At 43.1% G+C, this 112,148-nt stretch overlaps 3 protein-coding genes across 8 annotated transcripts; 1 reads left to right on the plus strand and 2 right to left on the minus strand.

Annotated features, from left to right (window-relative positions):
• The first annotated feature begins 23,523 nt into the window (after window positions 1-23,523).
• ELF5 (E74 like ETS transcription factor 5) lies at window positions 23,524-42,304 on the plus strand. Of its 2 annotated transcripts, none has more exons than XM_029583033.1 (7): window positions 23,524-23,552; window positions 31,437-31,560; window positions 37,209-37,442; window positions 39,521-39,571; window positions 41,053-41,121; window positions 41,497-41,692; window positions 42,016-42,304. In XM_029583033.1, the coding sequence occupies exons 2-7, from the start codon at window positions 31,440-31,442 to the stop codon at window positions 42,110-42,112; spliced, it is 768 nt and encodes a 255-aa protein (XP_029438893.1). In that variant the 5' UTR covers window positions 23,524-23,552; window positions 31,437-31,439; the 3' UTR covers window positions 42,113-42,304. The 2 variants fall into 2 exon arrangements, with proteins under 2 accessions (XP_029438893.1, XP_029438892.1); XM_029583032.1 differs by lacking the exon at window positions 23,524-23,552 and adding an exon at window positions 26,271-26,419.
• A 6,157-nt stretch (window positions 42,305-48,461) lies between these two features.
• LOC115079432 (catalase-like) lies at window positions 48,462-94,778 on the minus strand. Of its 5 annotated transcripts, none has more exons than XM_029583027.1 (14): window positions 94,760-94,778; window positions 83,454-83,542; window positions 80,374-80,542; window positions 73,346-73,456; window positions 72,311-72,441; window positions 65,723-65,827; window positions 65,350-65,475; window positions 63,658-63,849; window positions 63,139-63,291; window positions 59,185-59,323; window positions 53,242-53,372; window positions 51,843-51,950; window positions 51,576-51,662; window positions 48,462-48,871 (listed from the first exon to the last, which is right to left on the minus strand). In XM_029583027.1, exons 2-14 carry the CDS (start codon window positions 83,484-83,486, stop codon window positions 48,827-48,829), a joined length of 1,530 nt encoding a protein of 509 aa, XP_029438887.1. In that variant the 5' UTR covers window positions 83,487-83,542; window positions 94,760-94,778; the 3' UTR covers window positions 48,462-48,826. The 5 variants fall into 5 exon arrangements, with proteins under 5 accessions (XP_029438887.1, XP_029438885.1, XP_029438884.1 ...); XM_029583025.1 differs by lacking the exon at window positions 94,760-94,778 and adding an exon at window positions 83,805-83,829; XM_029583024.1 differs by lacking the exon at window positions 94,760-94,778 and adding an exon at window positions 83,796-83,829.
• A 3,220-nt stretch (window positions 94,779-97,998) lies between these two features.
• On the minus strand, window positions 97,999-100,808 carry LOC115079463 (catalase-like). The gene is made up of 3 exons (XM_029583080.1): window positions 100,737-100,808; window positions 99,185-99,323; window positions 97,999-98,204 (listed from the first exon to the last, which is right to left on the minus strand). Exons 1-3 carry the CDS (start codon window positions 100,806-100,808, stop codon window positions 97,999-98,001), a joined length of 417 nt encoding a protein of 138 aa, XP_029438940.1.
• Between the last annotated feature and the right edge of the window lie 11,340 nt (window positions 100,809-112,148).

The raw sequence follows: 112,148 nt of genomic DNA on the forward strand, positions 1-112,148 counted from the left end.
CCCTAGATAGAGACATTACAAAATTCTCTGCTCATTTAAGTCAGAAGGAAAGTTTGCCTTCATGTTCTGGCGCACAGGATAGGGAGCTTGCAAATTAACTTGGGGAGGTAATAAGCATATATAATCCCCCTTCCAAAACCTCAGTAAACAAGAGGGCACCTATGGGAGCTGCTGTGTCATGCAACAATGCATGCGGGGCTCCCAGGGAGTCCTATGATGGGGAAGTGTTGCTTTAGGGCCCTTAATGTGAGACTACAACAGTCCTGAAATAAGCTCAGTCCACATCAGACTCGTTGATCCAAAATGAAAGAGTTTACTGATGCATAATGTGGTGGATAGTGACAAGCTGACAGAAAACCCACTCTCTTCTGGATACCTGTATAGATCCAAAGGTTGCAGAGGCCCCCCTCAGCACTCCAGGTACCACTTCAGGATACTCCAGGGCTCTGGACGCCACCTTGGAACCTGAATCTCCTCAACACCCAGATGTCCATTGCTGAATATACTCACCTAAAGTTACTCAGGTACCTTAAGGCAGCATTTTGTCTGACCAGACTTACCCTGGCAGTTTACCCAGGTAATGCTTATGCTGCCCAATTCAACCTCAGTCCCACACGTGGAAGGCCCCCCCACCTTCCCCCTTTTTAAAAAGTTACCAGGTAAAAAACTTAAGCTGGTCGGTGGGGAGGGAATTTCAAATCTCGGGGATTGCCCAGGTAACTTTGAATATCAACCTCTTCATGTTTGGAAATGTGGATGTTATTTCACATGGCAAGCTTACCGTGGCTTACACATGTCACATCCTCTGAGCCAACCAGAATATAGCATTCACCACCCACCCCACCCCCCAGCCATCAGGGGCTGCAGCACAGGGACCGGGGTGGGGGGTGGGGGCAGCTGCTGTCTCCATGCCACAATCAGACATCGCTGCCAGCTGGGGATACCAGCCCATGACAATCTGAAACAAAGTAAGCTTCTCCCCTGCAACTCATCACGTCCTCTTTCAGTCCTCTCCGAGTATCCCTCCCTACATAAGAACATAAGAAAATGCCATACTGGGTCAGACCAAGGGTCCATCAAGCCCAGCATCCTGTTTCCAACAGTGGCCAATCCAGGCCATAAGAACCTGGCAAGTACCCAAAAACTAAGTCTATTCCATGTAACCATTGCTAATGGCAGTGGCTACTCTCTAAGTGAACTTAATAGCAGGTAATGGACTTCTCCTCCAAGAACTTATCCAATCCTTTTTTAAACCCAGCTACACTAACTGCACGAACCACATCCTCTGGCAACAAATTCCAGAGTTTAATTGTGCGTTGAGTAAAAATAACTTTCTCCGATTAGTTTTAAATGTGCCCCATGCTAACTTCATGGAGTGTCCCCTAGTCTTTCTACTATCCGAAAGAGTAAATAACCGATTCACATCTACCCGTTCTAGACCTCTCATGATTTTAAACACCTCTATCATATCCCCCCTCAGTCATCTCTTCTCCAAGCTGAAAAGTCCTAACCTCTTTAGTCTTTCCTCATAGGGGAGCTGTTCCATTCCCCTTATCATTTTGGTTGCCCTTCTCTGTACCTTCTCCATCGCAATTATATCTTTTTTGAGATGTGGTGACCAGAATTGTACACAGTATTCAAGGTGCGGTCTCACCATGGAGCGATACATCTGGAAGGTAAACGTCCCTTCAGCTGGAGGGCCAAAATCCTGGGTCTTTCTCTGTTTTACGTGGTCTGCTTTTGTATTTCCCTTCCATCCTGCCTACACTGGTGAGCTTTATAAAGGTCGGTAAGACCGATGTCACGGGGGGGGGGGGGGACCCATGCGAACGCTTTCAGACAATTACAGGACTTTGCTGACCCAACAGCCAGGGCCGGTGCGCGTCCATTAGGAGAACTTCGGCGGTCGCCTAGGGCGCCGAGCCGTAGGGGGCGCCGAAGAGCAGCCACGCGGTGCCGTAAGCGGGGCCTATCCCGCTCGCGGCAAAGAGAAATAGAGACTGTGCGCTTCTCGGGGCCGGGAGCAGCATACAGTCAACGCCGAAACATGTAGGGGGGGCGCGACCGGGGGAGGGGCAGCGCAAGGGTCGCCTAGGGCGCCCAATACCCTTGCACCGGCCCTGCCAACAGCATCACTTCTTCATCAGTCCTGCTGCACGAGGAAACCCAATCTCCTCCAAGCAGCCCCAGGTACCGTGTTAGGAAAGCATTAAGATGCAACCTTTGCATCACAGCTTTCACGCGACACATTCCGAGCCGTCAGGGAGAGACGAAAGAGGGCGACGTGATGTACTCACTGTGCACCCCAGGACTGCAGGTATAAGAAATGGGACACAGGTTCAGCCATGTCCAATCTGCACTCATGGATGAGATTCAGATCCATCTAAGATCTGTAGACAATTTAGATGATATTAAGCTCTCTGGGGGAAGAGTGTTATATAAATGTGAAAATAAACAAATACACCTGATAATTTGATTTTTAAGAATTTGTTTTGGATGGGAGGGGAGATTATATTTAATGGGTGCCTCATGCATGGTATTCTGGGGGCAACGTCCTGTTATTCTAGCTACTACCCACTGCTGCAGAACAGGTTACAGATGCATGGTGAGGTTTTTTGTCTTCCTTTGGATTTCCATAAAGAAAGAGTTAGTATACGATTACCAATTCTGTCCCAGAAAAGCCCACTTAAATCCCTCCTCTTCCTGGGACCTCACCCTGTGTCACCTGCCATCCTTTCCCATAATTACAGCTCTCTTCCCTAGAGTGGACACCTAGAAGAGAGCAGTGGCAGCTTGCAAGAGGTAAGTAAATGTGGGACCAGTGAGCCCAGCATGTTCTCTCCCTCTCTCTCCTTCGAGAATTTCTTATTTGAAAATAGGGGATGGAGCTACTGTGAAGCCTGTGATCAGCCCCTATACTGGCTTGTCTCTCACCACTGATAGAGCTGGAACCTTAGTAGAAGGAGTTGAATCTGAGGATCTTGGGGTAATGTCTGCTGTGCAGACTTTGTTTCTCTTCTCTTCATCCAACCTCCCTTCCTGACCTTGTTTCTCCTCTCCCCCCTTCACCAGAGGGTTGGTGGCTTCTTTTTGTTGGCAGCTTGCAGGATGAGCTCCTCTAGCCTATATGCATCAAATTGAGCTGGATCAAGTCAGATGGACGGGCAGGCAATGGTGGCCTCATTTCTTCGGTAGCTGGTGGAATGAACTGTGCTAACGATCACAAGTCGGGTGAGGTAGGTGGTCTTCTTTTTTCGGTGGCTGACAGGATGAACTCCACCATGGAATAGCAAGTGTTGACAAAACCAGGGCCATTCTGATTCTATATGTAGCAGGATTATAGTTTGGTTTAAAATTAGAACGTGTAAACACCTAAATAAAGTCTTCTGAAAACAAAAGTTGAGCCTCAAGCGACTACATGAAAAATCTGAACTCTGCCAACTGTCACGGATCGGGCGGGGAATATAATGTCTTCATTGACTGGAGGGATGAGCTCTGCCAGTCATCATGTGTTGGGTTGGGCAAGGTGAACCAAGTCATTAGAAGTCCGGTGGTTGACCTCGTTTCTTTGGCAAGTTGAACACCAGCCATCAGGAGCTGGGTGGTTGACCTTGTTTTTTCCAAGGGCTGGTGGATTGAACTCCACCAGCCATTGCATCCCTGCACCATGAGCATTTTTTAAAACCCTTGGGCCATATGCTTGCACTTGCTGACTGCTGATATTACTTGAGCTTTGAAGATGCTTGAGGTGCTTTGTGTGTGGGATCTTTTCTCTAACTACAGAGCCTTGAACTGTGGCAAATTCATGAAAAGCAAATTTGCTGTAGTTCAAAAAGTTTCCAGGTTAGCGACCTGGCCTCACCTGGCAGAAAATCATCTGCCAGGTCAGGCCAGGTCTGGCCTGACCTGGCCTGACCCTTAAACAAAACCATCAAGGCAGCCAAATACAGGCCAGTTGATAAATCTAAGCTGATAAGGAACAGGTAAAGTCCTAATGGGATTGGGTGTTTCTGATTTTGGCCATTTCTCCTTGATTTTCTGGGTCAGCATCCCTCATTCAGAGCCTAGCTCTGAATGAGGTGTGCTTCATATGTGTGTATAGGGAGAAGGCTGGTGTTCAAGTGCACAACTGTTAGAGTCTGCAGTATTCAAGAGAAGCTGGTAGTAGTCTAAGAGAAACATTGCCATCCTGTGGCCAAACACAAAATCCAAGACCATTTGATTAACTGTTCCCAAACAAAGAATTATATAGCAAGTGTTGAAAACATCAGGGGAGCTCCAATACCATACGTAACAGGACTATAGATTGGCTTAATGTTATTGGGCAAAATTAGAACCTCTAGACACCAAAATGAGCTCTTCTGAATATAAAAGATAAGTCTCAAGTGACTGAAAAAACTGTCATCAAGCCAAAGTCAGGCATAAGAACTTGCCATACTGGGTCAGACCAAGGGTCCATCAATCCCAGCATCCTGTTTCCAACAGAGGCCAATCCAGGTCACAAGTACCTGGCAAGTACCCAAACATGAAATAGATCTCATGCTGCGAATTTGTCTACCTCTTCTGCCTTTCCCACACAAACACATATAACATTAAAAATATATTATTCTGACTGTGCTGGTCAGAGCTTTTAACCAAATCACACTAAAAAATGGAGGCAATTTTTTTTTTTTATAGTCTCATAAGGTTATTTCTAGAAAAAGCATGTCTGCAGGTGCCATATTTTTCATACTCACAATGCAAACATAAATAGCACTTGCATTAAATTTGTAATTCACATATTTGTGGAGTAAAGGAACACAATATTTGTGCGTGTGCAGATAGGTAGAAAGAAATCTCTAACTGGGAAGCAGGGGATACAAGAGCCCCTCGCCAGGGTTGCACATATCCAAAGCTGATGCCAGCTCTTGTGGCCTCCCTCTGTACAATTCTAGGTTTCGTCTTTTCTGTCTCACACCCTTGGACAGAATCACTCTCTCTGTGGGCATCATGTTCACGACTGAAAGGTGCTGTAATTTTAAAACTCTTATAGAGTCTGAAAGAAATACAGACAGGTAATCAGATCTGACAGGTGTGGGACTTGAAGCGGCAAAAAGAGATCCACCCCAGTTTCAGGGAAGGTCATTTATCAAACAACTGGCAAAAAGAGGTGGAAGTTACAGCAATTTTCAAAGCAGGCTTATGCACTAGTTTGGCTTTGAAAATGATATAACGCAGTTGACAAGGGGTAACTTGTGCGCGTTTAATTTATGGGTGTACTTTTTAAAATCGGAAGTATTCATATAAACCCCGGTAGGGGTGGGACTAGAAGACGAAGGATCAATGAATTAAGGGAAGGAACACTACATGCAAAGAATCATGTGTAGCAAGTTTCGTCACCGTTCAGCTGTGCAATGCATTTAAATATGCACATTTCTCAAAGATAACGAATCAAAGTCTATGTAGAAAGTTTAAGCTATTTTAGCAGTAGCACAAAGCAAAAATGTTGAAATAGGTTAAAGGTACATACCGTGTTGAAATATTTATTGTTTCAACATTTCGTATACTCTGCACAAATCAGCATTTCAACACTTTGCTTTTAGCGGGTCACTGATAAAGATTTATCAGGTGGAATTCCTTCAGACATGTAGACTGTAAGTAAGCAGTAAGAAATCACTGGGGTTATTCTGAAATAATTAAGCATGCGCTGGGCGTTATGTTTCTGTCTGAGTCACAGCCTTGACTATAGAGCTCAAGTGCGAGGCAGTGAAGAGAAAAAAAGGCAAAAGGCATCATAACGGAAGATATAATGCATGCACGGTGGGTGCAGTCTACCTTGCTATAGGGATATGAGGACATTTCCAAGCCTGCAATGGACTGGTTAATGTACAGATAATTTTATTCAGATCCTGTCTAAGCTTCACAGACTGCCCAGGCAGTTCAGGAGTGACCCTGTCCGAAGATTCGCTTCCCACAAAAGCTTAGAATTGTATTTACATAATTAGAACATGCTTAATTTATTCTTGAGTCACATGGAGAGAGCCTCCCAGGGTATAATATTTGCAGGCAACGTTCCCTCAAATTTTTGAAAGACTGTGTGTGCAAATATTTTCTTTTTGTGCAACCTATTGGAAGCCATGCCAGCATAACGCAAATAATATCAGGATTTCTTCTTTTGAGAGTTCTGTCCCTTCTTCCTCCATGTTTGCTGCTGGATTCTCACTCGTTCCTTCTATTCTTTGGAAACTGGTTTTGGGCATTTACTTTTGTACTTCAGCACCTTTTGAGAATTTGAATTTTTTGATTCTGATAAGTCTGCTTGCAGACCTATGACAGTAGCTCTGTATGTGTAATCTATTTCTAAAAGGCCCATACTGCCTTCAGCTCCTGTGAGACACAGTCTCAGCACATACTGGTTCTTACTGGTTAGCTGGTGGGCATAAAGAAGTTTTCTTTTTCTTTCATCCACTTGGTTGAGGTCTATCTGTGGCCAGTCTATGATTTCATAATTGTATGAAAGAGTGGGTATTGCACGCTGATCGATGGCTTATTGGCTTGTGTCTTATCCTGTGCTGTGCAAGCACTTTTCAATATCAGTACCTTAGTACTATTCGTTGATCTTTTCTGTCATCGATTTGGGCTAGATTGTTGCATACAATATGGCTGTATGAAGCATGTCCCAATGTTCTATATCTTTTTTGGGTTAAAGGGCACAAAAATTCCACATCAAAGTTTAAGTCCTGGGACTTTGTCCATTCTAGGAAGCAGCGTTCAAACTGTGTACAAAAATGCAGTCTGCAGGTACTTTTTACCTGCAGACTTTATAACAAGTTAAGAAAGGGGAAATGTTTCCTTCGAACACCGAGTCAGAAGAACAAAGCACACAGACCTGCACCTGCAACCTGAGTGGCTGCTATTTCTGAACCTTCAAAAGAGCGCGTGTATGTGCTGCTAACTCCTCCTCCAACCCCACCCTCCATTCCGCGTGCAACCTTAAACAAAGACCTCCATTTCCAGACACAAAACACTGTTCTACCTGAGGAAGTGGATTTGAATGTTGCCCTTTGTAAGAACGAATTTTTGGGATCCTAAAGAGTGCTTGTCCTTTTAGGAATCATCCTTAAGAAAAGGGGAGAAAAGGACATTGAAAACAAAATCATTTACAGTGCTTTTGCCAGTGATGGATGCAGAATTAATTTACATTGAATGATCCCATTGTCCTCCCCAATGAATGAAGAATAAGAGCCATAAGGAACAGGTTTCACTGTTTTTCCAAGGACCTGGAGGGGAGAACAATGGTGGCCATTCACCAGGATTCAACTTCGCATCTTTGCAGATCAAAATAAAAATCTCAGCGAGATTAGTAGTGAAATGCTCCAGTCACATGTGGCACTGACCTTTGCAGGTGAGGCCATTGTAACCAAAGCATGAATTGTCATTGTCTGCAGGAAGCTGACAAGAGGTAATGGGAAAGGCTTGAGAACAATGCATCATTGACTTGTGTCTCAGTCTCTTTTGTTTCATTTCCAAGTATATTTATTTATTTATTTATTTATAACTTTTTCTATACCGAAGTTCAAAAAACAGAGTTAATTATCACTCCGGTTTACATATCAACCTTGAACAAACAGTGACAAAAATTGTCTTACATAGAACAGGAGGAGAAACTTGGATACAACATAAGTAAAGGGAAAATATAACAAATCGAACTGTTAAGAGCTAAATGAATTGTCTAGTTGGGGTGAAAAGGAGAAAGCATTTTGTAGGGTTGCGAATTTATTTGAAATGAAACAAAATTTTAACAATATTTCCTGTTGGGATTCAATTTTTTAAACGTTTGTTTTCCATCATTTCAATTAAAAAAAAAAATAAGGCCACCGGTCTGCTGCAAAATAACAACAACCCCCCCGCCACACACACACACACACACACACACACACACACATACATACACACACATATACACATACACACATACACACACACACATATACACATACACACACATATACACATACACACACACACACACATATACACACACACACACATACACACACACACATACACACACTCCTAAACCCACCTCCACTTCTGGACCCTCTTACCATCTTGTTTCTGGAAAATCTCTTCATGGGACAGGAGTCATCTCTCGTCGCTCCAGCTCTATTGTAAATTTTACATACAGTACCTGAATGTATTCCACTTTGAAGCGCTGAAAAAAGTGCAAAAAGCGAAATATAAATCTAAATAAATAAATAAATAATTTTGTACAGCAAAAAATTAACAATGGTGCCAGCCTTGGTCTGCTGTCATCATTTCCAATAGCAACATGAGAGAATAATTATCCCTCCTACCCCATGAAAAGTGTTTTACAAGAATCCAGGGGTTGTGGAGGATTTTTTTTTTTTATTTTTTTTTAATGGCTGAATTAACATGTTTTTGGTTTTGTTTTGGAGTTATTTTAAATTTTGTTATTTTTGTTGTTGTTTTAAAGAAACAAAATAAAGCAAACAAAATGAAAAATAAAACAAAACAAAAATGTGTCCATGCATACCAATAGCATTATGTTAGCTCTTTCGGGAGCAAGATGAAAGTCAACCGTTGGAGAAATGACAGCCACAAGTTCGGGACTTTAATTTTGGAATCCCACTCAAGGGGAGCAAAGATTTACTATTGCAGCATCTGTTTGCTGTGTCGTCGAAGACAGTCAAGAAGGACATTTTTGGAGGGAGGAGGGAGAGAAACTAGTTTGCTCCACTTTCAGCAGCTCCATTATTCCACCACATGGAAGACTCGCAGCAAGATTTTACTGAAGATTTCGAGGTTCGACTCTGTGCAAGCGGTTTTCAGATGTTTTCACAGGGACGATGCGTGCAGGTGCTGTGAACTCACAAGCTTTGCGCCTGCTTTCAAAGTGAAAGTCTGCATGTACTCGCACTTTGAAGCTTTTCCACAGGTACACAGTTCCCACAGATATTCGCACCGCCTTTTTGAGAGAGTATAATTTTGCTGGAAAACCATGTCAGCGGAGTGGAAAGTGGAATCTTTGCACGCACATTTTCTCTCCCAGCCCAAACACTCCCCCGGGAACACCCCCCTCTCCATGTGGGAAAAAGGCCACGTGTCGTGGAACAGTGCAGAAACTTTCAGCAACACTGGGGAAGGATTTACACAGGTTCTTTGTCAAACACCCTCTCTGGATATATTCTATAAGGAACCACCTCCCTAAATAAAGTATCAGCACATAAACATATAAAGTAATAAATCATTTCCAAAGAAAACACCAAAGCAAAAATTGTAGTCCCAATTTTCACATCTTACTAACATAGTTATACTAACTAACTCAAAATATCCAAAATTGTATGTTTTGACAAATTTTCAAAAAACATGTAATCTTATCAATATTAAAATCACTCATGCATTCAAATCCATATATAACCCTCCCTCTTTCACATAACACCATTCATTCTACACATATAAAATTCAGCAAATATAAAACACCACACCAAACCCAGAAAATCCTTAATCCATTTGTTCCCAATGTTCTATCTGAATAATTCTTCAATATAAATCCACCAAAGCTGCAACGTCTCTCAAATTTTCTCCAATATGTTCCCGTTGTGCTGTCTCTTAATGTATCTTCAAGATATTTCATTGAAGATACATTAAGAGACAGCACAATGGGAACACATTGGAGAAAATTTGAGAGACGTTGCAGCTTTGGTGGATTTATATTGAAGAATTATTCAGATAGAACATTGGGAACAAATGGATTAAGGATTTTCTGGGTTTGGTGTGGTGTTTTATATTTGCTGAATTTTATATGTGTAGAATGAATGGTGTTATGTGAAAGAGGGAGGGTTATATATGGATTTGAATGCATGAGTGATTTTAATATTGATAAGATTACATGTTTTTTGAAAATTTGTAATAGTATTGATTGTCAAAACATACAAGGGCCCAGGTTTCGCTTCAGAAAGAGGCTGTATCAGGGTAACTCTTATGTCACATCAAAGAACTCCTTCATCAAACGCACACACAACAGCATCAAGGGAACAACCGGACGAACACCCACTCAAGATCACATGCCTTGAAGACACGGCAGAATTAACCAAGGAATTCCTCAGCATATTCAAGAACACCAAGCTTACAGAAGCAGTATTTAAAGATCCAGATTCAACAGAACGGTACCGCACTATTCAGACTCATCCTACTATTCCAAGAAGCATTTTTTCCAAGGGAAGAGTAGTGCTTCAGCAAAATAAATCAATACTTAATGTTCAGCTTTTTCAATGGAAATGATCTGATTGTAAAACACATTTCTTGGGAGATGAATCTATAGCTTCACAAATGGTACAAACACTGCCACATTCTGTCAGGATCCCTTTCAGTTGTCCTTAGGGGATGGCTCTAAGGACCCCATTGCACTAAGGGACATCGCATGTACGTGTTCTCCAATGCTCTGATCCACTCTACATAGTAATGTGATGGCAGAAAAAGACTGCTCATCCACCAAACTGATTTAGCTTTACAATTCCCATCACTCCCTCAGAGATCCCCCTCTGTTTCTTAAATACTTTCTTAAATTCAGTTACTGTCTTTGTCTCCACCACCTCCACTGGGAGTCCATTCCATGCATCTACTTCCCTCTCTGTAAAAAAATATTTCCTAAGATTACTCCTGAGTCTACCTCCTTTTGCTCTCAACCCATGACTCTTGTTCCAGAGCCTCTTTTCCACTGAAAGAGGCTCATCTCCTGTGCATGGAAACCTTGGAGGTATTTAAATGTCTCTATCATATCTCCCCTATCTCTTCTAACGTACACAATTGTTTAGATCTTTAAGTCTCTCACCATATGCTTTAGAATGAAGACCACTGACCATTTTAGTAGCCTCCCTCTGGAGCGACTCCATCCTGTTTATGTCCTTTTGAAGGTGCGGTCTCCAGAACTGTACACAGTATTTCAAATGAAGCCTCACCAGAGATTTATACAGGAGCAATATCACCTCCCTTTTTCTGCTGACCATTCCTCTTCCTATGCAGCCGAGCAGCTTTCTGGTTTTTGTTGCTGCTTTATTCACTTATTTGGCCACCTTCATATCATAAGAATCAATCACCCCCAGATCCCACTCTTTGTTGTGCTTTTTGCAGCCTAAATGCATAACAGTGCATTTTTTTCCATTAAATCTTAGCTGCCAGACCCTAGACCATTCCTTGGGCTTCACTAGATCCCTTCTCCTGTTTCCCACAACTTTCTGAACATCTACCCTGTTGCAGATTTAGGTATGAGCAAAAACACAAACCTTTCCCGACAATCATTTGGCAATGTTGCTCATGAAAATCTTGTAAAAAACCAGTGCAAGGACTGATCTCTGAGGCACACCACTAGTAACATCCTTCCCCCTCCTCGGAGTGAGCTCCATTTACCACTAACCCTGCCAAGGGTGCTCCATTTACTTATACGTTATCCTCCCTGTAGTAGCAGATGGGCACTCTCCTTTCTCTGTCCTGAATGTTGCCTGGGTAGCACTTGGACATTGACTGAAAAAAACTAGGATGAAACTTTTTACCTCCTTGTGATACCTGATGGGTACCTGTACATTGGCCAGAGAGCGTAAACTCCTTCAGTACCAAACTGCTTCTGGGTGCTATAGGTTCCCAGAATCTTTTTTGCAGAACCAAAAAAAAATCAGATAAACCCAAACATAGGATTTTTCCACCCTGAAAATAAATTCTAAGCAAGAGAGTTGACCTTCCAGGCTGTGGGGAAATGCCACGGCTTTTGTTGACCAGCCAAGTGGCTAATTCCAGGACACTGTGCACATGTGCCCCCTGCAGGCATGAGAGGAAAAAGAAGGACTTCCTCTCTTAGTTATTTTTCTCACCACTTCTCCACCTCTAGAACTCTCTGAGGGTCACTCTATCAGAGCCAGGACTGATCCAGTGTGGCACCTGCCAAAGGGGGAATGCTGAAGCCAATGTTTCCTTCCATTTGCCTGATCTCCTATAATACATCTTTTCCACAAAGGTCGTCCGTTCCTAGTAACTTTATTTTAGTAGTGGTACAGACACGGCGCCGGCCACTTCTTGTTGCTTCTGCAATTCTTGTAGCAGGGACCAGGGCTAACTGCACCTTTGTTTTTTTGGGGGGTTTTTTTTAACCTTGGCTTGTCTTCTTCCGTGTCTACATTTCCAATCCAGTTGGACTTACCACAATCTTGCTAGGGCTGCCGACTCTCTCCGTGTCATAAGGAGCAGGGCTAGTGCAGTCCTGGTTTTTTACCGTGGGCTACCGTAAGGTGGAAACCAGGATGGGATTTAGCCTGCCCCTTTTGACACCGAGTCATTTCTGGAAAGGAGTTTGAAAACGAAGGTGAGCTGGGTCGCTCGGGTTTGATCCTTCACCACCAGCCTTTGCAGCAACAGCCCTGGTCTCTGAAACCTGGCACCTGGACACTGCAGCTGTTAAGTGATGGCTGAGCCTCCTACCCCCCTTTTCCCCAGGGGCTCTGAGAACGCCTTTGAGCCAAGCGACTGCCATGTAAGCGGCTTCACACCACCTAAAGTCCTTTGTTCTGCATGAGAACAAGGAGCTCCTTTCAGCTCCCAGTAATTCCTCTGTCACAGGAGACTGTGCAGCACGATTCATTCATGATGTGCGGCCTTAACGTACATTCCCCTTTACCATTCATGTTTTCAGCAGCAAGGATCACTCTACAAACAATGGTCTGGAACATTTTGATCCTTTCCAAGGGGGGGTCTGATGAAAGGTCCTAGCCTGAAATGTCAAGTTTGTGTACATTATCCGGCAAGAAAAGGACAGCTCTGCTTTGCATTGGATTTGGACTGGATCCCATTTCTAAGTCAGTAAGCTGTAGATCCGGCCCAGATTTGCTATGGATGTGCTTAAAGGCTAATCACACCCTGCAGATCTCACGCAACAATACTGAACCATTTCTCAGCCAGAAGGAATGCTTTTCTTAACGTAACTGTTTTTACTAACTCCAATCTCTGAGTGCTTTAGCTGGATGGCTGCCACGGGCGGACTACAAGTCCCATAATGCTTTGTGATGGCAGGAAAAATAAGCAGGGCTGGATAACAATAGGCTGGTGTTCTCCATCGTTTAGGAAACCTGTGAAGAGAGAAATGGATAGTGGGGAGAGGGAGAAGAAAAGAAAGAGAGAGAAGGTGAGGGAAAGGCAGAGCTGCCCACTAACTTCCAGTCATTCGGGATGCTTTGATCCAGTTCTGGTTGTTATAACTCTCAGTCCTAAGCATTTATTTTATTTATAAAGGGACTGTCAGAGCCAAAAAAGCAATAAGGAATAGTTGAGAAGCTGCCAGCCATTAAAAAGAATTATATTTTTAAATGCTCCAAAATGAAAAGAAAATAATGCATCTGATTAGTAATTTATCCCCAAAATAGGAAAAGAGCAGAGATAATAAGAGGCCTATTTCATTGCTTGCAGATATGATTGTTTAAAGTCACAAAACCTGCTATTTAGCTACCGCAGCCATTAGGAATCTGAAAAACCCGGGGCACTCCTATGTTAATCCACATGTTGCAGAGGCAGGGGAAAGGGAGTCTCAGCCATCACACATGGTGACATCTAGTGGCCAGACATGGGGTACACACATGCTGGGTCCTAGAAGGAACTGTGTTCTGTGGCACCTGGCCAACGGCTGGCGCTGCAGTGGCTGGGCTACAGTCAGCTGCAAATGGGGAACCCCCTCCCCCGAGTAGTTGCAAATTAGCACCTTAATCCCGCAAGTTAGTTCTGATTGAGCGGAAAGCCTGAAGGAGCAGGAGGAAATTACTGGAAATTAGGAAAAAATCAGAAAAGGAGACGTAGGAATTAACCTTAAGAGGAATTAATACCATCAAGAAAGAAGCAAGCTGCTATCTTGTAGACTCTAGTTAGTACTGCTGAGGATAGATTTAAAGGTCATCTCAGAAACAGCTTCCCATGAATCAAAAAAATGTAGTTTTGTGGCATGTCTGGGGCTGCGTCAATACTAAGTTATAGTTTGAGTGCTCTTGCAACAGTGCTTCTGAACCTCCTACTTTTAATACTGTTTGCTTTTCAGCTTTCACTGTTTGATTTCACAAGAAAAATGCAACGGCTTCCCACAAAGCCTTTTAAACCGCATCATGCAAGGATGGATGCCACTAACATGCTGAACATCTCAAGCTGCACAGGAATGAATACTTATGCGACATTAGGTTTTCTGGATGCTATGACTCGGTTGGAAATAGTGTGGCATGGGGTAGAGCTCAGAATGCCATCTGCCTATGCACATTTGCATGAACAAGTCTAGAAAATGAACCACTTGCAAGAGTTCATTAAAAAAAAACAAACCCTTCACAACAAGGTGGTCAAAGCCAACTGGTTCAAATACTCTAAAATCTTCGGTGCCCATGGGCTGCCTTGACCAAGCTGTAGGATGTGCTCACTGTATTGGCCAAATTCAGAGCAATTCTGATGCTGAGGTCTTAGTGGGGGGGGGGGGGGGGTCTGCATGCCTTTGAAACAAAACAGGAAATGCTAATGAAATGTCCTGTTTCATTTCAATTTGTTTTTGAAACAAAACAAAATTTAAAAAATCGCACAACATTCTGTTTGCTTTTAGTTTTGTTTAAAAAAAAACAAAACACCAAAAAACGTAGAAGCACAGCCAGCCACATCCCCCTGCCCCACCATTAAAAAAGAAACCCATCCCGTCCCCCAGCCTGGTGCCATCCCCTGGGCTCCCCAGCCACTTCGTACCCCATCCGCAGTTCTTGGATGGGCAGGAGCAATCCCCGATTGCTTCTGCCCATCCAAGAACTGCGCAAAGCAAAACAAACAACCTCCACCCCCCCCCCCCCCAAAAAAAAACCAAACCAAACAACCCAAGACAAAACAAAATGAACTGAAAAACTTTTCAGTGCATCCACTTAGGTATAAACACCAGGTTTAAGTTACAGGCAAAAAAAAAATGCAAAAAGCTTGCAAGTCAATTGGCTTGCACTGTTTAGAATTGTTTGAACGAAGTCCACGGTTTCATTTCCTTCAACTTCTGGAAAGGAAAAAAGCATTTTAGAGACAAAAAAAAAACTTCTTCCAAATGCAGAGCGGAATTTTTGCATACATCTTAAATTTGCATGGTAACAAAACAAATCCTGTACTCTGCTACTTTATGTTACTTTCTTTTGTGCTCTTTTACTATTTCTATAATCTTACACCAAAAGCAGTGTGAACACAGAGCATTATATACAACACTGGATGTATAAGTGTAAACAGAATTGGCAGTTGGTGATAACATTTTTGTTTTCATTTTTATTTGTTTTGAAGATGGCTTCATTCATCTTTTGGTTTTCATTTCAGAATGTAGCATGCACTATTTATTTATTTATTTAACGTTTCTTTTATACCGATGACCGTTCGCACATCGCATCGGTTTATTTGCAAATCCTTCTGATTTGGTTTGTATTCCTTATTAATTACAAACGAATGCACATCCTCAGAAGAAGGGATATCACTGAACCAAATGGTTATCTCTGCTGGGAGCTCTCCACTATAACGGTCTAAACTCTAGTTTTTGAATCTCCTGAGCAGCAGTATTTGGCAGTTGAAAGTTTGCTAATTTTCCCGATATGGCTGTTAGAAAGAGACTGGTGAATCTTAGACACTTTGCCTATGCTGGAAGCAGCTCAATCTTATAGGAGCCTAGCACTGTGGCAGGGCAGCAGTTCTGATGACGCATTTAACTAAAAGGATTCACAAAATATTCATGGATTAACTTCAAAGTCAAGAACCCAGGTATAAGACTAAAACTCCTACTACAGGCCGATGCAATATTGGCGCGCGTTAAAGGGGCGCTCATGATTGATCCATCTCTCCGGGGCGCTGAATGCAAAATGCAAATGAGCTGCCACAGTAAAAAGGCGGCGCTAGGGGAAATTGCATGGCCCTAGCCCCTCCTCGGCAGCAGGCGCCCGGGAGAGGTGGCTGTCAGCCACTTAGGGAAATGGACACTCAATTTTAGAGCATCTGTTTACCTATCCTGACCACCAGCACCCTTTTTTTAATATTTTTTTTTCGCAACATTATTATTTTGTTGTGCTATTTTATGAAGCGGCTCGGCTGCCCACACAGAAAGCGGGAACAAACTGACAGGCCGATACAGCACAGTGCGCTCCAACAGAGCGCACTGTTAGCCTGCTCTTGGACGCGCGTTTTCCCTTACCCCTTATTCAGTAAGGGGAGGAAAACGCGCATCCAACCCACGGCACCTAATAGGGCCCTCAACATGGAAATGCATGTTGAGAGCCCTATTAGGTATGAGCACGCGGGATACAGAAAGTAAAATGTGCAGCTAAGCCGCACATTTTACTTTCAGAAATTAGTGCCGACCCAAAGGTCGGCACTAATTTCTTGCAGCACCAGGAAAGTGCACAGAAAAGCAATAAAAACTGCTTTTCTGTGCACCCTCCGACTTAATATCATGGCGATATTAAGTCGGAGGTCCTGAAGAATAAAAAAAGTTTAAAAAATTTGAATTCAGTCCGCGGCTGTTGGGCCAAAAACCAGATGCTCAATTTTGCCAGCGTCCGTTTTCCGAACCCCTGGCTGTCAGCAGGCTCGAGAACCGACGCCGGCAAAATTGAGCGTTGGCTGTCAAACCCGCTGACAGCCGCCGCTCCTTTTGCCCGGATCTACCGCCGGACCTAATTTAAATACTGCATCGCGTGCACCGGCGAGTGGCCAGTGCGCGCGCCGGGAGAGCAGGCGTTCGCCCGCTCTCCCGTGGACTTTACTGTATCGGCTAGTAAGTGAGTCCCTTGAGTGTGTGTGATTTATGGTTAAAAAAAAACAAACCCAAACTACCTGGTTACTTTTCAGTGAAAATCAGTGTGAAGTCCCATGTGCTTTACCACTACATGGGCTATTTGAACCCTGTGCCCTGTCTTGATGGGTTTAGGTCCTTCAGGGAGCCCACAGACTCTGTGGCAGATGGCAAGCAAGAGGAATGAGAATATCATATCATATTTCCTGTTCCTCCTTTACATCCATACATACCTGCTCCAACTATTAGACATATCTACCAGTGAGTCACCTGAATGGTTTCTATAGCACTGACGTCTCCATAACAAAGGCGCATCAGGGTGACGCTCAACGCGCCATGACCGCAGAGTTCACCAGAAACTTCAGGCTAAATCTCATAGTCACTGTATATTTCGGTATGCAAATTCCATGACTCATCCTCTGGTTTCTGAGCTAATGAGCTGCCCTCTGTAATTAAGACTTCACCGCAGACCGCCAAGGAGGTTCATACGTGGGAGTCTGTGGCCCAGCCCTGACTGGGAAATTCCAGGTGGAGGAATGGCTACCTGTGGGCAGCTGCAGCTTTCCAGGGACCAAAAAACCCGAGCCAAAGGCAGTGCAAAGGCGTTCACCCCAACCTGAGAACAAGCAAAAGAATTTACTCTAACCACCTTTTCTAGCCTTTGCAGTCATAGCTGTACCTCTAATGACCCGGCACTTACTGGTTTTCTAGGCAAAATATTAATGGAAAAGGTTACTAGCTTCATCTCAGTCTTTCCAGAAAGTGACTTATATCCAACCCCTTCTTTTCCCCTCACAAACAAACATGAAAAGTAGTTGATGATAATGCACCTTGAAAGGGTGCAGTAATCCCAGCACGTTTCAAGCCACACGACTCCTGCTGAGAGCGCTCTGTCTCCCTGCGTCCAGGCCAGAAGCGTCCCACTCACCAGTGCTGCCCCATCCGTGACACTCACTGCATTGCCCGAGCTATGAGCAAGACCTGAGAAGGACGTTTGTGGTCCGGCAGGTTTTCATTCCTTTGGGATTTCAGCTCAGTGGGGAACCAGCCTCTCCCCCAGGTCCATCCCTAGAGTAGGGTGAGTCGAGGCGACTGCCCTGAGCCCCGCACTGTGGGGACTCCCATGCCCTGCCAGTGCCATCACAGCACCGGCCCCGGCTTGGTTCTCCTCCTCGCTTGCATCTTCTTCCCGGCCATCTTCCTTCTGAAGCCTGAACGTACAGGGCCCTGTAGTCTGGAGACCTGCTCCAGATGTTCAGAGCCAGCTGATCCCGTCCTGCCATTACCCCATGGCATGCAGGCAGTTATGGTGCTGCTTTCCAAGTCCCTGCGTGCACTGGGTAAGACCAGCGCTGCGTTGAACTGTCCTGAAAAAAGGGAGTCAGTTGGCACATTCAGATTTTGTATTGAAACTGGCACAGAAGGCAGATGCAGGTAAGAAGCACTGGCGGTAGGGGAGAGAAAGAGGTGGGGGGAGGTCCTGCCCTCCCCAGCCTCAGCTCCGCATGGTATCAGGAGTCTTCATTTTCAGCTATCTGGAGGTTCTCTCCTTTTTTGTATCCCTCACACGGTCCAGCTGTCAGAGTCCTTGGCCCCCTCTGGAACCTGTACAGCCTCAGTGCAGCCAGTAGGTGTCACTGTTGAGTGATGGCTGAGACTTTCTGCCCCCAGGGGCCGTTAATGCTACCTCCATAGCATCCCGAGCTCAGGAGCAGAAGTCGGGCCCAGGAATAAACCCAAGTCTTCTGCAGCATTAGCAGTTACAGTTCATTCAAAACTCCTTTTGTCCATTAAATAGTTATCCTCCTATTTTAGACATGATGTTAAGACAGGATTTAGGTGAACATATTGCCAAAATAGTTAATCTGTCTTTGAAGGATTTATGCCGCCAGAACTAAAGAGAGCAACTGTGTGGCCTTTCCTTAAAAAATCTGGATCCGAGCAGCTTTGACAAGCATAGACTATATCTATCTTGCTCTCCTCTGTAAACTACTTTCATGTTTGGGTGTCAACTACAATATATATGCAGATGACATTCAATTTTTCATTCCATATTCTGTATCATGGTCAAATACTATTAAACATTTATACTCTGTATCAAACTCAGTAAAATGCTGGTTGAATCATCATAGATTGAAATGTAATATTGCAAAATCTGAAGAAATAATTTTACCATCAATAAAAAATCCTACATATCCTCTTCCCTCGTCAATTTCATTTCAGGATCAGCAACTCCCCATTAGATCAGTTGTCAGAAACTTAGGCGTAATCTTGGATCTTAATTTATCAATGCAACAGCATCTCTCTAGTGTTGTTAAATCTTCATTTTATAAATTACGTTTATTAAGAAACATGAAACCATTACTGGAAACTTGGGATTTTCAAACAGTACTGCAAGCATTCATTTTAAATGCATTGGACTATTGCAGCTCTTTGCATCTGGGTCTACCAATGAATGCAATTCGCCCGTTACAAATTGTGCAAGATTGTTAAAATTAAGTGGAAAAAAACTCAATGAACACATAACACCTACCTTCATGAAGTTGTATTGGCTACCAGTAGCATGGAGATTGCAATTAAAAGTGCTCAATCTTATTTACAAACTGTTGAATGAAGATTTGCCCACTTGGCTAGCATTGACATTTCGTTAGTATAAACCTACTTGTCAATTGCGCTCAGCATAAAAAAAAAAAAACCTAGTGCCCCGACTAATACATTTAGAAATGACCAGAAACAGCTTTTTCAGTAGCTGGCCCTCAACTTTTGAATAACCTGCCTGAGTCCATCCAAATGGCCTCATCACATAAATCTTTTAAGACAGCACTAAAAACTTATCTTTTCATGCAAATCTATCAAATTAACACAAGTTCAACACGATTCCTTTGCTGTAACATACGTAACGTGGTTTTATATATGTAGGAAACTATGCTTATGTTGGTGACTTATGTAAACTGCCATGTACTATACAGGAATGTGCAGGTCTCTGCCACTTTTAGCCAAGGTCCTTGAAAATGTTGCATTATCACAACTGAATGATATTATTGAGGATAATGCCATTTTAGATCATTACCAGTTCAGTTTTATGAAGCTTTATAGTATATAGATTTTATTGGTAACTAGTGTGGATTTCATCAGAGGAAACTGTGTAGCATGAGAACTGCTTGACATTTCAGCAGCATTTGAACTTGGAACCATATTATTCTGTTGTTCATTGACTTTACAAGTAAAGAGTTGGAGTGGTTTCAATGTGTTACAATTGCCTTGGCGTCCTATTACTACCGATGTCTCACAGAGGCCGGACTTGTCAGCCACTCAGTTTAACATTTATCTAGCCTCTTTTCATACTTTACTGTCCACCCTTGGGCTGAACTATAAACTGTATGCAGTTTATACTACACAAGATTTCTTATCCCTGTGCCTCAGTTCAAATAAGAGCGTCATTAGCTCATAATCGGCTACTTCTAAATTTAGGAAAAAACTGAGATTATTCTATTAAATTCCATTCCTATAGATAGTGCTCCACTGAAACTTGTTTTTGGAGATATTACTGTTCCAGTTTGGTCGCAAGTGAGGAACTTAAGAGTAATTTTTGACCGTGAACTTTCAATGAAGCCGCATATCCAGTCAGTGATTAAATCTTCATTTTTTAAAATTAGGATGCTTTGCCGACTTAAGCCTTTGTTGCATGCTTCTGATGATCAGTCTTGAATTGCAAGCCTTGGGATTATTGTGCATTGATTATTGAAATTCTCTTTTGGTGGGTCTTCCTGCGACTTCATTGAAAACTCTGCATATTTTATAATATTCTGCTGCCAGGTTACTTACTGGTACTGGCCGTTTTGTACATATTATACCTATTTTAAAAAATCTACATTGGCTCCCCACTGAATGGTCCATCACATATAAAGTTGCTGTATTGATACATAAATTGATAACAAATAATGATTTGGCACCATGCATTAGTACTATTCTGCGCATTTATGTTCCTGGTCACACCCTGAGGTCTGCGTAAAGTTTTTTCCTAGACGTTCCGTCATATAGAGCAGTGCATTTAGTTACTGCTCGTGAGCGTGCATTTTCCATTGCTGGGCTAGCATTCTGGAATTCTCTTCCTGGTAATTTACGTTTATTAACCAAGTTGTCATCATTCAAGAAAGCCCTTATAACTTTTTTATTTAAGAATGCTTTTGGTGAAGTGGATAAATGCAGTAGAAATTATTGAAGCAGTGTAATTCCTTTCATTTTTATACTGGACAGCAGATGACATATATTGTGTCTTTTATGAAGCAACCTATTTACATGTTTTTATTGCCCCGATTTTATTTTTGTTTTAGTAATGTTTTATGCTTCTTTTATATTTTAATGATTGTTTTAATGTTTTAATTGTTATTTTTTATTTTAACTAATTATGCATGTTCCAGTTGTAATCCACCATGATCTTATGAAATGAGCAAAATATAAGTTTCTGAAATAAATAAATAATATAGCCTCCACGAATTCTCTAGTGGCCAAGTGTTTCTCCTAAACCTCAAGGTATTTTCCACAACGCAGTAAGGAAATCACTAACTACAAAATCAAAAGTAAGAAATCTGAACAAACAAATGTGAAGGAGCCTGGTTAGGCAAGAAATGTTAAAAGCCTAAGATAAAGGGTGAGAAAATTATCCAACACTGCACCTTTCTTTATATTACAAGGAACCTCTGTAATAGACAAAGGCAGAATACACGGAAGAAAAAGCTGTCTGCAACCAAGGAAGCCTTCTGGGCCACGTAGAAAGGACTTAAACCCCAAAGCAAACCTGATTTAGAAACTCAGAATGGTACAAGGCAAGCTGGAGTGAGCACTCCCAGCACCTCTATAATGAGATCAAATCTGAAGATCTCTCACAAGACCAAAAATATACCCAAACGAATTTAAATCTGCTGGAAAGGGTAATCAGAGATGGAATGTGCTGCCTCTGCCATATGCAAATATACCTCATACATATTCATTGTAGATATCCTGCTTGTGGCACTCCAGGACCGGAGTTGCCCACCCCTGGCGTATAGCACTGGACACCCCTGTAAAAATACAGGAAATCAAGGCATGTCCCAGACATTAACCCCAGAAAAGCATGTAGCCCTGATAGGATATTAAATAAAATGTTCAGATACAGCAACGCATAAATTCAGGAAGCACTAGCACAATTATTTAAACCAATTTTCCTAAGGCATTATCAGAAGGATTATTCACACCAATCTATAAACATGGGGATACCACTAATCCAAATTATTACAGAGGGATCTGGGCTAACAGTAGCATTAGTGGACTGTTCTATAATGTCCTCAAGAAATATGTTTGTGCTACAATTCCAGGACAGAAGTCTGATTGAGTTCCTCCTGCATCACCGACCTGACCACCTCTTTTCATTAACAAGCACATAAAAAAACCCTCTGGGAGAAAGCCTGCATGTTTTATTGACTTTAAAAAGGCTTTTGATTCTATCTGGCACCTCAAATGCAACTTTAAACTACTGCAAACTGGAATCATGGGAAACATGATATAATTAAATCCCTGTATTCATTCATTAACTGGGTGCATGAAGCAGACAGACAGACAGACAGCTTCAGGCAGGCATGAGATAGGGATGCAGCCTCATTCCCGCCCTCTTTAATGTCCACATCAGTGAACTCGTCATACTACTGGAGAGATCCTCAGTCCCGAGACTGGAACTTAAATGACTCAAAGACCAAGTGCTTTCTGGATGTGAGTGATTTGGTCAGGGCTAGTGCTTCATTTGGGAGAACTAAGCAGTCACCTTACGTGCCAAAATTTTGATGGCGGCAAAATCCTGCCAGCATCAGATGCAGAGCCCGTTCTGCCACAGAAGAGAGCTCTGTGTTGGAGCCAGGATGCAGCGTATTAGAGCTGCTGCTGCTGATAGGTAAGTTGGGGATGAGGGTGCATGACTGTAGCACTAAACACTGCTCCAACCCTAGATCTGGTCATTTTATCCCCTACCCCAGGAGGTCCTCAAGGGAACCTAAACGTGCTAGAGGCCTATTTCAACTCACGGGCCCTACAGGTGAATCTGGAAAAGACAAAGGTTATGATTTTCCAGAAAAAGCTAAAAAAACCCCCCACAAAACTCCAACCTAAATTCAAATTTTAGGTAAATAATCAAGACTTGGTCTGACACTAAAAGTGCATCTGAGAGTTCTAAAACAATAAAAGGATGAAACTCAGTGGCTTAAAAGTATTTGAGTTAGATTTTCTTTTTTCTCTGCAGCAAAAACAAAGGTAACAAAGCTCCTTTAATAAAGGTAACAAAGCTGATTTAAAAAGGCCAAAGGAACTGTTGACAGCTCTTTCCTTTTAAAAGTCAAGAATGCCAAATGGAGGTAAAGCAATGCTTTGAAAACCAAAAGAAGTGGAATTATCTCTGTTTGTGGTAAATTTTCTTGGGCTCTTGATGTTTCTGGGGGGGGAGGGAGCCTGTGTGCCATCCGCTTTGCTGGGTTACAGTGACCCTTAGTGGACGATGCTGGACAGCGGGAGATTATCTGTTTCATGGAAGGCTTAAGTCATTCCAAATTCTAATTTTGCTTCAAACGGACCAATTGCAGGTCTTGGAATCTGAACTCGGGTGTGAGGATCAGGGGATTGGCTGCTAATGAACCTTTTAAATTAGGTATAAAGGAGAATGCACCTTGTTTAGGGTCGGACAGAGGCGGGGTGGTGGTCGGGCAGAGATACAGAGGTGAGCGCTGAGGCATTAATTCTGGTTTCTGTCTGTAATTAAAGTTTTTGACAGCCGGTTTTTCTGGTAGTCGTTATCTGAAGAGAGGCTCTTATCTAGCAATACAGAGAAAGCTATTTGTTATTTTGTAGTGAGGGAAAGGAAGGTGATTTCTAAATATTTACTGATTTTTTTTTATAGCTCAATAAGCAGTATTAACAATAGCCGCTTACACTCCACAGTATTAGGAAAATTCTAGCTTCAGGGAGTCTCTGAAGATTTGGTCTGATTTTAGAGTAGAGAGGAAATTAGTTGTTTGTGAGAATCTGGACATTCAAGTGGATGTGAACCTGTGCTGAGTACTGAACCTCAACCATATGCAACAACTTCATCAGTGCTCTGGATCGGGGAAAGGATTAAACAAAGTCACATGAGACTTAACTGAGAACTCGTGCCAGAATTCTGGCCAGGATTTAGCTGGGAATGTTGACCTATTCTGCAAGTGATCTGAACTGAGATTTAGGGCAGGCTTAGTGATTTTCTTTTATAACTTAAAAAACTGATTTTTTTTTTTTTTTAAATCTTCCAATGCCAATACATTTTTTCCTTCACTACAATGCCATGAGTTTCTGCTTGCTATAGAATATGAGAATCCTGTAAATATGCATGCACTGATTTTATATGCATTACTTGCAATGGTGATGCAGAGTGGGTTTCATATTGTTTGTCATTTGTATTTTCTGCCCCCGGTCCTTGGGAGAACCTTTAGCCGTGCGGGCGGGTTACATGTGCCCATTCTAAATCACACAGCTGAGAGGGAGTTATTCATGTGGCTCCCTCCCCTAGGGTGGGGGATTACAATGATTATAAAGATACCATGCTCTGAGGGCCTTCAATGCAATGTAGAGAGCCCTGGCCAGTTTCAAATCTCCAGTAAAACTGTTTAAATTACCTGATGACATCATTCAACCAATCCTGCCATTAACACCAAGCTATAGGGAAAGGAACAGAAGCGCACAAGAAACCCTGCAGCTCCAGTTCTGCAACACCCTACATTCACAGACACTCTCTCCAACAGTGGGGGCGGAGAGAAAACTAAGATATTCACCCCACTAAAAAGGATATTCACCTCAGTACTAGTGCCACAAACTTCCTGCACCACTACACCAGCATTACCTCCTAGGACTCAAACAGCAACATCCCTGCCCATGAAAAGGCTGCACTGCAGATGAGAAAACAGAGCAAGCTGGACTGCACTCAGTCCCTGCACACTAGAAAAATACCTCCGCATGGTCACACAGGCAGAAGAAGTGACCACACATTAGAAACAGAGCTATGCAGAGAAAACCCAAGCCAACCTCTTCATGCAGAGCGATACTGGAGATCTAGAAACAGAAACGCATTGTGCAAAATGTGATCCACACATGCGGGCACAAAGTGAGAATGGTAAAGCACGTGCAGGGGTTTCACAAACCAACTTCCCCTACGTTGCTGCTCGACCTGCCCTCCTCTTTCCCCTCTGTGGCCCACGCTACAAAAGTACCTGCAGAGGGAGAGGGGGAGGAGAGATTTCACACTGCCAATTGTGCCCAGGCCACTGCTTCGCTATCCAGAAAAATCAAATTGTCCTCAGTGCAGCAGAAACAATCAGCGGAATCCTGGAATCGTCTTTATTCTTCTCTCTGTATGTTCTCATTTTATGTTACTCTTCTTATTACGCTTACATATTTTTGCTCTCCCTTAATGTTTTTAACCACTTGGGCCCAGGCAGCTGGCAAGACCCGTGGCCCTGCAAGCTCATTTTCAAAGAGAAAGTCCTGGAGGAGTTTCCCTTTGAAAATTCGGGGCCGGCAGGCTCATAGCATGCGTGGGAATTTCCAAATGACATCCCCGTCTGTACATCCCTCCCCCTGCCTTGCGCCTTTTCCACGCTGGGTCTGTGATTCTCTGGAAGGTGAGTAGTTGGAAATTTGTTGGTCTTGCCAAATAATGAGCATCAAAGCAGAGATTCATGAGATATTTGGCAATAAAATAAAACTTAGCTCAGCCTGGGGGGAAAAATAAAAGCTATTGAAGAACTTGCAAGGGGCAGACAATGTCCTCCCCAGACTCTCCTACAAACCCTCAGATCTAAACGGGTTTCATCCTGCTCTGGGCTGGGGAAGCCCGAGTCACAGCCCGGCTCCAGCCTCACAGGTCTTGGGAATGAAAATATAACATCCCGCCCAACCATGGACATCAAATGATTTGAATCAACTGTAAGTCCCCAGACTTGTACCAAACCTCAGTCTGCAATACTAAATTAGCTTTGAATTAAAATTATGGAACCTCTTGAAATATGGTAATCATTTTGATTAGCATAATTCTACTTCCAGTAATCCTTACAACAGGCACATAACTGTGCCCTCTTCCCCATGTCACGAGCCTGATTCTCATTTCCTAATAACTGTAAAAACATGCCGGGAATAGGCAGATAAAGAAGAGTAGTGTTCTCGAGCAGCCCTCGCAGGCTTAATCTCTTGCACCTTGCAATGTTTTCTTGCACAACAAAATATAATTGCTTAAAGGAAAAGCCTTTGGGGCGGCAGTCCCATGCACTCTTATATCCAGCTAAACACGCTTCCCGTCATTTGCCTGTCATGACCTAAGGAGTTTAGCAAACAGGATGGATGAAACTGCACTCCCCTTTAAGAAGCTGGTGCATTGTGTCATGGAAGAGGGTGTGTGCCGAGAACCTGAAAAACAAAACAAACCTGTCCATAGTGGAGCAATTAAGCTGTGCTGTGTATATAGGACACTAGTGCAGGTGTCTCGGTTGCCACACTGCTCTGCTTCCAGGTCCTGCTCTTTCTTCAGACGTATTCCCGGGGAGGAGCATCCATCGGCACGTAAGCACACGGGGGGTCTTTAGTTATGGGGGTGTCTTGGCCGGGTAGGGATCACGGGGGACTGATGGGCTCCTTGTCTGCCATCCCAGTTTACGGGGCTCGACCAGTTTTGAAGGATTCCAGTACAGGTGGCGGAAGAGAATGCTTGAAACCGCAAACTCTCCAGTCACCTACGGCTCTTCTGTACTTTTTATCTGTCACTGTATTATCTTAATCTTTAAAGAACAAAGCACAGATCACCAGGGGAAAGCTGTGAGCTGGGGGAAAAAAGTGAATCTTTGGGAAAGGAGCACAGTTTTCAGTGTTGTTGCAGGTCGATGTCCCTCCTTTCATTAACAGGATTCTGATTCCTAATATTGTTGCAGCAGATTTGGGTGAATTGTCTGCCAGAATAACTTAGAAGAGCTGTACTGACATTTTGCTGCAGTGCAAAACCAGCTCCAGAGTTATGGATACAAATCTTCCGGCTATGTGCAGCGAGTAAAACATTGGGGGGAACCTGGAGTCACTTTTGCACCAGGGCCAAACTAGCACCGACACTCCCATCCATCTCCCCTGCACTGCTGCTATTCAGCTGCCACTATTTTGCTTTTCAGTGGCTACGGTGGGATTTCTGGACCAACGCTGTAGTAACGAGTCCTGAGAAGAAACTAATTGAACCAGCCCGCGGAGAAAAGGGGTCTAAAAGCCTAAGAATGACAGCGGTCCAAGAGAAAGACCTCAGGAGTCCGTTTCCGCAGCAGGTTTTACCGTGGCTGCCCGTCGCCTGCTGAGATGTGATTCGCTGGATCTGAAGACTTGTTTTTGGTATCTTAGTGCAGAGCTGCTGAAGTCCAAGGACTGTTCAGGCATTAGGAGAGGGACTGATGAGGCGATGAGTTTATCCAGCAGACGTGGCAGCACCAGAAAGCGACAGCAATTATTTGACAGAAGCAGCTAGGACCATGGTCGCTTTTTTTTTTTTCTCCTAAGGGCAAAAGGGGCAGCTGCCCCAGGGCCCGTGCATAATAGGGGAATATAACATCTAGAAAAAGGGGCAGGCACGATATCAGCAGATAGCACAGATCTCACATTTATGCATTGGACATCAATAAAAGCGCGCCCAGGGTCCCATCGGTGGTTAACGTAGGCCTGGCTTGTTCGAGGAGCCAGAAACCCAGGGAATGTTCATTGTCATAGGCTTGGCGCCTGTTACCTTTACAAACAGGCTCCCAGAGGTATCTTCCAATATCAGGATATTAAAAGATCTGATTCTTTTCTCCAACTTAAAGCATTGTTTTACTTTGCTACTGTTTTTCTGAGGAGGTTACTTCCAGCTTTTCTTGTGGTTATGAATGAGACAAACACGGATTCAGTGAAAAGTTGTACTCTGTTTGCAATTAAATGTTTTTGATATGGTGATTTGTTATGCATGTGACAGGACAGCATTTAATAATAAAAGGCAATAAACATTTACAAAACGTCAGTACATTTTCACATTAGAGTCATGCATCTGGTTTTCTTTAAGCAAAATGCTGCATTTGTTATGGTACAGCAAAGGGGAAATCCTAGCTGATATGGACAAGAATGTGGGTTTCAAGGTGTGTAAGGCCTTAACCAACACACAAATAAATCCTCTAGATTACAATTCGATATTCGTAGGATTATCTATGATGCAGAGGTCTAAGTCTATACAATATTAGGCACTTTAAGGATTCTGCATTTTTCTGGTTTATGACTGATGTTGCATAAAAACATGAAAGACTTGACCCAGGCAGCAGTGATAAGATTGAACTTGACTTCCAAGAAGGCTTTCGGGAAAACTGCGCATGATTAAACTCCAAACTTCAGTGAGCATAGAGAGGCTGGATATTTTGGACAATGGTTTTGTTATGTTTGCCGGCTTGTGAGTCGACCCTGTGACCCATGAGTGCACACTCAACAGACGCCACCCAACTGGCCTGGCATCGCCACTCCAGATAGCCAACAATGCTGCCACTCCATGCGGCTAAGAATGCCTCCATCTTCTTCCTCTGGTCTGCCTTAAGTTCATGTACAGTGCGTGCCAGCACGTAAAAACCCCACTGGGGAAACTAGTCCTCTCATGCTCCCTAATGACATCACATGGCCAGGTATTTAAACCCCAGCCGTGCAACACCAAGGCGCCTCAGCAACAGGTAGACCACCAACCGATAGCAAGGGTTGCAGCTTCAGAGTCCTTCCTTTGCCTTGTCTCTCTTGTCTTCAGCTCTGTCCAACCTTTTCCTTCTCTCCTGCTTGCCTTGGATTGATCTCCGGTACTGACCATAGCCTGTGACCACCGACCATCCTTGCTTGCTGCCAGCCCTGACCACAGCCTGTCTTTGGAACCTCTTCTTGGCATTCACACCAGAGACTACCTAAGACCTGCTGGCCCCTGATACCCAAAGGCTCAACCTGCAAGGACAGAGGCTGGTAAAGGTGAAGCTCCAGCTCAGTTTCTGAACCGTCTACTCCACCAGTTGGCAGCGAGGACCTACTGGGCCTTCTCAGTAGGTAGCGTCAACCTCACTCCAACACAAGGGTCCACAACTCTAACAGGCTTCACTATTTTTGGTGCCTTTGTGGATTATTAAAAAAACTTGGGAAAATGACATAGAAGGAGATCTGGATATTGGATTCAGTGTTTGTCCTGTAATAATCATACCAGAAGGATGACGTCCCAAAAAGGCCTCCCATTGGAGGAGGTGGAGGCTGGCACTTTAACAGATTCTAGGCTTTCTTGGAACTGATAGGGAGGGCAGTGGTAGGAAAGAGGCTGAAAGTTCAGATAAAAAATATGAGGGGTGGGGAGCAGGTGTTGAATGTGGGAATTTATAAGCTCATATACCCAAAGTGGACTGGAAGAATTGCAACTGGGCAGATTGGATGGACCAATCTGGCCCTTATCTGCCATCATTTACCATGTCGCTCTCACACAGAACCACTGACTACAACAGCAGGCATGAACCCCAAGGCCTATCTACTCTGTTAAGTTTCCCTTCTAGTAGCAACAAACCCAACTTGATCCCTGGCTTAGTAGCCTCCCGCTCTCACCAGAGATTCCTCTTCGTTTGTCTCATGTTATCTTGACTTTCCTTATCATCTTTGCCTCCATCACCCTACTGGGAGGCTGTTCCATGCCTCTGGCACCCTTTCTGTGAAAAAATATTTCCTTGCTTTACTTTCTGAGTCTACCCTACCTCGACCTCATAGCAGGGTCCTCTGAACTTCTTTCTCACCTGAAAAAATGCCTTCCTTTATATCTCTAAGGTACTGGCACTATTGTATCTCCTTGCATTGGTGTTTAAATATGTGCATTGGTATCTAAAGACCTCAAACAGGTCTTTCGCCAGATTGTGCAGCGTTTTACAGCAGTAAATTTGCACTCTCTACCATTTTACTTTCTCAAGGATCAGGGGTTCCCTCTCGTTTCTGCATGAAGCAAGAAACAAACATTGTTATTGCCAAGCGTGTAGAGGAGAACACACAGAGACACTCAAGCCCCAGTCCTCCTACGCAGTGATACCCTTGACCGTAATGGTAATATGAAGGTGTAAGAGCTGTGGACATGAAAGAAAATTATGATATTCATGGATTGTTCATGTAGGATTGGCAACATTGTGACCGAAAAATAAGGGGCATTTCCGATGTGAAATGCAACTAAATTGGGAAAATGTTTTCTAGCAAAATATGGAATCTTTCATATAATAAGGGATTATTGTCATTTCCATACCCAAGGCAAAAAGGGACTCTTCCACCGCAGAAGGGTTTTCTGCTGTATTAAAATAGAGTGAACCTGCCTAGAATGGTATAAATTACTATGATACAGGAACATCCGGTATATAAATCCTATTTATTTATTTTATTTATTTATTTAAGAGTTTTTTATATACCGGGGCACGTTAAAAACATCACCCCGGTTCACAGTGTAACGTAACGTAGCAACGGGCTTTACAATAATTTAGAGTAGAAAAACATAGGTAACGTAGCAACAGGCTTTACAATAATTTAGAGTAGATAAACATAGGTAAACATTATTTAGATATAAATAAAATAATTAATTAATCTATTTAATCTATTAATTAATATATTAATTAATAGATATAAATAAATAAATTAATTAATTAAGGACACCAGGTTTTTAAGGTCATGGCTACTAGCACACAGCCCCTCCTCACTTCCCATCCCCACCCCTGAGTAAGATAACTTTATAATAATGTTTAATTACCGCTATTATCCTGAATCACACGCTGGAGGCAACGGGGCCTCTGAAAGTAAGCACAGTATTGCAAAACTGATTACTTCCCCAGCTGTTGAATAGTGTATATTATATTGTACTGGACTTGCATTATTGGCATGCTCTATGCAACAATGTCTCGTTTATTAATGAGCTTTCTGCTGGATGCATTTTTGATACCGTCAACGTACTTACGTAAAGCAGCAGTAATGATGTAAATGTAATTTGCATATTCACAATGAATCATGCAGTCTGTCTGTGTCTGTCATGAATCTTCACTGAACATAGGCTCTGTCTTGAGACAAACCACCGTAGTCTCTCCCTCAACTATTGCTCCTGTGCTCTGGTAATTCACCCAACAAATCTTTCAAATGCTTCAGCAAAGCGCTCTCAAAGCAAAATGGAAAAATGAATGTGCAGCTGGGTGCCAGGGAATTTCTTAGAAGGACTTTTGGGAAGAAGGAATGCTGAGGCTTATCAAGGGGTTTCAGAAGGGGCAGGTGTATGCTCATGCATCTAGCTCCCATGGTCCACTTTTCAGCTCTTGTGATCAAATGAACCCCAGCCGTCTCCTGCCTCCATGAACACAATGGGAACAGTCTTATCTGTACATCTTGTTAGTCTTATGTAGAACCGATTGTAAGCTCCAAGGAGCCTCTGTGTAGTGCTTAGTCAGTACATTTGGTACCCAATATACAAATCATGATGATAATCATTTTCTCAGCTGATCTGGTGCACTCTGCCACGACCAGACCTCACTTTCACAATCTGTCATTTCAGGGGATGCTCGACTCATTCACTCACACCTCCTTCCTGCCTGGCACCCCCTTCTATGGCCCTTTGATGTCCTGGACAGAACTAATAAACTGTGATGAATATCCTCCCACCTTTGATCATCAAACAGGTGCGTGACCAGGTGAACTTTCAACCTCAGTCTAACGTCTTTGTCCTGCTTCCAGGATCCCTTCCGCAGTACTAGAAAGGAATCGAAGTTTTGTTTTTGATATCAGTAACCTAACAAAATATCTCAGAACTGTTAGCTCCTTTTTGTTACTTTGTGTGCAAGGACAGAGAATTTATTCTGATCTGTACTGAAACTGGGCTGATGGGAGTTGGGGGGGGGGAATTTTATTTTGTTCTGTGATATTTTAAGTTTGTGAAGGCTGTTCTTAAACCCCAAACCAGCATCTGAATGAACAAGGTTCTGTTTAATTCTCACGCATGGAATATTCTTGGCGACACACATCCCTGAGTCCAACTTATTCTGTGCTACTGCTTGGGTTTTTTGAGTCACTTAGGAAGTGGAAGTAGACTCCATCAAGTCAAAGTTGGGATGGAGATGTCGCCCTGATTTCTAGTTACATAGTAACATAGTAAATGATGGCAGATAAAGACCAAAATGTCCCATTTAGTCTGCCCAGTAACGATTTGTGCATACAAATTCCTACATGGAACTCCACATCCATTCCTGCTACTGTTCTTTTAGGGTTGTAACTGCCGCTCCCTGCAGGATACCCCATGTCTTCCATCATATCACTGCCACTCCATGCAGGTTACCCCATATCTTCCAGGAAGTACAGCACAATCATATTACTGTTGCTCCATGCAGGATACCCCATATCTTCCAGGAAGCACAGAGCAGTCTTATCACTGCCACTCCATGCAGTTACCCTGTGTCTTCCATCATATCACTGCCACTCCATGCAGGTTACCCCATATCTTCCATGATATCACTGCCACTCCATGCAGGTTACCCCATATCTTCCAGGAAGCACAGGCAGTCTTATCACTGCCTCTCCTTTGAGGTTACCCCAAAGCATCATTACCATTCCTTTGTGTTAATGGATTTTCCTTCCAGAGAATACTTTGGGCAGAGATGAGTGGGGAGCAGAGAAGAGCAGGGAAGTTTGCATCTTGGTACAGAAAAGATACTGGAGTGGGTAGAATATAAGAAAAGGACTTTTCAAGGATGGTAGGTGCCCAGAACTTCATGCGTGTGAAGCACACAGACGCATCAGCATTTTTTTAGGGCCCCCTGAATAGGTCATCTTGACACCAGTCCTCTAATGTTTTCCACTAGCAAAGCAAAATAGGGCATATACCCTCTGTACATGGCAAGGACTGGTATTTATATCTTGCTAAGGAAGCTGATAGTTATCATAATCAAGTCACGGTTCTGTGACCAGTTACAGAAGATGTTCTAAGTTGAAAGCAAACAGCTTCTTATGTAACTCTGAGATTATTTATTAAACCAACCTAAACCAACTCAAGACATTCTAGATGGGTTACAATATCAAATCTACGTCAAGCTTAAAATACAACAATTAAAACATAAAAATATGACAGATGCAGTGGTATGCTAACAAAGAACGATCAATACCTGGAGGCAGGTTTTCTAGTAAATCTTCAACTGCTGTTTTAATGATTTACTGAAAAAAGATCCATTAAGTTAGAAAATCTACGGAAAATTTGACTTTTAACTAAATTACATAAGTTTGCAATTTAGAAATAATTCTAAGAAATACATTTATAGCAAATAATAAATATGCAGAACTTTTAGAAGCAACCATCTAGCCCATTTTATAAGCAAAATTGTGAAATTCAAACTTACCAATGAATTTCCTTTCCTTGAATCTTGATAGACAGGTCCAGACCAGGAGGATTACCCTTCTGCGCCAGCAGATGGCAGCAGAGAACCTTTTTCCTCTTTTGCATCACTGAATAACATCTATTCTGGGGTAGCAGGGTGGTCCTCCAGTAGTTTCTCACCCTAGTTCTTTTATCTCCACTTTTTCTTTCCTGCCGGTGCCTTTCTTACAGGTGAAAATGAGAAAAGATACAAAGTCAATTCCCTTTTGTGTGTGTGTGAACAGGATATCCTGACTTTCCTTACCTGAAAATTCCCCCTCCCCCCTTTGTCTTTTCTTGGAGAGAGAGAAAGAATTCACCTCCCACACAGGGAACAACAGAATATAATTCTGTCCATTTATACCCTTCCCCCCTTACTTTCTTTATTGCACCCCAGCTTTCTTAGTGTCTCTGGGTAGGTTCTGGACTGGACTGTCAGGACTCAAGGCATGGAAATTAACTGGTAAGTTTAAAATGTCACCTTCCTCTTTGTCCTGCAGACCAGTCCAGACAATCGGGACATGTCCGAGCAGTACCTATCCTGGGCAGGATGAGGCCTCTGGGTGAGATGAGATAATCCTGCCAAAGTTCATGTCCTCCCTTGCCAGTATGTCCAGTCTATAACATTTCACAAATGAGTGCAATGACCACCATGTTGCTGCATCGCAGATATCCTGCGGAGTTGCCAACTTCTATTTTGCCCATGAGGATGCCTGGGCTCTCGTTGAATGTGCCTTCAGTCTTGGTGGCACTGGTCCTTCTCCTATACAGGCCAAATTGATCACCTCCTTGATCTATTTTGCATTGGATGCTTTAAATGCTGCCTACCCTTTCCTCTGACCCCCGAACAGGACAAACATCCTGTCTGATTCCCTAAAGTTGCTTGTGACCTTGAGGAATTAGAAGCAAAACACTTCTGATATCAAGTTAGTATTGGTTCTTCTTTGATCCTGCACACTCCTTCCTTCTGAAGGACGGTAAAAAGATCTCCTGGTTCAGATGAAACTCTGACAACGTCTTAGGCAAAAATGAAGGCACTACACAGATTGTGATCATGAAATGTGAAGTAGGGGTGCCTACCAGACACAGAGAAAACAGACAGATCTGCCTTCACCAAATATAGAATAAAAGACCACAAATTACAAATGTGCAATCAAAACCTGGACTAGAAACCTTCTGCATGCATTGCAAAACTGGAGACTAGAAACAAAAATATATTTCCTCCTACACTAAACAAAGTTCAAAGGGAGAAGAAATGCATATTCTCAAAACTGACATAGTATGGCCCTTGTACCCTGTCACTCCCCTCCATGCACCCATCACCCCTCCCTTCTCCCAACTCTCCCTGTCCAACATTCCCAACATCCCACCCCACATCCTCTTCCCCATGCTCCCTCTCTCTCCTGCTCAACTTTCTGCCCTTCCCTACCCAGAATACCTCTGACCACCTCTTTCCTACCCCTTCCTGCTCAGCATCCTCCACTCCCCTCTCCTCCAACTCAGCAGCCCCACTCTTTCACCTCTCTTTCCACTTCCATCTCTCTTCCCTGTCCAGCAGCCATACCCCCTCCTCCACCTCCACCTCCCCCTACCCAGCAACCTCAACCTCATTTCCCCCACCCCTTCCTGACTTCCTATCTTCCCATGCTTACCTGCCTAGTACATTTCCCCCTCCTCCTGGCTCCCAGTCGGCAGAAAACACTTCAGTCCAATCCAGAGTCTCCTTCCCTCTTTATCAGCAGCAGATGAGAGCAAGAAGCACTGAGGAGAGGAAAATGAGGAAGCAGCAGCAGCACACACCTTTCTCCCTTATGCTCCTGCTTTCACATCCAGGCCCCGTGGGATGAAGAGAGCATCAGCAGCCTCACTGCCAGGCCAGGCAGAGGAAGATAAAGTTGGTGTCCTGCTGGGCACATATGAATAGGAGCTGGTAATATCATGCTCTGATCTGAGTGAAGGAGGAGAGAATCACCTCGTCCTGGCCAGGAAGAGGAAGAACATAAGAACATAAGAAAATGCCATACTGGGTCAGACCAAGGGTCCATCAAGCCCAGCATCCTGTTTCCAACAGTGGCCAATCCAGGCCATAAGAACCTGGCAATTACCCAAAAACTAAGTCTATTCCATGTAACCATTGCTAATGGCAGTGGCTATTCTCTAAGTGAACTTAATAGCAGGTAATGGACTTCTCCTCCAAGAACTTATCCAATCCTTTTTTAAACACAGCTATACTAACTGCACGAACCACATTCTCTGGCAACAAATTCCAGAGTTTAATTGTGCGTTGAGTAAAAAAGAACTTTCTCCGATTAGTTTTAAATGTGCCCCATGCTAACTTCATGGAGTGTCCCCTAGTCTTTCTACTATCCGAAAGAGTAAATAACCGATTCACATCTACCCGTTCTAGACCTCTCATGATTTTAAACACCTCTATCATATCCCCCCTCAGTCGTCTCTTCTCCAAGCTGAAAAGTCCTAACCTCTTTAGTCTTTCCTCATAGGGGAGTTGTTCCATTCCCCTTATCATTTTGGTAGCCCTTCTCTGTACCTTCTCCATCGCAATTATATCTTTTTTGAGATGCGGCGACCAGAATTGTACACAGTATTCAAGGTGCGGTCTCACCATGGAGCGATACAGAGGCATTATGACATTTTCCGTTTTATTCATCATTCCTTTTCTAATAATTCCCAACATTCTGTTTGCTTTTTTGACTGCCGACGATTTCAATGTGTTATCCACTATGACACCTAGATCTCTTTCTTGGGTTGTAGCACCTAATATGGAACCCAACATCGTGTAATTATAGCATGGGTTATTTTTCCCTATATGCATCACCTTGCACTTATCCACATTAAATTTCATCTGCCATTTGGATGCCCAATTTTCCAGTCTCACAAGGTCTTCCTGCAATTTATCACAATCTGCTTGTGATTTAACTACTCTGAACAATTTTGTGTCATCTGCAAATTTGATTATCTCACTCGTCGTATTTCTTTCCAGATCATTTATAAATATATTGAACAGTAAGGGTCCCAATACAGATCCCTGAGGCACTCCACTGTCCACTCCCTTCCACTGAGAAAATTGCCCAGGAGAAAATTGCCCAGGAGAAAATTGCCCAGGAGAAGGAAGCAAGAGCAACTTCCTGTCATACCCAATAAAAGAGAAGTCAGCCAACTCCTGCCCAGACATCCTGCGACACACCTCCCAGGACTTTGCGACACACCTGTTGAGAACCACTGGCCTAGATGACATCTTGCATTCCACCTCACATCTTAACCTTACCTGTACATTATTTATTTAGAAACCTTGTATTCTGCCTCATTCAATTTTTGTCATTCTGGGTGGATGCCCTACCTCCCTGTTCAAAGTTCTTTTGATTACAAATTGTAACACAATTGTAATTCGATATTTTGGTTATAATTTTGATTTTAATCTAATTTAGGAAAAGGCAGAATATTAAATAAGTACATAGATCAGGAATTTGCCTTAAGGTCTGTAAGTAAAGTGTATTTGTTTATTTATTTACTAAAACTAATGGCACATTACTCATCTACTTAGACAACCTAATGTGGTACCATAATATCGAAATATAATGCCCATCCCTCTTCCTCCCCATAGACATTCCACATAAAATACATTCCCTTAATACATTCAGATCAGTCGTGTAAAATAGGTGCTCCCTAACTCCAGGCTCATGAGTCACCAATTGGTCTAACTTTTAGGATATGTACAATGAATGCTCATGCAGTATTTTTATATACAGTGGGTCTGCCAGCTAGGATAATTTGCATATTTTTCATTATCCTTTTTGTGGCTCAGAAGGGCTAGAACTGGGAACCACAGATGTAAATGAAAGACTTGGGGTAAGTGTTGAACTTCGGTGATGTTTCATGGGGCAGTAATTCACACATTTCTTGCAGGTTGTGACACATTTTGGACTTCGGTTCCTCCAGAGCAATGGACTAAACGCCACGTCTGTGAGTGGCTCCAGTACTGTTGTGACCAGTACAAACTGGACGCCAATTGCATTCCTTTCTCCCAGTTCAATATCAGCGGCCCGCAGCTATGTAGCATGACCAGGGAGGAGTTCATAGATGCAGCTGGCGTATGTGGAGAATGTCTCTATCTGATCCTGCAGAACATCCGGGTGCATGGTGAGTGTCCGAGGAAAGTGTTTTGCCACTTATAAAGGCACCAAGGTTATGATTAAAGGTCACCCTAGTGCAATGCAGACTCAGTTCTTTCTTGCTTTCTACCTGACTTTATTGTTTAGAGCAACTGGTATAATTCGCCTTATTTCTTCCCTGCCTGTGTAAATGTAATGCTGGCAGATGCCCTGATTCACTCTCAAAACTAGAAAAGGTTGCAAACATTATTGATAGGAGTAATTTCCTTCTTCCAGGCCTTCCAGCTTGCTAACTTAGGGCTGGATTCATTAAAAGGGTGAATTTTAAAAGCCCTCCGCGTGGCGAATCCAGGAGATACGTGCGTGACTGGGACACACGCGAGTCGCATGGATTTTAAGAGCCACGCACGTCTCTCCTGGTATGCGGATAAAAAAAGGGGCGGGGTGGAGTCTGGGCCTGCACCCATGAAGTCAGTTACGCGCACCAGCGCACGCCGGGATCCCACAGCCACGTGGCTCGCTTCTGCTATGGACAGCGTGTAAGTCATTAAATAAAAAAAACAAAGGGTAGTCAGCGGGGTTTTAGGGGGTGGAGCTAGTTGGGTCAAAGGGAGGCAGGTTAGGGAGGGGGTTTAGGAAGTCTGCTCCTTTACTGGGGTGAACTGGGAGGGAACTGGGAAATAGGGCTATTGCGTCCCTGTGTGTAGCTACTAAAATTCCCGCCTTTACCCGCTCGAGGTGGGATTCACACGCACGGGCAGCCGATTTTATAAAACGTGCATGTTATAAAAATCGGTGCATCCATGTCTCGTGCCTGAAAATGTGTGCACACATGCGCAACTCTGAAAATGTACCTTCAAAGCCTTTCTCCCCTTAGTCAATCAGGTACTTACTGTGATTCCTTTGTATTATTATTTATTTATTTTTTTTGGCACTTTGCAGAAGAAAACGTGAATTGTATGGCCTGAATGTTTTCAGTATAGGCCCTGTTTAATTTAAAACCAGTTTTAAGTGTATTCCACAACAATTAAGGGTAACACATTTCAAACCATGCCCTGAATTCAGTAGGGAAAATCCAGTTTGGAGTTTGTCTGTTAATGAGGGTGGGAGGTGCTGCAGGGTGTGTGCAGGCTCTTGGAAGCAGCTGCCTTTACAGAAAACAGCCATTTAGTTTTCAGTCTGCTACAAGAATTTTAGAATACACTGGGATTGCACCTAAATGCAAAGCGTTCAGTCACATGCAGTCACGTGCTACCCCAGAATGAGATCACGAGGAATCCAGGAAGGCACTGAAGGTAGCTGGGGAACCTCCTTTGTAAACTTGGAATGGTTTGGTCCGTCCCACAAAATAAGTTTGCACTTAGCCTGGAGCAGCTCAGCTGGGCAAGCAGTGATAATTAAAATTACGGATTTTCTCTCCGAGTAGTGAAAAACCACTGTGCAGAACAAGATCTGAGCATTTTGGTATGGGGACGGCAAAGGGGACCCTGGGAATCTGGGTGAAGCCATGAGTGGAGTGGAACAGGTATTTCACCCTTTCCAGCAGTGCTAGGACCTGGGCACACTCCATCAAGCACTTTTAAAACAAATCCTAGAAAGTACTTTTTCACTCAGTGCACAATTTAACTGTGAAATTTGTTGACAGAGGATGTGGTGAGAGCAGTTAACACAGTTGGGTTTAAAAAGGTTATTAGCCAGGCAGATTCGGGAAAGCCACCGCTTATCCTTGATTATAAGCAAGAAGGATTGGACGTATTCTCTGGGATCCTGGCAGGTACTTGTGACCTGGATTGGCCACTGTCAGAAACAGGATGCTGGGCTTGATGGACCTTTGCTCTGACCCAGCAGGGCATTTCTTATGTCCTTACATCATCCAGACTAAATTCCCTGCAGAATAGGAGAGGGTGACCACAGCCCAGGCCTAAGGAATGTAATGCAGCCCTGGAGAGAGATGCCAGGGGGGCTGTAAGCAGGAAGGGAGATACCAGAGAGACAGATATTTAACCTCAATTTCAATGACCATTTTTCTAAGGACTTCTTTACTCTTTGAATACAAAGCTCACTTTGTATTACAGTGCAAGTAAACACATGTTCGTTGCTTCACAGGAATTACATTTCTTACCCCCACTGAAGAAAAAAGGCCCCATACTGAAGACTGTAAGTTTACTTTTACTACCCACCTTTGGTTTGCTTTCATATCTCTGTCTGCTGTAAGACTCTCCTACCAGATAAGGAGGTACAGGGTGTGTTTAAAAATGGCAAAAAACTGCCGGGTATTTTATGTTTTTTACCAGCCCTCATACCCCCTCCTTTGGTTATCAGCAGGAGCATGAAGTGCATTGTGGGATAATGTCCCATAGAAGTTTCTAGAATAGTGTTCCACAAGCTGACTCCTCACCAGCCTTCATCCTTCTGCTGACAATGAACAAACTGGGCAAGAGTGAGAAATTTTCCGACCATACATTGGGAAACATGTTTGATAATCTTTGTGATAAGCCTCTGTAATAGTCAAGGTATCTTCTGTAAAAGTACAGTATTGAAAAAATGAATTAGATGTATTTTCTAGCAGGTAAGTTCAGCCAATAGGTGAATGATTGATTGTATAAAGACCAGAACACGCCAAAGATGAGAAACAAGGGCTCATGGGATGGGGTGAAAGGCAGTAGACTCGGAAGATATCTCGGGAAATATTTCTTTCCAGGGAGGGTGATGAATGCTTAGAACAGCAGGATCTGAATTCAGGAAAGCACAGGATAAACACAGAGGGGCTCTGGGGGAGAGGAAGGGATTGTAAAACTGAGCAGGAGCTGCCCATCGGCCATATGGTGTTTATCTGCCTCTACGTTTCTATGTTTATTCACTCACAACAGTAGGGAGAGGCGAGCAAACCATTATTTATGATAGTAATTCCCCTGAGCCAGCCTGAATATCTGAGAAAAAAACGTGGCAAGTCAAATCCCACGTTTACAAGTTTAGCACTGGACATGGTCCGCAATTTGTAATTATGGCAAAAACATTTTTCTGATATCCACCCACCGGGGCTGGGACTAGGGATGCTGCAGAGAAAGGCCCTTCTGCCCCAGGGCAAAGTGTCCCAGCTATCCCACCAGGGCAACACCTACTCGTCCAATTCAGGACGCTCTCGGACTCGGGGGTCCAGAGATAGCTGCTGTCTGTGGCCCTGGGCTGAGGAATGTTGCTGCCGTGGCTGGGCTGCATGGGAGAGGAGTTAGACATGGCAAAGCAGGAAACCCCCAGATAGCTGCAAACGAAAGTTCAGGGCGCATGGCCCTAGCAGAGGTCACTTGTGATTGAGGTGGAATCTCAAAGAAAGAGGAGAACATTGCCGGGCCAGAATGCGTCTTATAATTGAATTTTGCAAAGAATGTGCTTCACAGGTCACCCATGCAGTTACTGGCATGTTAGCCTACCCGGTGTTTGCACTCAGGTTCATTATCTGATCTCTGGTTAATTATTCCCCCTGGTTTATCTGTACTGATAAAACTGTTTAATATTTATTTCAAGCTGAAGCCCATAACACGAGCTGCCACAGGTTTGTGTTAACCCTTTGTGCTGCACGGCTCTCCAAAACTGTCCCCTTGCTATGCTGCTCTCACTTTGGAATTCGTCTTTTGCAGGTGAGGAGAAGACGCCCGTGAAAACCGTTATCGTTAAAAGAGAAAAAAGTCCCAGTCAAACCAAAGCAGGTACGGGGAGCATATACTTCCCAAATATTAGACTGCAGGAGAGTTCTGAGCCTGGTGTCATGCACAGGCCCAAATCTCTCCTTCACCACTCATTGTGTGACCTTGAGAAAGTCCCTTAACGTCAAGATGATCCAATGGAATGTGCGGAATATAAATGAGTGTAAATAAAATAAATAAATAGATGCACAAACTAAAAAACTGAAGCCTCCGTCAGGGAAAGGATCTGCAATCACATGCGGTAGATGTAATAATAAATTGAAGGCGGGAAGGCCTGCCAGCAGAAGTGGTGTTGGGTTACACAGGAGAATTTGCTATGCGCATCCATGCATGGCGACTGGATGTCACCACGTATCACATCTCTCCTCCCTGCTGAAGGTGCACAGAGCGCTCACCTATGGGAATTCGTCCGAGACCTCCTCCTCTCGCCGGACAAAAGCCGCAGCATTCTAGAATGGGAGGACAAGGACCAGGGGATCTTCCGAGTGGTGAAGTCGGAGTCGCTGGCGAGGATGTGGGGACAGAGGAAGAAAAACAACAGGATGACGTATGAAAAACTCAGCAGAGCCCTGCGGTAAGCTGGCTGCCAGATTGCTGTAGTGCGATGGCTGAACATAATGCCCTGATTAAAGACGCATCGGGGAGATGCCACCCTGTCTTATTTAAGCGTCAGGTCCTTGGGAAGATAATCGTAAGGAGAAATGAGCAGGATGCAAAGTGCGTCCTCAGCTCCAGGCTCATGCCTGTTGCTGGTTCCCCGGTTATCTGCATCTTGTTCGTGTATCCATCTGTAACTGGCATTTGATGCACTGCCAAACATGTTGGGTTTCCCACCCTGCAGCATCTTACAGTAGATTGCATACAAATATCTATGTATTATGTTCTTTTTCATTTCAGGCACTACTATAAAACCGGAATCCTAGAACGTGTTGACAGAAGACTCGTGTACAAATTTGGGAAAAACGCATACGGCTGGCAAGATGACAGAGTGTGATCTGGTCCAAGCGTTCCCTGAAGCATGACATCAGCAGGTGACATGAATCAAAACCAGAAACCACTGCTTTGTAGGAGAACCCACACCAACTGCAACGAGATGACTTCATGGAGACCAGCTTTGGTGACAACTCCTGAAGATTAATACCAGGCACAGAAATGGCAGAATTTCATGATGTACGGCAAAAAACCCCCAAAAAGCTGTGTTCTTGAAGAAGGTAATTTTTGCACCTGCCAAGATGATCCATCTTCTCTGGCATCTTCTTATCAAGCAACAAAGCTCCATACCTGGTTTCTAAGTTTTCTTCATGGCCAAAATCTTTCACATGCTGAGGGTGCATCCACAATCTTGGGGGGAGAGATTTTTTTTTTCCTGTGACAGGAAATGCCATATTTGACCTCTAGGATGGTTTTGCCCCATCTTTAACTCTCATTGGGATGATTTTGCATTCCTGAATCCCAAATGAAACTTTACCGGAATTAAATGTTTGGGGGTGGTGAGCATGCTTAAGTAGCAAACGACATCATGCTTTACTTTTGTTTTGAAAGTATGGTGTCTAAGTAGCTGTATTACAGAGGTCATTTAATTACACTGCTAAAGCCAGAGCTTACCCACATCGACCTCAGTGTCCAGAGAGTGAGGACGTGCCCCGCTCAACAATCCTACTGTATTTGTAATTTACTCCCATGATCTATGGCAGAGGATAAACCCTGCAGGTCTGATCTATTGTAGACTGGATTCTTCTTATAGGTACAAAACATAGCAAGGCATCTTGCGGGAAATTATAACCCTAAACTAAGAACAAATTCCAAATCTAAAATACAGTAACATTCCATGCATATACTACTGAATGTATTTGTACAAAATGTGAATTGAGAGAACCTATTTTTGGATATACTGTATTGTATGTATTTTTTAACCATGTACTATTTGTAAGTTGGATAGATAAACATATTTAACTTCAAGAAGTTTTCTGGAATTTGCAGTCTGGGGGTGAACAGCAGTGCCATTGTTTCTTTAAAGTTCATTAATTTACTTGGGTGTTCTGCACTCTGGACCTCAATAGGGGACCGCCTGATCCGATCACCTGCAGAGACATATTTTTCCCAATTGATCCAAAATTATGGGAAGCATATTTGGCATAGTGGTAACAGCTTTGTTCCTATCACTTTTATTCCCCTCCTATAAGCTAGGTAGGATAAGTAATGTCTGCCTACTGGACTTTGAATTTAGGCCTAATGGCTTCTTTGAAAGCAAAGCATTGACCATCACATGCATTGGCAGAGGTTGGCGCCCCTGTAGCTTCACGTAGCACAATCACCAGTGACAAATGAAAGAGTATTCAATACAGCAAATAAAGACAAGATTTCAGGTAACTGCAACTTATTTTATTCTGTATAATAAAGACCTGCCAGAAATGTATTAGGAAAAACAATTTGTTTCTGCCACATCCTCCCAACAGTATTTCTCACAGTAACATAGTAGAGGGTGACAGATAAAGATCACCTGAGCCATCCATTCTGCCCAATTATACCTGCCTAACAAGAAAGAATAATTTGCTCCAGTTCCACCCACCAGAGCAATCACTGTGCATACACAACATTCCTAGAAACTCATTTAAACGTGCTTGAGTCAGGCACAGAGCAGGTTCCAGAACTGAGGGAGGAGGCTTGAGTGTTTGCTCAGTCATATGAAGCTTTAGAGGGCCATAGATGGGAGAATACCAGCCAATGGGTAGAGAGTGGCTGTATGAGTGCATTACGCTTCCAAGAAGATGGGGGTAACCTGTCTAGAATGAAAATGGCTGCAACCTTAATAGCAATGGTATAGCTGTATCAGGTTTCCAAGAAGGATGGAGTAACCTGTACAGATCTATCCCCTGACATTTAGAAGCAGAAGGAGGCCAATGTTTCAGACAGCATCCTCACCAGTACTGGTGGCTGTGTGATTATAAAACTTGTAGGAAAAGTATGGGAGAAGGCCTGGGTGTTGGATTAAGTTCAGGACATGTAGGAATCAAAGAAGGACAATAACAAGGTCTGGAGGAGCCTTCCTGCACAGTAACGCCCACATTTTAAAAGGCCCGAGCGTGTAAAAATCAGGGGTTATGCATGTGGCCGGGTATTAAGCGTGCCGCTCGTATTTTAGAACGGGCTCGGCCAAGCAAGTAACCCCCGATACGCGCTCATGCCGGGCCTGCTGAAAGGGGCGGGGAAGGGCGGGCCAGGATAGCACCATTAGATGAGGTCTTGGAGAAGCGAGCGCTGGCAGCCGGCCGGCACGTGGATATTACTTCTGCTGCGTAAGAGCAGTAAGTACAAAAATAAAAAAAGATGGGGATAGGTAGGCTTAGTTTAGGGGTCAGGGAGGGGAAGAGGGAGGAAGGATAGGGTTAGGGGTAAGGAAGTTCCCTCCCAGTCCGCTCCTTTATTGGGAGGAGACCACCTGCCCACACATGCGTGCGTGGAATATTAAAATCCAGAACGTATTTTATAACATGCGCGCCTTTTAAAATCAACCCCCTAAGTATAACAGATCAACACTTCGAAGCAGCGACTATGCAAATGCTCTCAAGAATCACACAAGCCACCCATCAAAAACCAAAAACAGAGACAAAGTCCACACAACAGCAAATGCATTTTAAAAACCATCGTAACTTATGCTTTGTCTTCTGAGAGCAATACAAGCTCCATCCTTCCTTATATCACCCGACTTCCAGAGTTCCAGACCGGCATTCACACCTATTACAGACCAGCACTTCTAAGCAGGATCAAGCAGATACCTTTCTACTCACAGTTTACTTTAAGACTATTTATTGAAAAAGAATCTGAACATGCGTTTGACATACAGGACACTGAGGCGTGCCAAACAATCAACAAAACACAGTCAACTGTTCGAATAGTTTTTCAAAATTTCTCCTTCCCCCCCCCCAAGCCAGATAAATCATTTATAAATCATTTTTATGATTCCATCTATTTATAATAATTACTGGATTATTTTTTTCATTACAGCAACATTAATGTGTAGTTTATCGGATGTCCTATGGTGGAGAATATTTGTCCTTCTGAGCAGGAGAGTCACGCTCCCATTGGTGCTCCGGCTGTCAATTACCCAAATGTAGCCAATCAGGATGCACCAAACAGAGACGCTCCCTGAGCAGTACAAACATCATGGAGGTCATGTTTTCTTTTTAACTGCCCAGAGAAACTTAAAGTCAGTCACCAGTTTTCAAAGAAAAAGCGTCTGCCCTTCTGAGTTAGGCTGCTTAACGTTTTTGAATATGGACTTCAAGGTGTGCAAGTACTTTTGTACCTGAGTACCTCGTGGCTAATTTTCAAAGGGGAAACTATGCAGGCATATTCCCTTTGGATAATGGCGGATACAAAAGCGCCTGCAATGTTTGTGGTTTGGGTGTGTGTAGGTTTGAAAATTATTATTAGCGCGTACAAGATGCATGCAGCATTGTACAGTGACACATAAAGGACAAGCTCTACTCCTTGGAGCTTACGACGAAGACTCATAGTAAAAAGAAAAATGATAGGAGGCTTTAGTATGACAGTGAGGCCATGACTGAAAAAGTTTAAGGGAAGTGGTATTAAAGTGAGGAGGGGCAGCTTTTAAGAGAGTATCATCAGAGGACTCAGGTACCCGAGCAGGAAGCGTTAAAAGCTGCTTCAAAGAGGTGCATCTTCAGGATGGATTTTAATCTGGCCAGAGAGGGAGCCTGGTGTATGTGAGTGTGTGAAGGCTAGGCCAGGTGGCAGGCACGGAGATGAGATCTGGCGATAGGGGAGAAGGGTGTAGATAAGAGCCGCTCACTCAACAAGCGAAGTTTGGAAAGAGGGATGCATGGGGAGAGGTCCCGAGGAGCTGCGGGGCAAGTGCACCTATAAGAAAGCTTAAGGAGCTGAAATTTTCTGTGGAAGTGAATGGGAAGCCGGTGTGGTAAGCTGAGAAGAAAGGGGGTGTTACGTGATCATAATGGTGCCTGCGGTAGGTTAGTTGGGTCATTGACCTGTGCACAGACAGAATGGAGAAAGACCATTCAGTGGTAGACTCGTGAAGAGCAGGTTGCGGGAGTCTACATGGAGGAAGAGGAGGGAAGGGTTCTGGCAGTTCACTCAGAGAGGAAGGGAAGGATTTTGGTGATGTTGTGGAGACATTTTCCCTTGGCAGGTTGGCCCTTTTTTGCTGCGGGTATATTTACCTGCTAAATGGGAGACAGCCTGAGTTCTACGTTAGGAAGAAATACAAGCAGGACAATGTCATCTTCTACTCAATCCTTCTCCTTATTTCCCGAGACTTTCCCTGTTTCTTGAAAATCTGTAAACAGTCTTCGCAGATTGTGACATCTTTTTAAGGGACCAGCATCTGTGCTTTCAAGACCACAGAGATGACGAGAGATATGTTGTCGTTTTTTTTTTTATTTTGTGTGGTTTCCCATCCAAAATGACTCAAAACAACAATTTGTCATTTTGTTTCATTTCTTTCATTTTAGCATGTGCTAAAACAATTTAGTGCATGTTAAAAATACAGAAACAAAACAGAAAAATAATAAACTAAAAGAAAACCCAAAGAAAATGAAAGTTCCTCTCACGCACACCCATACAGATGACATCTGAAGGAGGTCTCTGAAGCTCAGGAGTGACAATCTCTTTCTTTATTCTTCATTTGCAAGGTCTCACAACATATGAAGACCCGAGTTTTCTCGAGGGCCAACACAGTCTCTAGAGTTGCTCTACATTTCCTTTTTGAATTTAGTTCTTCTGAAAGGTGCTGGACCCATATTGGACAGTTAGCATCGATGCAAACTCCTCACCTCACCCTACATCCCTGGCAATGTGCCTCAGCCTCGCTCCGAAGGGACCTTCTCTAGAGGGGATCTCAGTCTCCATACCCCGAGATCCCCCCATTCCACCTAGGTGTCATATCCCCTTCAACTAGAAAGGACTCAGTCATTGCTAACCGGAGACGGATTGGTGAGAGGATTTGTACACAGATTCTTCTAATAAGCATCTTAATGCTTCCATAACTAAATGAAAGCACTTAAGAAAAATAGAAGTATAACCTATAGTGATGTGATTGCCAACCTCTATAATAAGGGTTTTGTGCTAGATTTGCTTCTCCCCGTGAATTCAAATTTACAATCAGCACCGTGACACAGGCTCAAAGCAACTAAAAGAGATAAAACTCATATCGGATCATCATTATTTATTTATTTGTTGCTTTGGGTTTTTTGTATACCGACATTCGGTCATATCCGTCACATCGGTTCACATACAACAAAAAAGATAAACAGTTACAATGTGAAGAATATAAAAATAATTGTGTTACATAGAATAATAGAGAGAATTATAGTGGAGAGGAAAAATGAAAAAGCATAAGTAGCGTAAAAATTAAAGTAGCGTAAAAATTAATATATAATTATAATAACTATATTGGAAAAGCTTATAGGAAGCAAGTTTCATCTTTTCCACAGAAGACAGTGAATTTCAAATAAAAGTCATGTTCTTAATGTATATTATTAATTTTAGCACATTAATATTTTTAAAAAAGCAAATTATATTCTGGTGCTGATGATTACAAATGTATTATTATTACTAGTACTAATCAATTATATAGGAGTACAATGTGTATGCAGCACTGAACTTGTACGCAATTTAGTCAAGATAGACAGACAAAACATATGCATTTTGGGAGAATCAGAATCAAGAATTAAAGTCTCATGTGGGTTAAGAGGTGAAGTTTAATGGAAGACGGGCCATTTTAGCAAATTGGATAAAGCTATAAGAATTGGTTAATAGCCCTACTATCTACATAAGAAAAATAGGAACTGGGGTGGGTGGGTGAGGGTTGAGTGGAAGGGAACATATTTCAAAAACTCCCACTCTTAACAGTGAATCATATAAAAACTTTTAATATAGCCCCAATCTTTTATCACAAATACCTTAGCACCCTGGAAAATGTACCTTACTGTATGCATATTGGGGTAGATTTTAAAAGGTGCTCGCGGAAGTAGATTTGTTTGTGCAACCCTGCACGAACAAATCTCCTGATTTTATAACATGCGTTCGCAAGCCCCAGGACTTGTGCAAGGCTGCGCAAAATCGGCAGTCTGTGTGCACCAAGCCGCGCAGCCGTCCTCTGTTCCCTCTGCCTCCCCACACCTTCCCCTCCCTTCCCCTATCTAACCACCCCCCAGCCCTACCTAAATCCCCCCTATCTTTGTTGGACAAGTTATGCCTGCCCAAGGCAGGCGTAACTTGCGCGCGCCGGCTTGCCATCCCCCAGCACAGACCGCAGTGCCGGAGGACTCGGGACCGCCCCAACCCTCCCCTGACCCCCCAGACACGCCCCCTGACACACCCCCAGACTGCCAACATGCCCCAGGACACGCCCACTTCCCAACCCTTTTACGAAGCCCCAGGACTTACGCGCGTCCCGGGGCTTGCGCACGCCGCCGAGCCTATGCAAGATAGGTTCGGCACGTGCAGGGGGTGGAAGGGGCAGATTTTCAGGGGTTACACGCGTATCTTACGCGCGTAACCCTTTGAAAATCTGCCCCATTTAACAGTCTGCATTACAGACTGTGGAATGTAATAGTTGACTTCTGTTTACAGTGGTAACTATTGGCCACATCTGATGGCTTATTTGATGGTAACAGCTGGCACAGTCATCTTGAAGCAAAGGTTCCCAGTGGTGCTCTTTCTTCTACTAGGTCTTTAGGCAGATGCGTGGTGTAAATGTTCTAAACACATCCTTTAAAAGAAAGAAAAAGATTTGATGTCTTCAGAAGCCTCACTGTGCATGTAATAAATCCTACCAAAAAAGGAGCACTAAATTGAAAGGTGCCAGCAACCCAACAAAGTAAAATTCTAAAGGGGTTAAAACAAACCATGCTGTTTGCATAGCTCCAATGAAACTCAACATAACAACACATGGTTACATTCCCCCCCCCCCTCCAAAAAAAAAGTGTGTATACACATTTCAAAATGCAATTTTTATGAATTAACAAAATGCCTTTGGATCATGAGACATCATGTAAGTTTCTTCCCATCCCCTTATGTGCATCAGCCTGAAAAAAATCACAGGAGGGAAGCAAGAGATGAATGGAAAAAAATCTAATATTTGAAAAATTAGAATGCCAGCAATAATTTAATAAATTCCTGCTGTGTCTATGCATATTCTTGGGTCACAAATCTCCATGAGAACAACATAGTAACTGGACATTAAGAGTTAAACAATCAGTTTCTATGCCGTTTGGCAAACTTCGGGGTCATTTTAAACTGCAAGCGTTTGCAGCAATAATGATAGCAAAACAACACGAGTAGTTTTGCATTTTTTATTACCTAAGGAAAAACATTACACACAGAGATTTGTGTTTGGGTCAAAAACAGCGCATGTAGTTTTGTATAATCAAAGCTCCGTGAGCTGTTCTGATCTCCAGCTCCTCTCTGCCCCTGGGACCACCTCTCCAGTCTGCTGATAAAAGACATGATTACATCTACACACAGACTGTTTGGGTCAAAACCAAAATCCTGATTCCAGTGGAGACAATTCTGTTTTACCTGCAGAAAGGATTTTCTTTATTGGCCTTGAAATGTTCACAATTCCATATTATGAGGCCAATTTTCAGACATCGAGGGAGCTTGCAGGCCTATGGGTCCTTTGCACTGGAAGGCCGGCAAGTGGATATTGAAAGGGAGACTTCCCATAGAGTTTTCCTCTGAAAATCCCACAGCAGCTGCCGCTTTCAAAATGAAATCCCCCCATGTCCTTGAGCCAGCCCACCCTAACCCTTGGGCAGCTTATTTATTTAAAATGTATTTATTTTAAAATATTGGTTGATCATTTTACAGACTTCAATATTTGCACTGCGCCATCCTTTTCCCCTGGATAAGGAAGGGTAGCTTTAAAGGGACTTCCTGCTTTGGAGCAAAGTACCTGATTTTCAAATAATACTTGTAGACCTTTGTATCTGGTTTTTTTTTGTGTGTGTGTGTGGTAAAATTTCTTTGGAAAATAATGAGCATTGATTTGAAAATGCAATCTGCATGCACTATTTTCTAATCTCACGGAAAATACATCCTTGAGAATGCCTCTCCTGAATACAGCTAAAAATATGCATCGTGAAACAGTGTGTGCACTTTTATCGGCTTTTGGGTGGGGGCAATTTTTAAAACCAGCATTCTACCCAGGTAAATAGGATCCTTGCCTTTGAAAACTATGATATATCCATTAATCACCAGCTGCATTGACTACTGTAATACTCTATTCCATGGTATCCTATGGTGTAATCTTAACTGCCTCCAACTCCTACAAAGTACAACTGACCACACAAGGCCAATCTTAAGTCAAGATCCAGTTCAGAACTCTTTGCTCAGTCTTCACGTGTATGAACAACATGGCCCCCTGAGTATCTCTCGCAGCTGCTGTTTTCCTACACCCCTACAAGGGAACTTCGATATTACCAAATAGCTTTCCAATCATCTCCTCCACTGGCGTTTGCCTGGTTAATTTACACATTACTTCGTGCATTCAGCTACTGTGCCTCAAAATTTTGGAACATGGTACCACTATCCCTATGTCTAGAGACATCCTAGCTCATGTTCAGGAAAAAAGTCAAGGATGGTTATCCAGCCCAGCTTTTCACCAGATAGCGACAGAGCCTCCCTTCTATCAGAGGCTACCTGGACTCGATCATAATCCCCCGCCTGGCTAACTTTCAATATTAACTGCTTTGAATCAAGTTTACTTGGGGAATAGCCACTGCTATTAATTTGCATCAGTAGCATGGGATCTTCTTGGTGTTTGGGTAATTGCCAGGTTCCTATGGCCTGGTTTGGCCACTGTTGGAAACAGGATGCTGGGCTTGATGGACCCTTAGTCCGACCCAGCATGGCAATTTCTTATGTTCTTAACTTTCGCTATTCTGCCTCTGTAATCTTCCTGGTAAACTTATGGTTGTTATTAAATCTTCTGCTTATCTAAGATGACCAATTAAAAACCCCTTACTATAAATGCCCCACCTTCCTTTTTGTCCCAATAATACTGCAAACTGTGACACAAATGTAATTTGATTGTAATCTTCCTTGAGACTAGCTTGGAAAAGGCAGAATATCAAATGTCCTATGGCAGTAAAGCCGAACCTTTATCACCAACTCAAAAACAACTCTCCTATCTGTCATATGCAGGATTTCCCCCAACAGAATGTAGATGACACATCACACAAACTACAAACAGCAATCAACTGGACAACAAAATGACATTAAAATTAGAAGTACAACAAAAGCAAATCAATTTTTACTGGAAGATATTAATGTTATTGTACAATCTTATCTTACCGGACATGAAGTTTGAGAAGAGGAGCCATTGATGCATCAGAGTATCAAAGAAACACACCAGACATCCAAAGGGAAGATGTACATGGGACCACCAGTAAGGAACACTGTCATGCATTTACCTTTTTCTGAGTTTTAGCATTTAACTTATCTAGCAGGTTCTGGATACGAGCTCCGAAATCAGGGTCAACTTCTGTGAACATTTTCACCTAAACAGAAATTACAGACCTAGAATTTATTACTATTTCTTTACAACTTCATTGCATCCCACTTTTCCAGGCTGAAAAATATTCCCAAAGTCCATCCATAAGAAACTGCCCTTGCCCAGCCTGCCTCCTGCAGCTACAATACCACAAACAAACAACAGATGGCAGCAAAATGCCACTCACGGCTCTCTTCTGGATGAAGAGCTGAGCATCTTTCAGGTGGCCGGCAGTGTTCTCACACAGCCTCTTGCGTTCATCCTCTTTCAGTACCTTTTTATAGAAGTCCCGAACCTAAACATTCAAAATACAGAGAAATCAAACACTAGTTAAGGGTTGCCAGAAACTGCTAAGATAAGGCAGTCTTAGCTCATGTGCTTTAAGGAGCATTTAAACATTACCTTTTAATCAAAATCACCACCCATGCTCACCTAGGAGCGGAGTCTGATCACCTCTTGTGTGCAAGTTTTCATTGTGATGCTAAACAGGTATCACCCAGGTGAAATCGCCTGACTGAAGACAGACGGGACCTCCTCTAATGCGGTTAAAAGTAGGTGCCCTTTAGATCGGGGGGAGGAGAACAGCATGCAAGATTTGATTTGGTTTCCAAAGGCGCATCTGCTCTTTTGCCCCTTCTCCAGCAGGCACACAAGCAGAATGTGCAAGGCACGTGGATGCTTTTATCGTGAGCACTTTGCACACGCTCATTTTCAGAAAGAAACCACGTGCCTGGGTTCTTGCAGAAAATCTGCATAAAGTGCACGTTAAATGTGCCCACCTGGGGTGCATCTACACAGTCAGTTCCAAATTGCCCCCTTTAATATCATCAGAGTTTGTGCTTCTATGGAGAGAGGATTTGGGGGCTGACACACTAAGGCTTCTCCGATTTGGGGACTGCTTCATCCAGACCATTACCCAGAGACATGGAACGGGGATATCAATCCATTCTTTTCCACACAATAAAGACTAAGGAAGAAATCCAGGGGCTCCCTGCATCTCTCCTACTGTTTTTCAGACCCCTTGTCCCGCACAGGGTTGCGTAGGCTGCAGGGCTGAAACCTGTTTTGTTAGCATAGTTTCAGAGTCTCCCAGACTGGCAGGAAACCAGCTGCCTGGTGTCATGAGCAGACAGGCTCCTTACAGCTCACACCCCCCTGGTTACATCAAATCATTTATTAACAGCGGTAGGTGCAAAGAGGAAGCCCGTCTGCTCCAGGATTTGTGCTCTCCAGGCTTTTCCATCTCCCACCGGAGTCCATTTTCTGTATTAATTCATTTCTCTAGGCACAAGCTCTAATAACAAAATATGACCCGACTGCCTGGTTATTAAATATCAGTGCATGAGAAAATGGAAATGGCATTCCTTGGGCCAAAGAATACATCAGAGACATGCATCTGTGGTCCTCTGAAAGAGGGTGGAGAGTGGAAGGGGGAGGGAGTGAGGGAGGGATGGAGGTCACAGGAATGAATGTTTCTCCAAAGCACCCCCGGACCCTGAGTCCTGGACCTTCAGGCACTAAAGTCGCATGTGGCGGGCTCCATGAGATAAGTTCAAAGGGCATTTGGCTCCGCCCCTCCCTTTTACCTGGCTGATATTGTCCTCATTGTCTGTGGAATAGCGATCCACGTCTCCATGCGCTCTAATGCGCAGTTCTTTACACTGAGGCACAGCCTCAGGGGATTCAAAGCTGTTCGGGTAATAATTTGGGGCACAACCTTAAATGAGAAGAACAAAGACAGTAGTTTAAAACCTTTGGGAAGTGGGGATGGATCATTCCGTGTACTGTCACACAATACAATATTCAGACTTTGGGAAGTGGGGATGGATCATTCCATGCACTGTCACACAATACAATATTCAGACTTTGGGAAGTGGGGATGGATCATTCCGTGCACTGTCACACAATACAATATTCAGACTTTGGGAAGTGGGGATGGATCATTCCGTGTACTGTCACACAATACAATATTCAGACTTTGGGAAGTGGGGATGGATCATTCCGTGTATTGTCACACAATACAATATTCAGACTTTGGGAAGTGGGGATGGATCATTCCGTGTACTGTCACACAATACAATATTCAGACTTTGGGAAGTGGGGATGGATCATTCCGTGTACTGTCACACAATACAATATTCAAACTTTGGGAAGTGGGGATGGATCATTCCGTGCACTGTCACACAATACAATATTCAGACTTTGGGAAGTGGGGATGGATCATTCCGTGTACTGTCACACAATACAATATTCAGACTTTGAGAAGTGGGGATGGATCATTCCGTGTACTGTCACACAATACAATATTCAGACTTTGGGAAGTGGGGATGGCTCATTCCGTGTACTGTCACACAATACAATATTTAGACTTTGGGAAGTGGGGAGGGATCATTCCGTGCACTGTCACACAATACAATATTTAGACTTTGGGAAGTGGGGATGGATCATTCCGTGCACTGTCACACAATACAATATTTAGACTTTGGGAAGTGGGGATGGATCATTCCGTGCACTGTCACACAATACAATATTCAGACTTTGGGAAGTGGGGATGGATCATTCCGTGCACTGTCACACAATACAATATTCAGACTTTGGGAAGTGGGGATGCATCATTCCGTGCACTGTCACACAATACAATATTCAGACTTTGGGAAGTGGGGACGGATCATTCCGTGCACTGTCACACAATACAATATTCAGACTTTGGGAAGTGAGGACGGATCATTCCGTGCACTGTCACACAATATAATATTCAGACTTTGGGAAGTGGGGATGGATCATTCCATGTACTGTCACACAATACAATATTCAGACTTTGGGAAGTGGGGATGGATCATTCCGTGCACTGTCACACAATACAATATTCAGACTTTGGGAAGTGGGGATGGATCATTCCGTGCACTGTCACACAATACAATATTCAGACTTTGGGAAGTGGGGATGGATCATTCCGTGCACTGTCACACAATACAATATTCAGACTTTTTTTGGAAGAGTGTGCTTTTTCTTCTTTTGGATTCAATGATCTGCTGAAAAGGAGATGAGAATAACCCAAAAGGAAAATCCTCAAAGTGGAAGGGAGTAAAACAAAAGGGGATCCCTCTGCAAGCCTACACGGGCTTCCCTGCCTCTCCAGCTTCCCATTCGGGAAAGACGATCACAAGAAAGGTTCACATTCGCGCTTCTGCATGAATGCTTTATCCATGATCCAATGCAGAAAACGTGAAGACGGAGGCTACATCGGTGAAAAAAAGCCAAACGTCAAGGACTAAGGCTCAATCAGCGCCATTTTGAAAGCAAACCCAGCAGAACAGGAGCGACTGGGGATCACCCCAACCTCATCTTGATGACTGGAAGCCCTTGGATGGGGGAGTGGGGAGCTGTAGAAGGGGGGAGATGTTTTACTTCCAAAACAAAAGGAAATGGAAAAAAAACAACCCCACAAAATCTAGGTGGGATCTTTTTCATTTTGTTTTCTAATGAAACAAAAGGAGGGGTTTTTTTGTTCCATTTTTCCTTTCATGAGAAAATTAACACACATCCCTAATTTTCGTCCTCCACAAGCTGTGATTCCCAAGCCAGTGGGGTTTTCAGGATATCTGTAAGGCATGTGCATGAGACTGGATCTCCATCGTGTGCAGATCTTTCTCTTGCACGTTTATTCTGGCTGTCGTAAAAAGAAGGCCGTTAGATGTGCCTTCTGCACAGGATCAGGAAACACTGCTTCAGAGGGCCAAAATGATTTGGGGTGAAGCAAGCTCCAAATGACTTTACGCAATTCATAAATGCATACAGGAAGACTTCAGGATTTATGTTACTGCGTGTGGTAACTCTGTTATAGTAATTTATTGCACTGTTGGAGTCAGGATGCTGGGCTTGATGGACCCTCGGTTTGACCCAGTAGGGCAACTGTTTATGTTCTTATGTTCCCAGCCCTTAACCAGTCTGGTTTAAGGATGGGCAAAATACATTTTCATGTACTAGATATACATCCCGGCCCCGAGACCAGAGCCATATTTAAATGAAACCCGGTGGGGCAGGAGCGACTGGGGATCACTCCTTCCCTTTTCACCCTAGGATGAGAGCAGAGGGAAGGGGCCGTTTCTCTTTGTTTTTTGTTTTGTTTTCAAATTTAATGTTTATTTCAGTTTGGCAAAGATTAAACAAACCAAATCCCGAAACCACACCCCCTTCCTTTAACCCCCCCCCCCCCCCCCCCGGAGAAACAAAAAAAAATAAATTAAAAAATGAGAACTAAACTGAAAATTTTGCCCCTGCACATCCCTAATGAACAGAGCCCATGAGCGAGGACCATCTAATTCCAACCTCCTTCTCCGTGAAGGACAGAGTAAGGCAACCAGTGCCCTGACCCTGTCAGGCAGTCTGAGTGTAAGGGCCCACTGTTCCCTTACAAAATAAACCATGCTCTAGATCAGAGATGGTACTGCCCTAGATCCATGTGCCCCTGCATTTTGGATTGTGCCAGTCAGAGTCTGAGGACTTCTACTGAGCTGCCTCTAGAGTGGAGAGGAGAGAGGAGGGTCTGCAGGGCTTCTGATAAGAAGGACAAGCTGCTTCTAGAGTGGAGAGGAGAGAGGAGGGTCTGCAGGGCTTCTGAGAAGAAGGACAAGCTGCCTTTAGAGTGGAGAGGAGAGAGGAGGGTCTGCAGGGCTTCTGAGAAGAAGGACAAGCTGCCTCTAGAGTGGAGAGGAGAGAGGAGGGTCTGCAGGGCTTCTGAGAAGAAGGACAAGCTGCTTTAAGGGTGGAGAGGAGAGAGGAGGGTCTGCAGGGCTTCTGAGAAGAAGGACAAGCTGCAAAACTTCACCTCCAGGGAGTTGCCTGTGAATGGAGACACTGAAGTGTTTTAAATACTTGTTTCATGAGGCTTGATAAATGAAGCCCATGTTCTCTGGTTGCTTCACTCACACCATCTGCAAGCTGGCAAAGCGAGTCCATCTGTGAAAGATATCAGGGTATGGGATCTTTGGGAGGCTTTACTTCTTCCCAAAAATCCTGATCATCTAGCAGTGGTACTCAGCTGAGAACAAGGACCGGATCCCCGAGTGTTGCACAGGTGTCCAGATAACCCTATTACTGATGTGACATCTTGGGCTGGAGAAAGGTGGCAAGTGCGCAACGCAAGCAGAAAATTCCTGTACATGTACACTGCACCTGCACAGCCCTCCAGGGCTGAAACTGGGAACAATTCAGATATTGCTCAACCATCTGTAAGCAGTGACTTGTACTGAAGATTTCCTGTTTGTTGTTTTTGGATGGGGGATACAGAGACTGTGGTTTTGTTTGGAATTTGTGATCCCTCTGATTTAATTTTTTAAAAATAAAAAAACACCCTGGGAACCTCAAAACCGTGTGTGGACTGACGTTTACAGGGTCCAGTGAGATCACATTGTCTCCTACCACGCTACGCGATAATTGAAGAGTAGCATCATGGTGGGTGGGCTGATGATCACGCAGCCAGAAGCTGCCGTCACAGGACAGAGAGAAAGTGGAGGCGGAGAAGAGTAACAGTCAGAAGGAGAGAGCTTTAGAGACACCAAGTGCTCCGCCACAGTAACTGAGAAATGAAACGTTGAACCCTTCCTAAAAATATAAATATTCTGCAAAAGAGAAGTCTTGTGCTATTTATACTTCTGTGGTGCTAGGAATGGATGCCTGTATGTGCCTTCCAACAATAACCTTTGCGCTTTACCACAAGGGTAACTACAAACCCCTTTTATAACCATATGGAGCCCAAATCTGGCCTAAGTGTCCTGGGGTTCAGGAGCCGCTGTACCTGAAGGGGAGGAGAGTGCGATTCACGAGACAAGCAAAACCGAGCAACAAAATTAAGAAAATGCTTGGATAAAAAGCAAAGATATTTAGATGCTGGCTAAAGGGAATAAAATAGAACAAGTTCCACATTCTATGAGATTTTTCTATTAAACATTTAACAAAGGAAGAAATCCATACAGTGGATAACTAATTTTTGCTTCCCAAAACTATCAAGGCGCGTCATATTCAGACAACCTCTGATACAAACCATTCTTTACAGTGCTTTACACACAGTGCGGGTGGAAGGCGTGATGTCACCACGTGATGTCACCACGTGATGTCACCACGTGATGTCATATGATGTCTCTCTCTCTCTCCAATAATCACACGTGACAAATGTCCCCGCCTCTTCAGAAAATACATACCCCAAACCGGAAAACGCCCTCTACCTTCCATGCCTCTCGCACACCACTTCTCATCTCGTCTGTCCTTTCAAAACTGCCGCCCTTACCGGCTACTCCGCCACCGCCCCTCCCCGGCACTCTAGGCCCCAGCCGGCCCCGTTTACGCATCACTGAGAAACCTTACGGGTGACAGGGGAAAGTGAAATGACTTTTACAATGTAAAAAGACCCAGTTCTGTGTGCAGGGCTTTCTTGGTTCCTTTCTGATTTGGTTAAAATGTCTTAAATGCCCCCCGAGACAGTAAACATTAACTCAAGCTGGGGAACTACAGAGGAGAAACTTTGAGAATTTCAATAAATGATTTCATTAATACAGGCCGGGTACTACCACTTGCCAAATGAAGTTTGAACCCTGTACCCTGGCAACAGCTTCCTTTCTATGTTGAAGAAAAACCAATCGTGAAGCTCACTAGTTTGATTTTTTTTTTTTTTTAAGGGGTGGGGATGCTTTCTGTCAGAGAAAGCTGACAAGAATCAGAACACAGAAACCCATGAGAGTGCATGGAGAATTAGGGAGCACTGCCCTTCCTGACGTTGCCCAGCACGTTGCAGTATCTGCTGCATCCAGTTTGCAGGGTGAGTGCGTCGGCACCTTAAGGCTCTCTGACGTGCCGGCTGCACTCCGCTGCCAATCAGTCCAATGTACTTAACCTGCCGGATTGTGACTCTGAAAGGCAGGTCAGCATCTCCTCCCAGCTGAAAAGCTTCCAAGCACCCGGGACGCTTTCACTGCCAATGGGAACAAACATTGCTCTTAAAATTTCCATGTGTGCTAATATATTATCTTCTCTAGCAGAGGCAAAAAAGGGAGGGGGAGGAATTTGGGGAATGAGTTTGGTTTCATACAAAAAAAGTGCAGCATCCATGGACTTAGCTGGCACGTGTCGGGCTGCTTGAAGTCTATGAATGATTTTATTCCTCTGCACCCAGACAGAGATATTAACTTCTGTTTTATCTCTGATATCCCTCGCTGATGGCAGCCATTGGCTGCTCTTTGCTTGACACTGAATTAACCTGATAAAGTTGCAAGTGTAAATACTGGAAATGTTGTTTCGAACTTCCTAAAATGCATTTTTTAATTATTCCAATAGCTTGCCAAGCAGTGATAGTCTCACCTTTCTAATGTGCTAGAGATGCCTTTATATAGTTGGTCAATAGACGCAAGCATAGAAGCACTTGTGAATGGTTCTTATACAACTATTTTGATCTTCCAATTTTAATAACATCATTGCGGCTAAATGGGAGTTACCATAAGGTCATCAATTTCACCGTATTGCACACTCCTGCTCACCTTGGTTGTCAGATAAGCACATGGGTCCATCCCTCTGATAGTTGGTGACACGTGTTCTGTAGGGGCAGTTTACAGGGATCTGCAGATAATTGGCCCCAAGGCGGTGTCTATGAGTATCCGGATAGGCGAAGAGACGGCCCTGGAACAAATTTGATTTGGTTTATATGGTGCCATTATAACTTTAGCAGTGCTGCCAAATGTCAAGATAATGTTTTACAGAGAGCAGCAATCCTGTGAAGAATGGAGCCCATCCATGGACACACAGGGCATAAATTTCATTGCAGGTAAACTTTTTGTATCAGTGTATTCCAGAATCCCTTCCAAATAAGGGTGAGGGAATGGGTAAAAGACACAGGTGAGGCAAGGCACCGAGTGCTAAATTAATGTATGCCTCTCTCTCAATTAATCCTACCTTTATCCCACCTGGTCTAGTGTCTTCCTACTGTTTTACAACTGGAGGAATTATATGACCCTTTTATAGCCCTATGCAGCCCATATCTGGCCTAAATGTCAGTTTCTCGTGGTAACGGGGGTGAGCCTTTAGAATTTACCTGTTTCATAAGCTGAGCAGAGTTGATATTCTATACCTTATTGCACTAAATAAGAAAAGGCCGATCAGTAACAACATCCATAGAGCTCTCCTTAAACAATTACAGCCCCAACATCACATTTGATGATCATCAAAATCCTCCAGTGAACTGCACTAACCTCTTAATTGTCCTGTCTGTCTTGACTAGATTGTTAGCTCCAAGAAGCAGACACTGTCCATTATGTGGCTCTGTACACTGCTGCGCACACCTGGCATTCACTATACAGATTATGATAATAATAATAGGACGATATCCTGCCGTTAGTCATGCTTGCATGCAGGGCCAGTGCTTCCATTAGGTGAACTAGGCGGTCACCTAAAGCACCAGCTCTCGGGGGGCAGCAAACACACCAGTGTGAGCCTGACTGCCGATGGCGGCTGAAGAAAAGAGGAAAGAAGCCCTAGAGAGAGGGCATGACTGGGGATGGAGGGGGGCACAAGGTTGTAAGCTTAGCCTAGAGCACCTCATACCCTTGCACCGGCCGTGCTTGCATGGCTTCAGCTAGAGCAGTGTAGAAAGAAACAAATGTATAGACTGGCCATTTGGTCCTTGGCTGCTGTCATCTACTAGGATGCAATGTTAGTAATGCAGATTATAATATCATTTGCTTCCTGTTGCAATGTGATAGACTAGAGGTGTTCTCTTGACTTTTGCTTTTTCGCAATCAAGGATCCTCTTTCACTATCCCATGCTTTCTTGGATTGTTTTTTGCACAAGCAGCCCAAATGGAACACATTTGACATAGTCACTGAAATGGAAATAAATTAAATCATTTGCCAAAATTAAGCCAGCTACCCCCCCCCCCCCTACTAGACCCTATACCAGCGAGTTCCCTGAAAACAGTTAATAATGTAATCACTCCAACAATCGCAACCATAATCAACCACTTGCTTTCAGAAGGATTGGTCCTTAATAGGGCGAATCAAGCTGTGATCAAACTTGTCCTAAAAAATAAAACTGGTTGAATTGTCAATTACAGCCAATATCCAACCTACCTTTTATCACAAAAAAGCAGTGGTATATCCCTCATTCATAAAAGCATCACCAATGAAAATACTGACTGGATCAACCCCCCACTGCTTTCTCGCACATCCACTAGACCGACTCGCACTGCCCTCCAAGGGACCCTCCGTACCCCCTCTATCAAATCCACCAATCTTATTTCCACAATGAACAGAGCCTTTTCCCTTGCCGGCCCCACCCTGTGGAACTCCATGCCCCCAGACTTGCGCACTGAAACATCCACACCCAAATTCAAAAAAAACCTAAAGACCTGGCTATTCTTTCAGGCCTACCCCTCCCTCAGCAATCATCCTCCTGATGACCCCCTAAGCTGTGTATAATGCATTCCCTGTATCACCCTTTACAATGTGCTTCTGCTGTCTTTATCTCTCAATTACCTTCTCCCCTATGACCTCTTGATTTGATTACAATGCTTTCCACGTACTACCGTCACTATGTGCTCTTGTTAATTTTCCCTCATCTGCTTCCAATTGAGGAACCTTCGTTCCCTGTAAATAGTTACCCAGTTACTGTTTGTTGATGTTTATTTCTTGTATGCAAAGTTTACTGTTCTATGTAATGGCAGTGCCAAAAGTTCTGTATAATGACACTGTCAAAAAGTTTTAGTTATCTGTAAACCGATACGATGTGCAAACGGCTATCGGTATATAAAAACCTATAAATAAATAATAAAATAAATAAATAAATAAAATTAGAAAACCACCTAGAAGACAATGATATTCTATACCCAAATCAATTCGGATTCATAAAAGATCGCTCAACAGAAACTCTACTCGTATCTTTAATAGACGCTGTACTTCAGGGGTTTGACAATGATGAATCTTATATCCTGTTTCTAATAGACTTAAAAGCAGCCTTCGACACTGTGGTCCACACCCTGCTGTGCCACCAGATGAGGAAATTGGAATTGATGGAAGGGTTCCCAAATGGTTCTGTTCCTTCCTAGCCGATAGGACATTCCAAGTCAAACTCGGCAACCACATCTCTGATACTTTCCCTATCGATACTGGTGTCCCCCAGGGTTCAGCACTATCAGCAATACTTTTCAACTTTTATATGCTTCCCTTGTGTACTCTACTAGTAAAATTATGAATCAACTTCTTCTTATACGCTGATGACAAGCAGGTCTACATTCCTTTTGCCAAAACAATTGACAATACAGCATCGACACTCAAGAACTGACACAGCTTAAACTAAGAACATAAGAAACACTAAACACAAATAAAACTGAAATCGTATGGCTAAAGAGAAACCTTTCAACAGTTAAACTGCCACCCCAGACCTGGGTAATTTTCAGATTACACCCTCTGAATAAGTATTTGACCTAAAAATACAGATTGATGAGAACATCACAATAAAAAGGCACATAAACAAATTAATTAAAACAGGATACTCCAAGCTGAGAATATTACATCGGTTGAAACCATTACTAACATTCCAGGACTTCCGCACTGTTGTACAAACACTAACTCAAATAAGAGACCAAATGTTTTCCATAGCAGGCCCTAAGCTGTGGAATTCTCTACCAGAGACATTACATCTGCTAACAGAAAGAAAAACTTTCAAATGACAGCTGAAAACCTGGCTCTTCATAAATGTATACAATTTAACATAATATATCAATATGCAGAGAAATACGATATTAAAAAACACAGTCAATGTTAGAAGAATGAATGACAAGAAATGAGTGAAACAACTCTCTGACTAATGCATGAAGACTATTGAAACAGAAATTATGTAGCACAATTTACTATATAAACCCTTTCGTTAACATGTTTTAAATGTCTTGTGGACCTATAATATGAATGTCGATTTTGTTAACTGTTGTGATCTTCTTTTCGAAAGACGGTATATAAAATGCTTAAATAAATAAATAAATAGTTGAAGGTGATGAAGGCAAAAAAAAAAAGGTAAGAGAATTCCAGAAACCACAGGGAAAGAAGGGAAGGGAAATCCAGAAATCAGCAGGAGTCAAGAGCATTGCACCTGGAAGTAAAGTGGGCAGACTGGATGGGACTTAGGGTCCTTTTATGCCATCTCATTCTATGTCTCTATGAAAGGAGGTTTCCAGGCCACTGACTGCACCAGTCTTTGCTTTGTCTCACTCTATGTACAGACTTGTGTTGCTTTTCTAAGGGATACTGGAATTGTAAATTGCTACAAGCAATGAGACAAAATCAGGACTAACTTAACCTGGAACCGATGACATGGATGCATTTGGTAACTGCATTTTTCCATGGAGAGAGTCAACTGTTGACATTGGAACATGCCGAGATTCAAGGTTTTTTGCCAACTCTGGGAAATTCAGGGGATGGACTTCAGGAATTGCCTCCTGACCTACCTGCAGCATCTTGTCAGGACTCGGTTCGATGCCTGGCGGCATGTTACTTGGATCAAAAGCCAATTGCTCCACCTCCGCAAAATAATTGATTGGGTTTCTGTTTAAAACCAATTTACCCACAGGGATGAGAGGATAATCCTTATGAGGCCAAATCTGGAATACAATAAAGAATAAAGTCCGGGAGTTCTGCATCAGTGGAAATGCATTTATTGTTTGAGATGATAAGAGCAGTAATAAAAGTGCAGTGAATTATTTGGATAATGGCATAAATTTATATGAAAATCCATAAGCACTGTGCATCCATGAAAAAGCATTTCATCCTTGTTTTTGGCCAACTAGGATGAAATGCTTCTTAGAAAGAGAGAGCAGTGTTTGATGATTTGCATAATAATGAAGTACTGCACATTCATTTAATGCACTCCCGTTCCATGTAAACCAGCAAGATATGTGTTCATGATTGCCGGTATATAAAAACCTTAAATAAATAAAATAAATAAATAAATTCACACATTCTCTTACCTTGGTTAAATCAAATGGGTTAAAGGGAAATTTCTCTGCTTGTGCAAAGGTCATGACCTGGATGTAGAATGTCCAAGATGGGAAGTTTTCAGTAGCGATGGCCTGGTAGAGGTCACTGATTGCATAGTCAGGGTCGCTGGACGCCAGCATGTCTGCTTTCTCAACTGACAGGTTTTTTATCCCTTGATCAGTCTAAAATGATAACGAAGGAACTCATTTAACAAACTGACTACTAAGTCAACAAAAGTCCAGGTAAAAAAATGACTCCTAACTTTGAAGGCCTTTCAAAGCATCAGTAGGAATCTACCTAAAGATCCTTCAAGAGATAAGTTTATCTGTTTCATGGCTCTATGGCTTCTTCTAGGCCTTATTCCTCCGACATTCTTTTTTTCTTGTCTTAATACATCTCTCATTGTATTTTGCACTGTAGTTTTATGCTTTGCTGGGATGAAAGGTCTAAACCTTTATTAGAGCCACACTCCCTTGTTAAAAACCTCATTCCCCGAGTCCACCCTTCAGGTGTTCCTGCTGCATTCAAAAGCATAATGTAATTAAATTCAAATGTCAAAGCAAACCATTACGGACAACAGCCTTACAAAAATATTTTCAAACCACTCTACTCTATACATGTAAAAAAACCCCCCCATCAGATTACTGAATGCAGCATCAGACACTAGAATAGTGCTCTATACTGCAATAAACCGCCTCCTGCCACGCGATGTCAGATTAAATCACTTTTAATTCATTCATTTTCTGGCTCAGAACCTTACCATTAAGCAATCACAATCAGAAAGTAATGTACAGACATAATAAATGATGAAACGTATCTTCTCTTGCAAGGGCCAGTGAATGTGTAGAAAGAAAACCCTTAATATAAACCACTCAGCTGTGCTGCTGAGCTGCACCAGTGCTGTGTTAACTGTCTCAGGACCCAGGCCCATGACTGGGCAGGGCTACCGCCTTCCTCAGGGGTCAACTTTTATGTACCTTCATGGTTTAAAAAGTGGCACCAAGCTTGCTTTTGTAGAATTAAATTCAGAACGAACGTACACTAACAGGATTCTGATGAGCAGCAGCTTAACTGTTTCTTGATTTACTGAGATTCATAACAGGGGGCAGGGCAGAAGGTAAAATCTGATATATCTGCAGTGGAATTAAATTAAACTCAAAATAAAGAGGACCTCAATAATTTTATTTAACTCCAAACCCAAATTATCTGTGACACTGGTCCAGGTTTCCAAAAATTGTGGCTCTATGAGACTGCAGCTCCATATTTGCTCTGTAAATTAAAATGTACATAAAAGCCATTAGGCTCAAATTTGCCTGTATTTTCAAAACTCTTTATTCATTGTCACTTCTAGTTATTTTCTTAGAGTACTATTGCTGAATTTGCAGGCTTGCAAAAACCAGAGTCTGAGAGCTATGGACCAGGCCAGTCCTAATGTGAAGAGCTGTGGTACAAATGTGCACCGCAGAGCACCAGACAGGTCGTGTGATGAGGACAAACCGTTACTTAAAGCTCCCTAAGCCCATTGTACAGGCAGAACTCTGCAGGTCTGATGGAGGCCATGATTTCATGCAGTAAAGCCACGATGACAGCCTTGCTATTAATTTTCCGCCGGTCTTAGCGCTGTAATTAAATTTCCGGTTTTTCTTTGCTGGGTTCTGAGGAAAGGAAGTTGCAATCAGTACCTTAAAGTGGAATTTGCAGTAAACAGCCTCCTCTTTATCATTCACCAGCTTGAAAGCGTGGGATCCATAACCGTTCATGTGGCGATGTCCATCGGGAATCCCACGATCGCTAAAAAAGAAGGCAATCTGCAGCAGAGAGTCAGAGGGATTACTGTGCGATAATGCATAGAAAGTCCTTTACAGAGAAGACAAACGGGAGAAATCATTTAAGTCAATCGATCACTAAGTGAAACATCATGCCATAACTTTCTAGAAATTTCTGAGAAAATTGTGTGCACATACATTGGACACAAAAAGGGGTTTGAACGCAAGTGGCACCAATTGTCAAGGCTTCAACCCTTCGGTTTCAGAATACGCACAAAAACCTTCCCACCTGGTGCAGGCATTCAGGGCGAAGGGTCCAGAAGTCCCACATCATGTCTGGATCCTTTAGGTGAGTCTTCGGGTTCCTCTTCTGAGAGTGAATGAAGGAGGGGAACTAGGAAGGAAAAGAGAAAAGTCATAGGCAGATCCAGACTACCCATGGAGAGTTGGGAATGAATCCGAGGACATGCAGAGCTGATGTGGCAGAGAAAAGGTGGTGTGGACATCTGGAGACAGCTACCTGCAGAACACCAGCTACAGAATATGCTATAGAAAGAGAAATCACTGTCAGGTAAGCAGGAAGCTCTTCTCCCGGGAAGCTCTCAACATAAAAACTTTTCTCTGTTACAATGCTGATCTACAGGCCGATGCAGCACCGTGCGCTCAGGCTAGCGCACAGGTTCACCCGCAGTTGGACGAGCATCCATGACCCATGATGCAAGAAGGGGATCGGCGCGTCCAAAATGTGCATACAAACCAGGGCGTAGCTAATTGTGCTCATCGCATGTAAATGGCATATTGATGAGGCTGAAAGCTAGAACCTCCCTGATGTAAAAAATAACCATGCGCCCGACGCGCACATTTTAACCCTCACACATTAATGCCAGCCCAGGAACTGGCATTACGTTTTGAGGAGCCCAAACGCTGGACTGAAAAGAAGAAAATACTTCTTTTCTGTGCTTCCTCTGACTTAATAATGTGGCGATATTAAACTGGAGGAAGCACAGAAAGCAGCAATGTGGGAAAAAAAGTAAAAAAGTCTTGCCGGTGGTCAGGTGAGGGAAACGGATGCTTAATTAATGAGGGAGCCACTTCCCCTGGGTGCCCGATGCTGAGGAGGCGCTGGGGATGCGCCATTCCCCCTAGCGTCTCCTTTTTAACGCAGTGGCTCATTAGCATCCTGCATCGCGTGCCGGGGGAGGAGGATGGGCTCAGTCGCCAGCGCCCGTTTTCCCCTGCGTAGATATTGCATCAGCCTGATAGTCCTTAACTTTTTTAGGAGTTACAATATTAAATTATACTGTACATCCAATCAAAATATAATCTGTGGGATTATACTAGCGGATGAGGCTTAGAATTTCCTCTGTACAGAATTGGCTACGTTCCTCAGAGTTTGGCCACTTTTAGGAAACTCACAGCAGTCAATGTGCTTCCCCCTTCTGTGCTGCCTATAGCAAAATGCTTTTTAAAAAAGGGCCTGCTTAGCTTGCCAATCTCCGCAATAATTTTTTTTGTTAATATAATTTTTATTGGTAACAAGTGGAAATACAAAAATGTAAACAATGTGACCACATATTCGTATAAAATTACATCTCAAAATATAAAGTGGCCTCCATAGATTCTACGCATGTGAAATTTGCTACAGAATCTCTCCTTTTACAAATTTTCATACTTAAAAGGACACTAATTTTGAATGAAAAAAAAGAAAATGACTGAGAATGCTCCCACACTAGAAATGATTTTTCCCCTAACAGAAACAAATTTGGCATTCCAAAATATTGCCTGATGCAGACTGAGTTTAGCTAAAACACACAGAGACGGGCAGACCAATCAAAATCATCTCGATGAGGGTGCAAAGATCTTTACGTCTTCTGTAAAAGAACTAGACTGAGATCATTAGTGCATCCAAATATCAAATAAAAAGCAAATGGCGCGGGGGGCGACAGGATTTAAAATGAAACGTTACTTCATAGGTGCATATATCAAAAGTATTAAAATCTTTAACAAAGAATGATGCTCGGCTCTAAGGTGGGTAATCTTCCTTGCTGCCTCCAGAGCGCAGGCGGTTTGATCGGTCATCTCTAACTAGGGAAGTAGCTCTAATAACACGGCTTTCAATCTGTAATTAGAATGAGGTAGTGCGGGCTCTGGGTTAGTCTGCTTAGACGCGCAGACGTAAAGGTCAACACACAAGCTGCGGGCGACACGTAATACAGTTTTGACTCGTTTTCCCATCCACCAGGCACAGTCATGAAAATTAGCCTGTATATGCAGGTACGAGTTGTTTTTTATGTCTCAGGCTCAGAATTCATGCTGCCTGACTGTCCGGCCTGATGAAAGGGACTGCTGGCCTGGTACAATTTCTGTGGATCACCGGAACCCTCCTGCTGCTCCTGGAAGGGGCCATTTTGTGTCAACAGTACCAGCGCTGTCAGCGTTGCCACCACATCCCTCTTTTCCCTTGTGGGGGGACAGGCATGGTGGCCCCAGCAGGAAAGAACGCTTCCACATCAAGGAGCAGCCTTGTGTTCAACCAACTCATAATCTGCTTCTGCCCGAGTCATTGGGAGTTGGGTGGAGAAGCAGGCAGCGCTTTCACCTGACTGTATAAAGCTCTTTGTATTTGGAGAAAAAGCGTTCCCCTGCATCCTCGTCATCACAGTCTGTTCTACACATGAGTGGTGAAGTTAAACAACCATGAAATACAAGGTGTTTTCTCTTTATGAACCAAAGTCTACACAAGCAGGAGCCAAAGCATTAGAATAGTCAATGACATCAAATGCCCCACACCCAGATAGGACGAATGGGATAGAGAATCTCCCAGTGCTCCCCTGTAATTACAGCCCCTTAAGGAATGTCATATTATCAAGACTAAGGCTTTCAGTGGATCACAAACTAAATATTTATTCCTGGGGTGTGAGGGGGAGGGATTGGGGGCTCACTAGCCAAAAACGTAAAGCTTTAGAGAAGGAATGGAATGTGATAATCAGCTAAGAGAGGATTAAAAGTTAAAGCTATCAGATATACAGCCTGTAAGCCTAAACCTGTAATTGCCATGCTGGGTCAGCCAAGGGTCCATCAAGCCCAGCATCCTGTTTCCAACAGAGGCCAAACCAGGCCACAAGAACCTGGCAATTACCCAAACACTAAGAAGATCCCATGCTACTGATGCAATTAATAGCAGTGGCTATTCCCTAAGTAAACTTGATTAATAGCCATTAAAGGACTTCTCCTCCAAGAACTTATCCAAACCTTTTTTGAACCCAGCTACACTAACTGCAGTAACCACATCCTCTGGCAACAAATTCCAGAGCTTTATTGTGCGTTGAGTGAAAAATAATTTTCTCCAATTAGTCTTAAATGTGCTACTTGCTAACTTCATGGAATGCCCCCTAGTCCTTCTATTATTCGAAAGTGTAAATAACCAAGTCACATCTACTCGCTCAAGACCTCTCATGATCTTAAAGACCTCTGTCATATCCCCCCTCAGCCATCTCTTCTCCAAGCTGAACAGCCCTAATCTCTTCAGCCTTTCCTCATAGGGGAGGTTTTCTATCCCCTTTATCATTTTGGTTGCCCTTCTCTGTACCTTCTCCATCGCAACTATATCTTTTTTGAGATGTGGCGACGAGAATTGTACACAGTATTCCAGGTGCGGTCTCACCATGGAGCGATACAGAGCCATTATGACATTTTCTGTTTTATTCAGCATTCCCTTCCTAATAATTCCCAACATTCTGTTTGCTTTTTTGACTGCTGCAGCACACTGAGCCAACAATTTTAAAGTATTATCCACTATGATGCCTAGATCTTTTTCCTGGGTGTAGCTCCTAATATGGAACCTAACATTGTGTAACTACAGCATGGGTTATTTTTCCCTATATGCATCACCTTGCACTTATCCACATTAAATTTCATCTGCCATTTGGATGCCCAATCTTCCAGTCTTGCAAGGTCCTCCTGTAATGTATCACAATCCGCTTGTGATTTAACTACTCTGAATAATTTTGTATCATCCGCAAATGTGATAACCTCACTCGTCGTATTCCTTTCCAGATCATTTATATATATATTGAAAAGCACCGGTCCAAGTACAGATCTCTGAGGCAAATGGCCATTTTCCACTGAGAATTTTGACCATTTAATCCTACTCTGTTTCCTGTCTTTTAACCAGTTTGTAATCCACGAAGGGACATCGCCACCTATCCCATGACTTTTTAGTTTTCGTAGAAGCCTCTCATAAGGGACTTTGTCAAGCGCCTTCTGAAAATCCAAATACACTATATCTACCGGTTCACATGTTTATTAATCCCTTCAAAAAAATGAAGCAGATTTGTTACGCAAGACTTCCCTTGGGTAAATCCATGTTGACTGTGTTCCATTAAATCATGTCTTTCTATATGTTCTACGATTTTGATCTTGAGAATAGTTTCCACTATTTTTCTCGGGGCTGAAGTCAGGCTCACTGGTCTATAGTTACCCGGATCACCCCTGGAGCCTTTTTTTAAATATTGTTTACATTGGCCACCTTCCAGTCTTCAGGTACAATGGATGATTTTAATGATAGGTTACAAATTTTAACTAATAGAGCAGAAATTTCATTTTTTAGTTCCTTCAGTACCCTAGGATGCATACATCCGGTCCAGGTGATTTGCTACTCTTTAGTTTGTCAATCTGGCCTGCTACATCTTCCAGGTTCACAGTGATTTCGTTCAGTTCGTCTGACTCATCACCCCTGATAACCATCTCTGGAACTGGTATCTCCCCAACATCCTCATTAGTAAACACGGAAGCAAAGAATTCATTTAGTCTTTCTGCAATGGCCTTATCTTCCCTAAGAGCCCCTTTAACCCCTCTGTTATCTTATAGTCCAACCAACTCCCTTACAGGTTTCTTGCTTTGGATATATTTTAAAAAGTTTTTATTATGAGTTTTTGCCTCTATGGCCAACTTCAATTCAAATTCTCTCTTCGCCTGTCTTATCAATGTTTTACACTTAATTTGACAATGCTTATGCTTTATCCTATTTTCTTCAGATGGATCCTTCTTCCAATTTTTGAAGGATATTTTTTTTGGCTAAAATAGCCTCTTTCACCTCACCTTTTAACCATGACGGTAATCGTTTTGCCTTCCTGCCACCTTTCTTAATGTATGGAATACATATAGACTGCACCTCTAGGATTGTATTTTTAAACAATGTCCATGCCTGTTGAATTCTTTTAACCTTTGCAGCTGCACATTTCAGTTTTTTTCTAACTATTTTCCTCATTTTATCAAAGTTTCCCTTTTGAAAGTTTAGTGTTAGAGCTGCAGATTTACTTATTGTCCCCCTTTCAGTTATTAGTTTAAATTTGATCATGTTATGATCACTGTTGCCAAGTGGCCCCATCACCGTTACCTCTCTCACCAAATCCTGTGTTCCACTAAGAATTAATTCTAAAATAGCTCCCACTCTTGTTGGTTCCTGAACCAATTTCTCCATGAAGCAGTCATTTATTACATCCAGGAACTTTATGTCTCTAGCAAGTCCTGATGTTACTATGCATCGAAGACAGTAAATGCGTTGGGATATTTCCTACGATAAGTGCACGCTTTAAGATGTGGATATTCCAGTCACCTCAGCCCCTGTCTTAAGATGCTCAGGTCCGTCTGTCCATCATCTATACAATTAACAGTTAAAATTAAACAGAAAACAACTGGAGATTGTTAGGTTTCCTGAAACAAGAGGCATGGCCAATAAACAAAAACTATAAAGCGATACTTTTTACTGGACTAATCCTCAGTAGTGAGGTTCCCTTCCCCACTAACAGGACGCTATTGGCTCAGGATTAAATCCTTCCATGATATTTAAATGCATTTGCAGTGTTCTAACCAATTTATTGAAATTTTTTAAGCAGGAGGTTTAAGTCTCCTGCTTTGGCCATGGTTGTAACACTGTCACGTTCCCAAAGGGTAAGAATGATGTGCAGTAACACCCCATATAGTTTCAGGCTCTCAATTGCAGCCAGAAGACCACAAAGGGACCATTCCTCAGGCTCATAGCTTGGACCTTGCACTTGGATCTTAGCCAAAAGGCTAAATCAGAGCTGCAATTCTACTGAGCTCCTCATTCTATACATTCAGAGCTGCATTTCTACTGAGCTCCTCATTCAATAGAATCAGAGCTGCATTTCTGATGAGCTCTTCATTCTATACATTCAGAGCTGCATTTATGCTGCACCATTCTATAGAATCAGAGCTGCATTTCTGCTGAGCTCTTCATTCTATACATTCAGAGCTGCATTTATGCTGTGCCCCTCATTCTATAGAATCAGAGCTGCATTTCTGCTGAGCTCTTCATTCTATACATTCAGAGCTGCATTTAAGCTGCACCATTCTATAGAATCAGAACTGCATTTATGCTGAGCTCCTCATTCTATACATTCAGAGCTGCATTTCTGCTGTGCCCCTCATTCTATAGAATCAGAGCTGCATTTCTGCTGAGCTCTTCATTCTATACATTCAGAGCTGCATTTAAGCTGCACCATTCTATAGAATCAGAACTGCATTTATGCTGAGCTCCTCATTCTATACATTCAGAGCTGCATTTCTGCTGCACCCCTCATTCTATAGAATCAGACCTGTGTTTCTGCTGAGCTCCTCATTCTATAGACTATGAAATACACTTAATAGCACTGAATAATGAACTCGGCAATCCTAAGCAGAAGGTGTGGATTAGCTGAACTGTAGCACATCCATTATTTATTAAGACTTCTCTCTGTGCTGACAAAAAATCCTATATTTATGCAAATCCATCGTAAAAGGTATGCAACTCATACCTTTAAATACATCTTGATCAAGTGCAGGTACATAATTAAATAAAGTGTCTTCCACTCACCATAAATGGGTCTTTAATAAAGAAGATGGGGGTGTTGTTTCCAGTAAGGTCCCAGTTGCCCTCCTCTGTGTACATTTTCACTGCAAACCCTCGGGGGTCACGGACAGTGTCGGCTGTGCCAGATTCTCCAACTGCAAAGAGGAAGACCAAACCGCCTTTTTGGTCACAAAGATGCAGACTAAAATCCCCAGATCTAGAATGGGTACAGATCGAGGCTGGACAGTCTAATGGGGTCTGAATTAGTTTAGGAATGTGGTCACAAGGTGCCGTTGACTACGTATCACATCCCGACCGTCTGCCTTCCTCCTTCCCCCTACCAAAGAAAGCTGGGATTCGTGATTAGCATTTCCCAAGGAGAAAGAGAGGCCTGTGAGCTGGAGACCTGTCAGAAGGGTAATAAACCTCAAGACGTGGCTTAGGCCAGTCCTGTAGCTCGGTGTCAATGTGCTGAGCTGCCATGCGGAGACCTGGTTTGACACTGGAGATGCTACAATGATGACACCTTGTAGCCGGGCTCTGGAGGGAGCTGCAGTCGGTGGCTCCCCGGCCAAGAACCGTCACTACAATGGCTGGGCAAGGTTGGAGGGAGGTAATAAAAAAAGAGGGAAAACCTCAGATAACTGCCAATGACAAGTCATGTCACCGTAGCCTGTACTGATTGAGCTGGATGCCCAAAAGGAGGAGGAAAGTGTCAAGCTATAGAAAGAACCAAAAACAAAATCATCTGGCCACGCAGTTCAGTTACTATGAGGTACAGAGAAGAAACCTGCTGCATCTACAAACTGAGACAGCAGCCCTGCTTTCTAAAAAAAAAAAAAAAAAAATGGACAAGGGGATTTGTTGCCAGTGAAACTACCATGGACGTAAGCGGTCATCTAAACCCAGTCTTGGACCATCAGCAAAATGAGTTCATTCGTGCAGCCCTCCCATTCCCATTGCAGTGCATCCTATTATGAGGAGATGCTGACGGGTATAGGAAGAAATCCCGAGCTACCCCTCCACATAGACTGCTGCATCCTGTCACCCAGGACTCACCTACAGTGGAGAATCTGACAGCGATGGGTGTTTTCTTCCCAACGTGCTTGAACACCGAGGCCTTTGAGTATTTTGTGATGTCGTGGGTCACTTCAAAATAACCAAATGCTCCTGGAAAAGAAAAGCGCCCAGTCCTCAGAATTACCGCACTGCGTTATTAATTACTCTTCTGTGCATTTAATTTAAAACAAATTAAGTGATGTTTATTTCCTACTATTTGACCAGAAGTGCAAATATTTTAACATAACAGCCCTTATCTTTTTATAGCACTGCTGGATGCATGTAGTGCTATAGAAGTCCTTTCCTTACAGAGCTTAACTATCTAAGGGGCTTATGTACTAATATGCAGTTTGCCATTGCAAATGAAATAATGCAGGAAAACTGCAAATAATGTGTATAATCGCATGTGTATAATCGCATGTGTATAATCGCATTTGTGAATCTTTGCATACTTTATTTGCCATTTTTCTGTATATAATTTTGCATTTATAAAAGGAAATACAAAACTTGCATGAAAATCGCTAGTGAGCTGAAGAATCAAGCACAATCAGTTCATTTGCAATTTTCACAAACTTACATTTCACCTGTAAAATCACACAAATTGCTGGTTTACTGCTACAACTTGGGGAGGTGTAGTTGATATTTTTTGCACTAAAGTCCATATAGAACTTTTTATCTTGAGCTCGTCAGTTCAAGTCCTACCTGGGGCTAGGCTTATAACGATTGTAATCTGTTATTAGTAGGTGTCTGGGAAATGAGTTGGTGCCCTCGATATAGCCTAATTAAAATACAAGACCTTTATTTACATAAATGTGTTCTGTTACCTAGCTGAGGAGATGCTATAGGTGTCAAATTCAAAGTAGGCACTGACAGTCGATCATACAGAACCCCACCGCATATAAAACCAGTGATAACATAGAAGGGGACAAAGTGGCTGGACTTTGCCAAAAGAGAATCGCTGCATAATTAATTCACATATTATGTAAATGGACCAGTATTGCAAGAAAAATTTCTCCTGGCACCAGGCCATTCCTGCAGCTTAGGATGGCAGCTTTTAAGTGCATTCCTCAGGCCAGAGGAGACAAAGATCCCAAAAGGCAACCCGGAAGACGGTCTATGAAAGCCAGGTATCTTTTTTTTTTTTTTTTATTTAACTCTTTATTTATTATTATTTTCATATAATAACAATTTTTTGTGCCCATTTGCTATATTTGTGCCATCATACCGCACCTATTGTGGAACATACACATTTTTTTTTAAAGATACAGCCCATGTAATAGGTGAAACTTGAGGAAAAACACAAAAATAGATGCCTTGATCTTTTTCAATGTTTAATAAAACAGAGCATGTACACAAATTGCCCGACTCAGGCCGAGTTTCGCGGTTCAAAAGCCGCTGCCTCAGGGGCTTAAATACTCCACAGTCGTGATAGCCAGCAATGCATAAGATATCTTATGCATTGCTGGCTATCAATGATTGTACATTGGATGAAAATCACTTTACTGAGTTTAAATTACGACTGTGGAGTATTTAAGCCCCTGAGGCAGCGGCTTTTGAGCCGCGAAACTCGGCCTGAGTCGGGCAATTTGTGTTCACGTCTCTGTTTTATTAAACATTGAAAAAGATCAAAGCATCTATTTTTGTGTTTTTCCTGACGGCTATCATAGATCGCCTACCTCTTTGCTTTATAGGTGAAACTTGGCCAGAGTTGGGCTATTTGGATTACACAATTTCTTTTGTAATTATTTAATCTCCCTAATAAATATTCATCAGAACTGTATTGACTGGTCTACGTTTCCTTTTCTGCTACAGAGGAGATTAAAGGGACATTCCCAAGACCACAAGGAGCGTCAGTGAGAGGAGCAGGATTTGAGTCCTGGTTTCCCTGGTTGTCGGCTCATTATTCTAAGCAATAGAGAGCACTTCCTTCCCGTTCTAATTAGGCGGTATTGAGGGTGCCAACTCATTTCCCAGATACACACACACAGACTAACAACAGGCTGCAGTCACCATCAGCCTAGCCCTAGATAGGACCTGAACTGATGAGTTCTATCGGCACAGATGATCAGGTTGAGGCACCTTGCCCCGGGCTGTTTGTAACTGCCTATAATAATCGTGTGCTTTCAGACACTCGGGCTGCTGCTTGCAGCTGAAGTTCCTGTTTCATTGTGACTGAAAGTCATAAGACGGGACTCACATGAGAATAAGGAGACCGGCATGGGGGCTGGAGAAAAGGACAATCTTTGGGGATTAACCATCACTAAAGGGGAGAAGATCACACGCTCTCTGACTTGAAGAAGTTTAAGAAAACGAAAATAAACTCTTTCAACTGGTCTTATTTCATCTGCTTCCATTTGTAGGCCCTTATCACATGGCAGGGTGATGTAGAAGATAAAGTCTGTCACAAATAGGATTAAATAAAATAAGTAAATTATATTACTCTACGTAGACTGTAGGATATGTTATATAAACATTTTCTCAAATAAAACGGAAGCATCTAGGAGGGCCCAGGTGCTTTTTGAGTTTAGAGTGTATGCTGAGTGCTCTCCCCCCAGCCACGAATCAGGTGGGGCATGTGGTAGGCAGCTCCAGTCCTAGAGAGCTGGGAACAGGCCTGCTTTTCCCGACCTCCGTAGTGAAGATTCATTAGATATCTCTGCCCACAAGTAGTCCAAGGATCTGGCGACCATGGAAAGTACCCAAGGACCAGTGGGGAGGAAAGGTGACCTAGAGGGATTCACAAACCTGCCTCTTTTCTCACTGCTTCCTACAGCTGGGACTATGTCCATAGATTACGCAACACTTTGACTGCAATTAGAACTAGAGAACATAAGACTTGCTGTACTGAGTCTGTCCAAGGGTCTATTAAGCCTACAGTAACTAAACTACTTTGCTGAAAAAGTGCAAAAAGCGGAATATAAAAATCTAAATAAATAAATCTAAATAAGCCCAGTAACCTTTTTCCAACAGTGGCCAAGCCAGGTCACAAGAACCTGGCAGGTTCCCAAGGAGCAGATAGATTCTGAGCTGCTTATACCAAGAATAAGCAGTGGATTTCTGCAACTCTACCTTAATCATTCTTAATGGACTTTTCCTCCAGGAACTTGTCCAAACCTTGTTTAAGCGCAGCTACACTAATAGCTTTCACCACATCCTCTGGAAACAAATTCCAGAGCTTAATTATGCGCTGAATAAAAACATATTTTCTCTTATTAGTTTTAAATGTATTTCACAGTAACTTCATTGTGTCCCTGGTCTTTGTACTTTTTGAAAGCATAAACAACTGATTAACGTTTACTCGTTCCACTCCAAGCATTATTTTATAGACCTCTATCATATCCCCCCTCAGCCGTCTCTGCTCCAAGCTGAACAGCCCTAACCTCTTTAGCCTTTCCTCATAGGGGAGCTGTTCCATCCCCTTTATCATCTTGGTCGCCCTTCTCTGTACCTTTTCTAATTCTTCTACATCTTTCTTTAGATGTGGTGACCAGACCTGCACACACTACACAAGATGAGGTTGCACCATGGAGTGAATCAGAGACATTATGATATTCTCTGTTTTATTCTCCATTCCTGTCCTAATAATCCCTAGCATTCTGTTTGCTTTCTTGGCTGATGCTGCACATCGAGCAGAAGATTTCAATGTATCATCAATAATGACGCCTAGATCCTTTTCCTACGTGGTGACTCCTAAATGTGGAACCTTGCATTGTGTAACCATAAATTGGGTTTCTCTTCCCTCAGTGCATCACTTTGCACTTGTCCACATTACATTTCATTTGCATGCCCAGTCTCCCAGTTTTGCAAAGTCCTCTTGCAATTTCTCACAATCCTCTTATGATTTAACAACTTTGAATAATTTTGTGTCATCAGCAAATTTGATCACCTCACTTTTTCTCATTTCCAGGTCATTTATAAATATATTAAAAAGCAGCGGTCCATGAACAGAACCCTGGGGCACTCCACTATTTACCTTTTTCTAATGGGAAAATTTACCATTAGCCCTTCTGTTATCTATCGTTTAACCAGTTGGCAATCCACAACCTATCCCATGACTTTCTAATTTCCTCTCTCATGAGGGACTTTGTCAAATGCTTTCTGGAAATCCAGATGCACTGCATCAACTGGCTCACAGAGATTGGAAAAGGTATATTATGTCTGTGCCTAGGATGGCAAACATTTATGGGCAGCAGGCTGGCTAAGATTTGCTGTCTCCCAGCTCTGCTGAATCTCAATCAGCAGAGAAGAGCCCTCTGCTACCCTGTACCAGTCCCTTACGGGCATGAAAATCCCAGCTCTGTCCCTCTCTCTGCACACACGCTGTATGCATGTACAGGGAGAGGTATTCCAGGGGGGTGGGGTCTGTCCGAGGTTTATACTTTCTGATTTTAAAAGCCATGCATGTAAACTAAGCACCAAACAGCAGGTGCAGCTGCGTGCACGTAATTTTGCTGGGATCATTTTCAAAGTGGATTTAATGCACGTAAGTCCAGTTTGAAAATGGGGGTAACCCGTGCACATGTTTGCCTGCTGACTTAGGTACATGTTACAGAATTGCCCCAATATGGTTACAGCTCTTTTCCTGAAACAAACTTTAAAACACACTGACAACAGCAGAAGCGTTGCTTGCACAGTAAGGGACGGCTCAGAGAAAGCCTAGCAGGAGTCCTTTTGCGGAAGAATTGTGAACGAGTTAGGTAATTTACAATAAGTCGTTTGCTCAAGAGTTTTTTTCATGACTCATCTTTTTTTCCCAACTGGAAAAACAACTGCATCTACCAAGGTGTCCTGCCTAAAGTCACACTGGGATTTTGATTTAAAAAGTTATAAAAAGTTCTAGGAAGTCAGTGTGTGAAGGCTTAACTTAATGACATGCAATTACTATTATTATTTTTAAATGTTGTGTTGCACGTCTCCTTGGAGCTTAAAAACAAATGTTTCTGCTAATTGTCTAAAGTTTTGATAACTAGAATCATCTTAAGTAGAGGCCAGTGAAAAACAAAACAACTTCAGGATATTAGCAAGGAGGGTCTGAGCAGGAGATGGAAGCTTTGCTGTTCTTACTGCACTGCCCCGGAGGAGCCCCTGCACCCCCAGTGCTTGCTTTGTAAATCAATGGAAAGCTCAGGGCCACAGTGGTCAGGGAGCCTGGACGCTGCCTGTGGGTGTATCCGGCTGTCACTTTAATGAGTTTTAATCAAACCTCGGGGCCATCTCAACCGTCAACCATTTGCCGGACTCTGACTCCAGCATCTTATGTCCCTTTGTGTTCTCTGTTTGGCTAGAACTGTCGCCATTTCTAGCCCCTCGGGAATCAATTGAATGTACTGAAATGCCAGCTATGTCAACAAGTCTCCAGGGGGGAAAAAACCCCCTCTAAAATCCACCCCTCCACCCTAAAATGTTTGGGATGGAAAGAAAGTTCTAGAAGAAAAAAGAAATGATTATGAAGCTAAAGGGGGTGGATTCAGGAGTAACATAAAGAAGCATTCATGGGACAGCCTCCCACTGGAGATAGTGGGGCGGGCCAAAACTGTTAACGGATTTCCAGAAAGCACGGGGCAAGGGCAGAATATTCCCTTCCCACAAGGAACAAGCACCATGCAAATGTAACTGAAACTTTCCCATGCAACAATGTTCATCCAGGGGCGAGGGGCCTTGCGTTAAGACTCTGCAAGAGTGCAATAATTGTTATAACGATAAATCCTTTTCAGCATGTGATATCAGGGTGATCAGCAAATGTGAGGGTGCAGACACATGGAAAGCATGGCAAATGCATCCAGGAACGTTACCCGTAAAACTACAAAGAAAGGAAACCGATGAAGCAAGGGAGAAGAAGGAAAGCAAAGGGGCAAATTACAAATACGAGGAGCTGCGGCTGTTATGTAATGAGAGAAGAGGCAGAGTGAAACAGAGAAATCCATCCTCACTTGTATTTATTGTTTTATTCTTCATTTTCATGGGCACTCATGTTATGTACTAACAAAAACTGCCTGGCGTCGCTCGGGTTATCTGGTCCGTAACAGTTATACATTTTAAAACTGAACAAAAGTGAAACTGATGAATATTGTTTTATTTTGTTAAATAATTAACAGAAAGCATATAGACTTAGGAAGCCTCTCTATAAACTACACTGACGGGATATTAGACGTCTTTCGCTGCCCAGCTCTAGAGAGCGCTAAATCAAATAGTGATTGCTATAGAAGAAGATTAAAAAGCTTGGGTTCCAGTGCAAATCCTTGAGGCACTGCCCTACTTACTGCCCTCCAATCGGTTGTACTCATTGTCTTCTGTCTTTTAACCAGTTCATAACAAAGGCATAGCCGTGGGTGGGCTATGGCCCACCCACTTACATCTCAGACTCACACAATCAGCGCTGTTGCAGTTCCCATCTTGTGGCAAAAACGGAGAAAGCTGCCATGGACCCCAACCTGTGGCAGCTGAAGAAGAGGTCTGCAGGTGTGTGTATGTCTGCTTGAGTAGGGGAGCCTGTGTGTGTGTGTGTGTGTCTGTGTGAGTGGGAATCTGTATATGTTTGTGTGTGAATAGGGGAGCGTGCGTGTGTGTGTGTGTGTGTGTGTGTGTGGGTGTATGTGTGTATGTGTGCAAGAGTGGGAGTTGGAGCCTGTATATATTTATGTGTGAATAGGGGAGCGTGTGTGTGTGTGTGTGCGAGTGAGTGGGAGATGGTGTATGTGTATGCTTGAGTAGGGGAGACTGTGTGTATTTATATATGTGTTTGTGTGTGTGTGTGTGTGCATGAGTGGGAGTTGGAGCCTGTATATATTTATCTGTGAATAGGGGAGCGTGTGTGTGTGTATGTGTATGTGAGAGTCTGTGTATCTGTATATATGAGTGGGAGTGCGAGTTTGAGTGTGCACGCCTGATGCTCACAGATAAACATGACAGTGTGGCTGACCAACACAAGTCTTTTATGAATATATAGAAAATATTGCATTTCTCATGCCTCTCACACATTTTCCTGTCTGTATTTAATTATGCTTGAATGAGAAACAGAACATACTCACCTGCCCCCTTGGCATGAACAACTCTCTCGGGGATCCTCTCCCGGTCGAAATGAGCCATTTCATCGATGAAAACCATATCCTGGACCACAAGAGGACCTCGGGACCCCACTGTGATAACATTCACTTTATCCCCTACTGGGATCCCACCTCCAGTGGTCAAAACCTGGGACTTAAAGATACAAAATTATAAATGCATGTCAGGGAAAGGCAGATCAGATCTCACTACTGTATATTATTCAATACAGTGGAGCACCTTATAGCTGAAAAGGGTTGGGCCCATGGTTGTTACAGATAATGGATATTTATGGATGATGGATGCTCCCTTATATATTTAATAAGAAACAGAGAACAAAAGACTACAAAGCACATACAGCTCTTTATTGAAAACTAGTTATTAAACAATGATTCAGCTTGCACATCTCATGCACAATACACTAATAACAGTCTGTTAGGTAATTGGTGCCATGCATTTAGTTAAACTTAAAAAAGAAGAACCAAGTTTGAATCTCATGCCTAGCTGAAGAGACCGTCATAATAGGGAGCTATAGACATTCGATAAACAGCTCTTCCATATGGGATGATAGGAATGCTTAGAGTAAACAATGCTTCCCCTGTCTTTGGATTATCATTGGTCTCCAATATACAATATTTTTTTTCATATTTTTCTTTTCTGTTTGCAAATTACTTTTCTACTACAGCCAAAAAACTGTCCTTATGGAGCAGAAGCAAATGCGATATCCACTGATCTTAATGCCACAGATGGAAATGTCCAAACTTCCAACCAGTGACTTCCCACAATACACTCCAGGTACAAGTCCACAGAAAGCCCTACAAGTTGCGCATTTCGACTCTTCCTCAGGGGCATTGGGTCTTCACTGGAATATTTAAACTTTCTAGTTTGAAAAACAGGATTCAGAAGGAACATGATGGGAAGTATAGAATGAAGCATTCCAATGTTTGTTGGACAGTTTTTTGGCTGAATTAGGAAAATAATTCACAAGCTGAAATGAAAAATATTTAAAACATGTTGTATATTGGAGACCATTGTTTAGACTAAGCGTTCCTATCATCCCACATGGAACAGCTGTTTAGTGAATGTCCATAGCTCTCTATTATGATGGTCTCTTAAGGTAGGCATGGGCTCTATTTGAGATTCAAGCTTGGTTCTTCTTTTTTAAGTTTGATTTTCACCCAGGTAGGTTTTTTTTTTTCTGTGTGTGTTGAATGCATCTAATTAACGGCCTAATTTTAATTCCCTGGCGTGCACCAAGACCTGGAGATACTCACGTGGCCGGGCCTCGCACGCGCCCAAGTGCATTTTCAAAGCGGCCCGGCCACATGCGTATCTCCCAGTACAGCGGAAAAGCGGGATTTTTTTTTTAAAAAGGGGGGGCAGGCCAGGGATGGAGTCTGGGTGGGGGCGCCCGTTAGGCGCTGACCCGGTGAAGCGCGCGCTGGCAGCCGGCCGATGTGCGAAGCTTACTGCTGCTCGGGAGAGCAGGTAAGTTCAAAAATAAATAAAATTAGGTTAGGGGGGGTTTAGGGGTCATGGCAGAGAGGGGGAAAGGGATGAAAGTTAGTTAGGGGGTTCAGGAAGTTCCTGGGAGGGAACTGGGGAAAGGCCTAGTCACATCGACACACATTTATTTATTTATTTATTTATTTCAGAGCTTTTATAGACCGAATTTGTTAAACATTTCCCCTCCTCTACTTGCGCTCGCGAGTTGGCACCCACCTGCATCGATACAAAAATCGGGTACCCACAAGCTTGTGGGGATCGGATTTTATAACATGCACACAGCGACGCGCGCATGTTATAAAATCGGCGCGTCCATGTGTGCGCGCTCCGGGACCCTCACGCGCACGGATGCCCGTGCACCCCTTTTAAAATTTACCTTTAAGGCATCACCAAGGGACGAGTCAGATAAAGCTGCTCATAGAATTTGGTTTCTCCTTTCGAAGCTTGCCCCGTACATTTACCCGATCCCTGGATGGGAAATAAAATGTTTCTGCTCCAGGAAGCTTATGCATTTCAGGACAAGCCCAGACTTTGGGTCTAGTGATGGAAAAATAAGCCAACGTTGTGGTCCAAAATAAAACAGGTAGTAAAGAACTCTTATTTCAAACTCCAGACGCTTCGAAGACTAAGCCCCTTCTTCAATGAACCTTACAATGTCAGCCCCCAGCTCACCCTCTCCCCTTACAACTGCTGCCAGCCTGGGCGGAAAAAAAGAAGAAAAAACGGCCAAGCCAGCTGAATCCTAGTTAGGTAGCAAACCTGTGTGGATAATTTGTAGTAAATGCAATTAGTTGTTCCCCGGCCCTGCTATAAATCCAAATCTGCATCCTAGAAACATAGAAGTTATCAACAGACAAGGAACGCTTGGTCCACCCAGTCACCCTTGCTCTGTAAATGTAATTTGTTCCTGCTGTACAATAACCCCTTCTGCCCCTTTCTCGAGCAGGTGTTGCCAAATGAGTTTGTTTTGCAGATACCAGAAAGGCAAGAACCCCGCTTGTAAGCCAGGGCGCAGTGGGTATGATCTCACCCGAAAACTTACTTTATGTCAAAGAAAGGTTCCTTTTGGATTTCAGAGCGTGCAGGCTGGCGAGGTGTGCGAGGAGGCTCTTGTCATCAGGCTAGGAGCACAGAGCACAGGTGGGGATATTCCTTACCTCACAGCAGGAGATGCAGCCTTTTCCTTGTAAGTCTCCAGCTCCTGAAACGGCTGTGCAGTTACCCCCATGACCCCTGATGCACTTACCCCACTGCCCCAGATAGTGCTTTGCAGCAATGCCCTTTCCCCTTCGCAGATGCTGGACTCCTGCTGTAAAGCCCATGGCCAGCACAGGTTTGCCCCCCTCCAGCCACTAGGATGCTGCTGAAAGCCGTGGGCGAGAGCCCCTAGCATGCAGGCTTCAGGAAACGGGGAGATCCCTGGAAAAGTCTCCTTCCCTCCCGCAGCCGCCAGATCCCTGCACTGGGTGCTCCCACCCATGTGCAAGAATTAGCTCTGCTTGTGACCAGGTAAAAAAAACCAAACCCAAATATTACCCTGACCCTGGCAGAAGAGCCTTACCTTCAGCTGTGCAGTGCCCATGTTCTGGGCCATCTTGCAGCCCTGGCTAAGTTCAGAGAATGGAGCAGGAATGCAGTGCTGTGCAGTGTCTGTGTTGGGGAGAGCAGGAGTATTTCATACATAGTACTGGCCTTCTGCCTCGCCCCCTTACATAATAAGGACGCCCAACCCCAGCCTGCAGCTCTGCTCTACCACAACCCCTCCTTTCTTGGATTTAGACAGTACCTACGTACAAGTAAATCTGAAAATTATATCCCAGGGCTGCAGGCAGTTGTAAACAGCAGCTTCACTTCTCCGCTAAAAACATCCAAATATCTGATATCAGCTTCTTGAAAGCTTTACCATGTGTACCTGCCAGCATTCAGGACTCAAATGGCCCCACAGATTGCACAGGTAAAGGAAGAGAAACTCATTAGAGCCTGAAGTGTAACGATAGGAATAGAGCACTGATTTTGCTTGCCAACCCCGCTGAGCTCTCAGCTCTGGGCTCAATGTCCATGCACAGCTGGAAAACGCAGGGGGTTGGCGAGGATACAAGGCTGGCTCCAGCCTAACTGGTGTCCCCACCACAGTGAAAAGTACTGGCTTCACTCATACCACCTCCAGCAGCTGCTTCAGGGCTCTCCCCCATCCCCCTGATCCCTACCTGACCTCCCCCCCCCTCTGCAAACCCTGGCCACAGCTGGATCCATTACACTGCCCCTCTCCCCTGTATCCGATTGGATCAGACAACACTAATAAAGTCTGGGGTCAGAACTCTACTATAAACCCTGCACCTCGCGTTCAGTAAACAAACTCCTCCAACCATGACCGCAGAGCGTATAAAACTAAATATCTGGTGTCACCGCAGTAACAGCAGCCCAAACTGTCTCCACTACCACACACCCGGTGATGCAACATGAAACCCTGCAAAAAAGCCACTCAGCCCCTCTATTTATTGTATGTAGTTATAGTTTCTTTTTAGATTCTGCCTTTTGTGACATTTCAGAGTGGATTCCATTCAGGTACTGTAGGGTATTTCCCTATTCCGAGAGGGTTTATGCTCTAAGGGCTCCAGGTAATAAGTTGAGCATTAATACTGTTTATTTTATTTATTTGTTAGGTTTTATAAACCGACATTCGATCGAGATATCACATCGGTTTACATGTAACTGAAGAGAAATAATGCAGAGGCTGCTTATTTTACATTGTAACATAGTAACTTAAATGCTAAGATTAGGAAGATAAATATACATAATAACTTTGAAGGTTAATTTACAAGGTAATTTAGAGAGACCATTTAACATGTGAATATGAGAAGATAGATAGGGGAGGGGTGGCATAGAGGAAGAAATATTTACAGTTATATTTTACAAGGGGAACCATTGGGTGGTTGTCAGTGGGCTGGGGAAGATTCATTTCTGAATAGGAGTGGGGGCCTGTGGAAGGGCTATGTTTCTGGTGGGAAGGCTTTTAGGAAGAACCAGGTTTTGAGGTGTTTTTTGAAGATTTGCATAGAATGTTAATTTCTAAGGAGGGGTGGTAGGGAGATCCATAGCATGGGGCCGGCTACTGATATGGCTCACTTTCGGGTAGAGGTGAGGTGTGCTGTTTTGGGGTTGGGGATGGTGAGGAGCCCAGAGTCCATAGACCTGAGATTTCTCTGTGGGGTGTATGGGAGTAAGGCAGAGTTTAACCAGTCCATCTTATTGTTGTCATTTTTTTTATGGATGAGTGTTAGGGTTTTATATTGGATTCTTTGGTTGATGGGAAGCCAATGTAGTTCTTTGAGGGTGGGGGTGATGTGGTCACATTTTTTGATGTTTGTGATGGATCTGGCGACAGCGTTTTGTAGTACCTGTAGTGGTGTGATGGTAGCTTCGGGGAGGCCAAGCAGTAGAGTATTGCAGTAGTCGAGTTTGGAAAAGAGTATTGTTTGGAGAACAGTTCAGTAGTCTTGGGCATGAAGGAGGGGTTTGAGTTTTTTCAGGGTTTGCAGTTTAAAGAATCCAGCTTTGATCATTGTGGAGATGTGCTGTTTGAAGTTCAGCTCATTATCGATAGTTACTCCTAGGTTTTTTGTAGCATGAGTAAGTTGTGGCCCGTTGAGGTTAGGTGTGGAGTTGTTATGGAGGGGTGAGGCGTGGTTGTTGGATGTGTGTAGGATCTCGGTCTTGTTTACTTTGAGGCAGAGTGACAGTTGTGACAGAAGAAGAGATATTTTTGTGAGGAGATGATTCCAGTTATTTAGAGTATCTTCGATGGTTTTGTCTATGGGGAGCAGGATTTGTATGTCGTCCGCATATACGTAGTATGTGAGGTTTGAGTCCGAGAGGAAACGGCAGAGCTGGAGGAGGTATATGTTAAATAGGGTGGAGGAGAGGGAAGATCCATATGGGACACCATGTGGAAGGGGTATCTGGGAAGATTCTGAATTTTTTGTCTTTATAGTGAATGTTCTGTTTGTGAGATATGACTCAAACCATTTGATTGTACTGTCTCGTAGGTCGATTTCTTGAAGTCTGGTTAGTAGGGTTTTGTGATTGATGGTGTCGAAGGCAGCGGATATGTCGAGGAGAATCAAGAGGAAGGAATAGCCACGGTCAAGTCCTCTAAGGATGGTGTCGGTGAGAGTGAGAAGAAGAGTTTCGGTGCTGAATAGTTTCTTGAAACCATGTTATGCTGGTAGTAGGATGTTCTGGTTTTCGAGATGATCTGTGAGTTGATTATTAAATGTTTCTTCGAGGATCTTCGCTAAGAATGGGAGGTTGGAGACTGATCTGTAGTTCGCTGGGTCAGATTTGTCGAGTTGCAGTTTTTTGAGGATGGATTTGACTACTGCATTTTTGAGCTTGTCGGGGAAGATGCCTTGCTCGAGGGATATGTTGATTATATCGGCTATTGGTCTGGAGATGAACTGGGTGACGAGTTTCAAGGTTTTGATGGGTATGGGATCCAGTGGGTGTGTAGAGGGTTTAGTCTTTTTAATGAGGGATTCAATTTCAGTGGATGTGACGGGTTCAAAGCGTGACCACGTGGTGCTGTGGGAGGGTGGTTCTGGAAGGTCATTGTTGACTGGGGGAATCTTGTCGATGATGTTGGAGACTTTGTCTTTGAAGAAGCACACTAGGTTTTCACTGGAAATGGTAGGGATGTCTTGGGTTGTAGTATTCTGGATTGGGTTGGTTAAGTCTGCAACGTAGGAAAAAAGTGTCTAGGGTTGAATTGAAATTTGTGGATTTTTTTGCATAGAAATTCCATTTTGCTGTGTTGAGGTCCATTGTGTAGGTGTGAAGAATTGTTTTGTACTTGTCTTTTAGTTCTGGCGTTGGGGTTCTTCTCCATTGTTTTTCTGTTTGTCTCAGGGTTCGTTTAGTGTTTTTGAGTTCAGGGGTGTACCAAGGAGTGTTGCGCTTGTCTGATGTTTTGATTACTTTTTTTGATTACAACTGTGTGCTGAAATTCAATGTGCAGTTTTGTTTTGTTTTTTTAACATGTAAGCTAATTTTTTAAAACTCCCAATGAGGTAAGCTAATGGTATACTAATGCAATGGGAGTTTAAAAATGCACACAAAAAAATATGATTTACGTGCACAAAAAATGTGTTGTGTGTTTGTGCTAACTCATACTGAGCTCTTAGCTTGAGTGCTGGGACCTGTACTCAGGATTTTTGCACAGAAAATATGCTTTCCCCACATAAAATCTTGACCTCAGATCCTGGCACTGGAACTCCAGCTTCTGCTGGTAGACTAACGTTAGTCCTGGAAACTTTACTCCACTTTGGACTGGAAGTAAAGTTAAGTTTCCAGCACTAAGAAAACACAAGGTAAGCCAGCACACCTCTCTGCAATGGTGGGTAACAGATGAGCTACTGCCTTCCTTAGCATGGGATTTCCATGTGAGTGAGCTAAGAAATGCGCACGCTTCTATGCACATATTTTTAGTGCAGAAAACTCCTTGCTGGATTGGCAGTAAAGTTTGTGCACAACTGCGGGTTAAATGGTGCAGAATGTGGGCAGTTGAAAGGCTACGTCTACCCTCTTACATTACCCCCCCCCCCCCCCCCCCCCCCCCGATTACAAAGGCTCACGCAGCTTAACATGCACTCTACCGAGCTTAATTGATTACTTCAGTCTTTATGTTTGTACCTGAGACAATGAAGGGCGGAGTGACTTGCCCAAGGTCACAAGGAGGGTCGCAGATCTGCCATACCAAAGCAGCACAAACTTCCAGGACTCAAACAGCAACAACCCTAGCTAAGAAAAGGCAACTGTCCCTACAATCCTCCTCTTGGAAAAACAAAACAAGCAGCAAAATTAAGCAGTCGTGCGTATAAAGCCCGTGAGAGCAAAGCTCTCGTTTCTAAAAAGCAGGCAAGCCACTTTATCACACAATACACATGGTAAAGGGCGCTGCAAGGTGGGTCCAAGTTCTGAAAAAGTTCTGACCCGCAGCGCCTGTAACTTATTCTCTCAAACAGAGAAATGTTGTGAGCATTGTATGATGACAATGAATTATGAATCACGGTATTTGGATTATGTTAGTACAACCTTTATAAGATTTATTGCTCATCACCTGAAGCAGGGGATGGGTAAGCACAGGCACTTTAATAAATATATTTTAGGAGATATATTATTTACCTGCCAAGGCTAAATTTATTGAGGAATACAAAAGCCCAAGTTTCTATAGCTCCTCTCTTCCATTACTGCCATCCAACGTAACGCGCCTAAATATTGTGAAAACGTTAGGGGAGTGGTTTTCTCCCACTTCTCTGCAATTTCTAAGTAGTTAAATAATACAAGAAACAGGAAGCTAGGCTCATGGGCTAGGCTTTTGTTTTTTTCCAGTTTCTAATGGTATCAGAATAAAGGACAATTTTCTGGTTGAGGAATAATTGTTCTGCTAGCACCAGACACTAAGAATCGTAATACATGAACCCAGAATGGACAAATCAACGAGCCTTCCCTGTTCTAATGTCAGCAGACACTGAGAACTGGAGAGCTTATGAGAAAATCTCTAGGGAGTGAAATATATGTTTTGAATAAGCTTAGAATAAATCATTCTGTTGAATAGTATTGGTGCATGTTCCAATTAGCTTCTGTATTTTTCCACAAATGTTTGCATTTATTGTGATTTTAAGATCTTTAGAGTATTTTTTTTCTCTACCCCTTTCTTCCCTGGGCAATAATTGACTGAATCCTTTCCTTGTTCGTACGGTGTTGACTTTCATTTAGAAATACATGTCAAAGTTGAATTAAATGGGAAAGCTGAGAAGATATAGCCACATACTTTTCTGAAGGTGTTGCATATAGGGAAAAATAACCGTTACTGTAGTTACACGATGTTAGGTTCCATATTAGGAGCTACCACCCAGGAAAAAGATCTAGGCATCATAGTGCATAATACTTTAAAATTGTCAGCTCAGTGTGCTGCAGCAGTCAAAAAAGCAAATAGAATGTTAGGAATTATTAGGAAGGGAATGGTTAATAGAACGGAAAATGTCATAATGCCTTTATATCGGCTCCATGGTGAGACCACACCTTGAATACTGTGTACAATTCTGGTCGCCGCATCTCAAAAAAGATATAGTTGCGATGGAGAAGGTACAGAGAAGGGCAACCAAAATGATAAAGGGGATGGAACAGCTTCCCTATGAGGAAAGGCTGAAGAGGTTAGGGCTGTTCAGCTTGGAGAAGAGACGGCTGAGGGGGGATATGATAGAGGTCCTTAAGATCATGAGAGGTCTTGAACGAGTAGATGTGACTCGGTTATTTTCACTTTCGAATAATAGAAGGACTAGGGGGCATTCCATGAAGTTAGCAAGTAGCACATTTAAGACTAATTGGAGAAAATTCTTTTTCACTCAACACACAATAAAGCTCTGGAATTTGTTGCAAGAGGATGTGGTTAGTGCAGTTAGTGTAGCTGGGTTCAAAAAAGGTTTGGATAAGTTCTTGGATGAGAAGTCCATTAATGGCTATTAATCAATTAATTATGTTAAGAACATAAGAACATGCCATGCTGGGTCAGACCAAGGGTCCATCAAGCCCAGCATCCTGTTTCCAACAGAGGCCAATCCAGGCCACAAGAACCTGGCAATTACCCAAACACTAAGAAGATCCCATGCTACTGATGCAATTAATAGCAGTGGCTATTCCCTAAGTAAAATTGATTAATAGCCATTAATGGACTTCTCATCCAAGAACTTATCCAAACCTTTTTTGAACCCAGCTACACTAACTGCACTAACCACATCCTCTTGCAACAAATTCCAGAGCTTTATTGTGCGTTGAGTGAAAAAGAATTTTCTCCGATTAGTCTTAAATGTGCTACTTGCTAACTGTTAAGAACATAAGAACATGCCATGCTGGGTCAGACCAAGGGTCCATCAAGCCCAGCATCCTGTTTCCAACAGTGGCCAATCCAGGTCACAAGAACCTGGCAAGTACCCAAAAACTAAGTGTGTCCCATGTTACTGTTGCTAGTAATAACAGTGGCTATTTTCTAAGTCAACTTAATTAATAGCAGGTAATGGACTTCACCTCCAAGAACCTATCCAATCCTTTTTTAAACACAGCTATACTAACTGCACTAACCACATCTTCTGGCAATAAATTCCAGAGTTTAATTGTGTATTGAGTGAAAAAGAACTTCCTCCAATTAGTTTTCATTGTGCCACATGCTAACTTCATGGAGTGTCCCCTAGTCTTTCTATTATCCGAAAGAGTAAATAACCGATTCACATCTACCTGTTCTAGACCTCTCATATCCCTCCTCAACCATCTCTTCTCCAAGCTGAAAAGTCCTAACCTCTTCAGCCTTTCCTCCTAGGGGAGCTGTTCCATTCCCTTTATCATTTTGGTAGCCCTTCTCTGTACCTTCTCCATCGCAATTATATCTTTTTTGAGATGCGGCAACCAGAATTGTACACATTATTCAAGGCGCGGTCTTCACCATGGAGCGATATAGAGGCATTATGACATTTTCTGTTTTATTCACCGTTCCCTTTCTAATAATTCCCAACATTGTTTTTTTTTTGTCTGCCGCAGCACACTGATCCGACAATTTCAATGTGTTATCCACTATGATGCCTAGATCTCTTTCTTGGGTGGTAGCTCCTAATATGGAACCTAACATTGTGTAACTATAACATGGGTTATTTTTCCCTATCTGCATCACCTTGCACTTATCCACATTAAATTTCATCTGCCATTTTGATGCCCAATATTCCAGTCTCACAAGGTCTTCCTGCAATTTATCACAATCTGTTTGTGATTTAACTACTCTGAACAATTTTGTATCATCTGCAAATTTGATTATCTCACTCGTCGTATTTCTTTCCAGATCATTTATAAATATATTGAAAAGTAAGGGTCCCAATACAGATCCCTGAGGCACTTCACTGCCCACTCCCTTCCACTGAAAAAATTGTCCATTTAATCCTACTCTCTGTTTCCTGTCTTTTAACCGGTTTGTAATCCACGAAAGGACATCACCACCTATGCCATGACTTTTTACTTTTCCTGGAAGCTTCTCATGAGGAACTTTGTCAAACACCTTCTGAAAATCCAAGTACACTACATCTACCGGTTCACCTTTATCCACATGTTTATTAACTCCTTCAAAAAAGTGAATCAGATTTGTGAGGTAATATATGATATACAATATTATTTGGTCTCCGATGGAGACCCCATAAATTTGGAACTAACTGGGTAATAAAGAATTTCTACTTGCTTTCAAAACATTATTAGGGGCCAGTCTAACAACAAAAACCTGCAGGGTAATCCAATAGTAGTTAGAGCAGATAATAGGAAACTGGAGATTCACATTAGAATTATCTATCCATTATCTATTGTACAACAGAGTATAAAACTCTTTTACTCATGCTAAGACTTTTTGAGCAGTAACTCTAAAGCTAGTGGGGATAATTTTCAAAAGGATTTAAAAGTGCACAAAGTACCATATATCATAGCAATTTTCAAAAGCCCATTTACCCACTCAAAGTGCACTAATGCATGTAAAATCTATTGAAAATGTAATAGTGAGGTAGCAATTTTCAAAAGTGCATTTACGCACAGAAATCCTTTTGAAAGTTAACCCCTAAGTGGATTATTTTGAATATTGCTATTCACACAGTGATTTAATTACTAACACATTCTAGGACAGATACAGCTAAAAAGCACAAGTCATGCTGATGTGCAGAAAAGAAATGGAAGTTATGACACAAACATTTAGATATGCAGCCGGCTGTAAGAGTAACAAAAGGAAGAATCAGCAGATCCAGGGAAGGGGCCATCAGGTGAAACTGGAGAGGGAACATGAAAACGTTTCACCGAGAGGGTGGTGGAACAGGACCTCCAGAAGAGGTGGTAGGAATTCAAAACATGAAAGGACTTTTAGAGGCAGGGAGGGAAGGAGCAGGCAACCACAGATTGAGTAAAACTTGTGTCAGCACAGCAGGGAGATCTCCTGTGTTTCAGTGGTGAAAAGACTGCGCAGTAAGGAGATCACAGGAAGCTCATGCACCTTACAGATAGTGAAAGAAAGAAAAAAAGGTAAATATTTTGATGGCCATGTTTGTAACACTGAAAAGCTTATACAGCAAATGCAAGAAAATAATTTATTTTTCAAGATATAAAATGCTTGTTAGCTGGTGCCAATGGGGCATGAAAAGTTAGACAGGAACAACTGCAAAACCTCAGAAAGGAAAGGGGGTGAGGAAGGTTACAAAATTTCTGTAACTGCAGACATCTATGCTCAATCTCGTCCATAATGCTCTACTTGTCTCCCCAATATACATACGATCACAAGGGTATGTAATCATATAGATAACTGATGTAAACAATTGGAAAAATCCTTTAATTCATACTTTTGATTCATTGATCGATCCACAAAAAGTTTTACTTAAACATTAAGCTCACACACAGAACAGTGTCCACATTTAAAAGTGTAGACAACCATTGACAAAGCAGAAGGAGACAAAAACCGCAACTTGATTACTGTGTGCACTTCTGGTCACTGCATCTCAAAAAGGATAGAGCTGCACTGGAGGACGTGCACAGAAGGGCGATCAAAATGATAAGGGGCATGGAACGGCTGCCCTATGAGGAAAGGCTAAAGAGGTTACAGCTGCTCAGTTTGGAGAAGAGGCAACTGTGTGGGGATATGATAGAAGTCTACAAAATTATGAAAGAACTTGAACAAGTTAATATAAATCAGTTATTAACTCTTAGATATTAGAAGGAGCAGGGGGCACTCCATGAAGTTAACAAGTAACATTTAAAAATCGAAGAAAATTCTTTTTCACTCAGCGCATACTTAAGCTCTGACATTCATTGCCCGAGGATATGGTTACAGCAGTTAATGTAATCGGGTTTAAAAAATGTTTAGATAAGTTCCTAGAGGATAAATTCATAAATCATTATGACGGTAAATAAGCAATGGTAGCTTGAGATCTTTCTAATGTTTGGGTACTTGCGACTTGGGACTGGCCACTGTTGGAAACATGCCATACTGGATCAGACAAGGGTCCATCAAGCCCAGTATCCTATCTTATGTTCTTATTTCACTATCATGAAAATCTCTATTAATATAGTTAGCTCTTTTATATGCTATTTTCACACAAGCAACCCCCTAGATACAAAATTACTCCCAATTTTTTTTGCTAAAAGAGCTAACTATATTAAGAGATTTGTTATGGATGGAGAAATTGGGAGGAGGAAACAAAATATTTACATGTGTAATGAAGTAATTCACCTTTTATCATCAGAGATTAATAAGATTATAATGTGGCATTGATCTGTTATACAGACTGTTCCACAATTATTGATGGGGAACGTGAAAGAGGTTGAAACGTGTTTACATGTGTAACGAGGTATTCACCTTTATCATCAGAGATTAATAAGATTATAAAGCAGCATTGATCTGTTATACAGACTTGTTCAACAATTTCGAGATAGCGAAGTGAGAATAGCATGTACTCATAATCAAAATGTTAAAGTATGTCTCCTTCTGCTTTGTCAATGGTTGGAAATTGAGAATGGTCTCCATTTTCAAGAACAAAAGTGAGAGGACATTTTAAATGTGGACACTGTTCTGTGTGTGAGCTTAAATGTTCAAGTAAACTTTTTTGTGAATCGATCAAAGAATCAAAAATATGATTTAAAAGTTTTCCAATTGTTCTACATGATTACATGCCCTATGTATATTGGGGCGACGAGTAGAGCGTTACGGACGAGATTGAGCATATAAGATATCTGCAGTTACAGAAATTAATTGCACCTATGATGAATCATTGCGTTAAGGAGAATCATACTTTTGAACAAATTGCTTTGCTGTATACGTGAGGAAGGTAGGAAGCATCCTCGAGGAGGAAATGTCAATGCATACTTGAGAAAAGAATCACAATGGATATATCTGCTTAATATGGTGGATCCAAGGGGGATTAATACAATTGTGGATTGGAATTGCATCCAAAGAAATGAAAGTAGCGTGCAATACGTAGTGGGTATGAATGGTCGCCAGCTCGCCATACCGGCACACATTGATACCCACTTGTTAGCAGGAGTAAATGTGGGTGTAGATTTATACAGACTTTAGAAAATCAGGAGTATGCACAGGCATGTTATCCCCAGCCCAACCGTGCCACCTCCCCTCACACCTAATTCCAATGCTTGTGCATACAAAGACTCCCCACCCCTTGAGGCAATTATTGAAAGCCATGTATGTAAAATTGCATTTTGTGCAAGTAAATGCTTTCAAAAATCAGGCTCTACGTTTTCATAGAAAGGTAGAATAACCTAAAAGTACAGGAACAATAGTTGTGTCCAGGATCTCAGATTTCAGACCTGGAACAAACCAAACACCAGGTTATAATGTACCCCAATAGAAGAAGTAATGTGGGAGGCAAAACCGTAGAGCAGGGGTTCTCACTCCAGTCCGATTCTCAGAACGCCCACAGTATTAGATTATACAAACCCAGTCTCACAGCAGAGGTACAGAATTTTAGTTTGCATAGAGATAACCAAAAACCATGCAAGTTTGCTCTTCAGCAAATACACAGAAATGGCAAGACATTTATTCTGTAGAGAATACAGTAAAAAAATTCTACTTTTTGTAATTCCTATCTTGGATCTTTCCCAGCTTCCTAGGAGCTTGTATTATATCATGCACTGCTCTGTCCAGTGAAGCACTGTGCACTTATTTATTTAACACTTTTCTATACCGACCTTCATAGTAAAAAACCATATCGGATCGGTTCACATCGAACAGGGTAAAAAACTGGAGCGACAACTAAAGTAAATAAACAAATGAATTGGGTCACATACCTCAGTTTGGGAAGTCTGCAATAATTAGCTTTTCTTATCCAAATTCAAAACGGCATGGTTATCTTAGTTGAATCACCTGCAGAACTGAGCTTGGACAATAATTATTCAGGAAAAATCTTGGTGCCGTAAGCTTAGTAATTTCTCAAGAAAAATTACAAGATCATTCTAAATCTGAGCAGCATTGACATTTGAGACCATCGGTATCCACTTGGTTATCTTGAATTACTTGGTGCACACTTGCTATCAGAAGTAATTAGACAAACTCAAAGTATCCATTAGTGTCTTTTACGGCTTCTTCGTTAAGGCTGACGTCCCTGGATGGATTTGGTTTTGAAGGCAAAAAGTTATAGGTTAGAGTTTTCCTTGGCGCCCAGGTGAGTTGCATGTGGCATGAAGGTTCTGACTGCATCCTTAAAGGAAAACAAGATACCACCAGATTAGGTTTTTTTCTATCTGTGTAAGGAGCCACACAGAGTCATAGAAACATAGATAGAAATGAAACATAGAAATGACGGCAGAAGAAGACCAAACGGCCCATCCAGTCTGCCCAGCAAGCTTCACATTTTTTTCTCATACTTATCTGTTTCTCTTAGCTCTTTGGTTCTATTTCCCTTCCACCCCCACCATTAATGTAGAGAGCAGTGATGGAGCTGCAACCAAGTGAAATATCAAGCTTGATTAGTTATGGGTAGTAGGGGAAGTAGGGTAAGTAACCGCCGCAATAAGCAAGCTACACCCATGCTTATTTGTTTTACCCAGACTGTGTTATTCAGCCCTTATTGGTTGTTTTTCTTCTCCCCTGCCGTTGAAGCAGGGAGCTATGCTGGATATGCGTGTATCAGTTTTTCTTCTCCCCTGCCGTTGAAGCAGAGAGCTATGCTGGATATGCGTGAAGTATCAGTTTTTCTTCTCCCCTGCCGTTGAAGCAGAGAGCTATGCTGGATATGCATTGAAAGTGAAGTATCAGGCTTATTTGGTTTGGGGTAGTAACCGCCGTAACAAGCCAGCTACTCCCCACTTTGTGAGTGCGAATCCTATTTTCCACATTTCCTCTTGCTGTTGTAGCTTAGAGCGATGTTGGAGTCACAGTAACCATGTGTATGTTTATTGAATAAGGGTATTATCTCCAGGCAGTAGCCGTCATTCTGGCGAGCCACCCACTCTTTATTGACGGCCTCTTGATTTTATGGATCCACAGTGTTTATCCCACGCCCCTTTGAAGTCCTTCACAGTTCTGGTATTCACCACTTCCTTCGGAAGGGCATTCCAGGCATCCACCACCCTCTCCGTGAAGAAATACTTCCTGACATTGGTTCTGAATCTTCCTCCCTGGAGCTTCAAATCGTGACCCCTGGTTCTGCTGATTTTTTTCCTATGGAAAAGGTTTGTTGTTGTCATTGGATCATTAAAACCTTTCAAGTATCTGAAAGTCTGTATCATATCGCCTCTGCTCCTCCTTTCCTCCAGGGTGTACATATTTAGATTCTTCAATCTCTCCTCATAAGTCTGTACACAATGAGGATGCCCTGTAACAAAGCTTCCTCCTGCTCCTTCACTTTCCAACCTCTAAACTATCTTTATCAGTCTCGGTCTGCGACATTAACTCTTCCGGCAGATTGTCATTTCATCTACTAAAAGTGGATGTTTGGGAAGCCAGAACTGGACTTTAACTTAATCAATCTCTAGACCACTTCCCATAGGCAGCCCAAACTTACATCCATGCTCTCTACAGTCCTGGGCAGGTTACAAAATCAAACATAAAGCCTTGATATAATAATGTTAAAGCAGGAAGAAAAAGGGACTATTGAGCTGTATGTACTAGAGTCCACATCCTCTTAGTGCAAGTAGCAGCCAGAATAGGGGGCATGGCTTTCTTCCAATCAGACAGAACATTAGCTTTGCCATTAACACATTTTGCCTTTTGTGACAAAGTTCTAAGCTGAAAGCATTCGCCAATTGAAAAAAATAAAAGCAGCAGACACTGAGGGGCGGATTTTCAGGGCCCTGCTCGCGTAAATCCGCCCAAAACCGGGCGGATTTACGCGAGCAGGGCCCTGCGCGCCGGGAAGCCTATTTTACATAGGCCTACCGGTGCGCGCAGAGCCCCGGGACTCGCGTAAGTCCCGGGGTTCTCCGAGGGGGGCGTGTTGGGGGCGGGCCCGGTCATCGCGGCGTTTCGGGGGCGTGTCGGCAGCGTTTTGGGGGCGGGTACGGGGGAGTGGCTACGGCCCGGGGCGGTCCGGGGGCGTGGCCGCGCCCTCCGTACCCGCCCCCAGGTTGCGGCCCGGCGCGCAGGAGGCCCGCTGGCGCGCGGGGATTTACGCCTCCCTCTGGGAGGCGTAAATCCCCCGACAAAGGTAAGGGGGGGGTTTAGACAGGGCCGGGCGGGTGGGTTAGGTAGGGGAAGGGAGGGGAAGGGAGGGGAAGGTGAGGGGAGGGCAAAGGAAAGTTCCTTCCGAGGCCGCTCTGATTTCGGAGCGGCCTCGGAGGGAACGGGGGTAGGCTGCGCGGCTTGGCGCGCGCCGGCTATACAAAATCCATAGCCTTGCGCGCGCCGATCCAGGTTTTTAGCAGATACGCGCGGCTCCGGGCGTATCTACTAAAATCCAGCGTACTTTTGTTTGCGCCTGGAGCGCAAACAAAAGTAGGCTATTCGCGCGCCTTTTAAAATCCGCCCCTGAAGGAATAATCGCCCCACAGCATGAAACAGATACAAGAAAAGGGAGAATTCTTAATAGGGGGGGTAGCAAAAAAAAAAAAAAAAGTCTCAATTTTTCTACTGTTTCAGGTGTGGGCCGTATTCTAGGGTTTTATTTCATTTTGTGTTTAAAATAAGATTAAACGCTGTGAGAACCCACCTCTAAGCCTTCCCCTTTATTAAACTATTCAACCCTGACCGGCTGGGCCCACCCTCATGAGCCACCCCCCCTCCCCCCGGACCCACAAAAGTGTCCCTGCTGGTCTAATGAGGGCCTGGGAATGACCTCCACTCTCAGACCTGGCGGCTGTTACTATTCAGATTGGCGTGGGCTGCCCTCTGCCCTGTCATGTGACAGGGACTTCCAGTGCCATTGGGTAGCCTCTGTCATGTGATAGGGGCGCAGGGCTGGCTGATGCCATTTTGAATAATGACAGCTGCCGGGTCGGGAGATCATTCCCGAGCCCCCACTAGACACCAGGGACATTTTTGTGGGTCGGGGGGCGGGGGGGGGGGGGGGAGAAGAGTGAGTTGGTCAGGGTCAGAATCCGTGCACCTGCCAAACCACTAATGCAAGTGGCACAGGTTGTGCTGCCGGCCCCTCTCTCCCCGTTACCTGCGTGACGTTATCTTCATCTTCACTTCTGTAACGGGCCACATCGGCTGAACACTTAAAGCTGTGCTCCTTAACCAAAGGCTGATTCTCAGGAGCGCTGAAGCTGTTTGGGTAATAATTTGGAGCGCCACCTTAAATCAAAACACCAGAAATAGCACTTTTAATATTGCAGGAATAAAATAACCAAGGACAGCAAGAAAAGACTTCTCTTTGACAAATCCATGTTGGCTCTTTCCCATTAGGCCCTATCTAGCCACGTTTTCATTTTCTTCTACCATTTCGCACAGCACGGACATCATTATCGCCAGTCTACAGTTCCCTGGGTCACCTTTGGCACCTCTTTTTTATAAATTGGCATTGCAGCACCCACCTTCAGGTATTCAGGGACTGTGGCTATTTTTAATGATAGTATTCGCCCCCGAGTTCTGAAGATTATAAATTACTATCTGGTCCTGGCAATTTGTAATAGGGAAAACTGACAAACTCAAGAGCAACAACTTCCATTTATATAATGATTTGCTTCAGTCCCTCTGAACCACTCTCTTCAAAGAACGCTTCTGGCACGTGCATCTCCCAAACATCCTCCTCATTAAAAACCAAAGCAAAGAATTTAGTTTTTCTATGGCCTTGTCCTCCATGACCATCCCTTTTACCCTTCTTGGTCATCTAGTGGTCCAAACGACTATCTTGTAGGCTTTTTGTATGAATGTACTTTAACAGGTTTTTTTTGGGTTTTTTTTTAGTTTTGCCTCTATAATAAGCTTTTTAAGATTCTCTTGTCCGGATTTATTAATGTTTTAAACTCTAGGATGATGGTGGGCCTTCATTCGATCTTTGAACCAGAATCGGTCCACAGACAGATTGAAAAACACAAAAAAACCCCATAAGTTCAGAAAACAGTATTTAAAATGTTTTTAAAAAGTGATGTTATCAGTAAAAGAATGTGGCTGACACAACCAGCCATGTAAAGCCTGTGGTTAAAGTTTAACATATGCGTCTTTAATGTTGCAAGTCTAACTGGTTATTAGTCTTGCCTGCTGGATTCATAACCCCTTTCATCCACCAGCAGGTGTGCGGTACATAGTTCCTTTTATAATTACTTTTGTGTTACCTTGGTTGTCAAAGATGCACATGGGTCCATCCCTCTGATAGTTGGCAACACGTGTTCTGTAGGGGCAGTTTACAGGGATCTGCAGATAATTAGCCCCAAGGCGGTGTCTATGAGTATCAGGATAGGAGAAAAGACGGCCCTGAAAAAAGGTTTGGTTTTTTTTTGTTAATAATCAGAATATTATCTTCTGAACATTTATGGGGACAAAATGTTAATATTTATATATAACCAAAGAGTTAAAATGATCCTCTATGCATCCACAGACAAATTTAAACTGGGGGGGAAAAAAACCCAACCCAATCATTTTCCCTTAAAAATGGTATTTTTCACCTCCCAGCCACTTGCACAGTCTAAGGAGCCACAGTGAAGTAAGCACAGCAGGAACTGAGGTGCTCCTATTTCTTACAGTACAGCTCCAACTACTAGGTCACACCTCTTCCTCTGAAAAGAGGAAAAGCAAAACATATCTTATATATGGAGAAAGCTGGAGAGTATTCAAATGTATCCATCATTTAAGCATTTACAGCCGTGTGAAACTAGAGAGAGTGGATGTTTGCTGTTGCAGGTTGTGTTACAGAATTCTTTACCAGACGATCTTCACTCTGAAGGATGTAGAAAGACCTTCAGGAATATGATTAAGGGATTCTTAATCCTACAGGCATTCAAGGGTTAATTGTTTAAGACTTATCCGACCAAGTAACAGATTGGCAGTATTTCTTTTATTTAACTGCTAGTTTTATTGATTAATTTTTCGTATGCATTGTTCTTATTCGTTTATGTTGTCAGTGAGGAGACTTCATGTTGATTAGATGTGTGTTAAACTGTTACCCACCTAGAATTTTAGATGGGCAGGCTAGAAATGTTTTAAAACAAAGCATCTGGAAGAAAACTTCAAACATTTACAGGAAATAACCATAATGTAGCAGTTATTGTCCTCAGAGTGAGTACAGACCTAGATTTTGGCTCTGTACACTCAAGAGGTGAATTTTAAAAGCCCTCGTGCGCGCCGAGCGGATTTTTAAAACCTCCAAGGTACCCACGTATATCCCGCAGTGAGCACATCTCGAAAGTTTTCATAAAGGCGTGAGGCATGGGCGTTTCGCGAGTGAACCGGAGATATGTGCGTAAATAAATACTTACAGGTCCTCTGCCACGTAACTTTACTTCTGTTATGGATTACGTGCAAGGTAACAATTAAAGAAAGTTTGGCAGATCGATGGGGTTTTAAGGGTCGGGGCTAACCGTGGGGTGTGAAGGTGATTAAACTAAGGAGGGTTTGGAGGACCCCTCTCTGGGAGCAAACTGCTACAGTGGATGCTTCAACATTTGTGGTAAATGTATCTTTCTATTAATTCAAGATGTCACAGGAGTGAAAAACAAAGCCTATTGGACTACTTAGAGGCAAAGAAACTGGTAAATCTCAGAATTCAGCATTTGGCAATGTCTATTGCCCTTGGGAAATGTAGCTAACGTCAAAGCTAGCAACAATTTGAGGTTTCTTGCCAACCCTGGAAAATTCAGGGGATCCGACTTCAGGAATTGCCTGACTTATCTGCAGCATCTTGTCGGGACTCTGTTCGATGCCTGGTGGCATGTTACTTGGATCAAAAGCCAATTGTTCCATCTCTGCAAAGTAATTGACTGGGTTTCTGTTTAAAACCAGTTTACCCACAGGGATGAGAGGATAATCCTTATGAGGTCAAATCTGAAATACAAACACACACCCCTGGCTAAGATTATACAGCAAATCCCATCTGAAAAGAAACGCTATGGAGTAGCCAAAAAACAAAACAAAACCCAACTACGTGGCGCTTTATGTAAGGGATGGCATAGAGTCCAACAGGATAAACATCCTGCATGAGACTAAATGCACAATGGAATCTTTGTGGGTAGAAATCCCTTGTGTGTCTACAGTGATAGGGGTATACTACCGTCCACCTGGTCAAGATGGTGAGACGGACAGTGAAATGCTAAGAGAAATTAGGGAAGCTAACCAAACTGGTAGTGCGGTAATAATGGGAGATTTTGACTTCCGGCGATGACGTAGAAGAGGCGGAAGCAGGGGGATTGAGCTCTGCGGCCCCGCTCTTTATTATCTTTAATAAATCTGATTTCTGTCTCTCGCTCGCGCCTCTCGTACTTCTAGCAGGTGACAAGAAAGGTCCCTGCACTAGCGGCTGTGTGCGGTACTGCGGGGGATGCGCAAGACCGGCACCCAGGGCAAAGCTGAACGCCGACCGCATCGACCGATGTGATGGCTACGATATCTGAAGAGGCGCTGCAGAAAATCTCACAGCGCGTAACGGATGCTTTGAATAGCCGCCTGATTCGCCTGCTAACGGCGGTGGAGGGACACTCTAAGCGTCTTGAGGTAGCGGAAGGCACCCTTTCTGACTTGGGGGATCGCTTAGCTGCCTTGGAGCGCCACGTGGCGGAGCTGCAAGGTAGGCAGCGAGAGCTGCTTGCTAAAATAGAGGAACAGGAGGACCGGGGCCGGAGAAATAATCTGAAAATTATAGGCTTTACCGGAGGAAGTCAAAGAAGCTGATCTTAAGGACCTGGTGGAGAGCTGGCTTCCCAAGCAGGTGGGGCTGGAACTAGCAGAGGGGACCTTTCAATGCGAGAGGGTGCACTGTGTAGGCCCACTGCATGAAGGTCAGGGGCAGCCGCGCCCAGTTATGGCCCGGATCCTTAATTGGGATCATAAAATCCAGCTTCTGAGAGCCTACCGCCGAAAGGAAGTATTGGAGCATTCCAGCCATCGGTTGCTGTTATTCAATGATTTTTCTGCAGGAACGGCGGTGCACCGGAAATTACTGGCCCTTGCCTGCACAGCGCTCCATAAGAGGGGCATTCGGTTAGCCTTATTGTATGCCGCAAAGCTTAGAGTTCAACATGGAAATCAAACTCTATTCATTACTTCTAAGGAAGAGGCAGACAGATTTCTTACATCTCTACCGCCTGCGGGGCGGATTGAAGAGCTAGGTGTACAAGAAGAGGGGTTGCTATCTCTCAGAGTGGTTTACCTGCCGCAAGTCGTGGATATGTCCGGCTAGATGTTTTTCTTCATTGAGTTTCTGTCGCCCTGCCTGGACCTGACCCTTATGGTACATTTTGGTTTTTGGTTTTTTTCCCCAGAGGTGGTGGCGTTCTGTAAGGAGCGTGTGCTATATGTTAACATGAGGACCGGTCCTAGACCGGGTGGCTGCCAATCTTCATCGCCAGGTGGCTGTGTGGGGCCATGGACACACACAGTTTGTAATTCCACTGCGCGATGTGCCCTGCATTTTTTGGACCCACTTTTTGGACTTCTTCTTTGGTTTTACTCCTTTCATTACTACCGGACTCACTTGCACACTGTTTGGTTCTGTTTTACCTGATTTGTTATACTGCTTTGCCTTAATTACGTTTATTTATTTATTTATTTATTTATTGGTTTTTTATATACCGAAGTATTGGTGGAGGCCTTCACTCCGGTTTACATTTTAAACAACAAGATACAAAGAACAATTTAATGAAATCTTAAACAAATAACTTTAACTAAAATAATAATAAAATAATAGTTTTATTGATTAATTTTTCGTATGCTTTGTTCTTATTCGTTTATGTTGTCAGTGAGGAGACTTCATGTTGATTAGATATATATGTTAAATTGTTACCCACCTAGAATGTTAGATGGGCAGGCTAGAAATGTTTTAAAACAAAGCATCCGGAAGAAAACTTCAACATTTACAGGAAATAACCATAACGTAGCAGTTATTGTCCTCAGAGTGAGTATAGACCTAGATTTTGGCTCTGTACACTCAAGAGGTGAATTTTAAAAGCCCTTGTGCGCACCGAGCGGATTTTTAAAACCTCCAAAGTACCCACGTATGTCCCGCAGTGAGCACATCTCGAAAGTTTTCATAAAGGCGTGAGGCATGGGCGTTTCGCGAGTGAACCGGAGATATGTGCGTAAATAAATACTTACAGGTCCTCTGCCACTTAAATTTTACTTCTGTTGTGGATTACGTGCGAGGTAAAAATTAAAGAAAACTAGGCAGATCAGTGGGGTTTTAAGGGTCGGGGGCTAACCATGGGATGTGAAGGCGATTAAACTAAGGGGGTTTGGAGGACCCCTCTCTGGGAGCAAACTGCTACAGTGGAAGCCTCAACATTTGTGGTAAATGAATTTTTCTATTAATTCAAGATGTCGCAGGAGTGAAAAACAAAGCCTATTGGACAACTTAGCGGCAAAGAAAATGGCAAATCTCAGAGTTCAGCATTTGGCAATGTCTATTGCCCTTGGGAAATGTAGCTAGCATCAAAGCTAGCAACAATTTGAGGTTTCTTGCCAACCCTGGAAAATTCAGGGGATCCGACTTCAGGAATTGCCTGACTTATCTGCAGCATCTTGTCGGGACTCTGTTCGATGCCTGGTGGCATGTTACTTGGATCAAAAGCCAATTGTTCCATCTCTGCAAAGTAATTGACTGGGTTTCTGTTTAAAACCAGTTTACCCACAGGGATGAGAGGATAATCCTTATGAGGTCAAATCTGAAATACAAACACACACCCCTGGCTAAGATTATACAGCAAATCCCATCTGAAAAGAAACGCTATGGAGTAGCCAAAAAAAAAAAACCCCCAACTACGTGGCGCTTTATGTAAGGGATGGCATAGAGTCCAACAGGATAAACATCACTTTATTAAAATGGGATTTGAATAAGAAACCACTTAATACTCCATCATCACCATCACCGTGTCCTCAATGTTACCCACTATACAAACTTACTAATTTTGAATCATTGTTGCTACACTCTAAATATTTTGCTATCAGTTAACTTCCCCTCTTCTCCTTCCAGATCCCAGTTATTTACTCCCCCTGTTTTATTGTAACTGCCACTCTCCTAATTATGCTCTTGTTAATTGTGTTTTGAGTTTTCTATACCTTGCACACTTTGTTAAATGTAAATCGGTTTGGTGTGATTCTTGTTCATGAAAACCGGTATAGCAAAAAGAAATAAATAAATAAAATAAATAAAAATCCTGCATGAGACTAAATGCACAATGGAATCTTTGTGGATAGAAATCCCTTGTGTGTCTACAGTGATAGAAGTATACTACCGTCCACCTGGTCAAGATGGTGAGACGGACAGTGAAATGCTAAGAGAAATTAGGGAAGCTCACCAAAACTGGTAGTGCGGTAATAATGGGAGATTTCAATTACCACACACTAGAAACAGTTATGATGAAACACAACGAGTGCAAATCTTCTCTAAATAGACGTCATGTAAATATGATTTTACTTAATGTGCTGTTTACTTACAGAGCCATCATAACACCTGCAGGCATACCAGCGTTTTTTTGCTTTGAGGTCTTGCCACTTCAGGTCACATTTAATCATTGGCTCTAGTCCTTTATTCTACTACTTGAATTTTTAAGTTTTTTTCATTTTTTCATAAAATTCTGTGTCGGGGTTGAGTCTTCTTTGAAATGACTTAAAATGTCAAAATCACAAATCAGTCCGACACGCGTTTCGCATCGCTGCATCAGGGACTGAAACACACTCCGCTTCAATTTTTTACGGATTGCCCCGTTTTACTCAGATTACTTGCTTGGCTATTAATTTTCTGCGAAGGACAAACAACTTGCAGTTACTTAATAAAGCACATTTATATTAATGTAAAATAATTTGGCACATACCTTGGGGGTGCTGAATCTAAGCAACAGTAAACTCACCCAACCTTGCCGCCGTTTCCTCTTACCGGCGTCTGAGCAAAGTTGCCGCGAGAAGTCCACTGAATTTAAATGATTTTTCAGCTGTATGAAATCAATCCAATTCAGCTGTGCGTGAAGTCAGTAGAATTCAGCTGTGAAGATGACATTTACATAAAATGGACCCACTCAATTTCTTTATTGAGTCCATGAGGATGCACTGTATTTAATATGTAAATCCAGCGTTGCTCACATTGGCGAAGTCGCTGTACTCTGTCTCCCCGTCTCTTATGTTGAGAAATGATTTCCAAGACTGTCCATTTAATGTCTGTGAATACATGTTTATGTTCCAAGAAGTGTGTGACCAGTGGCTCCTCAATTCTTCCGGTTTTTAAGCAGCACTTATGTTCTGTCAAACGAGTGCGAACGGGGCGCTTTGTCATGCCCACATAGATCAAAGGACAAGGGCAGAAAATGGCATAGACAACATGTGATGTTCTACACGATGATTGGGGTAACTGCATGGTACGTCCTGTTGCAGTACAAATTGTGGTCTGAGGTGATTTTAGAGTGCACAACGTACAGCCAGCACAAATAGTTTCTGTGGTGTGAGAGATTGATGGTTCGCATAAACTTGAATGCACCACTTGATCCTTAATGTTCATGCCTCTGGAGTAGGCTATTCGTATGGGTTCATTAAACATAGGATGGAGATCCTGCAAGATTGACCAATGTGTTCTAATGGCTCTGCTGATAGAGGGAGACGCCAATGAATGCCTCATGACCATGGTCTGTGGGTTCGAATCTGACAACCTCCTTGGAAGGAACAAATAGTCTTGGTTGGAATTTAAATGAAAAATCATTTAAATTCAGTGGACTTCTCGTGGCAACTTTGCTCAGACGCCGGTAAGAGGAAACAGCGGCAAGGTTGGGTGAGTTTACTGTTGCTTAGATTCAGCACCCCCAAGGTATGTGCCAAATTATTTTACATTAATATAAATGTGCTCTATTAAGTAACTGCAAATTGTTTGTCCTTCGCAGAAAATTAATAGCCAAGCAAGTAATCTGAGTAAAACGGGGCAATCCGTAAAAAATTGAAGCGGAGTGTGTTTCAGTCCCTGATGCAGCGATGCGAAACGCGCGTCGGACTGATTTGTGATTTTGACATTTTAAGTCATTTCAAAGAAGACTCAACCCCGACACAGAATTTTATGAAAAAATGAAAAAAACTTAAAAATTCAAGTAGTAGAATAAAGGACTAGAGCCAATGATTAAATGTGACCTGAAGTGGCAAGACCTCAAAGCAAAAAAACGCTGGTATGCCTGCAGGTGTTATGATGGCTCTGTAAGTAAACAGCACATTAAGTAAAATCATATTTACATGACGTCTATTTAGAGAAGATTTCAATTACCCCAATATTGCATGGGTAAATGTAACATCAGGACATGCTAGAGAGATAACGTTCCTGGATGGAATAAATGATAGCTTTATGGAGCAATTGGTTCAGGAACCGATGAGAAAGGGTGCAGTTTTAAATCTAATTCTCAGTGGAGCACAGGATTTGGTGAGAGAGGTAACAGTGCTGGGGCCGCTTGGCAATAGTGACCATAATATGATCAAATTTGAATTAATGACTGGAAGAGGAACAGTATGCAAATCCATGACTCTAGTGCTAAACTTTCAAAAGGAAAACTTTGATAAAATGGAAAAAAATAGTTAGAAAAAAACTGAAAGGAGCAGTTACAAAAGTAAAAAAGTGTGCAAGAGGCATGGTCATTGTTAAAAAATACCATTCTAGAGGCACAGTCCAGAAGTATTCCACACATTAAGAAATGTGGAAAGAAGGCAAAACGATCACCGGCATGGTTAAAAGGGGAGGTGAAAGAAGCTATTTTAGCCAAAAGATCTTCATTCAAATATTGGAAAAAGGATGCAACAGAAGAAAATAGGATAAAGCATAAACATTGGCAAGTTAAATGTAAGACATTGATAAGACAGGCTAAGAGAGAATTTGAAAAGATGTTGGCTGTAGAGGCAAAAACTCACAATTAAAACTTTTTAAATATATCCGAAGCAGAAAGCCTGTGAGGGAGTCAGTTGGACTGTTTTTGCCTGGCATTCTGGATTTAGCTATAAACTCTACAATGAATGTATTAAATAAATTCTACATGAATTTGCTGAAAAATTCTCAAGTAGAGAAATTAGGTTTCTTAGATGCAGGAGACACCAATGACGCCCCCTTGGTGCGTGACACCTTAAAGCTAGACTACTGCTGAGATTACGTATTACTCAAAAACGGAAATTCAGTAATAGGAAAACCGACGCGAACACCGAGAACTGCAAAGTAACCTCACCTACAGTGGAGAATCTGACAGCAATTGGAGTTCTCTTCCCGATGTGCTCACTTTAGCTTTTGTGTATTTTGTGATGTCGTGGGCCAAAAGCTCCTGGAAGAAAAGAAAAATAAATCAATTATATATTTATTGCAAGCAAAATCGGATCAAAGTGCTTAAAACTGCAGTCTTGGTTAAAAGATAATTGTGCACAGCAAAATACAAAGAGGGCACTTTTAAAATACAAATTTGAAAGCTGGTCAAGTTGTTGATGTGCTGTATACCAGCAAATCAATTTTTTTTTTTTTTAATAAAGATTCTGTTTCAGGTGATAAGTTCCCATCTGAAGCTGCAGGGAGACCACACAGCTCATAGACTCAGCAGGGGACATGAGTTTCCCTGGACCCTGGCGCTCGCACACTCACATACACATATAGTATCCGTTTGCAAACGCTTTTCAAAATGGCCAATTTTTTTTTTTTGTGATCAAAGCCTCCAAAACTGCCTTCTCGTGTTAATTCGTGTCACTTCAGGAAGGAGCCCTAAAGTAAGACTTCTGACAGCATTCCCATACAAATTTTACAAAGCTGCTTCAAGTCACTAAAAAAAAAAAAAAAAAGAGTTAGTGTGAATGTATTTGTCTTTTACTCAATAAAAATTGTTTGAACATAAAATAGCAAAATTAGCAAAAAGATGTTTTCAGATCATTCATCTAACAAATGAACAAAAATAATTAAGATTCCCTCACTTTTATTCCCTTCTGGAATGAGCTACTCATTGAGGTGCGCTGCGTATTTAATATCCGGGCCTCCCGCCAGTGCTAACTTCAGTAAATCTGGGCAGAGCTGTGCCAGTCCTCATCAGAATCCCATACACAGCATGAGTATGGCACTAATAACAAGCAAATCTTTGACTATACCAACACACATCCGTGTTTAGTGAATTTAGACGCTAACTCGGCAAAACCAATAAATTTATCGCATCATGACCATCACACTAGGCATCACCGTGAGAGCTTGCGCTATTAAGACTCAGCCTTATTCTTAATCATCGGTCATTTAAATGAGAAGTCCCGCAAGAGGACTCCTAGTATGATGGTCATGATGCGATAAATTTATTGGTTTTGCCGAGTTAGCGTCTAAATTCACTAAACACGGATGTGTGTTGGTATAGTCAAAGATTTGTTTACGTTCACCAACAGATCCAGCTATATTACATCTTGATTTCACCTTCTGATCTTTAATATAGTTAACACTAATAACAAGCAAGCCAGCTCAGGGAAGGATTTTTGTTTTCTAAACACAGTATGATCATCAATGTGGGTACAAAAGGTTTGCAAACAAGAAATAAAATGAAGGAACACCCAGGAATAAGAAAAAGAGCCAAGTAAACAGGTAAGGAGCAAGACTTCAAGGACCATATGGTAATGCCGCTTTAACATTCAGACGAGCCCAGAGATCACGCACATACACATCAGGTTATACATCAAATGCTACTTAGCTGGATAAATCAGACTTAAGTACTTATCTGGCTTAAGTATTTATCTGGCTGACAGCTGGATGTCTTGAGGGCGAGCAATGGGTGGATCGAGGTGAAGCAATTTATCTGGTTAAGTTATCCAAATAAGTTATCTAAGGTGAAGTTATCTGGATAGAACTTATCCAGCTAACTAGAATGGATCCTGTTATATTCAGCAGCATATATCCGGATATCTTTGAATACTGGGACTCAAATAAGTTATCAAAGCTGTTAAGAAAGTAATAGAAATACAAGTAAGAGACGGGTATCTTACAAAGGAAAATTCTAATGTTACTTATGCAAAGAACTCTACAGCGCATCATGCAGAAGACTGGTCTGTCACAAAAGGACTTGAAAACAGTGAACATCACAGACCAGCAGGGTATCCTACCTGCCCCCTTGGCATGCACAACTCTCTCGGGGATCCTCTCACGATCAAAATGAGCCATTTCATCAGTGAAGACCACATCCTGGACCAGAAGAGGACCTCGCGGCCCCATGGTGAAAGCGTTCAGCTTGTCCGACACAGGAATTCCAGCGCCAGTGGTCAGGGCGTCGGGTTTCTAGACACAGAAGCACATTTACCCAAAACCATTTTCATCGTGGTACCAATCTGAGAGAACGTTAAGTTAAATACTAGTACAATGACGAATGAACCAAAACTGAAAATTTGGGTGAGCACTTTTATACTCATTTGAGCGGATCTGGGGTTCAGAATCACATCTGTCAAAGAAGCAAATCTTGTTGCATCTTGGTGCGGGAAGGCAGCTTCAAAGCGCCTCCTTTTCAGTAGTTTCCTGAGGAGGAGAGGCAGGGAGCTACACCTGAGAATGGGCTTGGATACAGGTGAGCTGCCGGTGGTGGCACCATTAGCTATACGGAGCAGGAAGGCAGCGATTCAGGTGCAGGAGGGCACAGCTGTTTTAGGCTTTAAAGGCCAGAACCAAAATTAAAAAACAAACAAACAAACTTTCTTCAGTTAATTATCTGTAGCCAGTGTGGGGATTTTAAAATGGATGCGACCCCATCGGACATTTTAGCACTCAGCAGCATTCGAGCCGTAGTGTTTTGTATGAGTTCCAGGCACCAGGCAGATTCTTTGGAGATTCTGATGTAGAGAGTTGCAGTTCTCGAGATGGGAGATGACATAGGCCTGAATGATTGGCAAACGTGGGGTTCTCTAAGAAGAGGCAAAGATGGTAAAGAAATAATCTAATAGCGCCTACAATCTAACAGAGGGCGGAGCAGGATGCCGGGTGCATGCTGAATACGGTTCTAGCACTTTAGGAAGACGCGCGTCTCCCCTGCCGAAACATCTTCGAATCAGGTGCTCTGAACACTATCATCCGGTCACAGGAAGCACTAATGCTCAGGGATCAATTACCGGGGGCTCTGAGAGGGGAAACTGTCCGGTCCGGTCCGGTCCCCCCCAGTGTTTCATGCTTCTTTCAACCCCAAGCTGAGGTCTCCTCCGCCGAGGAAAGGCAAGATAGCGACATTCAAATATCTCAATGGTTTCCATGCACAGGAGGTGAAAGGAGGTAGACTCAGCAGCAATCCTGGGATTACAGAGAGGGTGGGAGATGCATGGAGACAAAACCAGTATCTGAATTCAAGAAAGCATTAAATACAGGGAATCTCTAAGGAAGTGATGAGAATTATAATGCTAAATTAATTGGATGCATGGGCATACGGTCTTTTTCTGCCATCATGTTTCTATGTCAAAGTGGGTTACCAGGCACCTACTGAGGACATTACCACAGGAGGTATGACCCTCCCTTGGATGCCCTGTGCAGCTTGCAGGAGTAGTAGTAATAGTAAGGCCAGCGACAACACAGAGCCCAGTGGGAGTTTCCCCGCTGGAGAGAGGGATATGCTGGCTAGGCAAACATACAGGACATTCTTGGAGGAGCAGCATCAAAAGAGAAACTGACCAACTACAGCTGTCGCTAAGCTCAATGACTGTCTCTCAGCAGTGTCCCTATGGCTTAAGCAAAGTCAAGCAAAACCCCTCCAAGTCCAAACTCCTCTGATTAAGCCAACAAGGTCATTAATAAACTTTACCCTTCCTATCAGAACTACAGAATCTGTGGGACGTCAGATATAACTCAAGCAGCATCTCACAGTGCAAATCCAGATATCAGCAGGGGTAAAAACCTCTTTTACTCGCATACATCAGGTTTATCAACTGCAAGCCGGTTACTGTCATACGCTAAATTCTCCATGCAAATGCATTAGGTACTGTGATGTAGTGCAGCGCTGCCGGGGGCAGGAACAGACAAGATACCATAAGGCGGCAGGTAATACTAGAGCCAGACAGCAGGGGGCCTATTTCAGCCTGAAAAAGAACAAATCCGGGAGGAAGGCGAACTAGCCGTCCCCCCCCCCCCCCCAAGACAAAGAACAACAACCGGTGCGACCCTGCATCTCGCAGGATACGCAAATGAGGACCGAAAGCAAGGTCACAGGTAATATTCGTGACTAGCTGCAAGGACGCCGAAGCTCATGAGTCTTGAGCAGGAGGAGTGGGAAAGGAAAGGGGAAATCACACCACTGCTTAGATGTTCCACCTGCATGATGGAGCGGCCGACTGTATGGCCACGGAAGAGGGAATGGAAAAGGGGGGGGGGTGGGATGCCGTAACCCAGGCGAGGGGGCTGTGGGGTTGCTCCCAGTTGCCCACATGGGACTCCAAGGCTCATGACTTGTAGCTGGGGCGGGAGCGCCTCACTCTTCCCGTGCACGCGCTCCCGAAGGAGGGCGTGCGCCACTGCCCCAAATTGGGAAACCCCTATACGGCCTACAGCTGCAGTTCCAAGGAAGGCTGAGGTCCAGGGGTGACTGTGCACAGTCCGTCGTTATGCGCCCATTTCCAGATGAATTCCTGTACTTTGTCCGCTGCTACAGCTTGGTCAAATTCCATCAGCAGTCGGGTTCTCACAATGCCGCAGAAGGTGAGCCAACAGGCTTCCGATGTACCGCCATCCATTGCCGCTATTCTGGACTTGTGAATGACTTGCTTAGCAGTGGCAATAAGAAAATTGATGAGGCAGTCTCGTGCCTTTAGCCTGGGGTTCCTTGCGGTAATGTGCCCGTATATAAAGAGGTGTGGACTAAAGTGAATCCAGAGTTTGAGGAGGAGGGCTTTGAGGTCTGCGAGGAAGGTTGTCAGTCGTGGATACCGGAGGAAGATGTGTTCCAACGTGTCCTCTTCCCCGCAGAACTCGCACCCTTCCTCCCGAACCCCGGATACGCTCCAGCAGGCCCCCAGTAGCAATAGCCCCATGGGCGATTCGCCAACTTATATCCCCGGTGGGTTTTGGAATCAATTCGGAATAGAATTGTTCCCACCGGGGATTCTGCACGCTGCCCAGCACTCTCCGCCAAGGTGTATCGAGGCGGCCGAGGAGGGTGG

This window comes from Rhinatrema bivittatum, chromosome 17 (assembly GCF_901001135.1).
Source record: "Rhinatrema bivittatum chromosome 17, aRhiBiv1.1, whole genome shotgun sequence".
NCBI lineage: Eukaryota > Metazoa > Chordata > Amphibia > Gymnophiona > Rhinatrematidae > Rhinatrema > Rhinatrema bivittatum.

Coding starts and splice junctions, on each gene's coding strand:
- ELF5 (XM_029583033.1), top strand. CDS start 31,440: ATGCTCGACTCATTCACTCACACCTCCTTCCTGCCTGGCACCCCCTTC. Junction 31,561..37,208: donor CACCTTTGATCATCAAACAG/GTGCGTGACCAG, acceptor CATTTCTTGCAG/GTTGTGACACATTTTGGACT. Junction 37,443..39,520: donor GCAGAACATCCGGGTGCATG/GTGAGTGTCCGA, acceptor GTTGCTTCACAG/GAATTACATTTCTTACCCCC.
- LOC115079432 (XM_029583024.1), bottom strand. Junction 65,476..65,722: donor GCCCTGAATGCCTGCACCAG/GTGGGAAGGTTT, acceptor TCTCTGCTGCAG/ATTGCCTTCTTTTTTAGCGA. Junction 63,292..63,657: donor ACCCATTTGATTTAACCAAG/GTAAGAGAATGT, acceptor ATTGTATTCCAG/ATTTGGCCTCATAAGGATTA.
- LOC115079463 (XM_029583080.1), bottom strand. CDS start 100,808: ATGGAACAATTGGCTTTTGATCCAAGTAACATGCCACCAGGCATCGAA. Junction 99,324..100,736: donor GTCCCGACAAGATGCTGCAG/ATAAGTCAGGCA, acceptor ACCTTTTTTCAG/GGCCGTCTTTTCTCCTATCC. Junction 98,205..99,184: donor GTGCATCTTTGACAACCAAG/GTAACACAAAAG, acceptor TTTTGATTTAAG/GTGGCGCTCCAAATTATTAC.